Here is a 112,746-nt window from a genome sequence, read left to right as displayed (position 1 = left end):
TAGTATGTGTGAGCCAACTCCAGAGCCATTCACACATTGCATGTTTAATTAGTTCCTTCGTTTTTATAATTAATATAATAATAACATATATTAATTAATATATCTTAATTAATTACATGAGTCCTAAATTCTTTTTTCAATTTTGCTGAAGATAATTCAAAAGCAGTTGTAGCCGTGTATCAACGAGGAGCCAACAGAAATTCAAGAAGAGGATGTGGAATAAGGGATATCATTGCTGACGTCAGACCGATCTTGACTGAAAGTAGAGAATGCCAGAAAGATATTTGATTGTGTTTTAGTGAGCACACACAGGCATTCAGCTGTATTGATCATTACAACTACGGATGGCATTGTGAAGAACAGGAATTCCAGAGCACTTCATTGTGGTCAGGGAGAACGTATACATAGACCCATAGACCGAGAGACAGCCATTCAAATAAAACAAAGCCATACCGGATGGCTTTAAATCAGGAAAGGTGTGTGTAGGTGTTGTGTCATTTCACAATAATTGCATTCAATCTGTAGGCCAAACAAATAATTAGAGCAGCTGAGCTATAAGAAGAATTGGAGGGAGACCCATTAACAACCCATTAACATCTGACATGCAGATGACACAACCTTGCTCGCTAAAGAGCCAAGGGGACTTGAAACGCCGATGAGGAAAAAAGAATACAGCCTTCCAGATGTGTGTTAGTCTGGGTACATTAGAGAAACAAATCCACAGAAACGCACGTGTAAGAGAGAGTTTTATATAAAAGCCAAGTGCGCATCAAGAAAACATCCCAACCCAGTGCTCCCCAAGTCCAACACTAGCCCATTAACCCCTATGTGCAACACCAATCCACGAAGTCCTCCTCCATCTCACAAAACATACACAATGATGTTGACTGCAGGAGGAAAGCTTAGTCAGTGGATGTGTAAGCATCTCAGCGCTGGCAGGGGTCTCCACATGACTGCTCCAGCTCCCAGGGTTGCATCGGGGCAGGTCCATGTGGCTTCTCCTCAGGGATGTCTTGCAGGAAGTGAGCCTTGCCAGCTAAAGCATGGAACTGGCTAAGGCAGCTGCACCTTGGTCCGACCATCAGAAAGCAAGAGACCTGAGAACTAGAAAGACAAGGCTCACTGAGCCATTTATCCCTCTGCCTTTCAATTAACCCCACATGTGTTTATCGGCCAGGTTGGCACAATAAAGTAACCACCTCAGTATGGCTTACATCTCAATGTAAAGAAAACAAAATCTACACAAACAGATCAATAGATAACAGCAAGAAAAATGAATTTGTCAAAGATTTCGTTTTCTTTGGATCTGTAATCAGCATTCTTGGAAGCTGCAGGTAAGGAGCCAGTTGATGTATTGCAATGGGAAAGTCTGTTACTCAGGACCTCTTGAACATATCACAAACACAGATATTATTTCGAGGATTAAGGTGCCCCTGATCCAAGCCATGTTATTTTCAATCACCTCATACATCTGTGAAAGCTGAAAAATGAATTTTTTAAAAAAGGAGAATTGTAGTCATGAACATTGAATATGTCCTGCATGAGCTGCCACAGGAACGAATGAATCTGTCTCGTAAGAACAACCAGAAAGTTCCTTAGAAGCGAAGATGGTGAGATGTTGTCTCATGTACTTTGGGCTTCTTTCCCAAAGGGACTACTCCCCGGAGAAGCTCATCATGCGTGTAAAGTGCAGACCAGTGAAAATGAAGAAGACTCTTAATAAGATGGATCGACAGGGAGTCTACAGCAGTGGGCTCCCACGTGCAACAACTGTGAGCATGGTTCGGAATCAAGGAGTGCTTTGTTGTGTTGTCCATGGGGGGTTACTATGAGTCAGTGCCTGACAACAACTCACCAGTGCCTGACAACAACAGATGCATCTTCTTATGTCATAGTGATCTAATTTTTTTTAAAGCGAATGCTGTTTAATGGAAGATCTCAGGCTTTTTTTTTTCCTCATTCCCCCCATCCATCCTTTCTCTCTCATCCCACCCGTCTTGTCTGTTGATGTATAACCCACATTTCTTCTTCTTTGTTCTTCCATATAACAATGGAAATATTAAACACTTATCTTTGTGAGACTGAGTTTGGTAAGTATAATGTTCTCTAGTTTTTTGCACATCTTGCTGTGTTTAAGAGAGTTATTATTTTTTATTGATGCATATAATTCCATAGCGTGAAGATAAACTAAAGCTTGTTTATCTATTTCTCTAGAGTTGGGATTTTGATTGTTTCCGTGGTTTCACTATCTTGGAAATGGCTGCACTAAACATAGGTGGACACATGTCTGTTCGTGTTGTATTCTTTTTTGCGTGTTGTTTGGGTACATACCCAGTAGAGAGATTTCTGGATCATAAGGTACTTGTATTTGCATTAATTAAGGAAGTGCTATACTGATTTCCATAGTGGCTATACAATTCTAGAGTCCAACAGCAATGTAGAAGCGTTCCCATCTCTCCCCATCCTCTCCAGCATTTGTTATTTTCTGTTTTATTAAATTTTGCCAAAAATGTTGCCTTGAGGTGATAACTCATTGTTATTTTAATTTGTATTTATCTTATTGCCAATGACCGTGAACATCTCTTCATATTGTTGTTGGCTGCTTGGATGTCATCTTTGGTAAGTTGTCTTCATGTCTTGTGCCCATTTTTTATTGGATTATATTTTTCTTGTTAAGATATACTTTTCTAGATTTTGGAGATTAGCCTTTTATCTGATAAATTATTACTGCATATTTTCCCCAGGTGAGGGTATTTTTTTTTTAACTAAATCATTTTATTGGGGCTCATACAACTCTTATCACAATCCATACATACATCAATGGAGTAAAGCACCCTTATATAGTCGTTGCCCTCGTCATTCTCAAAATTCACCTTCCACTTGGGTTCCTGGAATCAGCTCATTTTCCTTTTTTCCCTCCCCAGTGAAGATATTTTAAAAATAATACTTTTATTGACATATCTTACTCATTTCAATATATCCCTTCTCTTCCTATACAGTTCTATTGTATAGTCCCATCCGATGGGGTTATCCAATCATCAATGTTATCACCTCCCTCTTCCCTCTCCCTCCCCCTCCAACTTCCTGTATCCTCAGGGAACACTTACTCCTGTCTGTGCCTCTGAGGGGCCATCTGTCTTGACTACCACGTGCCAAGTGATCATACACTTACGAATGAACATACACAAGGTTAACATGACCAATGAAGTATATCACATATGCATCATAAGGGTACGGGGAGGAAATCTTAAAAGAACTAGAGGATAGTTATGTGGTTCATCAGTGCCACACCACACCCTGGATTTACCCTCTGTTCCTTGAGGCCCTTCTGGGAGGGACTGTCCACTTGTCTTGCTGGTGGATTTTGGGTCTCCACTATATTCAATCCCCTTCATATCAATTTGGTGTTTTTTGCACTTGTGACACTTCTTCCTGTTGACACCTCATGATCACACAGCCCGGTGTGCTCCTTCCATGTGGGCATTGTTGCTTCCCTGCTAAATGGCCACTTGTTTAACTCCAAGCCTCTAAGACCCCAGAAGCTATAGCTTTTGATAGCCAGGCACCATCAACTTTCTTCATCACACTTGTTTATGCATTCTTCAGTGATCTTATCAGGGAGGTGGGTGTCATACAGAGCCACGGTATTAGAACAAACCATTCTTGTACTGAGGTAAGATTGAAGTAGAGGCCCAAAGTTCATCCTCTTCCTTGTTGCATTTACATATGTATACACATACAGAAACTGAAGTCTTTTGGTGTACATAAATGTTTTTAGGAGGTTTCAGTTCTTTATTTTGTCGTCCATAGTGTGGATATTTTTCATTAACTCCAGTGTATATGCCTCGTATTAGGGTTCTTAAGTTTATGGCTATTTTTCCATTGATGGTCTTAGTGGTGTGGTTTATATTCAGGTCCTTCATTTATCTTGAGTTTTTATTTTCTTTTTGTACATGGTGTGGGATATGGGTTCTGTTTCACTCACTTACAGGTGAAGATCCCGTTTTCCCAGCACCATCTTTTGAAAAGTCTTATCTTTTCCATTTAATGTGTTTTAGTTCTTAATAAATGTGTTTTAGTTCTTAATAAAAAAGTAGATGTTTATAGGTACTAGTTGTATTTCTAGGTTCTCGATTCTAATTCACTGGGCTCCATATTTATTGTTGTACTAGTACCAGGGTATTTTGATTACTGCGGCTATATAGTAGGTTTTAAAACCTGGCAACGAACGGTTTCCTATTTTGTTTCATTTTTTAATTATTTATCCTAGGTTTCTTTTCTTTCCATATAGAGTTGGTAATTAGTTTTTCCATTTCCTTGAAAAACTGTGGTGGGATTTGGATTGAGATGGCATATAATTTTTTTAAGTAATTTTGGTAACATTGACATTTTCACAATAGTCTGCTTATCCAGGAACATGGTAACTTAGTGCATAATTTTTTGTATAAGCCTTTTGTTTTTCTGGGAAGATTTATTCCTAAAATTTTTGTTGGGTGAAGTGTTCTATATATATCTATGAGATCAAGTTGATTGATTGTATTATTTAATATTTTTGTCTTTGTTGATTATCTTTCTAGTTGTTCGATGTTTAGTTGAAAGTGATAATATTAAAGTCTCTTAGTATTATATTATGATCTATTTGTTTCTTCATTTCTTTTTTAAATTTATTTTTAAATTTTAAATGTTTTATTAGGGGCTCATACAACTCGTATTACAATCAATACATACATCAATCATGTAAAGCACATCTTACATTCTTTGCCCTCATCATTTTCAAAACATTTGCTCTCCACTTAAGCCCTTTGCATCAGGTCCTCTTTTTTTTTCCCTCCCTCCCTGCTCCCCCCTTCCTCATGAGCCCTTGATGATTTATAAATTATTATTTTGTCATGCCTTACACTGTCTGATATCGCCCTTCACCAACTTTTTTGTTGTCCGTCCCCCAGAGAGAAGGTTATATGTAGATCCTTATAATTGGTTCCCCCTTTCCACCCCTACTTCCCTCCACCCTCTGCTATCACCACTCTCACCGCTGGCCCTGAAGGGATCATCTGTCCTGGATTCCCTGTTTTTCCGGTTCTTATCTGTACCAGTGTACATCCTCTGGTCTAGCCAGATTTGTAAGGTAGAATTGGGATAAATCATGATAGTGGGGGGAAGGATGCATTTAAGAATTAGAGGAAAGTTTTATGTTTCATTGTTGTTACACTGCACGCTGACTGGCTCGTCTCCTCCTCCTGACCCTTCTGTACGGGGGTGTACCATTACCTACAGATGAGCTTTGGGTCTCTGCTCTGCACCCCCCATCATTTACAGTGATATGATTTTTTGTTCTTTGATGCCTGATACCTGATCTCTTCGACACCTCGTGGTCACACAGGTTGGTGTGCTTCTTCCATGTGGGCTTTGTTGCTTCTGAGCTAGATGGCCGCTTGTTTATCTTCAAGCCTTCAAGACCCCAGAGGCTATATCTTTTGATAGCTGGGCACCATCAGCTTCCTTCGCCACATTTGCTTATGCACACATTTGTCTCCAGCGATCATATCGGGAAGGTGTCATGATTGGTTTTTTTTGTGCTATGTTCCTGTTGGGGTTTTTTGTTATCTTTTTGTTATTCTCTTTGCTGTTATACTTTGTTTTTAATCTCATTGCTTGACTTGCTTATATGGTTTTAATCTTGTTTTATTGAAGTTTTCATTTTTCTTTTATGTTGTTTTTCCAATTTCAAAGTAGTTTGTTGTATTTTGTGAATGGTTCATTATCTTTTCTATTCGAGTATGTATTGTCTGTTTGGTTCCCTCTGCTCTTGTTTATATTTCTTTTATTTTTTATATATTTATTTTCATAGCATAAATTTACAATTTCTTGTTTTATTTCCATTTCACATTGATTTAGTAGAATGTTTTCGCCATAATAATTTCTTTTATATTTTAAGGATGCTATCTTTTGTTATAGATTTTCTGCCCATAGAATTCTTTTAAATATTTTTGTAAAGGTGATTGTGATTTTGTAGGGACCTATTTTTATTTTATTTTATTATATATATTTTTTCTGTTCAGTAACATTTATTCCTTTAGCCAAACATCTCTTCAAATAGTCTTATAGGATTTTTTCCATTTTCTAATCTGACTCACTTTTCTTCTTTATTATATAACATTTTCCTTGACATTTCTCTTCCCCTAGACCCCTCTGCAAGGGGATCTCCAGTGGCTGACAAATGGGCTTTTTGTCTCCACTCTGCACTTCTCCCTTCATTCACTATGGTAAGATTTTTTTGTTCTGATGATGCCTTATACCTGATCCCTTCAATACCTTGTGATCACACAGGCTGGTGTGCTTCTTCCATGTGTGCTTTGTTGCTTCTGAGCTAGATGGCCGCTTGTTTACCTTCAAGCCTTTAAGACCCCAGATGCTATCTCCTTTGATAGCCAGGCACCATCAGCTTTCTTTGCCACATTTGCTTATGCACCCATTTGTCCTCAGTGATCATATCATGGAGGTGTGCACCCAATGATATGATTTTTTGTTCTTTGTTGCCTGATAACTGATCCCTTCAGAACCACGTGATCACACAGGCTGGTGTGTTCTTCCATGTGGGCTTTGTTTCTTCTGAGCTAGATGGCCGCTTGTTTATTTTCAAACCTTTAAGACCCCAGACGCTTTTGATAGATGGGCACCATCAGCTTTCTTCACCACATTTGCTTGTTCACCTGCTTTGGCTTCAGCGGCTGTGTTGGGAGGGTGAGCATCATAGAATGCCAATTTAATAGAAGAAAGTATTCATGCATTGAGGGAGTGCTTGAGTAGAGGCCCAAGGTTAGGGACCTATTTTTAATGTTAGTTTTTCTAGCACATATGCCTAGAAATTTGTTAAACTTCACTGTCTTACCAACATTCTTCTTATAGACATTCTATATGAATATAAAGAATTTTACTTCTACGAATTTTGGATAAACCCCATTGGTATCCAGCACATTCTGACTCATGGAAAATGCAATGTGTTGTGTTACCCTTTTATTTATTTCTTCAAAGGGACCTGGATGGTGATTTAAGTCTTTGGCTGCCAATCAGAATGCTGGTGATTCAAACTTCTCAGTCCTCCACAGGAGGAAGATGCAGCTGTTTGCTTTTGTAAAGACTATAGGAAACCTTATCAGGCAGTTTTACACGGTCTTTAGGAGCTCTGTGAGTTGAAACTGTCTTAGCATGGGATTTCTAATAAAGGCTTCGTAAACTGTGGGTGGTGACCCCCATATAGGGTTGTGTAACTGAATGTGGAATCACAAAAATGTTGACAACAGTAAAATGTTTCTGAATGTACAATGACCAAAAATAAATTCAAAAGAAACACTCTCAGGTATTTCTGGCAGGGCTTGCCCACGCTGCAAGTTTCTCGGACTAAGAGGTGTCTGAGTAGAAACAGCACAAGAAGCCCTGATAGGTTGTTGTTCTTATAGGCCACTGAGTTGGCTCTGACCCATAGTGGCCCTATGTACAACAGAATGAAACACTATCTGGTCCTGGGCCATCCACACATTGTTGCAGCCACTGTGTCAATCCATCTCGTTGAGGGCCTTCCTCTTCTTCACTGCTCCTCTACCTTACCAATCCTGATGTCCCTCTCCAAGAACTGGTCTCTCGTGATAACATATCCAAAGTATGTACGATGAAGTCTTGCCATCCTTGCTTCTAAGGAGTACTCTGGCCCACTTCTTCCAATACACATAGGTCTGTCATTTTAACATCTATGGTACTTTCCATATTCTTCCCAGCACCACAATTCAAATGCACTGATTCTTCTATGGTCTTCCTTATTCAGTGTTCAACTTTCACATGCATATGATACAATGGAGAATACCGTGGTTTAGGTCAGGTGAACCTTAGTCCTCAAAATAACATCCTTGCTCAGTACTCTAAAGAGGTCTTGTGCCGGAGCTAACCTTATGCAACATGTCTTCTGATCCCTTGACTGCTGCTTCCATGAGCATTGATTGTGGACTCGACTAACAAAATCCTCGACAACTTCAAACTTTTCTCCATTTATCATGATGTTATTTATTGGTACAGTTTTGAGCATTTGGGTCTTTCTTACATTGATTTGTAATCCATACTGAAGGCTACAGTCCTTAATCTTCATCAGCAAGGACTTCAATTCCTCCTCACTTTCAGCAGGCAAGGTTGTGTCAGCTGCCTGGGGCAGGTTGTTAATAAGCCTCTCTCCAATCCTGATGCCACGTTCTTCTTCATATAATCCAGCTTCTCTGATGATTTGCTCAGCATACAAATGGAACAAGTACGGCGAGAGGATACAACCCTGACACAAAGCTTTCCTGGTTTTAAACCATGCAGCATTTCCTGGTTCTCTTTGCAACCCTGCCTCTGGATCCATGTACAAGTTCCCCATGAGAACAATGAAGTGTTCTGGTATTTCCATTCTTCTCAAGGTTGTCCACAGTTTATTATGGTCCTCACAATCTAATGCCTTTGCACAGTCAATGAAACACACAGAAAAAAACCATATTTCTGGTACTCTTTGCTTTGAGCCAAGATCCATCTGACATCAGCAATGATATCCCTTGTTCCACATCCTCTTCTGAATCTGGCCTGAACTTCTGGTAGTTCCCTGCCAATGAACTGCAGCAACCGTTGTCAGATGATCTTAAGCAATATTGCATTGTGTGTGATATCAATGATCATTGTATACTTTGAGTATTCTATTGGATCACCTTTCATTGGAATGAGTACAAATATGGGTCTCTTCCAGTCAGTTGGCCAAGTAACTAGCCTTCAAATTTCCCGGTATAGGTGAGTGATACTTCCAGAGCTTCTTCAGCTTGACCAAACATTTCAGTGAGTATTCCATCAATTCCTGGAACTTTGTTTTTGGCTAATGCTTTCAGTATAGTTTGAACATCTTCATTTAGCCCCATTGGTTCTTGCTCATATGCTACCTCCTGACCAATGACTCGTTGGTTTGGGGTTTTGTTTTGTTTTTGATACAGTGATTCTGTGTTTTCTTTCCATAGTCTCTGATGCTTCGTGCGTCATTAAATATTTGCCTACAGACTCTTCAAGGTTGCAACTCGAGGCTTGAAGTTTTTCTTGAGTCCTTTCCGTTTCAGATACGCTGAAGCCCTGCTATAAAGAAACAAAACCAGTGAAATATATATTCAAGAGAGGCCAGTCCTTGGAAAAGAACATCAGCCAAAAGGGGAAGACCCTCGATGAGATGGACTGACACAGTGGCTTCAGCAACGGGCTCAAATGACAATTGTGAGGACAGTGAAAAATCCAGTAGCGCTTTATTCTGTTGTACATGGGTCAGTATGAGTTGGAATTGACTGGATGGTACCTAAAAATGCCCAACGACAACAAATTGCATATATATATATATATATATATATATATATATGTGTGTGTGTGTGTGTGTGTGTGTGTGTGTGTGTGTGTAAAACAAGGAAATGGTTCACACAGTTGTAGAGGCTGGCAAGGCACAATTCTATAGATCAGGCATCAGGTCAGAGGCTTCAAGCTACAGTCCGACAAATCCCAAGAACCAGATTTCAGATGATGAGCTGGATGCAAGACTCAAAGCAAAGATAGAAAGCTTTGCCAAAATACACACACACTGCAAGTCATCATGACCTAGTTGCCAAACCACCGAGAAACATGGCCCAGTCAAATTGATACACAATCTTAACCCCAACAGCCCAACCCTTGTCAACTCAGTACAGGTACACATCTCCTTAAACCACACACAAACTCTAAATAAAGGCAATTACAAAATCATGATATGGTTGACATGCATAGAACTGAAACCACAATAGCCCTGTTTACATCTTATATTTTGTAAAATAGGTAAGAAAACAGAGTTGGTATGTATATATAGATACCTATCACATATCTAGCAATATCATATCACACACATATATGTATGTATATTCTGCCTAATGTCTGGGCCACATCTGACCACATGTAAGTACCTGGGCAGAAGAGGAGGGGCTTTGATGGAGGGGCACCAAGAGGAGGAGTCAAAGTTGAGTTTGTGGCACTGGCAGCCTGGGCTTGTCATACAGCCCCCCAGCTGCTACCATGGCTTCCACAGCTGCCACTTGCACGTGTCCTGCTTGGTCACTGTTAGATGCTGCCGGCATGGGGATGCTGGGCTGTAGCTGCTCTACTCTGGTTCTTGGAGCTTCTGATTCTGACGTAGGGGCTGCATGCATCTCATGCCAAGAGGAATCCATTACAGTTGCAAAGGCTGAGACTCCAAGCACTAATGGAGAGCCAGAGCAGCTAGTAAGAGGTTTCTTTGATGTATCTTTTTATTAAGTATGAGGGGGGGTTTCAAAAGTAAAAAAAATTTGAAGCCCTCTTATATAGTTTCCCCCAAAATAAGACACTCCCGAAAATAAGACCTACTTAGTTTTGCCTCTTGCTGAAATATAAGCATTCCCCCTGAAAATAAGACCTCCCCGATAATAAAGCCTCTCCTGAACATAAGGTCTCCCCGATAATAAAGCCCCCCCGAAGCTACCTTAACTGTGGATTCTGGACCGTAGTGGCGGGCGCCGCTGGGCAGCTCACTGTTGGCAGCTGCACAGCCAGAGCAGACAGGAAGTGTGAGGTCTCTTTTAATCAGAGAGCCCGTGCCGCAGCCAGGACAAACTGCCGCCTCCTGCTCGCTCTGCCCTGACGGAGTCTGGCTGACTCACAATTAGACAGGGAGTCGTGCCGGGCAGGAGTAGGGCACACTGCATGGACACACAGGGGTGACTGAGGTAGGGGGAAATGTCTGATAAAGGGGTGGGGGGGATGCCTGGCGAAGGTGTTCATTGGCACAGGGGTGGGGGGATCACTTAAAATGGCACTGGAGTGTCACTTAAAATGACACAGGAGGATCAGAAGGGGTTACAAAATGGTAATCCCCCCTCTGATCCTCCTGTGTCATTTTAAGTGATCCCCTCCCCCTACCCTGATACCCCAGTGTCATTTTTTTTTTACCCCTAGACACGAGCGCAAAAAGAAAAAGCTATTCCATGGAGGACAAGAAAGGAATCGTGGAAGACTCTTGGGGCCCAAATCTTACTGCTTTCTGCAAAGAGATGTTGAGTATCCGATTGGTCCGAAACCTGCGAGCAGAGTATGGTAACCTCAGTGAACGAGTGGACAAGGGAAATGCTAAAAAGCACCAAATGTGGATCAGGTCAGCTACCATGATTTTCCGAGCTGGAAGACCTGATCTCTAAATGGGTTGTTGACAGGAGAGCAAAGGCTTTGGTTGTGACTCGGGCTCAGGTTCAAGAATTTGCCCTTGCAATGGCACCACAGTTTGACATAGCCCCGGAGACTTCAAAGCATCACAACACTGGCTGCATAATTTCCTTCAGTGAAAGTGAACTGTCTTTAAGAAGATCCACAACTACTACTGTACCGTATTCAGGTAATAAATTTCCTCTTTTGTTGTTCAACAATAAATGTGTACTGTATTCTTCGTGGAAAAATAAGACATCCCCTGAAAATAAGACCTAGCGCATCTTTGGGCGAAAAAATTAATATAAGACAGTCTTATTTTTTGGGAAACAGAGTAGTATGTATGCAAACATATATGCTAATATATAATGTGGTGTTTTTACATAATAATAAAATCACATAATGTCCTAGTTCATAGAATGTCATTTGAGCCCGTTGCTGAAGCCACTGTGTCAGTCCATCTCATGTGTCATGGACATTAAGGGAGATACACACACACATACATGTATGATACATATAATAAAAGGAAGAAATACTCATAACAAATATAGACCTCATTTCTGCAACTGGTCATGCATGTGATCATCACGGGTATATAGAACTATCTTCCTCTACCATCTGTTCTGTTGTCCCTTTATCCTCAGCAACCAATTCAGCTAGTCGTTGTTTTTTATCTGATCGGGTGTCTCAAACCTCCATTCCTGAAGGGTTTGGAATACAAGAGTACTCATGTCAGAATTGAATTCGTACAGTTTCCCATTGATTTATTTACAGGACATGGTAGTACTAAGTGATGACTTAACAGAGCTCCTGTATTCCAGATATTCTATTTTAAAAATCTCTATTATGCTACATTCGTCCAGTTTCTTCTTGGTTGTCCAGGTCGATAACCACCAGACTACTTTACCTTTCTCTAGGAGGTGAAGAGATCTTGGGTCCAAAGATGAGTCCCACTCCCAGGTCTTTCCTCTCGTTTCCAACAGTTTTATTGGCATATAATTTACCTATTATATACTTCAATTGCTCAATGACATCAAGAGGAGTTGTACAATCATCACTATAGTTTTAGAACTTTTTTCCCATTCTTGTACTCATTGCTATTAGGCTCTCCATTTCCCCTCCACCTCCCCTACCATACCAAGGAACCATTAATCCAGTTACAGTCTCTATCAATTGACCTGTCCTGGATTTCATAGACAGAAAAACATACTAAAAAACAAATAAACATACAGAACAAAACTAGCAAGAATAGCAAAGTAAAACAGGGGAAAAAACCTGAATTGAAAAGAAAGCAGAAAATACTAAAAACTAGAATACATTTAAATGAGTCCTAAGAGATCATGAGAGGGTCTCTAATTTTAACCTAACTGCATCTACAACAATCCACTCTCCAATGCCTTCTGCCTGCTAGCAAAGCTATGCACACATCCCTGTCCATGGTCAGGGGGTATTCACCAGCCACTTATCCATGTGTATTTTCCCTTCATAAAACAAACAAAAAATCGGCAACACCTTTAAAATGGGTCAAAAAGTTTGAGTTCAAATGATGAAATACAACATTTTGACCTAGCTACATCTGCCATAATCCATTTTACAAAGTTCTCTATCTGAAAATAGGGCTATTCAAACCCCTCAATTATGATCCGAGGGGATTTGCTGGGGCTTCATCCACCATGTGTGGATTCTTAAAATGGATTCTAGGCTTCCACTGTCATACATAGCCTTCAGAAAATTAAGTACACATGATTTAAGCTCTGATACCATTCCCTCCTTTTGATTTGAATTAGATTTACAATCCTGATATCACACAGGCTGGTGTGCTTTTCCATGTAGACTTAGTTGGCACATCACTTAGATGGCCTTTTGTCTGAAAACAATTCGTTACGATGCCAGATGCTATTCTTTTTGATAGCCGGGGACCATCTAGTTTCTTCCCACACTTTCCCCTAGCACGCTTATCTTCAGTAATCTCTTCATGAGGGCGAGCATCAAGCAGGGCCATGTCATCAGAACGAATTCTTAGATTGGGGCTAGAATAAAATGCAAGCCCCAAATCCGTTCATGCATCTATGGTTATATGTCTCTGATTCACCTTAGAAACATCATTGTCATTTTGTTAGAGATCATTATCAATCATCCCCCGAGGGCATCAATTCCATTACCATCAAGTCAGTGTTGACTTGTGGTGACCCTATATATAGGGACAGGGTAAAATTGCCTCCGTGTGTCTCCAAGCCTGTAAATTTTCACAAGAGTAGAAAGCCTGCCTCATCCTTCCCCTGCGGAGCTGGGGAAGCAGCACAATGAGTAACCACCACGCATTGATAGTGGCATTAGTTTCACCGATGGTATAGAATTTCAAACACTTGAGAAAAGGAAATTATACAATAGGCCCACTTGGAACTGCAATACACGAATTATTGACTTGTACAGATAAAACTCTTAAGTGACTGATAATATTTACAAAAATGATGAAGGTTGGTGATAGGGAAAATCTCCCAATATTATTCATTCACAATAGCAGAACAACATATATATTAATGGTGCCATAATGAAGCAAGGAGGGCATTAAAAGTCAGTATATGGTCGTTCTGGGCCAGTATTCCCTAGGCACCCTCAAGGCAAGAGATCCAAACCGAAGTTCTGTGTCCACCAGTTCTATGGTCTTGGGCTAGCAGCCGTCTGCTTTTTCATACTAGGAAACTTCTTCTTTAAGTCCAATGGCTACAGGTGAGTTTGAGGTAAAGCCCAGTGTACTTCGGGGTTTTCAGTCCTCCTTGGTCTCTGAAGGATGCTGTGGGCTTTGAGAGAACAGTCTAAAGTGCCAGTCGTCGCTCCAGCTCGTCTTTCTTAGGGCTAGTCAGGTCCCTCTCTTCTGCTCAGAGGGAACATTCTGAACTTCTAGTTCAATGGAATCCACATTGTGTCTCCGGAAGCTGGCAGCTTTTCTCCTTTTGGAACCAAGACCTTTAGACCCACAGAGCAGAAGACTGAGGACCAGAAGCAAACAACTTGCAAGAGGGTCACTACGGCTCCTAGTGACTCTTATTTTCACCCTTTGATTACCGGAGCTGGGGACCTTGGCTATGAAACAGCTGACTTAGAGCATATGCAATCATCTGGAGAACATTGCCCAAACTTGCAAAGCTACTGCCTCCTAGCTGGGGCCATAATTGCATCTTTAATCGTTCTACCAGCCCAGCCGCTTTAGGGTGATGGAGAAGATAAGATCAGTGACTTCCACGAGTATGTGCCCATTGCCATACTTCATTCGCTGTGATGTGAGACTTTTGATCCAAAGTGATGCTAGGTGAGAAATCATGATGGCAGATAAAGCATTCTGTGAATCTACAGATGTTTCTGTGGAGGCATTACAGGCAGGTAAGACAAATTTGCATCCACAGCAAGTTTCTATCCCAGTAAAATTGAAATACGTTTCCTTGATGAGAGTGGTCCATCGTAATCAACGTGCCAGCCAGTGATGACTGATCAGCTTGAGAACGGTAGCATATAGGTGAAGCAACACCTTACTCAGGTCACAGCACTGATCAGATGTAAGAGTCTCCTGGCACGTGTCCTGCATCACCTTTTATAAGAGACAAAGAAAGAAGTGAGCACAGAGATGGCTGTCACCAAGAAAGGAGTTGGTTGCACAGAGCACTTGATTCATGAGCTTTCTAGACCAGGGGAAGATTGAGGCCAAGACACATGGAAATCTCCAAGGATCTACAGGCTCCCGGATGTTGCAAGATAGGGATCTTGTGAAGTTGGTCTGGATCCTCGGTAATGGGGCACGGCCTCCCCCGTAAGGTACAGCTCATAGCCTGATGGTCTCCTTGGGGCTGTGGGCCCTGATTGTGGACCGGATCGCTCTTCTTCCTATTGGTCTAGACACTAGACCATGTATCTGATTTCATGCAACCCGAGCCAACGGCCCATCATGTGGCCTGTGGAGCTATCCACAGCTTGCCATTTTGTCTACTCCCTGCTTTGTCCAGGCTTCATCCCCTCACCTCATGGTTCCTCAGTGCTGGCAGCTGCGATTCAGGTTAAAACCTAACCCCCAGACTTGAGTCAGACTGAGCCTGCTACTCTAGTTGTGTGGGCTTATACACAGATGGATGCCGCTGGCTTGGTTTCTCTAGAAAACCCAGTCTAACACAGACCTCAGCCCAGAGCCAACAGCAACTTTCCCTAGAGCTCGCATCCTCTATTTGGACTTCTCACCTCCTAAACTGGAGGACGAGTTTGTTAAAGCCACTCACTTGTGATATTCCTGTCATTGCAGGACTAGATAATGAAGCAGTGAACACTCACAAAACACAAATACCTCCAATTCGGAGGCCCATTTACCTCTTCACCACCAGTTTTCCAATTGTGTGTTTACCAAGTCTCTGACCATCCAGCCAGATCATTGGCCATGGCCTATGGTCCAAGGGAGCTTCAAAACTTCATGGTGAAAAATTTCCACTCAACAAACTTTTTGAAGTCTTTGTATAATCTCACATTTGGACATTTCTCCTAACAAAGTGAGCCAGCCACCAGCTGTACTGCTTATTCTGCCTATTGTGAAGATTTCCCCTCACTAATGTTCTTCATTGGTGGATTCAGTGGTTGCAATGGGCTCAAACAAAAACAGTTCTGACGGCACAGGATTGGGCAGTGTTTCCCTCTATTGTTCAAAGGGGGGGGGGTGGCTAGGAGTTGGAATGTACTCACTGGCACCTAATTGTATCTTCCTTGGACATTCCAGCTGCAGGGCTACTGCTGCCGTTTGATCGGTGACTATTGCCGGCACCATCTGTAAACAGGGGTGAGTTCATCTTCCCTTTAAAGAATTCCCCAAAGAATCATAGGTATAAAGGGAGGGGGAAGGTAAAGTAACAGGAGTGAAGACTGGGCATTTGGGCCACTTCCTCATGCTTGGGCCTTTGGGTCCTACTTGGGCCTGATAGCCCAGACACTGCTTCCATTGCATGGCAGAGTGCTGAAGTACATGTCAAACTGACTCTGGGGCAGGTAACACCCACATCACGGTGGGCAGTTTAGGCCACTTAGTGACTTGGTGGCTCAGCTGGCATTCAGTCTCTACTAAAGGGTCAGGAACAAGCCAAACGCTGTTTCTCAAAAGGAGTAACAATCTGCAGATGGCGGCAAGGGTTCTGCTCCCAAACCCAAGGGTTTCTATGATGATTTACCAACAAGGACTTACCAAACACTTCAAATAGCATCTGTCACTGACAATTCAAGTACCACTGGATTGGCAGGATCATCAGACCCGTGGTGGCAGAACACTTCAACTTCAATTGCCTGAAGGGCCTTCTCTTGTCCCGAGACTATCTAGGAAATGGATCTGCACGCAGACTCCGGGTTTTGCTCTCTGGATTCTGGGGAAGACCTTCAGCCCTGGGCTTCGATTCTGCTTGCCAGGTCCACTAGGATAATGCGTCTCTCAGCTTTCATTTCAATTCAAAATGTCCCAGCAGTTCTTGGAAATCTCCCCATATTGGCATGAACCTTCTCCAGGTATAGAATTACAGGGCAGGGACCTCTTACTACCAAGCAAGAGCTAAGTGCAAAATTTGTCCTTTGGGTCTCTGCAAGAAAGCGTTCTTGAGGTGGCACACCGAATTCAGACTTGCAGCCTCCTATAGATTTTAAACCAACAAACTATCCACCTGTGTGACGTAGCAGCACCGGATAACTAAGGCAGGCTAGATATAAATGGGTTTTCATGGTCTCCACTGTTAATTCAATGTTTCCTTTTGAAGTTCCGAAGATACTTGGTATCTTGTAACGTTCCCAGTATTTGTGTCTAACATATTTCCATCGCTCACAACTGCAATAACCAAAAATTCCACAGCAAGTTCAAATCACTGAACTAGCAAAGCAATGAGGGAAGTCTTTGCCCTGACCCTGTCGGAAAACAAGCCCTTCAGAGCAATGTAGTAACTGTCCCAACCATCAGGCTTCATGTGATTCAGGGGACCCCGTGCATAGACACCCTGCTCCATGGGGGTTTCAGATGGCAGATTGGTCTTTCCAGGTGCCTCTAGGTGATTCCAATGGTAGACCTTTGGATACAGTAATGGAGTATTGAATGTGTGTACTCAGGAGCCTTAGTTGTCAATAAAAAATAGCATTCTCTGTACAGTGTGGATGTCGGTCTCCATTTCCTGTTTTCCAAATCCTGTGTAGCCTCCTCCCACATTATCTGAGAAGTGGTGTGACCAACAACGCAGTAACAAGTCATATCTGAAACCAGATTAAAGAATGTGGCTTAATAGGGTTACTGAGTCCGTCCCGTTGGCCCAATATGGCAGCAGGCTTTGAATTCAACCACAACTATATCAATGTAACCCAGGCACTAGCTCTTCTGGCTGTTATGAGTTGAAATCAAGTTGCTGGCAGTGGGCATGTTTTTCAGGTTTTATATGTAATCAGAACCCACATTTCAATCCCATCCACAAGGATCACCTGAAAGCAAAGACTTGAAGCTCTTGCTGAATGAAGCTCAAGGATTGCGACCTACAAAATGGATTACAACTCAAGGTGAAGACGACCAGAACCTTCACAAAGGGATCCTCACAATAGTTAACGTCGTGGTAAGTGGAGAAGAGGCTGAAATTGCCATGGGTTTTGTCTCGCTCAGATCCACTACCAATGCTGATGGAAGCAGCTGTCAAGAGACTGTAACATGCGCTGGAGATACTAAAAACTAAACACTTAGGATACAAGTGCCATTTTCTGTATTTCAAAATTTTACATGTACTATCTCATGTAACTTTGAAAAAGCTGAGGTGTTATGATAGTCCCTATAACTGACTAAAGATCAAAGAGTCTAAAGTTTTGAGGTAATTATGTATATGTATCATTAATATTTGTGCCAGTTTATTGGGAAGCATTTGTGGAAAGATGCTCCTCAAAACCAAACACCTAGTATGCAATCATCACTTACTTCATTGAAAAATGTTATGGTTACATGTGTAAACAATTAGACATGACCCAAAAACCGAGGAGTGTTTCTATCAGATTTTAGGGAGTCTGAGGAAGAAGGCCTTGATTACACCTATTTTGTTTCTTATTTCAAATTAGTTGGTTTATTTGAATGATTTTTGAATTAGATATGAAGGAAATAAATGTAGATAAAGCATGACAAACATTAAATGACTGTGTGTGACAGTACTTGTTGACCCAGCATACGATATGGAAGACACCGAAATGCGGGGGTTTTAACTTTTACCAGACATCACAGATCATTACCAGAACATCACGCAAGTTTATTTCAGATATAACAGCAACGTTAAAATTGACAAGTTTAATTCTTGACTGCACCAAGTCAACTTAGCCATTTAAGTATTTTAAAAGTTATTCCCTCCAAAAACTGAGGGAGCTTTTCTTTTCCACCAGCACACACCATGGTTTCCCAGTAGTTCTGTTTTTCAGAGGACTTTCAGTGGATGAGTAAATTGCTCTGGGAAAATTTCAGAACTTCTTTCCCCTAATGAAAATGAACGGGAGCAAATTATGTTTTTGCATAGATTTCTCTGCAGATTCTTTTAGACCCAAACGTAATTCCATCAGTATCCCCCTACCCCTCCCAGTATGATTTTTACCTATTTGCCCAAGTAAAAGAGCTCTGTCCTGAAAAACATGACGGGCAGGTCTGTGAGTTTAAAGTTAACAGAATTCTCTTACCTCAAACAAGGTTTTTTTTTCATACATCCCAATAAACAACATGGGACATTATTTCAGTATTTACTGACTGACTCATGGTCATACGAACTAGGGCTGAGCTGCTGTTACCTCGGTTCTCCTCCTCTTTCTCCTCCATGAATGGGTAGAACAATTTAATACAAGCTAGATGTACGAGAATTCGCTCTCTACAAACCTTTGCAATTTAGTTTAAGCTACTAACTTGAGTGGGGAAAGAAATTCTACATCCTGGATTCAACATTTATGTCCTTCCCCTGTTGAAATAACATGTGGCAGATATTTTGTTTTCAATAACCACATGTAGGGATAAATTCATTGGACTGATTAGATACTCCAATTGAAATGGTTATAGAAACAGAGGCAGTGTGATCTCCAATTCATTTACATGTCAAAATCGCTGTTTTGCTCCTGGGACTTTAAGAAAAATGTTAAATTTTCCTTCAAACAAATGATGCTTTCTGAAACTCAAAGCACTCTTTTCTTGGCAACAGCCATCAGAATTTACCATTAAAGGTGCTTTATGCTAAATCTCTTTTAGCATTTGGACTGCTTCGGAACCAATACTCAAGAAACCATTGTGCTCTTCCTACGGTTTTCCTATCTCAAGATTAGACCCCTCCAGACACACTTGCCAATTCTCTCTCCTCTCTATTAGTCTTGGCACTCAGGAAGACCGATGAAGTCTATTGTTCGTTCACATTTTCTCCAGTAAGATTACAACAAGTAATTAAGATTACAACAAGTGCAAAAACATTATACCAAATCTTTTTGTCATTTAACATGTTTGCTGAGAGGAGACTTATTTTAAAGTCAAAGACAGAAAATCCAAGCCCTGCGCAGTGTTTCAGTCCAATGAAAACACCTTGCTGGGCTATCAGTATTGGCAATATAAAAAATTATAAATATTAGAGATTGGACGATGAGACTTTCAGCTGTCTCCCAATTGCAACAAGCTATCAACCCGTCAAATCCATTTCCTATACGCCAGAAAAGAATCTGGCATCAATCAGTCTGGTCAATAGAGCAGGTCACAGTGGCAATGTGCATGAACACCTCTAGACTTGTGTCTTCCCGAGAAGAGAAGCATTATATTCAAACAACCGCCCCCTTTCCAAATCCTGGCTCCATGGTGCAGGCACAGCGTGCAAACAAATCTGGATGTCCTCCAACAGACACGCCACAGCGCAATGATGCTCTTTCCCAAACACTGGCTAGATGTTCCTGCCTCTGTACTGTCAGACTCCTAATGGCCACAGGCTAGGCCACCTGTGCCAGCCACATTCAGTGTGCTTCTTGTGCCACAAAGGCCACAAGCGTTTCCTTCTAGGTACTTTTTACTGTGCTGGTGAGAACACCTGCTTCAGGTTTGTTGGAGGATAGCGACCTGTGGAGCATCGATCTCTAAGGTTGGACAAACTATTGTTGGGCTTACTGAAGTCAAAGGACCAGATCAAAATGGAAATCACAACAAACCTCTGGAAGCAGGTAAAGGCCTTATGTCTAGCTGGGACATTAAAAAAAAAATAATCTCCCCAGCCCACACACTAACAGTTAATGCCACTAGTAACGATCCGGAGCAGGGGAAATCAACCTGCTACCAAGCAGCCCACTCATCAGCAGAAAGCCCTTCACCTCAAATACTAAGACCAAAATATCTAACACAACCCACCCAAACTGCCCACCCACCCTTACCCACCAACAGGAGGAGAGGAAAGGACTGCTCCAAACCAAACAAACCCACAACAAACCAGCTGAGTATTTCTGACAAGGCGCACAGGGGTCCAGTTCTGGAGACAGGGCTCAGAAGGACTGAGGTGGGGCGAAGGCAATGTCTCAGGATGGCACCCCACAGAGAGTCTGAAAACCCAAAGGACCACTCACTCAACGTGACTGAATGAGAACAAGACGTTGCTGCTGCTGCTTCTCCTCTTTGAAATATCTGCTACTTTGTAGGCTCTGCCCTTCAATGTGAAAGCAGGGCATTTAAAAAAATCTGCAAAAAATCCTGAAAGTATTGAACACCCCAAATCTTGGGACCCCAACATCTGAACTGTGAAACGACAGCTCTACTCTACTGCGTCCTTCTTTCCATCGAACCATCTCACAAAAGTCAGAGAACAAAAACTATCCAAACATGATTTTTGAAGTCCTTGAAAGTCTGAAATCTTTTAGAGGAAAGGAAAGGAGAAGAGTCACAAGGAGGAGGAGGAGGAGGAGGGAAAGCCTTCAAAGAAAGAGGGGGGAAAATCAACGGGCCTCTCTTTTATTTGGCGACAAGCAAGTGCAAGAAAGTCCGTTTGTCACGCGTTCAGTTGTCTATCTTCTGCACATCTGCGCTCTGGCCAGAAGGGATTTTGAGGTTTTTCTGGAGCACATGCGCATCCGCGGGCTCTATCCTCTTATAGTAGTTCTTCTTTGTCTCAATAATCTCAAAGCCAAACTTCCTGTAGAAGTCGATTGCTGACTCATTGCTGATCTGGACGTGCCTGAAATACAAAGGGCATTAAAAAAAAATCGACTTTTAAGTTTTCTCTACAGATAAAAGGACTACCCCCATGACTTTCTGAGATAGTAAACTGTCCAGAAGCAGAAAGCTGATTTTTCTCAGTCTGTCCTATTGTTGGAATCAACTCAAAGGCAATACTTGTGGCGTTTGTATTTTATTAAAAATCCAAACTGTTGTAGTTAGCAGCCCAATGCATAGCTACTAAGCCACCATGCCTCTAAAAAGCCAAGCTCTCACATTAGCAAAGCACCTGGGTGAAATTCTGACACTTGATTATACTGTTTACCCACCACGCCTAGCTAACATTTACTATTAGGAGAGATGAGAGTCTGAAACTTAAAATGGGTTAAACAACCCTATAAGTGACATATTGAAACATGACGGGAAAAATAAATGAGGCCAAAATAAATCCCCTCTACCTAGGACTCAAATACTTGAATATCATCTTTTCTAGTCAATTAAAAAAAAGTCTGTTTTGGGTAAATGATCATTTGAATTTCCTCATTTCTTCCCCCAGATAACATTAATACCTTTGTAAGCTAAAAAGCACAATAACCTTACTATGAATATAGAAGACTTATCAGTGGTTATTACTGAAGTCTTCCTTGGTTCTTAATCCAAGGCTTCTGTTGAGGCAAGTCGCATCCTTCTTGCTAGGTGGTCCCATCTGATTTTCAACATCAAACTACTCTAAGAGCACTCACTGGTAGCCTTTAAGTAACAGAGAAAGCTCACTCTGAAGACCTGAATTTTAATCTTGGTCTCATCCCAGTGACTTCAGAGCTCCTACCCTCACATCATAAAGCAAAGCATGCATGAGTCTTATTTCAGTTTATCTACTTGTGAAAATAAAAAACCACCAACTGGCCAACCCAAAGCCCTGTAATAACTACTTCTATGGTGCTTCTAATTAAATTATAAAATATGTGCCATGATTTTTAAAATCCTTGTAAAATCTTTTGTCAATTTATTAGTATTTCAGATAAGAACATTGATTCCTATTAATTGCAGATAAAAATTATTTTACTTACAGATAGATGTTATCAAAAGTGCCGTCTTTTTCACAGATGTTTAAGACATGATTTAACATTTTAGTTCCTAGAAACAAAGAATATTAATTTTTAAATGACAAAGTCTTGTTATTTCAGCACACGGACTTGGCGATTATAAATATAATGTATAAAGTACCCACTATTGTTAGTTGTCAGAGTTGATTTCAACTCATGGCAAGAAATTCTTATTTCCCAAATTTGTCTTCACTAATATTTACACATGGTTAAAAAATGCTAGCAGAAAAACTTTTACACATAACCTCTTTCAGCTGAAGAGAAAGCAAAGCAAAATAGTAAAAGCAAAGAGATACAAATAACACATCTCTATAGGGCAGGCTTCCAAGTGAATAAACACAATTTTTTATGGGTAGTCCCTACAGGGTACAAATAGCTAAATTAATAGGCTTGGCTGGTACTCCAAAAGTTGCCAGTTTGAGTCTACACAGCAGCCTCTGTATCTGTCTGGCCATCCACTGGGGGGGGGGGGGGGGGGGGGAGAGGGGGGGGAGGGGAACCCAGCCCTTTGTAATCTAATGGAGCACACGTAGTTCTACTGTAACCTATCTGAGGTCACCCTAAGTTGGAATCAACTCACCTACAGCTGGTTTGGGTTGGTGCTTAAAATGTGTTCATCATAATTTGTAGAACTCAGGAAATATTTCCTAGCATTCGTAAAATAAATGGTGACTTAGTCAACCAGTCAGCATCAGTGACAGTGTCATTTGTATGCCTTCTTCAAGTACAACAGAACAAAACCCACAATCTTTACCTATTCCTAGCCTTCGGTAAGGTGCCAGACATCCTAGAGTCATGATGTAAAGTCTCTTCTGATTCTGTGACTGATCCACTCGGCAGCATACAGCACCAACTGCAATGTCATTGAAATACGCTGCCAGAGAAAATGCAAAAATATAAACCCCAAAGCAAACAAATACATGTAGCTTTCTCACTCCCCTTATCAGGACTGAACCTTTACCATTCTGAAAATCTAACCAACAACCCCACCCCCAAGCCTCCTACACTGTCTTGAGAAATTTAAATCTTCCTTTCAGACATTTAGATAAGAAGTGAAATTATACGAAGCCACACAGCAAATTTTATTTTAAAAATAAGCATCTCGTTTTTATCTCATTTTATATTTTCAAGATCCGCCCCCCCTTACCCAAGAATAGGCTTGCATTTTTCCTGTATAAAGGAGATTAGCTTAGTTGTCTAAATCTGCTCAAGTACTTAAAAACAATACAGATATCAAGCATATGTATTGGCAAATGAAGGGAGAGGGAGAAAAAAACATTGTATACCAAGTTTTGCTAGCTCGCCAACCTCCAGCACATCCTTGTAGAACTTGTCATTGTAGCTGACTGGAAAGATGACCTGATTTAATCTCTTCAACTGCTTGATATTGTGTGGAGTCACGTCTCCCAACTCGATCCGGCTACTGGAACAAACAAAATGTACTCAATAACTCAACAAATGAAGGCAGACATATTTTAAAGGCGAACATTTTTAAAGGCACCAAGCTTTTGTTCACATTAGCAATATAGTCAATCCTTTCACAGTGACTATATTCTTCGAAAGACTATCATTTTCTAAGCAAATTTTGTCAGCCATTCAGTCCAGATTGTAACCCACAGCTTTTTACATATGTATACATTTAAACACAAATGTAGTATACAAAAAGTAACAAGCTTAGAAAACCATTCCACCATAAATATTCAAACTTTCTTTTTAGACATCTATTGCTGATCAAAAGACTGATGATCTATAACCACACCCACTTCTCTCTAGTCAATTCAGACTCAGTGACACTATATAGGGTTTCCCAAACAGTACATCTGTATGGGAACGGAGAGACTCATCTTTCCTCGTTGAGTACCTGTTGGGTTCAACCACCGCCAATACAGTTGGAAGCTCAATGTCTAGCCCTATCATACCAGTGGGGAACCGTTATGATCGACAAGAAAGATGAGGCTCTCTGTTCCTGTAAAGATTCTCACCCTTGGAAACTGCACAGGGTTGATATGAATCAGAATGGACTTTATATTAGTGAGTTTAACAGTTTACAGTTTAACTGTAAACAGGTACCTCTGGAGGATAATCTAGCATTTTATAGTAAAAAAACCCAAAAAACTCCACTATCCCAATAATCCTACTTCTAGAAATTTATTATAAGAAAACAATCCAAATATGCACATAGAATAGTCACTGGTCCAGAAACAGCATTAAGAGGCAAATGAAAAATCCATATTGCTGGACTCCAGCCGGGAATGGAACAAGGGAATCCATATTATAAATCTACACCACTGTCTGAAAGTCAAGGTCAAAAAAGGTATCTGTACAACAATGGCTGGGGGCTGGAAGAATAGCCGTGAAAGGCTGCTTATGAACAAACAAATACTTCACAGGACTGGGTTCCTTCGGTGGGGGGTGATTTAGGTTCTTAACTTCCTGGGGCATCTCAGTCAACTGGTTAACTATCACGACTAGTGCTTCTGCTCTACCCCCTTGATCACTGTGTCACGCCTGGAGTTTCAAGAGCTTGTAAGCAGTCATGTAAGGCACAATAATGGGTTTATATTTGCCTGCAGCAACAGGGAGAGGAGCGTCAGAAACAGGAGGAGGCAATGGAATGCCCGGCTAATTGCCTGGAAGGACTGCTCCCTTCGTTATGACACCCAAAATGGCTATCAATACTAAGTATTTTGATCAGTTTGGAGACTACTCTCTTTGCTAAAGAAGTTAGAAGGAAAAATAAAGGGGAAGATATTCTGCTTTAAGCACTTCTGTTAGCAACAACAAAATAGTATAAAGTTCTCTGTCAAATCTGAAAGTTTGCAAATCTTGTCTCAGCATATCAAGAGTCCTAGCAGCCAGTGTTAAGATGTGGATATCTTAATGAGTAACACTGAGATTTTCTTGCTCAAGCCCTCTCCAATTTCTACTCATATGGATCTTTATTTCCAAACCAAGCGAACATTGTCATTTTCTAAGAACCTTACTATTACAATTTTCTCATATGGAATTCATGTCCTTTTCCCAATTGTTAAGATCATAGTAAAATACTATTTTGCCACAAACCCTTTCCTGATTAAAATCTAGTGGGTTTTAGAGTCCCCATGTGGCACAGAGTTAAGGGCTCGAGGACTAAGTTTACAGACGTACTTGGCAATCTGTACCTGAAAGGCCACAGCCAGGAAACCCCTATTTGGCAGCTGTACTTTGCGCACACAGAGCTTTCAAGAGCAACAATTTCCCCCTCATCAAAGTTCTTCTATTGAATCTTTGATTTTAAAATGTTTTATTAGTGGTATCATCTAGTCTCATGGCAACAGCACCAATTGTTCCCAAAGGCAATTGTCATACATCCCATTTTCCCTTCCTCTCTTCTCTCTTGCTCCAAGTGAATGGTGGATAGCTGTTGTCTCTTGGATGACCATTCATAGACCCAAGGCAAATAGAGGAGGAAGAGGAACGGCAGTACTAAATACCGGTGAACTAGGACGCCCCATTAAACTGTGATCCTAGACCGCCAAACCAAGGAACCAACTTCCACGAGGTTGCTGGTTACACCAGGAGCCTCAGAGGCTCTTTGTTTGTAAATAAAGAGGGCTTCAAAAGTTAATGGAAAAATTCCATTTTCCAAAGAACTTTTAGAAGTTCCCTGTGTTCAACTTTTTACCTACCTGTCCAACTTATTGACTGCAGTTACAGTAAACAGTGGTGTCACCCTATTCTTACTCATCGTGCTTTACCCCTCACACACATCTGTGTATATGGAAACACACTATTCATCACTAACCCACCCACCACCCCACTTCCATACCAGCAAACTTTGGTCTCCATACATTTGCCTGGTTTGTCTTTTTATATAGCTTAACTCATTGCCATCAAGCTGATTCTGACTCAGTGACCCCAAGGCAGAACTGCCCCTGTGGGTTTGAGCCCCTGACCTTGGGTTTAGGAGGCCAACGCGCAAGCTTTCCAGGGCTCTATTCTAGCCAACAGCAACTAAAACCAACCCGCCCTGTCTCTAGAAAAAGATCACAGAATTTTAGTCTCAGGTTGCTAATGAGTCAGAACCAACTCATTGGCAGCACTTGATGGTGTGTGAGTCTGTTTTTTTAGAATTGCTAATACTTAAATCAAGTGTACATTTGATGAGTCAATTTAAGTACAAACTATAGGGGACAGAAACAGATGGGACCCCTGAAGATGCATGTGGGGCTGAACTAGAAAAGGGCCTGAAGAGAGTTACTCAAAACTCTTTAGACCTGTACACCAAAAAGTGGAATAAAGAACTGTGGCTGATTGCACTTTTAGGGTTGGCAAGTAGGGTCTGACAGGCAGACAAAGGGACAGGACAGGAATAGCAAGAATATCCAGAGTTAACAGATTGAGAGACAAGTTCACCCCCTAAAGCTTTTGGAGAATATGGACTTGCACATACCCTGAATCCAGAACTGTGGCAGTAACTTTCTGTGTTTCAAATTTATCAATTTATGGCATTCTGCGATGGCAGACCTATGAAACTAATACAAAATCTGAAGAGAAAAAAAAAAAACCCAACAAAAACCCCAAAAAACAACAACAGGGTTTAACGGCAAGATCAGCAGTTTGAATGTATCAGCGGCTCGTGAGGAGAAAGATGAAGCTGTGCAACTCCACGATAATTTAAAGTCTTAGAAAGCCAAAGTGCTAGTTCTACGCGGTCCTAAAGAGTTGCTCTGAGTTGGAATCGACTCAATGGCAGTGAGTCTGGTTTTGCCAGCGGTTCTCACAAACCCTTTCACAGGGGTCTCCCGATTCATACCAGTATCAAAATTATAGTTATGAAGTAGCAATGAAAATGATTTTATGATTGGGGGGTTCACCACAGCATGAGGAACTCTATTAAAGGGTTGAAGCATTAGAAGGTTGAGAATCACTGGTTTAGGCGATTATGAAATAACCACACGGGAATTAATAGGACTTAATGGAGTTGAATGACAAAACATGATGGCTTACTATACTCTTACTTTTGTATTTGTCAGATATTTTTGATACTGATACAGTAAAAAGGACTAGTTTCTTTAATTCTTTACTGTTTTGAAAAACAAGTAAAACAAGGTAAGACCTTCAATCCTTACAAAAACCCACCACTACCACCCATGGTCCTGCGTGGGACAGCACCGGAGACACAGTGTGGGAACTGAGCCAGACCTGACCCCACCACACAGAAACAAAGCACTGGGGAAGTGCAGTGGAACAGCAAGGGAACAGAGCGGCAAGGTCCCCAGGGAATGCTGAAGGTAGACTTTGGGGCCAGGGTGGGGTGCCCCAACAGACTGGACTGGAAAATACTCCTGAAGGCCAACAAACAATCCTTTAACTAACTACAAGCTTTTCTTTCTTGTTGTGTTTTGTCTTGTTCTTTGTCAGTGGTTTGTTGTATATTGTTGCTTGGTTTTGCTCTGTCTTGTTTTTCTGCATGTTATTATGTCCGCAGGTCTGTCTAAATAAGATAGGCTGGATGCACAATCTGGAGGACAAACAACTGGACTGACAGTTCCGGGGAAAATGGGATAGGGAGAGGTGGGGGGAAAGGAAGTGGTGTTAACAAACCCAGGGACAAGGGAAGAACAAGTGATTCAAATTGGTAGTGAGGTGGGTGTGGGAGGTCTGGTTGGGCATTATCAAGGGTAATGTTACCAAGAGGAATTGTTGAAATGGGGACTGAGTATGATAGCGGGGCAGGAGGAAAGTCAAGGAAATAGAGGAAAGAGCTGGGAGGTAAAGGGTATTTATAGAAGTCTAGATAAAGACATGTACATATACATATATATTTATATATGAGGATGGGGAAATAGATCTATGTGCCTATATTTATAGGTTTAGTATTAAGGTAGCAGAAGGACAATGGGCCTCCACTGAAGTACTCCATCAATGCAAGAATACTTTCTTCTATTAAATTGGCATTCTATGATGCTCACCCTCCAGACACAACCGCTGATGACAAAGCGGGTGAATAAGCAAATGTGGTGAAGAAAGCTGATGGTACCTGGCTATCAAAGATATAGGGTCTGGGGTCTTAAAGGCTTGAAGATAAACTAACGGCCATCTAGCTCAGAAGCTAACAAAGCCCACATGGAAGAAGCACACAGGCCTGTGGGATCACCAGGTTCTGAAGGGATCAGTTATCAAGCATCAAAGAACAAAAAATTGTATCATTGGGTGCACACCTCCATGATATGATCGCTGAGGACAAACGGGTGCATAAGCAAATGTGGCAAAGAAAGCTGATGGTGTCCGGCTATTAAAAGAGATAGTGTCTGGGGTCTTAAAGGCTTGAAGGTAAACAAGCGGCCATCTAGCTCAGAAGCAACAAAGCCCACGTAGAAGAAGCACACCAGCCTGTGCGATCATGAGGTGTCGAAGGGATCAGGTATAAGCATCATCAGAACAAAAATATCTTACCATACTGAATGAAGGGGGCAGTGCAGAGTGGAGACCCAAAGCCCATTTGTCGGCCACTGGAGATGCCCTTGCAGAGGGGTCTAGGGGAAGAGATGAGCCAGTCAAGGTGCGATATCGCACTGATGAAGAATACAGTTTCCCTCTAGTTCCTAAATGCTTCCCCCTGCTCTATCATAATCCCAATTCTACCTTGCAAGTCTGGCTAGACCAGAGGATGTACACTGGTACAGATAGGAACTGGAAACACAGGGAATCCAGGGCAGATGATCCCTTCAGGACCAGGGGTAAGTGGCAATACTGGGAGGGTAGAGCGAGAGTGGGTTGGAAAGAGGGAACTGATTACAAGGATCTACATGTGACCTCCTCCCTGGGGGACAGACAACAGAAAAATGGGTGAAGGGAGATGTCAGACAGGGCAAGATATGACAAAATAATAATTTATAAATTATCAAAGGCTCATGAGGGAGGGGAAAAAAAAGAGGGCCTGATGCCAAGGGCTTAAGTGGAGAACAAATGTTTTGAAAATGATGAAGGCAATGAATGTACAGATGTGCTTTACACAATTGATGTATGTATGGATTGTGAAGAGTTGTATGAGCCACTAATAAAACTTTAAAAAAAACCACAAAAAGATGACATCAACAAATGTACAAATATACTTGACACAATGGATAAGAGATATGAGCCCCCAATAAAATGATCAAAAACAAACAAACAAACAAACAAACAAACAAACAAAAAACCCACCACCACCCACCCTGTAGCTTCTCCATTTCTAGTTGTCTGAAGCTTTCAGTTTGTAGAAGTTGAATGAGAGTTGGATAAGAATGATCCTTCTAATCTGTCTGGTCCTGCACCTCCTCAGTCCCAGGAGAGTTTTTGGTCTGTGGTTTAAGTATGATCCAAGGACTTTTATTCATCAAAACCAGTGTCAAACATGTTTGAATAAAGCCTAATGCAGTTTAAATGTTGCCTTAAGTAATTGGAGACAATATTAAGTAGATGAAAACAGATAGTAGAGGGTAGGAATAAATTTAATCTTTTAAAATTACTCTGTAAAGAAAGAATTCTCTTTTATAATAGCTTTGGAGAATTGTTTCCTTGAATAGAAATTAATGGCATAATGTACATGCTGTGACCACATAAGAGCAGACTACCAAAAATGTCTGCATTGAAAAGATTCAGGAACAGAACCATCATAAAGAATAGAATTTTAGGGGAACAGGATGTCCATAAGGATGTCTGAGAAAGATTACCCAAACAGGAGGGGGAAAACTTGGAGAAGCAGTATCACAAAACTCAAGACTGGTTTCCAAAGCTCACCAGTTAAAATCAGAAGGCCCACTCAAATGCTCCCTCAGTGCAAGAACACTTTGTTCTAATAACCTGGCATCCTGTGATACTCATCTTTCTGACATGATCGCTGAAGACATAATGGCTGTATAAGGTAATGTGGTGAAGAAAGCCCCAGCTATTACAAGATACAGCATCTGGGGTCTTAAAGGCTTGAAGTTAAACAAGCAGCCATCCAGCAGAAGCAACAAAGCTCACGTGGTAGAATCACACCAACCCATGTAATCACAAGGTGCCCACTGGATCAAGTATCACAACACCCAAAGCCCATCTGCAGACAACTGAACATCCCCTCACAGAACAGTCACAGGAAGGAAAGAGCCGGCCAGAGAGCAGTATAGCACAGACAAAACACATACCACTCCACTAGTTCATTAATGCTTCCTCCATCCCACTATCATAACCCCAGTCCTAGCTAACAAATCTGGCTAGACCGGACGGAGCATGTACAGATAAGAGCTCTTGACACACAGAATCCAGGACAGATAAACCCCTCAGGACCAATATTGTGAGTACTGATAACATGAGGGTAGGGGGAAGGTGGAGAATGTGGGGACCGATTGCAATGATAGATGTACACCCCCCTCTGAAGGGGACGAACAACAGAAACGTGGGTGAAAGGTGACAGTGGATGGTGCAAAATATGAAAATAAAAATAATTTTTAAATTATCAAGGGTTCACCAGGGTGGAACGGTGGGGGATGGAGGGGAAAAAACAGAGCTGATACCAAGGGCTCAAGTAGAAAGAAAATGTTTTGGAAATGATGATGGCAACATATGTACAAATGTGCTTGATACAATTGATGTAAGGATTGTTATAAATGCTGTTAAGAGCCCCAATGATTTTTTTAAAAGGCAGAGGGTCAGACATTTCTGAATTTGAGAAATCTAATAAGGAAGAACTGAAAATGGGTACAGAGAAGTAGAATAGGCCATCTGAAAAAACATCTTGTGAATAGAGTAGGTTTTACCTAAAAATAATAAATTTTCCCAATTAGGCTATGCTACACTATTAGAGACGCAAACTACTCACTGTCATTAAGTTCATTTAGACTCACAGTGACCCTATAGGACAGACTAGAACTGTGGGCTTCAGAGGCTACATGTTTACCAGAGTAGAGAGGCTCAGCTCTCTCTTGCGGGGCAGCGGTGGTTTTAAACTGCTGACTGCGGTTTAGCAGCCAGGGCTCCTGTGGTACACTACGGCTTCAATATGTGTGCTATAAGCACAAGAGCCACAATGCAAATTTAAGTTTGTATGACTCTGAAACCTGGATTGATATTTGCCTTACATTTATACTTTATACTATTTAAATAAACTTCACATTATTTAGATCTATTATTACTGGCCTGAAGTAAACCCAGCCAATTGGCCACATGTTTTGATTCAGTTTTGAATCTTAAATTAAGTTGTTTATTAGTATTTATATCTTTTGACTTTACACGATACTTAAATTTAGCTTCTCTTGCTTTATTCGTTAACTTATTTCCTTAGCCCCTGTTGGCATTAACGTTTAGACCCTAGCTACAGAAAACTGAAGACAGCATTGATTAAATCGTCATTCTCTAAAATAAGACAAATCAAGTTGATTCGGACTCTTCCGGACCTAAATAAGGACTGCAAGATTGTAAGCCTTAGTGGGAGCAAACAACCTTATCTTTCTCCTGCAGAGCAATGGTGTGTGTGAATAAGCGGCTTTGTGGATAGCAGTCCAATACTTAACCTTAAGCCACCGGCGCCTTAACATCATTAAGCAAGCACTCAATGGAAGTTAGTTAGTAAAGTAATGCCAATTCTGCTCATACTTGGAGGAACAAAATTTAGTGGTAATATTCTGAAAGACCACAAGATGGAGACATGGCCATAAAAACTGGATCTTCATAAATTGTGACATTCCAAGTTACAAAGCAAAAAGTAAAAGTCAAATATACCCACTGCCATCAAGTAAAGTCTAACTCATAGCAACTACTTCACAGGGTTCTGAGTCTATAAATCTTTACAGAAGCACCAGCTTCATCTTTATCCCAAGGAGTAGCCTGTGGGCTTGAACCACTAACCTTTCAGTCAACAGCACAATGTTTTTACCTACTGCACCACCATGACACGTTAGCTCAAGTACAGAAAAATTTAAAGAATAACCACATATACTTTGAATGGGTATTAAGTATATCTTGGCACAAAGTTTTAATTAGTTGGGTTACTTCTTATGTAGAGTATCTGATCTGACCTAGAAGAGATCTTTAAGAAGAAAAAACAACACCTCTAGAGGCATGTATACTTCTTTATTTTAGACATTATAGATGAACTTACCTACAATGTATAGTTAGTTGTCAATAAAGACAGACTCAAGCCTATATTTGAATTCCCACAAACAAGCTACATTAGCCACCTCATATTCTTTTATAAAGGAGTTACCTTTATTCCTCAATGTTCTTAGATGGCCTCCCTCCAAAATACTTAGATGCGTACCTTAAGGTACATTTGCATAAAATTTTAACAAGACCCAAAGTATGACCACAGTTCTTTGGTAAAAATATTTCAAGGGGCTTGGGGAGTTTGGTAATGTCCTGTAGTTTATCAGGGCAGATAAATCCCCAGGAGCTGCAATGGGAGTATCAATACCATGAGGGTAGGGTGGGGAACAAGGGGGGAACCGAAAGCAAGGACTGACATATAACAGCCCCCTCCTATCCCAACGAACAACAGTAAACCTGTGTGAAGTGAGACAGCAGACAGTGTATGATATGAAAACAATAATTTATATTTTATCAAGGGTTCATGAGGGTGGTAGGGTGGGGGAGGGAGGGAAAAGAAGAGGAGCTGATACCAAGGGTTCAAGGGGAAAGAAAATGTTTTGAAAATGACGGCAATATATGTACAAAGGTGCTTGATACAACTGATGTACAGATTGTTAGAAGAGCTCTAAGACCACCCGATAACACTATTTACAAAATAATAAAATAGAAACAAAAAAGATCGAGTGATGGTAGCACTGAGGGAGCCTATGGGATGGAGTAGTGGCCTCCACAGACCAGATAAGTAAAGCTCAGTGCCTTTGAGTAAAAGACTGGCTTGCTGAGTGGAATTCCCTTTGGGCATCTATCAGGTTTTTAAAGTAGTATTTGTTCAATGGGACCAAGGTAGAGGGACCAAGTGGCTCAACCCAGAAGGCCTTTCAGCATAAGAAGAGCCACTTAGGACAAAAAAAAAATGGTTATCTTATAAACCCCCTAACTTTGAGTATTGTAAATGAGTTCTGAGAAGCCTTTGCAACAGATCAACAAACACGGCAAAAAGTAGTTTCACATGACAACAGACCTTTTCTGCTTTGTGCTGGTATTGAGTCGGATTATTTCCCCCCATTGGGTAGCAGGAAGAAGCTAGATTTCCTAAACTTTAAGACATAGGACAGTACCTCAAATATTTGAAAAAATTGGTAAATTACTTAAATCTGAAAATGCCTATATCCTTAATACAAACGACAGGCTTTCTCTTCATTTTAACTAAATTCTAGAATAGGGTTTTTCAATCTCAGTATTACGGTCACTGGCTGGATAATTCTTTGTTCCGAGGGATGAATTAACGATTGTAAGATATTTAGCAGGATGCCTGGCCTCTACTCACGAAGATGCCAGTAAGTACCACTGTTCAGCTGACAACCAAAAATGTTCCCAGATGTTAACAAGTATTGGGGGATTTGCTCCTTCTAGTTGAAAGTTACTATTTTAGAGGGTTAGCAGGTACCTCACCAAGTTGTGGGACCACAATCAGGGGTGCAAAAATATCTCCAATTATTTGGAGACTAGAAGTGCTAAATACATACATGGACATTTCTACCCAAAACAACATTAAAAAACAAAATTAGTCGTTGAGAATATTTCCCATGGTGACTGACATCTTCAATTAGGAGAGGTCCTTCCCAGTTTTGGTCTCTCTCTTTTTTTTAAAAGATCATTTTATTGGGGGCTCGTACAACTCTTAAAACCATCCAACCATCCATCCATTGTGTCAAGCACATTTGTACATTTGTTGCCATCATCATTCTCAAAACATTTGCTTTCTACTTGAGCCCTTGGTATCAGCTCATTTTTTAATAAGTAGTCCCAGAATTCATACAATACAGAATTCTAAGATTTTTATATGTACACCTTTATGCTTCATTTTTATCCATCAATTCTGCTCCCTAGACATTTTACTTCTATTATGTCACAGGAGAACCAGTGCATCTGAACTATGTTGTTGGCAAAGGATATTTAAAGTACTATGCATTACCAGAACAAACCAATTTGACCTAACTTAAGTTCGGCCAGAACGCTCCTTTGAAGTGAGGTGGGTGAGACCTATTTCAGACATGTTATCGTGCCTGGAAAGGGACATCAGCTCGGTAAGAGAGTGTGCAATAAAGGCCCACAAAGAGATGGGCACAGTGACAGCAACAATGGACACGCAGATGGTATAGAACCAGGCAGCGCTTTGTTGAGTTGTGCACAAGGTCACACTATGAGCTGGAGCCCACTAATGACACCTACTAACAAATTCTTTCGGCACTTTAGACCATCACCTCAGCTTCAATTCCAACAGGCAACTGGATAAGGAGCCTTGGTAGAGCAGTGACATGGCTTTCTACTCCTGTGAAGAATTACAAGTCGAATCCAGGGCAGATATCCCTTCATGACCAGGGGTGTGAGGGGCAATACTGGGAGGGTAGAGGGTGAGTGGATTGGAAAGGGGGAACCGATTACAAGGATTTACATGTGACCTCTTCCCTGGGGGACAGACAACAGAAAAGGGGGTAAAGGGAGACGTCGGACAGGGCAAGATATGACAAAATAATTTATAAATTATCAAGGGATCATGAGGGAGGGGGGAGCAGGGAGGGAGAGGAAAAAAAAAAAGAGGACCTGATGCCAAGGGTTTAAGTGGAGAGCAAATGCTTTGAAAATGATGAGGGCAAAGAATGTACAGATGGTGCTTTACACAATTGATGTATGTGTGGATTGTGATAAGAGTTGTATGAGCCACAATAAAATGTTTTAAAAAAAGAATTACAAGTCTCAGAAACCATAAGCTAGAAGCCAGTATCAACTCCTTGGCAATGAAAAATGATGGTAATTAAGATAAGTCATGGAGACAAATCCACCACAGTGCAGTGATAACCATCTTTTAAAATGCCCTTTTCTGTTTAAAATCTTTGAACAGCCAGCTGTACATGATTCAATAAATAAAATTAACCTAACTTACAGGAGCCCTGGTAGCATAGCGGCTATGTGTTGCATTGTTAACCACAAGCTGTTTTGCTGGAGAAAGATGAGGTTTTTCTATTCCCTTAAAGAGTTAGTTACATTCTCAGAAACGCACAAGAGCGATCCTACCCTGGTCCTATAAGGCCACTATAAGTTGAAATTGACTTGATGGTATTTCTTTTTCTTTTTTGAGCACTACATATAAAGTTCTTCACTACTGAGCTACAAGTATTGGTCTAGCCCTCTCTCTCCTTCACGTTGTGAATTTCCCCACCCCACCTCAAGTTTTTCAGCCATACAAAATTACTTAAAAAAAAAAATCCCAGAAATATCAACCATCTCTGTGTCCCTGGCTCTCTTCGACACTGTTTTTGCAACAACAGACTATGGTGCCCCCCCCCCATCCCCTTACAGAGCTAGTGCGTCCATTAAGTAACAATATCGGCTGGTCCACTGTCAGTAAGGACACTCAGAAACAGTGGACAGGGACCTTTTAAAAAGAGGGTGAAGGTCTTAAAGACCAGTAGGAGTAAAGAAGCAACATAAGCAAACAGGTACAAATAAACACGTTTTTCGGGGTGTGGGATCAGTGAGAAGGACTTCCTAAAAACAGTGGGGACCACGTTACTTTTCGCTATGAAAGAATGAGTCATTTGAGGGAGAGGGTAAGGAGAGAACAGTTCAAATGTGACTCCAATGTTTCGTTTCTTTTTTGGTGCATAGAAAGTCCGAGCTGCTCGGCGAGAACTGACCAATGTGATGCATTCAGTGCTACAGCAGCCACGATGGCACATTATCAGAGCATGCCCTCCTGCCCCTTGAATTCTGAGAAGGCAGCGACATGCTGGCACAAGACTTACAATAGTTGGCTCTTCCTGTTCAGGTTCAAGGTGTTCCCTTAAAACAAGGAAATCAAAGTCCACAAGTCAAGAAAATTAGTAACCCCAATTAGCTGCACACTAAAAAACATGATTGTTAAAAAACAAACATGATTGCTTTGAATTTAATGCTATAAGCTTCCTTTATTCAAAAATTATTCAACATTTATCCAAATAAATTATTAAACAATAAGCTATTTAAACAACAAAACAAAACTCTCACTGCCATTTAGTTGATTCCAACTCATGGCAACCCTATTCATTGCCCCTGTGGGTTTCCAAGACCGCAGACTTCACGGGAGCAGAAAATCCGTTTCTGCTGAGAAGCAGCTGGGGGTTTCAAAGTGCTGGCCGTGGTCTGCAGACTAGATCTACTGCTAGAAAAGACAGTGTTTGCTAAAGAACAAGGTCTGGGAAACTCAATGAGATGGCAACAGACGCAACTACACCAACGATTATGAAGATAGGGGAGAACCCAGCAACACTTCACTGTTCAACATTGAGTCAGAGAACAACTAAAATGCGAACATTTTGTTTCTTTATTAGCAACCAACTATATACCCTACAACCAAACCCCAATTGCACCAAGTTGACTCTGACTCAGAAAAATACAAGTAGAGCATTCATTTAAATAAGTATACCTTAAACACAATTTCCTGGAAATGTTTAAATGCTCCTAACTACACGTTATTTCCCTTGGTTATCTTGTTTAAAAGTGTCACCTGTAGACGTTGGACAGGGAAAGATATGACAAAATAATACTTCATAAATTATCAAGGGCTCATGAGGGAGGGGGGAGCGGGAAAAAAAAGAGGACCTGATGCAAAGGGCTTAAGTGGCGAGCAAATGCTTTGAGAATGAAGAGGGCAATGAATGCACAAAAGTGCTTTACACAATTGATGTATGTATGGACTGTGATAAGAGTTGTATGAGCCCCTAATAAAACATTTAAAAAGTGTCACCTGTAAAACATTTTCTTTCAAATGATCTGGGTACTACACTAACCACTCTGACACTATACACTAATATGAAGTGTTTCAAGCTCACTTTCCAAAGAGCATTACATTTGTTCTGTAATTTGACATTAAGGCAATCAACACCCCAATTAAAAACTGGCCAAATTAAAGCACAAAATTATACAAATGGTCAGAAAAAGGGTTGGTGGAATAAAGAAATGCCATTTCCTTCTAATCAACAAGCAAAGTTAAAACTGCATTTAAGGATATGGACTAGGTATTGCAAATGGCTTGCCCTTGAGTGAAAGCCATTTGATGATCAGTAGATTGATTCATCCCATGGCAGGATGAGCCTGATATTCTGTACCATTAATGTTACAACCAAGAAAACCTCAAGGAGCAACACATTCCTGCAGTTACCAAGATTAGGAATCAACCTGACTGAAAACTAATCTGGTTAAGAAATGTATTTCTATCATGCTAAGCAGCTCTGGTGGTGTAGTGGGTGACTCAGGTTAGTGTGGGGCAAGCAGTTACCAGCAGTTCAAATCCACAGGTCATTCTGCAGGAGAAAGATGAGGCTTTCCTCTCCTTTAAGGTTGTTGCCATGAGTTGGAACAGATTCCACGGCAGAATTTTCATTCATTGCCTAATTTTTTTTGGCAAAATGTTTGGGCCTGTGGTAGCCAATACAACAGTGATTAGCTACAAGTGGCAATTTGAGTGTGGCTCATGCAACTGAGGGAATTGAATTTTAAATTTTAATCAACTTTAAATTTTAAAGTGATATTTCAAGTCAGTTTTTGGACAGTTTTTAAGTATGTTTAGAACTGCTTACGTATATGAATTTACTTTTTCAATTTCCTTAATATAAGCATTTCTGAGGAAGACCAGCATCTGAATGAGATTTGCTGTGAGTGCGACATGCTGGATGTTGAAAACTTACAAAGGGCTCAAACAAGGATGGAGCAAAATGAAATTTAATACGGCTGTCTGTGTTCTGGCAAAAAAAAAAAACCAAACCCATGGATGTTGGAAGATAGCGTTTTACAAAGGAGGTTCAGTTAATGCACATGGTAAAATTAATCTGACCATGGACTGCAGTAACAGGATTGTGCTATTAAAACAAAGATGGCAGCAGCCCTGTTTCCTTAGACTTCTGACCATACCTAGATTAACATTAACAGTAGAAACGAAGTTTGAAATCATGGTAAAGAGAATATGCCTTGAAGTGATAGGTGAATGCCTGAACAACGGGTTTAAAAATCTGCTGTTTAACTCTGAAAGATTCTTGATTATTTTGCTTTGCCCAGGATTTTACCAAAAGTTGTCCATAATTTCAGGAAGGGAGTTGTGGTCACATCACTAATGGCAACGTAGCCATTTATTATTAATATACCCAAGATTCCTAGTAGACATATATTCTCAACTATACAAGGATTCTATTTCTCCTTTAGATTAGGGCTTTACATTGTGTTACGGGTAGGTGATACATATGAATTTGTCTCAACAGACAAAAGGAGACATCACAAAGCTATTTGTTCAAATCCATGACCACAATCAGTATCCCTTAAGTCACTGGTTCTAAAAAAGCAAAGAATATGAACTGCAGGTTTACAAAGGCAGCAGAACCTTACTTTACCTTGGTATTTGTTGTTTACTTTGCTGACAAAAAGAGCAATAAAACATAATTAAAACAAACCTGGTTTACTGAAATACATGTACATAGTGAAGATACAAACTTGTGTACAGCTCAATTTTTGAAACCCGTGTAGTCAGCACTCCGATGAAGACTTCCAAGTGCCCCTTTCCAGCAAGCTGCCATCAGAGTTAGCGCAATTCTGCGTTCTTCAACATAGGCTAGCTAGCTTCTTACCGCAATTTCTTCTGTTTTATTTTCTAGTAGCATTTCATCAGGATAACTTTTCTCTTGCTACAGTTTTTGAATTAGAACAAATTTAGGCCTCATTCAGCTTTCTATTATCATTACAGTCCCTCTTCAGTCATGGCTGTTTGTACTCTTTAGAGAAGAGTAACAGATAAAACAAATCAGCTTATCTTCCACAAAGTCCCTTGTTCTTTAAACAAACTTATGCATAAAGGAAACAACAGTCTTGTAATACACCTCAAATTCTGGGACCTTTAAATACATGCAGTTAGTAACTACAAATGTTATCGACTATACTGGAAAGACAAATGCTTAAGTTACTACACTGGTATATCCTAATGCTTCAAATAATGACCAACAGGTACAGACTTGAAGAACACCTACACAAAACAGTAAGTTATAAGTTTCAAAAAGATAAACATAGAGAACAAAGTAAAAATGTTTAAATAGATTGATGTAGAGTTAGGAGTTCTGCATTGTATCGGATTTCTTGTGCTATTTTATGTACTGCTCTGTCAATGTGAATAAAAATGTAGCATGCAAAACTTCATACATGACCCACATCATCATGACTGTTTCATTTCACTGGCCCTTTCAAAGTCAAGAGTCAGGACTGTAACAATGACTGCACTGTGCTACAGTCTTTGAGTTCAAGGATCTTAAAATCTTTTTGACAATGTGTATTGCCAGGGGCTGTACTGGACAGACTTGGAAACACAAAATAAAAAGTCCTTTCCTGGAAGCTAGTTCATGTGGGACTACATCTACGAAATCATCTTACTATTTAAAATTAAGAACACAATTCTAGGCATCTGAGAAGCCCTTTCTATGATTCATTAAAAAAAAAGCAACCTTATGGTAAAGGAGGAAACCTCTTAATAGATCTTCAACTCTCGACTAAGAAGTGATATAAAGTATACTCCAGGGCTCTTCATTTCTGTTACAGTGTCTGGCATGAGGTACAGGGCTCAATAACAAAATTTTCTTAGCTTTCCTCTAAATTCAGTCAGTTACTCATTGATAGGGAGGAGGATGATCTGCTCAATCAACTAGTAGGCTCACACACATATTTAAGTTACAAGACAGTTGTTCCATGTGCAGACTAATTGAAGGCAGAATATGAATACGTTTGGTCCCATCTGCATTGCCAAGTCAGGTATCAAAAGCAACACTGCATCCTAGCAAGTCTGAGATGGAGCACAGCTTGGTTGTAAACATTCAGAATAATTTCTGTGTCTCCCTTTTATAATCGATGGCAGCGTCACACTGAGAACTCTTTGGCCTCATTCGGTTACTCGTTACTTAACAGCACAAGGCAAACATGCCTGACAACTAACACACAGGAGCAGCACCCACATTCAAAGTGCTTGGAAAACAACAACTCCCGACATTTGAAATCATATACGAAACAGCCAAACTTCCTACATCGTTATTCAGCTGCAGAAACTAGTTCCTATTCTCCTCACTTAAATTTCCTGACTGGAACTCTTTAGGACTTGATTATGAAATAATACAGGCAGGGAGTGAAAATTTCCTAACGCCTAAACTTTTAACGATTTTAAACATAAAATGTACAATTCAGCATTAGAAATAACGTTCAACATTTAAAGCAGTCAGAACAAGGAATTATGTTACAGACCGAGGTCAAATTAAACTTTCTAGCTTCCTCTGCGCGCGCACACACACACACAAATTTTGACCTTTGTTTTTAGGTAGTATGAGATTACCTTGGATGACTGACCTTTATAGGCATTCGAAAAAGGCTACTAGAATAGTTTGGAAAGCTCCATTAAGTAAAGGCAGTTCTTTGACGGACTTGTTAAAACAAAAAAACCCTCAAGTACCCTAGAAAGCCATTAACATTCATATAATTTTCATTTCTTTCCCTCAGGGTAGAAAAGGTCCCTCTCAAAAGAGAGCTTCTTTAGGCAATGTTGCTTTTAATGAAAACATCCACAGTATTATGTAATTAACGCTGCAGCGGTCCTAAAACTCAAAGCATGAAGCATTTTACCCAACTGAAAAAGAGTCGAGCCAAAATAATCCTAAATTTCCACCGAGCGGGAAACGATGCATACCTGACTGATCGAACTTTACAACTTTCGCCAACCACCTGGAAAGCAGCTTCGAAGGCACGGAGCACCCCCACCCGCAGCACCGCGGGGCAATAGTAAACGACTGAAGCAATAGCCCCACCTACTGATCAGCAACGCTTCCTGAAACATTTTGGCACTCCAAGCCTCCTGTGCTCGCGCTCTCCCCCTCCTCCACCCGCTCTGACCCAACCCAAATCCAGTTGAGTCACTAGGTCTTTATTAATACTCATCTTCATGCTCTTTATTGCAAACCGCCCCCCCCTCTCCAGAAGGTTCTACACGCCTCCCCGGTGTGAACGGAACTACACGGTGTCAAAGAGTGTGGTTTGCAGCGCGGAGCCCAAATGGGGAGCGCGATCGGGCCGCTCGCACCCCCTGGACTGGCGGGCCCGGGCCCAGAGCCCGCGGCTCGGCAGTCCGCTCCCGGGCGCGGGGGGCCCGGGCGCTTCACAATAGCTCTCCCCTCTTGCCCCACTCAATCCACAATTATCCGCAGGGCCGAGCGGCTGGCCCCCCCCGGGCTGGAGTCCGCTGCCCCTTCAGCCCGCCAACAGTCCGAATCTTGCCTCCACCCGCTCCGTGCGCGGGGTGCACGGGGAAGCCCTGAAATCGCTCCCCCCGCCCGGCTCCCGGCATCGCTCCCCTCCTCCGCAGCCTCACTCCCGGGCCCCTCGCCCGAGCGCCGGGCCCTCCCCGGCTGCCCTTCCTCACCCTTTCATCTTCCCCGCCTGCTGAGGCCGTCTTTACCACCGATCTCAGCGCCGCCGCCGTCCAGAGCTCTCCGCGCCCTGAGCTCGGCCACTCAAGCCCTACCAGCCGGCCTCCTCGCCTGGGGCTCCGACGGAGCTCGAGCCCGGGACCGAGGTGGCGAGAGTCGAGCGCGGGCCTGGGGCTCCGGAGGGGGCGGGGGGTTCTCCCGCCGCCGCGCTGGGGCCGCCGCTCTCCACACGTGCACACGGAGCGCTCGGCTCCCGCCCGCCGCTGCCAGCCAGACCCGCCGCCGTGCGGTGACCTTTCACCCCGCCCCTCGGCGCGCCGGCGCGGCCGCCGCCTCTCGCGCAGCCGCAGTGCTGTCCTCCTCGCACCCTTCCCCCGCCCTTCCCCTCCGTCCCGGGCCCTCCATCTTCTAACTGAGCGACGCCCTCTGGCGTCATTCTCCTCCCACTCTTTACGATACTACCCGTGGGCATGGCCTGCTTGCGCTAGCGGTAAGGTGCAGATTTCCCCCACGCCTTTCTGTCTTCTCCCTCTTGAACGAGCTCCATCTTTCCCAACCCTCTGCTTCAGTAGGTCGTGTCCAGAGTGACCTTCTAGTGCTCTGGTCTCCTAATGAGATTTTGGAAACACTGTTCTTCGTAAAGTCCGTGGGAGTCCCAGTTAAGTGAGTTTTTAAAAATAAGCACACGTCCTGAACAAGCGGACAGATAACTTGGCATCCACCCAACGCGCAAGTTTCGCGATCACATGATTGGGCCAAATCTTACGGCTGGGGATTTTACCGGCGGGCCCCAGGAGGACGGAACTCCATCGCCATTTCCGGTCCCGAGATCGAGGCGCCAACGTCACTTCCTTGGCGATGCGCGTTAACCCTTTCATCCACGCCTCCTACATTGTGCTTCAGAACGTCATCCTAGTGACCTTTTTATGTTGTTGTTGGCCTTGGAATTGAATCCTTAAAAAAAAAATTCCAACCATCTTCAAAAAAAAAAAACAACCCACCACAGGCTCCTGGATCGCTGAGCGCGCGAATGACGGCGGCAGGGCGGGGCCGCGGGTCACGTGAGCGACTGGACCCGCCCCCCCTCTGCAGCTGAAGCCTTCCCCTCCCGCAGTGACAGAGCCTCCGGGTCGGTGGTCGGTACTGGTCCTTGCACCTCGCGCCCGGGCGGGTGAGTGGCGACGGGTAACCGGCAACGGATCGGGATATAGCAGGAGGGCGGGAAGGAAAGAAAAGAGGGATTATGAGCGACGCTCTTCGTCGCCTGGGGCTTACCCCCCCTCCCCCGCTGTCACACTGCACGGGCCAGCAGTTTATGTGACCGGTTCTGCCGAACCTCTCTCCCCACCGAGGCAGACCTTGCTGCCGAGGGCTTGCGAGGTCCACCTTCTCTGGGCTTGAGGATGAGTCGCGGCCATTATGGTTTTCCATCAGGAGTCCTTGAGGTTTTGGGGAGTGGGGTTGCTTCGCCTTGGTCGCGAGGTTCCATTCGCTAAAGTCCATTTTCTGGCAGGGATTCTGAATCCCCTTACCCCTGGACCAGGCTGGGGAGAGAGGGGCTAGGAGATAGGGAAAGCCCTGGAGCTAAAGGCGTCGCCGGTGAGACAGGCTGGTGGGAGGGAATGTCACTGGAATGGCCCTCACTGCGGAGTCGCCGAAGAGCGTGCTTCCGAATGTGCCTTCTCGGTAATCCGTCGGGTTTGATCTGCCGTTCCTGCCGGAGAGAGGTGCTGTAGGTCTTCACGTGATTTGGGGTGGGACTGGAAGGATAAAAGCAAGCTTTCGTCTTTCACTTCTCAGATTTTTATGGTGCCTAGAGAATGGAGAGAGACACCAGCTCCAGAGCAGGAGCCTTGGTGGCGTAGTGGTTAAGTGCTAACCAGAAGGTCAGCGGTTCAAATTTACCAGCCTGTGCTCCGCAGGAGAAAGGTGTGATCAGCTTCCTTAAAGAAGCTGGAAAACCCCTTGGAGCAAATATACCCTGCCCTGGGGTTGCTAAAGGACGGCAGTGGACAGCCTCCAGATGGGACGAGGATAATGCGACAGCCTTGATTGCACGGGGAGGTGTGGGAAGATGGTTTTGCAGTGTCGTGATGCAGTGTAGGATGCCCAAACTGGCGGATTGACAAATGGCTTTCCCCAGAAATCCAGCTGGTGACCAAGGAATATAATTAAACCAAATCTGTCCAGACCAGTTTAATTGTGCTGGTCAAGGTTAATTTGAGAGATTGTTGACTACATATTTCCTTGCCGTTTGACAAAGACATTTGCTATGCCTCCCTAAACTATTTAATTTCTACTCCTAACAATTCCTTGACAAGTTTTGGGTTTAATTTTAGTCAAATACCACTTTTTCCTCTTCTTAGCTTTCCCTTTAAACAATTCAAGTGACCTCTCAGATTTTAATAACCGTGTTTTGTGCAAATACAGAAATTGTTTTGCCTAGTTTTTTAACCAACCACATACTCCTATTTCAGACGTAATGTAGTAGGCAATGTTTTGCCTCCAAACACTTTGCTTTAAGGAACAGTGCTTCTTAGTTTGAGGTTAAACACCTTTATTTGTACTACAAACTCAAGAAAGCTCTTTGGTTCTTTTACATTGAAAGCCCTTATAGAAATTACAACTATAACGTTTTAATTTAAGTTTATACCTTTATTTGAAAAAATTGTTTTCAGTTAAATCCAGTAGTTTTTGAAGCAATGTAATAGTAAGTGCTTCAGCACCCCTCCCCCAAAATTCCCCAAACCAAACTCACTCAAAGGACAGATGAAAAAATCAGTGAGCTAGAATCCTTTGAATGGTGAAAGTGACTGACTTAATTGGTTTTGCTTTTCTGTACCTTCCAAATTGTCTTCCAGAAAGAGATCTTATTTTGTTAGGAAGAGAATAGTTAATTAAAGATTTGAAATAATGCCAATAAAGCAAAAATGTTTTTATGATAAATTCACAATAGAAAAACTCCTTGCTAGAAAACATAACCTTGAAGACCATTCTCTCTAGCTTTCTCTTGAATTATGAAGATCTCTCATTTCTTGTAGTTAAATAATTTTAGCAATGTGTCTTTAAGACCCCTACTGGACAATATAGCGTTAATCTGGTAGGCTTACATAGCCATGCCCACTGTTTACACTCAAGTAACCCTTGTTTTAGTTAACATCAAGTCCATTCTGACTCTCTGGGAACAGAGTAGAACTAAGCACCTTAGGTTTTCAAGCTTGTGACCTGTCATAAGCAAATCACCAGACCTGTCTTCTGAGGTGCCTCTGGGTAGGTTTGAAATTCCATCCTTTCTACTTGTTGTCCAGCATCTAACCATTTGCTCTAGCTAGGGTCTTCTGGCCATGCTATGGGCATGTAGTTTTGCACATTTTTTTCTTACAGATTGATACTTCTCTGAACTGTAGAGGACTGAAAAGAATAATCAGTGTCACTTTATTGCTCAATTGACATTCCACTTTATTGCTTTGGAGAATTCCTTAAGCAACCTGGTTGGTTCAAACCAGTTTGGTCTGGGTGAACCTGAAATGGAAAAGAAAAAATCAATTAGAAGCACTGAGTACTAGAAGGAAAAAAAATACCAGAATGAGAGAGCTTGAATGAGTCTGCAGTTTTACTTCACAATTCCCTAAATTTTAAGGAACTTATGAAAGCATTAATACTGATGAAATCTAGAGACTCGGTAGTAGGAATTGGTGACTAGATTGCTGCTAAGGCTGAATGTGGAAAAAGAGTTTAATATATATCATTTATGCACATGTGTAAACATACTAGTCATTTAGGATTGGCTTTATAAGTTTGAGTGTTACTGGCAGAACTCTTAACATTCATTATGATGTGATTAACATTCGTTGGCGGTAAAACTGAAATTGTGCTACAGGCCAATATGAAATGGTCCGTAAGAGATTTTTTGTTTTAAGGTCCTTGACAACATTTCTGCTTTTCCCCTGAGTCTTTCTGGAGCCCTGCAGGCCTAGGGGGTATGTGTTGGGCTGCTAATTGCAAAGTGAGACCTTGGAAACTTCCAGGTGCCCCATGGGAGGAAGAAGAGGCTTTCCACTCCCATAAAGAGTTACTGCCACAAAGACTCTGGACCTGCTCTGTAGGGTCGCCATGAGTTGGAATTGACTCAATGGCAGCAAGTTTTCTGACTAGTCATTTCTGAGACCATTTCTTTCACTGCCTTAACAAATTGACCCCCTCTAGGAATGTTCTTCCCCCAGAACTAATCCCTAAACTCTGTAGACTGCTATGTGATAATTTTGCTTCCTCTGTGTTTACTAATATTACATTGTATTTAAGTATTGTTTGCTGGACTATTTTACACTAAATCTTCTAGGAGCTCCAGGATAGCGTCTTTACATTTGTGTTTCCAGCCAGGATAGTAAGGTACCTGCTTGAAAAAAGAAAGAGCCAAACTCGTTAGCCTAGAGTCAATCCCAACCCCAACCCCTGGCAGTTCCTTGTATGCTCCAAAGGATTTTCAAATCTTATGGAAGTAGCTTGTCCGGTCTGTCTTCTGCAACTGCTGGCACTGTCATTTATTTATTTGTACCATCCAGGGACCTATTAGCTACTCAGTAAATTGTTTATTGAGTGAGTGTTTGACAATTGGATAAAAGAAATTAATCCAGTCTAGCTTGTGCAGATCATAGCTCCTTCTAAGACTGTGTAGTGGGTAATTAAGGTCCATATAAGTTTAAAGTAATGATCACTAGAATAGGCATATGCCTCAAAGAGAATTTATTAATACCTACTTTTACAGCATACACATGAGGGGATAAGTAAAAAAATATTGCTGCTAGGCTTCTAGTTCATAACAAAATGTGTTCCTCACAAAACATATCTCTATGATAAGTGGATGGCTGCAGTGTTCACTCAGTAATACACTTGTCTTAACTTTGTTCTCAAATTCACTGCCGTCAAAATCAAGTCCAGTTCACAACGAGCCTATAGAACAGTGTAGAACTGCCAAACTGGCCCGGTAGATTTCCAAGACGAACTTTATGCGAATAGAAAGCCTCATCTTTCTCCTGCAGAGTGACTGATAGTGTCGAACGGCTGGCCATGTGGTTAGCAGCCCAACAAGAAATCCAACCCAAGCAGTAGCTTCTCAGGGGATCTGCTCGGATAGTGAAATTCAAGACAGAGGAGCTCATAAGGCTGTGCTGTGTTGGTGAGAAAAGGGCCAGGAAAGTTGCACTGCGGGATTGTTTCCATCACAGTAATGCACCTGAGCATTCCTAGAGAGCAACAAGGGCGGTTCTTCGAGGATTTTAATGGGGAACCTATCCCCATGCTCCCTACCCCTGATTATGCCCCTTCAGATTTCATTGTGTTCCCCAAACTCAAAGAACATTGAAGAAGAACACGATTTGAGTCCCTGGAGGATGCCAAGACTGCCGTATAGATGTAGTTTAGACAAAGGGTTTAGGGTTGTTTTCTCTTTTTTCAGGAAAGAGAGAGATGGAAACATTGCCTTCAGAAGTGTCTGACTCTCTTTAGTGACGTGTTGTTTTAAGTAAAATTGGAGGGGAGGCTCTACCTGTCAAGGGTGTTGTGAGTTCATGGTGAGGCCATTACAGTCTGTAAAGCTAAGTGTATGTAAATGTAAAGCAATGTGGTACAAGCTTTACCAGGAATAAGGTGCCCTGGTGGTGCTGTCAACTAAGTGTTGGGCTGCTAACCACAAGTCAGCAGTTCAAACCCACCGGTTGCTACGTTGGCAGTCGATTAGGCTGTCTGCTCCTGTGAAGATGGTAGCCCCAGAAAGCCTAGGTCAGATTGCTGGGAGTCGGAGTCAACTTGATAGCAGTGGGGTTGACTAGAATAGGTATCACAGTTGGGTTCAAGTTCAGGCCCTATCATTTGTTAGTAGTATGATCCTGGACGATTAAGTTTCTTTGTATGTAAAATCTCCCTCAAAAGTGCTAGGAAATGGGATCATGAATGGAGAATGCTTAGTGAACATACTTGGTTTAAAAAAAGGTTACTTTTTATACTCGATTTCCAAAGAAGATCTAAGGTATCCTACAACATTGAATAATACCTCCTTTTGAGTTCCAGGTTTAGGGAATAGAGATTCTAAAACAGATCTGTTCATCGTTGCTGGGAAAGATCAGCACGGCTACTATTTTGGCACCTGCTTTGTCTCAATAGTTTCTGTGTCCACATTTTTCCAGAGCTCACGGTCATTAATACTGTTGTTGGCTCTACCCCCAATGCATGGTGACCCCAAGCATGAGCTTTCGTGAGCCATAGTGTTTCCATTGGCTGGTTTGTCAGAAGCAGATGGTCCCACCTTTCTTCCTAGTCAATCTGAGTCTCAAAGTACCCCGGAAACCTGTTCGACATGGCAGCAACACGTGAGCCTTCACTAACAGATCAGAAGTGGTTGTGATGGACATATTTGAACCTAGTTTGCCCACCTAGAAAGCAAATTTTCTGCCACTAGATTACCACTGCCCCCATGATCATTAATATGTGCAATCAGTGCTTGCTTCGACAGCACATATACCAAAATTGGAAAGATATAGATTTGTCTGGCACCTGCGCATTAATCACATGCAGATTCATGAAGTATTCCATATTGTGTGTGTAATTGATTTAAAGAGGCAGTTCTGGTCTTAAATTTTCATTCGTACCGTTGGTTAAAAGCAATATATTTGTACAGACTGTAGACCAGGGACTTTTGAGCTAATACTTATAAATGTACAAATATTGCCTTTTCTTTGAATTTAAAATTCTTATATCTTGTTTTTACCCATATATGAAATAGGCATAGGATTATAGAAAAGATAATGGAAATATGAACTAAATTTTTTCCTTCTTAAACTGGTGACACATAAAGTTTAGTATTTTTGAATTGGAAAATATCAGTAGGTCAAACAGTAATTGAAGACTAGCCATCACGAGTTTATGTTTCACCTTAGTCCTGAAAAAAGAATATTACTCATTTATCCTAAGGAAATACTTTATTAAGGGATGACTGAATATTGTCTTTAATGTCGTCTTCCTATTATAATGAAACATTAATTTCAATGTGAATATTTTCCATATAATTTCTTATTGTGGAGACTTTAAATTCTGCTACTCTATCCCTTTGTGATATGAAAAAGACTTTGGTTTACATCGGTACTTCCTTTTATATATATAGTATATATATCTGAAGTATGAAGGTTTTAAAAAAAAATACACAGCCGAGCACTTTAACCAGTGCACTACCAGGGCTCCTATTTATTGTTAGCTGTACCCTTTCTTTTTGAAAAGGGTTGGGGTTCATGGAAATAAGAAGTAGTTTTGGAATACAGTAGTATTGAGAGATACCAAAGCACGAAGGTTAAGGGCAAAAGAAGGCTGAAGGTGGCCGGGACAAATCTGGATTCTCTCACTTCCCAGCTGTGTGATTTTAAGAGCGTTACCTTTATTTTCCTATGTTGCATTTTACTCAGGTGTAAACGTTCTTAGAATGACTGACAACATAATAAGAGCGACATACATTTTTGTCATGACTATCTTGCCCACAAAAATGCCACCTGTTATTCTGGAGTTTGCATTTTCCACTTGGAGATCATCACAATAGTTGAAGCTGCCCCATCCTTTCGATGACGTCTAATTGCCACTTGTGAAGATGGACCATCGTCAGTTCTAAGTGCTTGTTTCTGATGCAGGCACTTAACATTCTCCATGTGTTAACGTAGGATAGCGGAACAATAAGCTTATAAGTGCAGTTTTTACCATCACCCAACCAACGCGCGATATTCGGCATGTTGTCTACTTGCTCTCTCTAGATCTTTACACTTCTGAAGGCAATGTTTCCGCCTTCCAGGAATTCTGTGCTATATATTTACATCACATTAAAATGGAAGGTTTGATGCCCTCCAGAAACTAAAATATATTTCTCTTAAATGTTCTTTGGCAACCAAAAGGAGTCTTGAAGGGGCAGTGTGGTGCTGGGTGTAAGATTCCCTGTGAGATTATCCTAGGCCAGCCCTCTGCTACCCTCTAACAACGAGCAAGTGCGTGTTGTGAGGCAAAGAAATTCCTCAGCACAGTGTTGTGGCCTTTTTCTCACAGTGCCGGTCCACTTTCATGAAACTTCTTCATAATAAGCCCTTGTGATTTTCCTGTGACATTTAAGAAAATCTGCCAAGATTACTCCTTTGGAGTCCCCCAAAATAGTCCCTATCACCTTTTGGGGAGTGGGGTGGGGTTTCTTTTTCTTTTTAAACTTTATTGTTAATTAAGTAAAGGTTTACAGAGCAGCTCAGTCTTGCATTCAATAATTCATACACATTTTGATTCAACTCATCCACTGCAACCCACCCACCCCCCATGTGCCGTCACTTATCCCACTTCCCCACTTTGTTTCCTGTTTCCACGTCTCTTCTCTCTTAACTCTCTGAACTTTGTTCTTGGGTAAATGCCCACCCTCCTTTTTCATCTTGCCACTTCCCACAAGGCTGCCTTTTACTCTGAGTTGGTTATTGCTCTAACATGAAGCTGAGAGTTCAAGCCCCTATCTGAAGGGTAAGCATCATAATTTTGTGGAATCCCACCAGCTTCTGTCTGACCAGTAAACCTGGTCTCTCATGTTTGAGTTCTGTGCCACATTTCCCCCACTCTGTCCAGGACCTTCTCATGCGATACTGTTCTGAGCAGTTAGTGGCCGTAGCCTGAGTTACCCTCTCTACTTAGCAGATACCATAAGATCCCTGGTGGTGTTGTGGTTATGGGTTGGACTCTAACAACAAGGTCCTCGGTTCAAAGCCACCAGCTGCTTTACAGAAGAAAGTTGCAGCTTTCTACTCCTGTAAAGTGTTATAGTCTCAGAAACCAACCGGGACAGTTCTACCCCGTGTCTTACAAGGTTGCTATGAGTCAGAATTGACCTGATGGCAGTGAGTTTGGTATTTTGGGAGTGAGGTTCTTTTGGTTTGGTTTGGAACATTCCTTCAGAAGCCAGTGTTTTGATTCTCCTCCCCCCCTTTTTTTCTTTTGATTGGCACTCTATTTTCCCACCGAAAGAACTTTATCAGCCACCTACTGGTTGCAGGCAGAGACATGTTTAAACACATTTGGTTTGGACTAAACCTGTGATTTATAAACGAGAACCTAGTAGCAATACTTTTGATTTACCCTTGTGGCACTATGTGCACCGCCTTTCTATCACCGCAATGCATTTAAGTAGTCATTAAATTAGTGGGCACTCCTGTCTCTTGCTTTAAGAATCACTGCTGATATAAGCAAGTTTCTTAATAGTGCAGTTTGCACACAGAGAGGCACTTCTCAGGAATGGAATTTTTCGCTGCCACGGAGGAGTGTGTGCTGGCTCTTAGTGAGCCCCTGTGGGTTTCCGACATGGTAATTGTTTATGGGAGCCAAAAGCCCAGTCTTTCTCCCAAAGAGCTGCTGGTGGTTTTGAGCTACTGACCATGCAAATCGCAGCAGCCCAGCACTTTGCCACTGCACCACCAGGGCTCCATTAGCAATGGACAGCGTGGTTAAGGATGTGTGCATTTTGAGTGAGGATAGGTATTGCCAAATTAATTTCGTGAAGCATTGAGCAGCAGCTTTGTCATTAGCATTAGCTTGAGCCACTGGAAGGGTGACTACAGTCTGGATACAGTCTACCTTTCTAGCATCCTGACGGGCTCACCGCCCATGCGAGATCATAGGTTATCTTTGGAGAAATCCAGAATAACAGTATCTGTATAGGAATAGCTTGTAACATTGAAACTTCTTGCCACTTTCTAGTAATTATAAGCATTCTAAATATAACTTAAAATGCTTTTCCTGTGCTTCATACACTGACATTTTATCAAAGTCTGAAGGCATGTTATTGAAAGAGTAAAATGCTACCGATTTTTAAAGGTTTGATCTTAAAAGCGAAGCAATCATCTGTGAGTTTTGGGATAGTTAAGTAGGGATTCAAACTGTCAATTAATATAAACATGAGTGTGCAAGTTAAGTGTTGATATATTTTTATGTATGTTTGTTCGTATGTATATGAAATGAGATTTAAGTAATCTTTAAGTCCTAGTCTTAGGAAAGTAGATTTAAGCCGTGAGTGGATTTATTGTACTTAGAAAATCCACAAATCATATAGATACATATGCTCAGTATTTTCTCTATTGCTTGTTCAAGAAGCAACTGAGTGAAAGCCGTGTGCTCAAAAGAGATAAAGTACAGAGTCTTAAAGCACAAAATCGGCTCATAAATATGCCTATTTCAAAGCCACGAAGCTCTTCTGCAATCTTCGAGGAGATTTTTAGTTTTAGGATTACTTTTAGTCTATGACACTTGTGTAATTTTTATAGAGTATTAGGTGCGGCTTCATGTACCTTTTTAAAAAAAGATATCCTATTGATAAGCTACCGTTTATTTAAATGACTATTCTTGGCCCTGGTACTTTTGTCAAAAATCAAGTGACAGTAGCTGTGCGTATTTTTGTGCCCTTTCCAAGCTAATGAATGTATGTGAGAATTTAATTGTCAATTCAAGGTGTAGAATCAAGGAAATTAGGTTTTATCTATGCTTTGTAAAATTATCTATGTAATTATTTATTTTATCAATGTAAAATAATTTGGTGCTTTAGGATTCATAACAAACATAATAACCACTAAATTATTAGTAATAAACGAATAGCATTTTAAATTCTTAAATTAAAAATATGTCTATTTCTCTGTGTGTGTTTGTGTGTGTATGCATACACATACATATTTACCTCAGAAGACAGCAGTGTTTGACTTCAGCTTTGGCCTCAAGTGCATACTGATTTTAAATACTGGCTTTAAATGCCGTTGGGTTTTATAGGCCAAGATGTGCGCCCAGTGTATCAGTTTGCACTCAGTGAATGAGCATGCCTCACATCCTTGCCAGTATTGCCCCATAAGCAAGATTATGTGATTACTTCAGATTACCAATGCACTGTGGAAGTGGAATACCCAATAAATAGACAAGCACCACATTTCACCGTTTTTACAGTCTGGTGGTACTGGAGATCGACATGAGTAAACTGTTGACACATTATTAATTATAGTACTGAAAAAAATTATACTACTGAAGGGCTACAACAAGGACAGGACTGGTTCGTCAGCAGAATCTTGACCTCCACAGGAGAGATCCCAGTTCGACTCCCTTCTAATGCATCTAGTGCATAGCCATCTTTCGCCTGACCGTGGGAGCTCCCATATTGCTATGACGACGCCGAATAGGAGAAGGGCCTGACAGTCTGTTGCTAAATATCAGCCAGTGAAAACCCTGAGGATCCTAGTGGCCCAGTCTGCAGCGGATGGTGGAGACAGTGCAGGACTGGACACCATGCCATTGTGCACTTGGGGTCCGTGGGAGTGGGCTAGGGAGCGGGAAGGGTGACAGCAGCCAACAACAGCAGCAGAAGTAGCAGGAGGGCAGACTGAGAGAGAGCACCCATGGGACACTGAAGTGCATTCCTTAGCCACCCATCCTCCTCAACGCCAGCATGGTCGACAAGTCCTTCTCCCCGCTCTCAGCCAGCCGCATGGAGTAAACCTCAGTTGCTAATACTCAGAGACACGAGGTACGCGGAAGTGCAGTCGTTCCTTCCTCTGAATGAAAACGGCTCTGGACTTTTTGCTCGTTTTGAAATCTTGTAAAACTGTTTCTCTCTCTCACTATTTTTAGAGGACACCCATTTCCTCTTTTGTCCTGTTGCTATGCATTAGGTTTCATTGCAGGGATTCCGTGCATGCCTGGGTGGAGGTGGGCCTTTCTTGTGATGCTTCCTTCTACGCACTGAGGTAAGAATGCCTCTACAGTTTGCAAGCTTCGTTCAGTTGATAAAAAGGCATCATTTTATAGTACTGATGCCACTTTATTGCAACTCTGGTAACCCTGACTCTTGTAACATACCTTGCACGTCAGTCGTCTCAAGGAGACCCATTGCTCATAATTGTCTCACTAAGTATTCCTAAGAGTAATCTAGTAGTTATAAGCAGTTCTCAAGAACAGTTTTTAGTTATTTTGAGAAGCAACCCTCTCCCTTTTTAAAGTAGTTGCACAGCCTCTTGCTCATGATTGGGGGTCATGCTCATGAGTGATTTTTTTTTAAATGGTAAGATCGTGATTGATCTTAGGGGATAATGCTCATGATTTATATGATTCCCCCCCCCCCCCCTTTTAAACTGGAAAGCTCACTTCCTAAGCAGTTTGTCTTAGAAGTCAGATAAATGCCTACTTTTAAAAACCAAGCAGCCGTCATAGTGGTTGGCAGTCACGAAGATCCTACCAGGAGAGCGTTTGTTGAGAAAAGTCCTTGGCACTATGTAACAAGACTTTTTATCATCGTTATTGGGAAAAAGAAAGCACCTTTTCAAATTAGCCAGTATATCAGTTGTCATTATTGAATTTTAAAGGTACTTTCAGGTGAGTTTTTGTTGTTTGTTGTTGCAATTATGTTACAATAAACCCCAAGTGAAACCCTTGAGGATAGAGTAGTACTGCTCTGTGGGCTTCTGAGACTGTAGATCTCTGGGAAGCAGGAGGCCTCCCCGCATCTCCTGCAAAGCGCCTGGTAGATGCATGCCACTGGCCTTTCAGTTAGCCTAATGCTGTCCAGTTCATCACCAGGACTCCTCAGATAAACATGAGAGGCTTCACAAAGCTCATGAAAATGGAAAGGGTAAGAACCCCCAAGGAAATGATTTTTAAAAATGGAATGAAAAGATCATGGAATTTTTGAAGCCATTGTGTGTGTGTGTGTGTGTGTGTACACATATACTAGGAGCTTCAAAAAGTTATGGAAAAGTTTCATCCTTTAATTCCATTTATTTTCCCATGAACTTTTTGAAGCCCTTTGTGTGTGTATGCAGCAGCCACATATCAGATATAGTACCAAAATTACAATATGGGTTGAATGGTTTGAACATTGTTAAAGTCCTTCTTGTATGTTGCCAAATCGCTTTCCATATTTTGAAAAGAATAATAGACCCTAATTTGACCTTTCCTTGATGCTTGGGGACCATTCTTATGACCATCAATCGGGTCACAACCATCTCTCCTCATTTAGTGTTCGCCATTCTCAAAATGCAACTTGCTAATGATTTGTTGACTTATTTCTGCAGTGGTCTAATATATTGAGTTTTCATTAAATCGGTATAATTTGAAAGTCTCCAACAATGTGCACTGAACCATTCCAGCAGTTCAGAGAGTAACTCTATTGGCTAAAATAAAATCTTTTGTATAATGAAAGAAATAAAGTCATTGGTATTGTTAATAACTTGGTAGGCCTTGACATTATTGTTATGATAATAGTATTCTTTTGCTATTATAAAGATATTAAACTTTTGAGTTTTAAAATTTGTGTGTTATTGAGTCAATTTTCACCTCCCAGCAACTGCATGGAACAGTGAACTGCTCCATAAGGAGTAGTCTTGACAGGAGCTGACTCCCGGGGACTGAGCCGGTTCTCGCCACCAGCTTCAGGAGCAGCTGAGCTCTTAATCATTAAGCCAGCAGGGCTCTCGTTACTCTGCAGCTCTCTCGTTTCTAGTGGGCTGCTTCCATCTAAAATTTGTTTTCTAACTAAGCAGTACCAGCATCACAGGACTGTTGTTAAGAGTTAAATGAATGATGCATGCGTGACAAATGGTAGTGGATGTCATCTTTATTTTTTGTCTGACTGAGTTCCTGCTGCACAAGACACTGCTGTCCTGAGAGAAAGGGATAGAAGAAGATATGTATGTTCTTCAAAAGCACAGACACTTGAATCTATTCATATAACAGTTTCATCATTGAGGCAGGCATTAACTTGTATAGAAATTATATATTACATGTAGTATTTGCTACTTTGTTATTCTGGATAACACTTTGTACAATTTTATTTGCACAAATGTGAAGTGAAAGGACTCTGGCTCTATTTCAGAAATGCTATAAAATCAAAGCCTATAGAATTGATAAACCTTAAACGTATTAGCTGGTACGATTTAAATTCTAAGCACTCCACACTTAATTATCCACCTTAGCCTATCAGTTTCTTCAGGAATGACTTACTTTCTGTGAAATTGAAACAGAAGAATACATTTCTACAGTCTATTAGTTTAGTTTGCCATATATGATTTTTCTGTATGTTTCTGTTCTTTGACTTTTTCTTCAGTCCACACATTTCTTTGTTTCCACTTTATTATTTATTATTTTTCAAGAGAAATTTTAATACCCCTTTTCAGATAATGTCTATTTTCTCTGATATACAAAAAATTTCAGGGTTTAATTAAGAACAATTAAAATATGCAATCTAACACCTTAGCAGTGAACTTTTAATACAGCAAACTCATCTATCATTTTTATTTTTTAATCATTTTATTGGGAGGTCCTACAGATATAACAATCCATAATTCAATTAGATCAAGCATAATTGTACAATTGCTGTCACCATCAGTTTCATAACATTTTCTTTCTTTTTGAATGCCCTGATATGAGCTCCCCTTTGTCCCCTCCCTCCCCTCCCTAGCCCCTCCCCCAGGACCCCTTATTATTATGTATTTCATTTTTTAAAATTTTGCCAATTGTAGGTGCCATATCACCTACAATTCTGGCATTCCTTCCCCACAAGTGGGGTTATACAGTCATCATTGCTGTCGCTTCCTCCATCCTCCCCTTTTTCCCCCCTCTTCCTGTACCTCCAGGGAATCATTACTTCCTTTACTACTAGGGGTTATCTCAAAAAACCAAGAATTGTACTAGGAGGAGCAGAGCATTCATCGTACGCATCTTCCCCCACCTCCACCCCACACCCCCACACCCCGATAAGTGAGCATCCAGCAACTCGCCTTGGGTTAGTATACCCAGTGGCACAGCCTGGGAAGGTTTCCTCATCACAGTGAGTGTTTTCATAAAAGCAGTTTCACTCAAACCTTGTTTCTGTGATGGCCAATTTAAGAGAATAGCATGTGGCTGTGAAATTTTGTTTCCAACTTGGGAAAAATGCCGCAGAAACTGTTGTGATGTTGAACACAACTTACAAAGACAGCACTGTGGGAGAAACTGAAGTGTATGAGTGGTTTTCTTGTTTCAAAATGTCGATTAATGACAAACCTTGTTCTGGACGTCAACTTTTCTAGCAGACGAAAATGTTGACTTGTGCATTGGAGTTCGTTCCACCAGGTCAGACTGTGAATCAAGCTTTGTATTAAGAGGTTCTGAAAAGATAGCATAACAGCGAGATAAACAAGGCCTGGCTTGTGGCAGTTGGGGGACTGGTTTTGCCATCATGACAATGCATCTGCTCACGGAGCCATGTAAATGCACCAGTTTTGGCAAAAAAACAGCATGCTCTCTTGCTTCATGCACCTGACTCAGTTGACCTCACTCAGTGCAACTTCTTTTTGCTTCTGTGAATAAAGAGGGACATGAAAGGACACTGATTTGATGACTTAGAGGAGGTGAGGAAAAAAAACAAGGGAGGTGGTTAGCTATCCAAACAGATGAGTTTGAAAAAAAATGTTTCTAAGAATGGAATCATAGATTTGACAAATGCATTAAGTATAATGGAGAGTACTTTGAAGGTGAGTTTGTTTTATAAAAAAAAATTTATACAAAGCTTGGGGGTGGGGTGGGGATTCCAGGTGTTTTGGGGGGGTATCACCTCATATTTCTGAAGGATTTATCTCTTTGAATTTCATGCATCGAACAATCTTTTATTATACAAATGACCATACACAGGTCTAATAAGATTAACGAGGTAAAACTAAGACCTTAATAATAAGGGAGGAAATATTAAAGAACTAGAGGATAGTTATGTTTCATCAGTGCAATATAGCACCCTGGATATGTCATCCCTTCTCTGAGGGACTGTCCAATTACCTTACAGGTGGGTTTGGGGCCTCCACTTTGTCTATGCTCTTTCACATCAATCTGAGTGTTTTTCTCATGGCCTCTGTTTTAAAAATGTTTTATTGTGACTTAGGTGAAGGTTTATAGAGAAGATAATCAGTTTCACATTGAAGAGTTCATATACATTTTGTTTCAACTCATCCATTGCAAGCCCCTCAGTGGACTATCACCTGTTCTGCTCCCTCCTGTTTACTGTTTCCATTCCTCCTGTCCTAACCCTCTGAACCTTGTCCTCTGGAAATGCTACCTTTTTTTTTTTTCCACCCTCACTGGTTAATAAAACACTTGGGTGGGTTCAGTTCCATGCCTGTGGTTTGGGGAGCCCCACGAATCTCTTTCTGACCAGTAAGCCCCGGTCTCTTTTAGGATCTTGAGTTCTGTTGGCCTGTCTAATCGAAAAGAACACAGATCATTCTAGAAGCTCCCTAACAGATTTCCCTGGTCTCTGGTTGGCTAGAATATCATTGCATGCACCTTTGTAGGCCACCTATTGGGAAGGGAACTGGAATGAATATGTTGAACTTAGCAAAATCTGAAGAGTTGCGCTTTTGTAGGCAAGGAGGAAACAGTAAGAACTAGTTATGCTTAGTAGCCTGAGCGGCACTGTGACGCAGCAGCTGCACGGGAGAAAGATGCAACGACGCGCCCCTGGCGAGTACGTGCTCAAAACCTGTACAGGGTTGGTAGGAGTTGGAATTGACCAGTTGGCAATGAGGTTGGTTTTGCGTGGGGAGGGTTAATCTTCCACAGAAATGTTTCTCACAAGGTCGTGTAGGCCACTCCGAAGGAGAACGATGAGGCCATCAGCTCCCACAGACTCACAGCCTTGGAACCCAAAGGGGCGGATCTCCACGTTACATGGGGTTGCTGTGATCAGAATCTAGCCTGTGGCAGCAGTTGTCATTGTTGGATGGATTAAAGAAGATGAATAGGAACATGTTTCACAGACTGGCTAGTACTGGAAAAGCATCCAGTAGCATCATTAGATTGGATTCTGTAAGTTCTTTTTTTCTGTTAGTACTTGACCTGGACGTACTAAGCAATTGAAGATGCCTTTCTGTAAGAAAGGAGTCTTAGTGGCCTGGTGGGTTACGCACTTGGCTTCCAACAGCGAGGTCAGCATTTCAAAACCACCAGATGCTCCACAGGAGAAAGATGAGGCTTTCCACTTCCGTAAAATTTCACAGTCTGGGAAACTCACAGGGCCAGTTCTACCCTGCCTTTACAAGGTTGCTATGAGTCAGCACTGATTCGATGGCAGTGCATCTGCTAGCAAGTTAATGATGTGTGAAAGTAAGTGGTTGCAATCTGCTCAATTCTCTGTGTTTAAGAATTTTTTTAAAAATCTGTGCTTTCCAAAGATAGCTTTTAGTTCGTTTTGAAGAGTGTACATTTTCAGGTGTCGAATTAAAATGGTACTTTAATATTAATGAAGTACCTTGGGATTTTGTGAGTAAACACTGCTTTAAAACCGTAGTATTTAGCGTTTCTAGATCACCCCCATGCCCGTCCCCACTAGCAGTATCATCCAAGAAGAGTGCCAAGAATTGTAGTGACACTTGATTTTGGAATAATGAATTGACCAGGTAGAGTGGAACAGCGATAGCAGAGCATTTCCACATCTGCGGTGGATGTTATGAAATGGAGGAGAAAGAGAACAGGGGAAAATGAAAACATTGGCCACCGCCGTGCTCATCCGTCTGTTGGGGAGAGGCCGGTGAGTCATCGTGTCAGATGGTCGCCTCGGCTGACAGTCTGGATTTTTACCTTCCACAGCAGATTTTCCTTCTTGTAATCTTTTACAGCTCTGCTGAAAAGCCTGTAATTTCAGACTAAAGTCGTCTTAGTTGAAAATTGTATTTATTTTCCATCCTTACGGTATGAACCAAACAGCTGAAGACTTGATTTCTCTATCAGTGCAGCTGTCTATACCACAGTCATGAAAACAACTATTTTCAAAGAAGGTGTTTGCGTGGATTTTTTTTTTTTGGTAAACGACAGAACCATAGGAATAACTATATTATTTCAGGCTTGCATAATTAAATAGCATATATACTGGTAGTAAGACCTGACAAAGCTGGGCCCTGTGTCAAGTGGAAACCTGTCATAGAAGGACAACTCATTGGATGTCTATGAGGTCACCTCCCCGCAACTCGCTGCCATCCAGTTGAACAGGAAAGGGTCGGACTGCCTCTGTGGGTTTCTGCGACTAATGCTTTATGGGAATAGAGGGCCTCATCTTTCTCTCAGTTTTTGAGGAAGAATCATTAACAGAGAGCAATGGAAAAGGAGTAAGCAGCCTGTCAGAGGTAGAAAACTTTCCAGACCTGGAAAAACAGGGCAACTTTGTTCCAGCTCTCACAGGTTTCACTGTGTAACTCTTTGTGGTGGTGTTAGGGGCCATCGATTCAGTTCCGACTGATGGTGACCTTATGCACAACAAGGAAACACTGCCCAGTCCTCAGAACTGTTCATATGCTTAAGCCGATTGGTGTCGCCACGGTGTCAGTCCATCTCCTTGAGGGCCTTGTGTTTTACTGCCATTCTACCAAACATGGATGTCCTTCTCCAGGGACTGGTCTCTTGACATGTCCAAAGTATGTCAGATGAAGTCTTGTCATCCTTGCCTCTAAGGAGTACTCTTGCTGTACTTCTTGCAAGACAGATTATTTGTTCTTCTAGCAGTCCATTGGTATTTTCAGTGCTCTTCTCCAGCACCACAATTAATTAATTCTTCCGTCTTCTTCATTCGGTATCTAACTTTCACATGCAAATATGAGGTGATTGAAAATACCATGGCTTGGGGCAGGTGTACCTTAGTCCTTAAAGTAACATTCTTGCTTTTCAATACTAAAGAGGTATTTTGCAACGGATTTATTTAATACAACATGTATTTTGATCTCTTCTTTTTAAAAAATACTTTTATTGAGGGCTCTTACATCTCTTATCACAATCCTTACATTCACCCAGTGTGTCCAGCACATTTGCACATATGCTGCCATCATCATTTTCAAAGCATTCTCTTCCCACTTGAGTCCCTGATATCATCTTCTCATTTCTTCCCCTCCCTCCCCTGCCCACCCTCCCCTACGAACCCTTGATAAGTTATAGATTATATTTTCATTCTTTTGATTTCTTGACTGCTGCTTCTATGAGCGTTGATAGTGGATCCAAGCAAGATGAAATCCTTGACAACTTCAACCTTTTCTCCTTTTATCTTGATGTTGCCTAGTAGTGCACTTGTGAAGATTTTGGTTTTCTTCACATTGAGTTGTCATCCACACTGAAGGCTGCAGTCCTTGATCTTCATCAGCAAGTGCTTCAAGTCCTCCTCACTTTCAACAAGCAAGGTGGTGCCATCTGCATATCTCAGGTTGTTAATAATCCTTTCTCCAGTCTGTATCAGTGGGGTGTTGCCAGGCTGTGAAATCCTGGCCACCATGCCAAGAATCTTCTGATCCTTGTGCCTCATTCTTCCTCATATATTCAGCTTCAGTGATGATGATTTGCTCAATATACAGATTGAATAAGTATGGTGAGAAGAAACAACCCTGTCACACACCTTTCCTGACTTTAAACCATGTAATGCTCCTTATTTTATGTACCATTAAACCATGTCAGGGAGAGTTTGGACTTTATATAGGGTAGGGGCCGGTGAAGCTTCAAAATGTTCATGGTATATTTCATTATCTTAACATTCCATTTTCCAAGAGTTTTTTGAAGTTCCCTTGTATAACAAGATTTGGGATAAGATTAATTTTCAATATAAACTAACTTACAATATAATTTGCTTATTTCAAGTCAAAATATTTTGGGAGGTCTTCGTGACATCTTTAACAGTGTATGCTTTTTTTACACTGAGACATCCATATTTAGTAGTGAAGGAGAAGATTCCAGTGGTGCATTTTTATATTTGGATGATATGATGATATGAATATTAAAAAGATGAATATACATTTGTGGATCTAGGTAAATGTATGGACCACTTGGGTTCTTGGTTATCTTGTTGGTGTATGTCAGTGCCCAGTGCTCACTCCCTTTGGCATAAATTAAGTGGCATATGCCTAGAAATAAAGAGTTTAAAATGTTCTGGTCAGAATTCTCGTGGTTGCCAGGATGACCCGGCTGAGTGGTACGCCATAGGTGGCTGAATCATGAACAGACTCATTGGATTTCCACTACTCAGTGCTCATATTCATTGTATACGTGGGGCCGCTTGCTGTTCAGATTTAAAAAGGAAGTATAAGTACTTATTTTGAAAAAGAATAGACATCCTTAGTGTCCCCCTCTGCCCCAAACTCTCTAGAACACCTTCATAAACCCTAAATTATCTCAGGTGCCCTTCTGTGCATTCTAATGCCTCTTTCAATTTTTGAGATCCATTTAAGTCACTCATTTCCTGTACCAAGTCTCAGTTACGTGTCTCTCTGCATGCTCAGCCATATCAGCACATGGCACTTGTGTGAGCACAAATGCCATCCTGTTTTGACTGCCTGTTCGTCTTTTCATCCTACCTGGCTAGATGCTCCTTGGAGGAAAGTGTGTCTTTATGCATTGTATTTTGAATCTGTAATCCATAAGTTTGTGCCTGGCACATCATGGATGTTTTATAAAATGTCTTTAGTTTTAGTAAATAATGTTATGGTGACATGTTTATAGTAGCTATGAATTAAACTAACTTAAATCATTGGATTTGGCTAAAATAACAAGAAATACATTGGATACGTATTATAAATTAGCCAATCGTACTCTATAAAAATGATAAAATTCACTGTTCTGGTAGACAGAATGCTAGGTCCTCACATGAGATTTTAGAGATGATTCCGAGGCACTCAGGTGAAGGAATGTGATGTGGCGAAAGACAGAATCCATAAATTCCCACTGCTCTGCATGCTGTGACTTGGTTGGTCTCTGTCATCTAGACCAGGTGCTGTCCCTCCCTTCAGTATGTTGTTTCGTTTTGTTTGCTCTGTTTCACAAGAGACATGGATGGAGAAGAAGGGTAGTTACAGGAGTGAAAGGTCTGGAAAGGCTTATTCGTGGAGGGACCACTGCAGGCTCTAAGGGTCATTTGCTTAGAAACGGCACATGCTTCCTCTGGCTACACTGTTGGAAGAAGTAAGGTCACACAGCACAGGGATGTAGATTTGGCTTGGTCTTAGAGTTTCCCAGTTTTCTCAAAATAGCATGGCGTTTTCAAAATGGAGGCCTTGTTCAAATAGTTTTACTCATAAGACTGTGCGTATTTTATATTTCACATTTTCAGAAGGAACATTTTAATACATTTGCAGTTTAACAACAGTAACTTTGCGTAGTGGGTAGTAGTCTTGTTACTGTTTTCCAAATGATAGTAAGACCTTTTGCTTTATTTGTGATCCTCCTTAGCATGTCTTTGGTAGAACCAGGAGGTAATACTAAGTCTTCTGACTCAAGATCTTACGCTGTTACCATTTTAACAGGCAGATGACTATGTCTCATGAATGTCACTCAGGAAATACCGATGCATGGGAGGAAGTTAGACTGTTTGCTTGGCAAATTGTCCTCTGAAAATCTCTGCGTTTTCAAAGATTGAAAATCGCTTTGCCCAACTAATTTCTCAACTCCTGTCTATCTGTAAACTTGGCTTCTGTTTCGTGTTATCTGAGTGGTTCATTGAAAACCCAAAACAACAGCAACAAAGCCATATTGTTGAGAATAAGGAGGTCGGAGCAGACCCCAAACCCATCTGTAGACAATGGGACAGACGTCCCCTCATAGGGTGGGAAGGAAGGGAAGAGTCAACGAGGGCGCAGTATTGTACCGATGAAACACAATGTTCTTCTGGTTCCTTGAGGCTTCCTCCTCCCCACTGTCATGACCTCGGGCCTGCCTTTCATTGCCGTCTCGACCAGAGCATGTGCATAGATACAGATAAGAGATAAGAGCTCATAACACACGGAATCTAGGAACAGGAATTGGGAGTATAGAGACCAGGAGGGTCGCGGGAAGATGGGAGCAGAGGGGAGGAAGGGGGAACAGATCACAATGATTGACACATAACCATACACAACCCCCCTCCAGAGGGATGAATAACAGAAATCGCAGGGAAAGGGAGACAGTGGTTGGTGTAAGATATGAAAATAATAATTTATAATTCATCAAGGGGTCATGAGGGGGCGGGAAAATGGGAAAGAGGAACTGATACCAAGGCTCAATAGAAAGTAAATGTTTAGAAAATAATGATGGCAACATATATACAAATATGCTTGATATAATTGATGTGTGAAATGTTATAAGAGCTGTAAATATTCCCAATAAAATGATCATTTAATAATAAAAAAGAACAAAAATATCATATTTAAGAGCACGGGAATGGAAAATTAAAAAGCAAACCAAAAACCCTTCTGCTCCCTTATGTTTTCCTGTTGGGGCAGTCCCAAACTTGCTTCTTACTCAATGATGCCTTCTTCTGCTTCCTCAGGGCGCCAGAAGTCATCTCAAGCCATTTCCCTGGACTGCTAGACTTTTCTTGACTTCCTCTCTGAACTGCCCATCTTCCAGTTTAATGTACCTCCCGAGGACACTAAAACCCGACTTGCTCTTATTGTGACACTGATGACTATATTGTTATTTCTTCTTCTTTAATTCCCTTGTTGCCATTTGCCAAATGATACCCTGACGGTGCAGCTCCCTGCCTTCATGAGCAGCAGCTCATTAGCAATCTAATTGACTACACTCACTGGATCTCTGCTGCTGCCATTCCACACTTCTGATCAATTCTCCTCACACATCACGGCTTCTCAGGTCTAAAATCAACACCAAGCTTGTTGTTGAACCAGTTCCAACTCTTAGTGATGCTATAGGACAGGCTAGAACTGTTTTTGTGGGCTTCTGAGACTGTAACTCTATGGGAATAGAGAGTCTCATCTTCCTCCCAAAGGACAGCTTGTGATTTCCAAAGTGCTGACCTTGTAGGTAGCGGCCCAGTGAGTGACCCACCGGGCCACCGGGGCTTCCCTCTCCCGTGTTCCTGGCTTGAATCTGTCACTTGTGTGTGGACACGGAAGTCTGCTTCCCAGTTTCTTTAATCCGCCAGTTCTTTCCTGTTAGCTCAATCTACCATACTCCTGCTAGTAGAGCTAACTGCAACAAAGCAGGACTATTAAAAAAATTTTATTAAAAGATCATTTTACTGGGGGCTCTTATAACTGATCCATACGTCAATTGTATCAAGCATATTTGCAGATATGTTGCCATCTATTTTCTAAACATTTGGTATCAACTCTTTTTTTCCCTCCCCGCCCCTCGCGTGACCCCTTGATAAATTATAAATGACTATTTTCATACCTTTACACCGACTGCTGTGTCCCTTCCCCCATGGTTAGAACTCCATTCTTAACTGCGATGTTCCCCCCTTTCTCCAACTCCCTGGTATATATTTTTTAACAATTTATTGTGGCTCATACAACTCTTATCACAGTCCATACATATACATACATCAATTGTATAAAGCGCATCTGTACAGTCTTTGCCCTAATCATTTTTTTTCTCCTCTTTTCTTTTTTTACATTTTATTAGGGACTCATACAACTCTTATCCCAATCCATACTCCCTGGTATTTTAGCTCGTGATTCACAAATTGTGTTCCTCGGAGTAGTTTAGTTCTGTAGAGCCCCTTTGATCGCCCCAGAAAGACTGAAGCCACTCGTCATCCTGCCGGAATGAATCACTAAGGATCAGTGTTTGTCTTTCCTCCCTCTCTGTGTTCTTTCAGTTAAACTCAGCTGTTAGCCCATCACTCTCTACGATCCACCTTAGAATTTGCTTTCTAGCTGCCTGATCCCATGCTGCTTCCACACTGACCTGTGTACACTTGTCCTTTGCACCGTCAGAATCACTTTCCTCTGTTCGCAGTGTGCTGCTCGCAGCTGACGGCAACCCTTTCTCTGCCGTGACTGCTAGTCATCTTTAAAGTCAGCAGAAGCCCCCTGAGGACCGTCGTGACATGCTTTATTTCTAACCTTTATTCCCTAACCTCGCTACAGTGCTTTCCCTTGTAAACCATGAAAACAACTAGAAAACACTTGCCAGTAAGTTAATTCCCACACACGAAGACCCCATGTGTGTGAGAACAGTGCTCCCTGGGACTTTCAGTGGTTGAATAATTGGAAGTAGATCTCCAGGCCTTTCTACCGAGGCACCTATGGATGGATGCCAACCTTTTATTGAACAGCCAGGTACTTGGTAGGAGCTCAGGAAATGGCTAACAAATCTCATTTTATTTACACTCAAGTCGTAATGACTAGAACTTTCCACTTACCTTGCTGTATTCATTCCCTCTACTCCTGCCTCGATCTAAGAGAGCAGTTGTCTTACAATGCCATTCTTCTCTTAGAAGGTCTCCCTCAGTCTTTAATAATTCCCCGTTGTTTAGCGTAAAGTCTATTTCCTTAGCTTGGCAATTAGTCAAGATCCACACATCTATCTTCCTTTGCATCCTGTTTCTCACTATTACCTGAATTTAAAAATGTTGTTCTAGTCAGACCGGTCTATTAACCGTTCCTGAAATTTAAATCTCCATTCTTTGGCTCTTGATTTTTTTCCTGCTCTGGAATGCCAGTGATACTCTTCCTTTAATAGTTTGTATAAGGGAAACCGAGCTGATTCCAGGAACCCAAGTGGAAGGTGAATTATGAGAGTGACGAGTGCAACGAATGTATAAGGGTGCTTTGCTCATTTGATGTATGCACAGATTGTGATAAGAGCCTTATGAGCCCCAATAAAAAGATTAAAAAAAAAAAGAAAGAAAATGATTAGGGCAAAGAATGTACGGATGTGCTTTATACAATTGATGTATGTATATGTATATGTATGGATTGTGATAAGAGTTGTATGAGTCCCTAATAAAATGTAAAAAAAATAGTTTGTATAAATTAATATCTGCCCTTCAAGATGTATTCTGAATATGATCTTTGAACTTCCAGTAAATAAATGTATGCGCTTTGGTACTTTGTTGCTTCCTCATCTCTGCCCCAAACTGTATGCTTGTTTTAAGACATTACTTTTTTTTGTTTAATTTATTTTGTTGTTGTTGAAAATATACACAGTAAAGTGTACACCAAGTTAATAGTTTCTACATGTGTAATTCAGTGGCTTTGATTACATTCCTTGAGTTAACATTGTCACCTTCCTTTGTGGTGTTCTTCCCTATGACCATAAATTCACTACCTATTACAATTCCTATCCAATCTACCAAGTTAATGTTTGGGGATTTTAAGAGTCATTTTATTGGGGGCTCTTATAACTCTTATCACAATCGATACATACATCCATTGTATCAAGCACATTTGTACATTTGTTGCCTTCATCATTCCAAAAACATTTGCTTTCCACTTGAATCCCTGGTATCAGCTCCTCATTTTCCCCCTCCCTCTTCCTTCATGAACCCTTGATAATTTAGAAATTATTATTATTTTGTCATATCTTACACTGTCCGATGTCTCCCTTCACCCACTTGTCTGTTGTCCGCCCTCCAGGGAGGAGGTTATATGTAGATCCTTGTCATCAGTTCCCCCTTTCTCCATTTCGGCTCCGCCCTCCCGATATCGCCACTCTCACCACTGGTCCTGAGGGGTTCATCTGTCCTGGATTCCCTGTGTTCCCAGTTCCTATCTGTACCAGTGTACATCCTCTGGTCTAGCGGGATTTGTTAGGTAGAATTGGGATCATGATAGTAGGGGGGAGGGAGCATTTAGGAACTAGAGAAAAGTTGTATGTTTCACCATTTCTACACTGCACCCTGACTGGCTTGTCTCCTCCCCGAGACCTTTCTGTAAGGGGGTGTCCAGTTGCCTACACATGGGCTTTGTGTCCCCAATCTGCACTCCCCCTCATTCACAGTGAAATGATTTTTTGTTCTTTGATGCCTGATACCTGATCCCTAAGACATTTTGTGATCATACAGGCTGGTGTGCTTCTTCCATTTGGGCTTTGTTGCTTCTGAGCTAGATGACCATTTGATTACCTTCAAGCCTTTAAGACCCCAGCTTTCTTTACCACCGTTTGCTTATGCATTCAGTGGTCTTGTCGGGAAGGTGAACATCATGAAATGCCAGGTTAATAGAACAGAGTATTCTTGCATTGAGGGAGTACTTGAGTGGAGGCCCAATGTCCATCTGCTACCTTAATACTAAACCTATAAATATATGCACATAGATCTATTTCCCCAGCATCATATATAAATATATTTACATATGTACATGCTTGTATTTAGACCTCTATAAATGCCCTTTGCCTCTTAGTTCTTTACCTTTTACTTTACTCTTGTCCCACTATCATGCTCATCCTTTATTTGAATTTCAGTAATTTCTCTCGGTTACATTGCCCTTGATCAATCCCTACCAGGCCTCTTACACCCTCTTTGCCACTGATTTTGGATCACTTTTTGTTCCCTTTACCCTGGGTTGGTTAATACACTTCCTTTCCCCCATCTCCCCTTTTTCCAGGTCCCCCTGGAGGCATCAGTCCTGTTGTTTTCTCCTCCAGATTGTTTTTCCAGCCTATCTTATCTAGATAGACCTGTAAAGATAATAATAAGCACACACAATAAAAACAAGACAGCAAAACATCAGCAAAAGAAAACAAAACTATGACAACAACAAAAAAAAGATGACAAAAAAAGAAAAGCCTGTAAATAGTTCAAGGTCTGTTTGTTGACCTTTAGGAGTATTCTCCAGTCGAGTCTGATAGGGTGCCACACTCTGACCCCCAAATCTATTTTTGGTACACCCTCAGGACTTCCTTGCTCTGCTCCCCTTGTCAAGTTCTTTTTTTTAGAACAATATTTAATTTTTTTAATTAATCAATTTGGGTGGAGCTCTTACAGATACTATAACAATCCATAATTCAGTTAGATCAAGCATAATTGTACAATTGCTGTATCACCATCAGTTGAAAATTATTTTTTATCTTCTTGAACTCTGGTATCAGCTCCCCTTTATCCCCTCATTTCCCCACCCTACCCCACAGGAACCCTTATTATGTATCATTTGTCGTATTTTACACTTTCTAATGTATCTGTTCACATGCAATTCTGTTATTCATTACCCTCAAATGGGATTATACAGTCATCATTGCTGTCAGCTCCCTCTTCCCATTCCCCCTTCCCACTCTTCCCATACCCTCAGGGAATCATTACTCCCATTACTGTTGTGAAGGGTTATCTATCTTGACTTTGATACATCAAATGCTCTGAATGATACAAATGAACATACACAGGTCTAACAAGATAATGAGGTAAAACAAAGACCATAACAGTAAGGGGAGGAACTATTGAAGAATTAGAGGCTAGTCCTGTGTTTCATCAGTGCTATACTGCTTCCTACATATATCATCCCTTCCACGTGACCTTGTGAGGGACTGTCCAATTTTCTTGCAGGTAGCTTTTGAGCTTCAACTTTGCCTGTGCACCTTCTTGTCAATCTGATTGCATGTTTTTGAACTTCTGATGTGTATCTTCATCAACACCTCATGATCACACAGGCAGGTGTGCTTCTTCCTTATTGGCTTTGTTGCTTCCCTGCTAGATGACCTCTTGTTTAACTTCATAGCTGGCCACCATTAGCTTTCTTCACCACATTTGCTTATGCAACAATTTTGCCTTCAGCAATCGTGTCAGGAAGGTAGCATCCAGTGCCACATTATTAGAACAAAGGGTTCTTGTACTGAGTTCAGATTTAAGTAGAGGCCCAAAGTCCATCTTCATCCTGGTTGTACATATACAAATATGCCTATCTTTACATATTTACAGATATACATATCTATATTTATACCTATGTATTTCATATTCCTAAAGAAATCAGCTGTAATTTTAAAATTAGGGCAGCAGTCAAACATGGTTTACTTTGCCACCAATTCTCTACTTACATCTGAAGAGGGTTTTCCCCCCTTCATATTACACACCAGTGAGGGAGGGGGTGGGCTTTAAAAAGATCATAGAAAAATGGGATTGAATGATAATAGAATTTTCCCATGAACTTTGGAGAGTTCTCATATAAAGAGTTTGAGCTAAGACATAATTTTTAAAACTACATCCTAAGATAATTAAAGATGTTTCATTGAAAAAGTAAGTGTTCTTCCAGGTAAATTTTAAAGTCAAATAGTTAAAAGCAAACTAAACAGCTTACTTGAAGTTACAAGTTTTCAGAGCTTTTGCTATGTGTTTATACGTAGCACACCCTTAATAGAAAATGTAGGTTGGAACAATCCCCCAATTTATTACTACTCTTTCCCAAGCGTGCTTCTTCACTTTAACATCTTTTGCAGACACATGGGTTACATTTTGGTAAATTAATTATATCTTCTCAAGCTATAAGAGTTGATGCTCGGGGAGGGAGGGGGAGAGGGGGAAAAAAAGGGAAACCGAGCTGATTCCAGGAACCCAAGTGGAAGGTGAATTATGAGAATGACGAGGGCAACGAATGTATAAGGGCGCTTTGCTCAATTGATGTATGTACGGATTGTGATAAGAGCTGTATGAACCCCAATAAAAAGACTTATTAATTAAAAAAAAGTTTAAAAAAAAGAGTTGACGCTTTCAATTTTTTTCAGAGAAGAGATAATTCCGTTTTGAAAAATGGTAATATGTACGTGTCAGCTCTTAAAAGTAGATGGGGAAACACAACGCAGTCGAGGAGACATGTATGTTGCTACCTTGAAGAGCGGGCAAAGAAGCCTGGGGAGAAAGTGACGTGTCCGGGCTGAGGAAACAGTGTGGAGAGGCACTGAGGCAGCGTGTGCCTGGTTTTGTTTTGTTTTTTTGAGAATTGACAGGAAGTTCACTGTGCCTACAGGAAGGGATGCCAAATCTTTTTTGACTGATTAAGTTGTTTGAAAGATCTTATACATTGTTACTCTCCTTGGTATTCCCTGTGAAAGACCTTGAACTTGGAATTTGCAATTTGGAATTGTAATTATGAAGTAATCCAGGAGAGAGATACTTAACCTAATGAGGGGCTTCAAACCGTTTGTGAGAAAATTCCACATCTTTTCATTCCCTTTTTATCATAAACACTTTGAAGCCCCTTTTATACCGAGTATGAGAGTTGATAACCTATTTTGATTCTTTTGCTCTGGGGTTTGTAATTGTAACTTATTATTTTTAAAATACAGGTAACTGAGCAGGATGGATTTCTCCAAGCTACCCAAAATACTCGACGAAGATAAAGAAAGCACATTTGGCTATGTCCATGGGGTCTCAGGACCTGGTAAGTGATAACCCATTAACCGCCACAGTAAGGACTCCAGCTCCAACTAGTGGTCTTCATGTCTTTTCAGGATGCGTTAGGCAGAAATACCCAGTCCCGGTTCAGCATTTTATCATTATCATTCTTTAAAAAGAGCCCTTAGCTTCCCTAAAACTGAGGCTCTGTGGCCATCACAAGGTAGCATCTAGCACTGGTGTCTACATTCAGTAATTATTCAACTACTAGTTGGTGATATCCTGCCTTACGTAGGTGCCTAAATGCATACCTAATACTTTCTCGTGCTTATCAATTCTTTTTGTGTTAAATTTGAGGTGAAATGCTATAAATTTTATAAATTCTATAGCTTTTGGTACCCAATACTTTGCATTGGTAGACATACAGTAAATCTCTCTTAATTTCGTTTAAACTTAGACATTGTCTCTAGAGTACTTCTCAGCACTATTTAAATCCTTCTGAGTGGTCATTTCAAGTATCACCTGGGGAAAGATTTCTAATTACTTGAGACTGAAAATGAAAATAGTTTTCAGCTTAATGTCTATCCTGCCGCAACCTGATGCATGATTGCTTTTTAAGTAATAAATCTTGTTCTAGTGCTCATTTTGTACTCCCCCTCCCCTACCAAAAGAAGTGTTTTCCCAGCTATAATCCTTGATTATTGCTTTATAATCCTTGTTGTTAGGTGCCATGTCATGAGATTCACTTTTTCCTAATGCCTTTTTGATAAGCTTCACGCAATAAACTTTTCTTTATTGTAGGTTCATTGGAGGTGGTGACTGTCTTTTGTGTTTGTGGAAATGTCAGTGGCTGTGCCTCCCGTTTTCCTAAATAATGACAGTCTCTTTTAATTTTTCCTCAGTGCTCACTTTCCGTTTCTTTGGTCCTGAGCAGGTGTTGGCAAACTTTTTCTATGAAAGACCAGATGCTAAGTAATTTAGACATGCATACCATATGGTCTCAGTCATGATTAGGCAACTCTGCCTTTAGAGTGTGAAATGTCTATTGCAGCCGTAGACCATATGTAAGTGAGAGAGTGGGGTTGTATTCCTGTAAAACTTTATTTACCAAAAAAAAAACCCAACCAAACCCCAAAGTAGCTGGATTTGGCCTCTGGGTGGTAGTTTGTCATTTGCTGGTTCTGAAACACTTGTGCTACTCTTGTCTCAGATTGCTGTGGCTTTACTCACGAGCATCCTCCAGACACACACACACACACAAACACACACACACACACACGACATGCAGTTAGAGCACAGGCTTTCCCTTGATTTCACGAGGAGCGGCAGCAGTGCTGCAGTGTCTGAGAAAGACGGCTTCAATGGACTGGTCAAAGAAAAAAATTGAGATTCTGATCTAAGCGCCCACTGATTTTGCATTTAATTTCATTATTGTGGTTAACTCAGACTTAGAAAATGACCATGGATCTGTAAAGGACAATAAAAGCAGTTTGGACCAATAACTATAGAGTGTTACAGTCATCATGACAAATGGCGGGAACATTCTAGATTTTATTTCTAGTCTGTTCGTTATACATATGTAAATGAAACATTGATAAATGTAGCCATTGACTTTTTAAAGTTTCAAGTCTAAAAGCAGACAAAAACAAAAAGTAAGTTTCTAAAGGAAGATTTTACTATGCATGTTGATTCTAAAGTGAAGCCAGATAAGTAATCTTTATAATCTATAATTAATATTTGATTTAATTGAAAACTACCAAAGTACTTAAAAAAACCACTTTTATTGAGACATAGTCAAAATATCATACAAGCCAAAGTACTTTTAAAATTAAAGTTTTTTCTGCCATTTTACTTACATTGGTAAGTTCATTTTTTAAATCAATAGACTAAAGCAGTGGTTCTGAACCTTCCTAATGCCATGACCCTTTAATACAGTTCCTCAAAAAGAAAAAAATTAGTTCCTCATTTTGTGGTGACCCCAACCATAAAAATTATTTTTGTTGCTAAATTAAAGCATGGTGATTACTTACAAAAACAATATATAATTTTATATTGTGAAATATTTATTTCTAATTACAAATGAGTGAAATTTTGTTTTGAAGCATGGTATAGCATGGGTAACAGTCTTTTTGCCGGATACTTGTGTGTTGGTGTGTCTGCATGTGGGTGGACCCTCCTGGAGACAGATGAAGGATTGGTGTCTGGTTCATCAGACCATGGGAAGTAAGGTGTTTTCCGATGATTTTAGGTAACCCCTATTACAGGGTCATTCGACCCCAAAGGATTCACGGCCCACAGGTTGAGAACCGTTCCTTTAAAGTCAATAAACAGCATAATATCTGTATTTAAATTATATGCTGCGTTAGTGTAATCCAAATTAGTTTTACTGTGGAATTTAGAATAGCAAACTAAAGTTTTATATGTACGTGTCCTTAAGAGACCAAGAAATTAGTGCAATATTACTTGTCTACTGGTACACATTAAAGCAACCTAAGAATTAAGTATATTTTGGGGAAACACCAAGGAGTAAAATGAGAGTGTTTCTAGGAAACATTCTATCTTTTAATTCCATTTTCCATTCACTTTTTGAAGCCTCCTCATTTAGAATTTTCCCTTAATATTTTCTCAGTTACTCAAGCATGGGTACCTCTTTGTACAATAAAGCAATCAAAATGATTTGTTCAGGGCTTATGTTTTTGCCCTCTAAAGCACAGCGCAGGTAATAAGAGATCGAGAGTAAGAAATAGTATTTTGAGGGAAGTAATTATCCAGCTCAACTCAAAAGTGTCTACACTTTATAAATAAACATGTTAAGTCCTAGTAGATAACAATGAGAAATCAACATAAAATAGTTTCCTTTCATAAAATGGAGGAAGTGTTACTATATATACTCAAGCCGACCTGAATATCAGCCGAGGCACCTAATTTTACCGCAAAAACTGCATTAACAATGTGCTGAAAAACTCAGCCTAAACTTGAGTATATATGCTAAGTTACTCTCCTTAAGGGAACTACTGCTTTTCAGGGGATTTCTAAGAAGCTTCTACCCACTTGTAACATAACTCCCTTGAACTCAGTGACAAAGAATAAGAATGTTCCACTTTTTGCTGTTTTTGATCTCTTTTTCTATGCCTTTATAACTATGAATCTCAACAAACAGTGTCGGAGAAGATAAAGAATCATGAGGAAACACTTTTCCTTTGTACGACTCAGAAAGATCTTTAGGACAGACACTCTCTACACAAGAACTTTTAGGGGGACCCAGAAGAACCCCCTCAGTAGACTTTAGGGAAGAGGATCCTTCTGGAATGTCTGGTAACCACTCCTGGGGCCGGTGGATAATTCCTGACTGTTTAAGAGATTTAAGGAATGGCATCTTTTTTTGTTGTTTAGGAAAGAGGATTTCAAAATTTTGTTACTTCTTGTGTTCATGTTTCATAATTGTTCCTCTGTGGTGAGTACAAAACAATATTAATGGAATCAGTAAGTCTTTGTGGTTCTAAAATGTAAGTTAGGATAGTTCTTGTTTGAACATTAGCTATTACATAACAATGAGAGAGCACACTAACTGGTTGCTTAGACCACCTAAAATATAGTTCTAACTCAGACCTAGAAAGTTGTATAAGGAGCCCTACTTGCTCTGTGGGCTAACCAGTAGGCTGCTAGCCACAAGGTAAGCAGTTCAAACCCACCAGTTGTTTTATGGGAGAAAAATGAAGCTGTGTGTTTCCATGAAGATTTATAGTCTTAGAAACTATATAGGGTTGCTCTGAGTTGAAATTGAATCAATAGCAGTGGATTTTGGATTTAATCAACTGTGTCACAAAGTTCAATATTAAAAACAGATTTATGCCTAGATATAATAAAAAATATGACAAACTTTGCTTCCTTTCAGAAAAGTAATTTTGTATTTGAAGTAATTTTATACTTCAGGAGAGCTGGTGACAGCACAGCAAACTGAAAGTTGTGTGGCACTCTATCACTATTTTTTAAAAACATTTTATAAGGGGCGCATACAACTCTTATCACAATCCATACATATACATACATCAATTGTATAAAGCACATCCTTTGCCCTCATCATTTTCAAAGCATTTGCTCTCCTCTTAAGCCCTTTGCATCAGGTCCTTTTTTTCCCCTCCTTCCCCGCCACCCCCTCCTTCATGAGCCCTTGATAATTTGTAAATTATTATTCTGTCATATCTTGTCCTGTCCAATGTCTCCTCTCACCCCCTTATTCTGCTGTCCATCCCCAGAGAGGAGGTCACACGTAGATCCTTGTAATCTGTTCCCTTCTGTCACACTATTTGCTAACCCTCTTGCTCTTAGTGTTACGTTGTGGTTGTTTCCCATTGTTCCAAAACCATCATTCCATGTATTGCAGCAACCAGGGATGATCATACAAAGCAAAGCTCACTGTCCTGGCGTTGATGCTGACTCGCAACACCCTGCAGGACAGGGTAGAGCTGCCCTGTGAGTCTGCACTGGAACTCCTCATGGGAGTGCAAAACCCCGACTTAGCCCTCAGAGTGCCCCACGGTTTCAAATTGCTGGTCTTGCAGTGAGCAGCCTGACTCAAGGGGCCACTCTGCCACCAGGGTGCCTGGGATGGTCATAAGGACCCCAGATTCAGTTTACACATGAACTCCAGATGTTTTAAATGAGTTCTCTTACCTATTATTAGAAGATATCATATCTTGCTTAAGAATTTTATTTTTGTGTTACTGTGTTTCATTGAGTTGATTCTGACATACACTAGCCCTATGATCTTTTTTTTTAAAGATTATTTTATTCGGGGCTCTTACAGCTCTTATAACAATCTATACATCAATTTATCAAGCATTTTTATACATATGTTGCCATCATTATTTTATAAACATTTGCTTTCTGTTTGAGCCCTTGGTATCAGTTCCCCTTTTTTCCCCCTCCCTCCCCCCTCCCGCCCTCATGACCCCTTGATAAATGATAAATTGTTATTCCCCCACAGTTTCTGTTGTCCATCCCCCTGGGGAGGGTGGTGGTGATGGTGATGTGTCCATCACTGCCGTTGGTTCTCCCTTCCTCCCGAACCTATCATCTCTGTGGGACCAGGCTGCCAGGCCCTTTTTCTTAATGAGCCACTGCAGCTGATCTGCTAGTTAGCAACCGAGTGCTTCACCACTGTGCCACCTGTCTGTGAAACGAGTCAGGTGTTCGGCTGGGGAGGTCGTCTTTTCTAGTGACTCTCTGAGAGGCGAATTGCTGGGTTGATGACATACTTTAATGATCTGTTACTGCCTCTCGTGGGGGAGCCTTCGATCATCAACGTCCTCTTGTGTTTGTTTTTCAGTGGTAACAGCCTGTGACATGGCAGGTGCCGCCATGTATGAGCTGGTGAGAGTGGGCCACAGCGAGTTGGTTGGCGAGATTATTCGATTGGAAGGGGATATGGCTACCATTCAGGTCTATGAAGAAACTTGTATCCTTCTGATTCCGTTTCCTACCTCTTTCTTTGTCAAATTTTAAGGATTTAACTCAAAGGTAGAAGCAGAATCAACTGATGTTATTATAAGTATGCAATACTGGTATTGAAAAAAATGTGATTTTGCACAATGGTATGGGAGGGAAATGATACAAGAAAGTAATGCTTTCGTTTTTTAAAAATTAGTATTCTTAATTTCAATAGTTCCTAATATTTCAGTAGTTCCCAAGCTTCAGGCAACCTAATTTGAATTTTTCTTCAGAGAAATCCTTACCGTAGAAAAAAACACAAATAGAATATCAACATGGATTGGTCTGGTTACATTGTTTCAATTATGATTCTATTTAAAATAGCAAGTCTGCATAGATCATCAGTGCTCGATGCCTTTACGTTACAACTTTGCTGTTACAACTGTAGTGCTGGGGAATTCTTACTGTGGATTGGACTATCATATTTGGGCATTCAAACTTAGCTTATATTTTTAAATTGCTGTGACCAAAAGATAAAGGCTTAAACCTTATGAAGGGGAATCACTTTAAAAAAATTCTCTTTCACACGTTTATAATTTTTTCTTAGATTGACTCTCAAGGTCAGAATTAATTCTTTAGTTATTTGGCACAGTTTCCCCCCTCCCCCCATATTAAAAACACATAGTGTCAGATAATCGACAGTGACTTTTTGGGTGTGAATTCAAAATAAATTATTTGAAAATTTAAAATAAAACGAGAAGTCTTTGCATTCAGGATTAATCAAACTGGTCCACTCTCCCCTTCCCTCCCCTATTTTATGTGTTACTTATGCTTGTATATGATTTAGAAATTAAAAATAGGAAGTCTGTATGTAATGTACGTAGTAACCACCTTCCCTCTCACCTTTGTCATCTTTCTGCTTGGTGTTATTAAACCCATGCAACTTGTATACAGCCACTTTTATCGATAGGATACCTTGTCTGTCCTTCTAGCTTTTAAAATCACATCTATGAGTAAACACAAATGTTTTACTTTTATTTTTCCTCCCGTTCCATCCCCAAAGAGTTTATTTTATGTACTGTGCTACATCTTACTTTTTCCCTTTAAAAATTTAAATATAGGTGGTGTGTGTGTGTGTGTGTGTGTGTGTGTGTGTGGTCTTTTTATAGTTCATTCAACTTTGCTGTAGGTTTGAAAAAATTAATAATCAAATACTGGAAGTGAAATTCCTTAGAGATCTTTCACAGAAGCTTTTTTTTTCTTTCTTAGATAGTTATATGGGATTCTACCATATATATTTGTCATAGTTTATATAGCAACCCCTTAATGGTATAAACTTAATTGTTTATAGGCTTTTGCAGTTATAAGCAATGTGGTAGCATAACTATCGTATTGATTCACAGAAGTTGAATTCCTGTGTCAGAGATTTGTGTATTTTCAATTTTGATAGATATGGTTAAATTACTCTCAATAGCAGCTATGCTAATTTTACTCCCATCAACAAATGTGAGAGGAAGAGAATTTACAGTGTTGTTGTTGGCGAGTTTTTGTCCTTCCTTTTCTAAAACCTAATGCTTCATGCCTAAGATTTCAAGTGTTTGCCCAGGGGTTGTTGTCCTTTTTTAGGCAACAGATAATCCTCAGTAAGGGAATGGAAACAATAGATCCACCTAAAGAGAAGCTCTGGCTTCCTTTTCATTTCAGCTTTGCCATTTCCAATCAGTGTGACACGGTACCCTGGGGCAGCCACAGTGAACCCATGTAGTGCCCCATGATCTCTATAACTGGTTGATGGAGGAAGAGATACTCCATGACTCGTAACTTGGTGATAAACAGTTTCATGATGGGCGTTAAGCAGATTGCGCTACATTCTCACCAATGATGCCACCTTATCTTTGTGAAGCTGAGTGATAGGGGTTGCTTATCTAAAAGGCAGATCCCATGTGGAAGTCTGTGTGGAACCCGTAGCCCATCCGATTCCAAGGTCTGAACACCGTGTAATGCTCAATGGGCATGCACATCCTATGCATAAGAACTCTAGTGATTTAAGAATGGAATGGAAATCTGTTTTACTTTCAGTTTGTTTATCAGTCTTTTAAATTGCTTATATAGTTGTTCGATATTATCCAGACCTGCTGTTACTAAATGGGCGGTTAGATGCATCTTTTGGCCAAGGGCATTTGAAGACAAACTAGTAAAACCCTAAAGCTACTCAGCCCCTTACGGTAGTTATTTCTTCAAGAAATGGTGGGGCTCCCCTTGTGGTCTGTCTAAACAGTGAGTTTTCCTCAGCCTGTTTTCTCTAGCTGGTGTGTCCGTCGGAGACCCTGTGCTCCGCACCGGTAAGCCGCTCTCAGTAGAGCTTGGTCCTGGCATTATGGGAGCCATTTTTGATGGTATTCAGAGACCTCTGTCGGACATCAGCAATCGGACTCAGAGCATCTACATCCCCAGAGGAGTAAATGTGTCTGCACTTAGCAGAGATATCAAATGGGATTTTACACCTTGCAAAAACTTACGGGTAGGTCTTACGGAGCCAAGACTGTTTAGAGCTTGTAGAAGAATGTGAAATGAACTTTGCAGAAGCACATAAGGGTCATGCAAACAGTATTACTACTTGGGATCTAGTTCATGTTCATTATTTTAATATGTATTTAAGCATATTCAGCGTCTTTGCTATCAGAGGATGGCCACATACAAGTTTTCTTCCTAATTCATTTTGCCTTAATCTCTGTAGACTGCTTTCAAAAAAATACTCAATCCAAAAGTGGCTTCTGAGGGAATCAGGTAGAAAGGTTAGGTCAGAAGGTTATAGTAAATGTTTTATGGGGACTCCAAAGGGTTGTCTTGGTTGATTTTCCTGACACAGGAGCTTATTAAGAAGAAGTGTTAAGAGGAATGAAAACTGCGCTGGTAAGAAAAAAGGAGAGGAAAGTTGCACAGAGGAAATATTTTTTTCTATCACAACAAAGCTCCTGCTCATTGTTTAAAGTTAGCAAAGGTGTCCAACAAGGACTTCCTTGGGAAACCTTACTCCATCCACCCGCCACGCCTGATCTTGCCTCTTCAGACTTTGTTGTTCCCTAAGTTAAAAGAAAAAAATTTTTTTAAATTAAAAGAAATTTAAAAGGAACACAATTTGAGTCGCGGGAGGATGCCCAAACTGTCATTTTGTAGTGGTGTGAATGGAAAAGTGCAGACTTCTTTGGGGGAAGGGTTAGAGAGATGGAAGCAGCAATGTTGGAAGTGCTGATACAGGTTCTGTGATTTTTTTTCGCCATACTTTTGACTTACCTTTAATAGTTTAAGTTTTTATTGAATCAACTAATTGCACTATAACACAAGTGCTTTATTAATAAGTAGGTAAATCAATGAACTTGTTGCAGCAGTAGTGTGTCTAGTTGGTAGATATTTTGCTGACATTAACTTGAACATGAACCAGCACATGCATTTCTTCCCTAGGTTGGGAGTCATATCACTGGTGGAGATATTTATGGAATTGTCAATGAGAACTCTCTCATCAGACACAAAATTATGTTACCCCCACGAAACAGAGGAACAGTAACTTACATTGCGCCTCCTGGAAACTACGATACCTCTGTAAGTACTAATGGAGCTTTTCTGGAATTCAGTGGTCCTATTCTATTGGATATTTGCCCAGTTTTACTGGTATAAGTAGTTATAGAATTGATGGTTAATGTACAGATTTTAACTAACTTCCATGATTATTTTTTCCTTCAAAGTTTTGTTTCAACTTGCACTTGGAAATTAAAAAATGAAATGTATCCTTTCCTTTTTAGGGGAGATATTTAATAGAATATTTTCCTGCCTTCCTAACTTACGAACGCTACATTTATGAGGACTTGACTCTTTAGACATAGGATAGACTTTGGTTTTAATTATTTATAGTCTTGTAATTAGATGTACAATGGAGTGTGCGAATTCTTAGTGTGAGTGAGCCGTGTAAAGCTTACTCTCTTAATTTTATTTATACATTATCTCAAACGCTGTAGACCCATAATAGCCATTGATGTTACAGATACTTTATTGAGAAGGCCTTTATAGCATATAATGTTCCTTCAGCAAATTATGATAAAAGGTAATTATTACAGTATTTCACATGAATAAGTTTGTGCTCTATGACATAAAGATTAAAAAAAAGAGTTATGATTGAAATTCTATCCAGTCAGCTAGATTCACTCCCTCGCTTGGAGAATGACTTCTATTGGAAGGAGCCACCCTGAAATAGACAATACAGATTCCCTTCTCTGCAAAATGAGAGGTGGAACACAATTCTGCTCTGACACCTGGGGTCACCATGGGTCACCATACACAGGATGGCAACCATTCCGAATCCCTGGGGAGTGTGCCTGCCTAATACGCTCAGCACCTAATTGTAAGGTTGGAGGTTCAAATTGACCCAGGGCAACGTGGAAGGGCAGCCTGGCAATCGACATTTAAAAATCAACCATTGAAGCCCCGAGCACAGTTTTACCCTGACACGTAGGAAGTCACCATAAATTGGGATCAGCTCAACAGCAGCTCAGTTTTTGATGGTATGGAGGTTTTTAAAAAGATATTATTAGAATAATAATAAATGTACCTGTTTAAAAAAAACAAAAACGGACTCTTTGTGAAGGTTCACAATAAGTAAAACTCTCCTCTCCACATCCAAAGGAATCTTTACCACTCTGGAGTTACCTTGAAGTTAGAATCTGAAACGCTAACCAATTTGTGTGTACTGATGGTCTCACTGCCTGTTCATAGGATGTTGTCTTGGAGCTAGAATTTGAAGGTGTCAAGGAGAAGTTCAGCATGGTCCAAGTTTGGCCTGTTCGGCAAGTTCGACCTGTCACTGAGAAGCTGCCAGCCAATCATCCTCTGTTGACTGGCCAGAGGGTCCTGGATGCCCTTTTCCCGTAAGTTCGGCCTGTGTCCCAGGATTTTCCCTCCGAATTAAGTATGTGCTTATCTTTTCTTCCTTTTTAAAAAAATATAAAAGAAAGCTTTCGAGTATTTAGCCCTATAATTAAATGCATCCCTAGAAACCAAAGTAAATACATTTATTTGTCTACTTGTTTATCTTGGAGTTAAACCATTGGAGAAAATGCCTTGGTCATAGTAGCAAAAGGAAAGCATTATTTATAAAGCTTCCCAACAAACAAAAATCTGTGCCCCACCCCCAAAAAAAAAACAATCCTTCTTTCTTATGTTCTCTTAGAATTAGTGGATTGGTGTCACTATAAATTGATGGCTTCCAGTATCGCTTGACCCCCTGCGCTGCCACTCAACCCCACTGCCATCGAGTCCATTCTTATTCATAGGCACCTTAAATAGGGTTTCTGAGGCAGTAAATCTTTTGAGAGGAGACAGCCTCCTCTCTCTCCTGAGGAGCAGATGGTGGGTGTGAACCTCTACCCTCAAAGTTAGCAGCCCAAGAACTGACCCACAGCACCACCGCAGCTCTGCCTGTGCTGCCCCCCAGCTCTCTTAATTCCTAATCTACTCTCTTCTCTGTCAGCCGCATCAGAGCTTTCTCCTTAGACCCCAGGCTGCACCGTTCCTGCTTCACTTTGTACATAGTCCTTTACTCTTTAATTCCCAGAAAAGACTGAAGCCACGAGACAGCGACTCCTTCAATCTGATCACCAACCCCATACTAGCCCCACTTTGCATATCACTTATTTTCCTTCAAATTTGCTCCCTGAGTTTTTCTAGCTATTCTTCTCTTCAGACCCCTGATCTTAGGCTTCTCGGTTAGCGCCGTGTGCTTGCACATCCTTCCCCACCCAGCATAGACTGCCGTCCATCACTATCAGTACTTGCCAATACATGGGTATTAAATCTTCTTGTTCTTTTGTCACACCCGTGTGGCAACTGTCGTCCAAGCTGTACTCACACTGATGCCTGTAATAACCACACTGCCTCAGACTTTCTTTCTCAGTCTTGCCCTCTTTCTGCATGCTTGTCCACGCCGCAGCATGATAGATCTGAAACTCATGTGAGAGCTGAAACCCTGAAGTGCCCTTCCTTGATTCAGAAGCAAGCTCGCACTCCTCACAGAGCTAACCGCGATCTGGACTTTGCTTAGGCCCTCGTATTGTACCACTGCTTGTCCACCCGTTACCTCCTTACGTTCCATCTTCCAGGCCTCCCACAGCTTTTAGGTCCACAGTCTTGTCACCGTGCGCAGTGACAAGTGCACAGCCTTGTCCCCAGCCCAGGGGCATGCGCTTTTCTCTACCTGAAAGATTATTTCCCTGCTTCTTCCCTTTCTGTGGCTGATGCCTCTTTCCTTTCAGGTCTTAGATTTCCTGCCCCTCGCCCGCCATTGTCAGACTTTGCAGCCCTGCCCTCTCTGTGTGCCCGCAGCACCACGGGCACGCCGCTCTGTGACAGCCCTGTCCCATTGGGGTTGAGCTCCCAAACCGAGCCGTGCCTGACCCCACCTAAAAGTATCTAAAAGTGATTTGATAAGCATGCAGAACTGTAGGATCGATGTGGCATGTCTTGTCTAGCAAAATCAGATTTGAAGGAGAAAAGCGTTTAATGTGTATGAGTTTTATATAGAAGGTAGAAGTTATGTTATGATTAGGAATATATTGCCTATGTGGATTTTTATGAGGAGATATAATCTTACACTGAAATTTCTTAGCGTTGTAACCTTTTTCAGCCACCCCACCTTCACACACACCACACTGCTCATCCTTCTGCCTCAGACTCACAGATTCCATGTCACGCTCACACGTACATGCGCACAAGTACACACAAGCATCCGTACTCACTTGCCCTGCCCTTCAGTGTATCTCCCGGATACAGGAAAGCCTGAAAGTGACTGCTGGGCTGTGCTGTCACCTGGTCTCCTCGGCAACTTACTCCACTGGGAGTGAGCTGCTGAGTCCAGGAAGCCTGGGGTCTGAGGAGGGCGTGAGCTCCTGCGTCTCTGAGCACAGGGGCTAGTTAGTGTCTAGGAAGTGCTCAGTCAGTCTGATGGAGTGGATAAAATGGGATCGCTAACACCTGGATGAAAGGCCTCGATGAGTAAACTTTATAGCAAAATCTGAATTTGTTCGGTCTTACACTTATTTTATTTCAGTTGTTTCTATTTTAGCTTTCTTTTCTGCATTGTTCTTTCTTGCTAGTTTATATAAGCGTTCAGAATATCATTCATTCTATTTTATGTATAAGTTGGTCTTTCATATACCTCTTCCTTAGGCTCCTGGTCGAGTATGTTTCTATTTTTCAGTTATCCAAGTTGATAGAGATGATTGGCTATAACAAAAGCAAGCACTTACATGTGCAAGTTAGGGGAGCAATTATATCTATGTGAATGTGTATACATATAGACCCATTTATCTTTGAATATATCATATGTCATATGTACATATGAGAAATAAATTGTATACAATTTAAAATGCTTCCTTATTTGCTTTGCTTTCTGGGTCAGCTGCTCGCTTTGTTTGTGAGCAGATTGTGATTTCTTTGTGTAGGTGTGTGCAGGGAGGGACTACCGCTATCCCTGGGGCGTTTGGCTGTGGAAAGACAGTGATATCGCAGTCGCTTTCCAAGTATTCCAACAGTGACGTGATCATCTATGTTGGATGTGGTGAAAGAGGCAATGAGATGTCTGAAGTGCTTCGGGATTTCCCAGAGGTCAGTAACGATCCCCTGGAGAAAATAACACTGAACAGCTTCTCTTGGCAATGCGTAACGCTGTGGGTTGAGTGTGGAGCAAGGCTCCCACATGTCAAGGATCTTTGAAAGAATTTTCCGGGTACATTTGTGATTTGAGGGAAGGAATTGAATTTTTCAAAATCAAGCACTTGAAAGTTTCATTTTGTGGTGAAGTGGTCTTCAGTATTGGAAGGAAGCTAAAATAGGCAAAAAGTGTATAGATGTAAACTTTTTATGGTCTATGAAGTAACACTATTTTAAATGAACAAATGGATTCTCTTGACGAGATGGAAGGAGTCCTTGGGAGCACCGCACCAAGGGGCAGGGGAGAGACTGGAGTCGTGAGGACTGTTGTTAGGACCTAACCAGACGAGGTTAGACACGGGCACGTGGCAGAAATGGACTGCAGTGCTACATCTAGAAATGAGAAGGTCGTTAACCCGATTGTTTGTCTCCAGCTCACCATGGAAGTCGATGGCAAGATAGAGTCAATTATGAAGAGGACAGCTTTGGTTGCCAATACCTCCAACATGCCTGTGGCTGCTAGAGAAGCCTCTATCTACACAGGTGAGTGTGTCATTCGGAATAAAGCCGTGAACACGTGTTCTGGTGTGTAGTGCCCTCGCTGTTTCCAAAGAACGCGCCTGTCACTCTAAAACCTCTCTGTATATGTCATCATATTCCTAGCTTTGCATCTTACCCTTTCATGTTAAAATGAAAATAGTAAGAGGGAATTCATGCCATGAAACATATATCAGAAGACTCTAAAAGAGGTTTCTAGAGAAAAGTCTTCCTCCCACGTCTGCTACTTGTCCAGTTCACTACTGGGACTTGTTCTATAAGAATCCTTCCAGAGGTGGTCTGTGTATAGACCCCCTGCCATCACGTGATTCCAACTCCGAGTGGCCATGCAGTGACCTCCAGTAGACCCTCCCTGTTAGGCTTCTGAGACGTTACCTTTGTATAGGCGCAGCTGGTGGGTGCAAAGTGTATACCGGTAGACCTGCACATGCTTCTAGAACATACACAAAGCATATTGCACATGTCTTCACTTTAAAATGATCTTGTATTTTGAGTAAGTCATTAAAAACCTTTATAACATTTAGAAAGCTGGCAAGATATGACAAAATAATAATTCATAAATTATCAAGGGTTCATGAGGGAGGGGAAATGGAAAGGGAAGGGAAAAAATGCCAGGGGGTTAAATGATGAGTGCAATGAATGTACAACTGTGCTTGCCACAATGGATGGATGGATGGATTGTGATAAGAGTTGTATGAGCCCCCAGTAAAATGATTAATTAAAAAAACATTTAGAAAGCTGCCCATTTTTGTTAATTGTGGAAATATGCATAACAAAACATGCTGTTTCGATTTCTCCAGCTTCAGTAACGTTAGTTCTATTCTTCAAGTGGTTCAGTTGTCCTTACTATCCTCTTCCATGTCGTTCCACTACTCTTTCACGTAAGCTCAAAGCCCCCAAGCAATAACTGCCCCTTTCCTCTCCTTTCCCTCCCAAGTATTTGCTTATTTCATATCAATAAAATCAGGTATTTGTCCTTTTTGACAGACTTATTTTGCTTAAGTTTCATCCATGTTATGGCATTCATTAAGACTTAATTTCTCTATAGCTCAGTAAGTAGTATTTTATTGTGTCTATGTACAACATTTTGTTTACCCATTTTATATTGATATTGGTTATTTCTGCCTTTTGGCTATTGTGAAAAGTATCGGCAATGAACGTCGATGTACAAGTTTCTGTTTGGCTTCCTACTCTCCCTTCTGCTGGGATATGACCGGAACTGGAATTGCTGGGGGCGGGAAGTTCTGTGTTCAACTTCGTGAGGAATCACCAAACCGTTTTCTACACTAATTTACATCCCCCTCAGCAGTGGAGGTGGAGTCAGCTTCTCACCAGATCCACCAGCGTCTGTTGTTGCCCTTTGACCACTGTCACGTTAACAGGAATGAAGCGGGATCTCACTGTAGTTTTAATTGAGAGCTTCCTAATGGCTCACGACGGAGCAGGAGCCAGCAGTGTTTGTTCTGTTGTACATGGGGTTACTGTGAGTCGAACTGACTTGGCAGCTAGCAACAGTGGCTAATGGCAGCAGCTCTGGAGGTGTAGTGGATTACGGGTTAGGCTGTTAGCTACAAGGTCAGCAATGTGAACCCACCAGCTGCTTGTGGCAGGCCTGGTGGGGATGAGGGGTGGGTAAGGCTTTCTGCTCCTGTAAAGATGTATAGCCTCGGAAACCCGGGGTGTGTGTGTGTGTGTGTGTGTGTGTGTGTGTGTGTGTGTGTGTGTGTGTAGGATTCTACTTTGTAGGGTTTCTATGAGTCAGAATCAACCCAGTGACTGGCTGAGAATGGCTAATGAAGGAGCCCCTTGTGATGCGCTATGGGATAAGCCAGGTCGGTGGTTCAAACCAAATGCAGCCGTCTGCGCCTGTAGAGCTGTAGAGGGTCACTGTGAGTTGGAATCTGCTCCGTTGAAGTGGGGTGTCAGGTGGGTGGGTTTAGTGGCATGAAGAAGGAACCTTGGTGGTAAACACTTGACTGCTAACCAAAAGGCCAGTGGTTCAGATTTACCAACTTCCCCACAGGAGAACAATGTGGCATTCTGCTTCCGTAAAATTTTGTTGCAGAATTGGATACGTCTCTTAGCTTTTGATGGCCCCTGAGTGTGTAGATCAGGAATCCTCAAACTTTTTAAACAGGGGGCCAGCTCACTGTCCCTCAGACGGTTGGAGGGCCGGACTAGAGTTTAAAAAAAAAACTATGAACAAATTCCTATGGACACTGCACATCTCTTATTTTGAAGTAAAAAAACACCTGGCGGGCCAGATAAATGTCCTTGGTGGGCCGCATGTGGCCCGCGGGCCGTAGTTTGAGGACGCCTGGTGGAGATGGCTAAGCTGGTGACCGCTAACGGAAATGGTGGTGGTTGGAACTCACCCAGAAGCTCTTCGGAAGACAGGCCGGGTGATGTGCTTCGTAAAAGTCACAGCCTGAAACCCTAAGGAACATTCCTTTTATTTTTTTTTCAAGTTTAAATTATTTTGTATTTAAGCACAGATTTTACAAAACATGGTATCATGGTCAATTAAATTTACAGCTTCATTCATCTGGGTAAATTGCCTTCAAAATATGCTGTAGCTAATATATGTGCCCGATGTACATGCACGTGGAAGAAGTCACACAGAAGCAGCTGCTTTTTCAATGAACTGGGCCAGTTTCACATCCTTTTTGGTCAGTCCTCCGCAGTCGTGCGAGGTGAGCGTTATCTGAACCTTGTTGTACACGTTGAACCATTCCGGGTGATGATTCATCTTCTCTGCTTGGAGGGCAACCCGGGACATAAAGCCAAAGGCCTGATTAAAATTTTTGAATGAGAACTCTTTGTAGATGGCGTTTCTCTCACTTAATTCCGACCATCCTGCTGCTCTAAGGTCCAGGATAACTCGGCTCCTCTGCTGTCAACCCAGAAGCATCTGCTGACATGGCCGCCAGCCCCGGCCTCGGGCCCCGCAGCGCCGCCGGCCGCGAGCGCTGCCGCCATGGCTGCCGCCGGAGGGGCCGGGCCGGACGCAGGGGTGGAACATTCCTTTTAAAAAGAATGCCGTTATCTTTTAGTGGAGGGTAAATACAACACATACACACAAATTTGTATTTACCCAAAGTACACATCGGGATCTGCTTATCAGCTGTATGTGTTATTCTGGTTAGTCGCTGTGGGCTCTGGATGAGGAAGGTTTCTGTGTGAGGCTGTTGTGAGTTGGAATTGACTTGAGGGAAACCAACAACAGTCTCTGATGACACAGCTTGTGCTTCTGTTTCACGGTCTCCGTATTTGTAGTGGGTGAAGCCCAGGAGGAAGTGGTGTATTCTTTCACCACGTTCACACAGGACGTCCACCTGCCTTTCAGTGGCCACATCGTATCACTCTGTCAAGAAATGGCATAATCTAAATAGTCAGCAGCCTATTCGTGGACATTTGGATTATTGATAGTTTTTTGCTATGGCAACCCATGCAACAGTAAATATCCTTACGTTTCTTTACACTATTTCCTTTTGTTCTTATGTACTTGTTTCTCTGCACATTTCTATAAAGTAAGTTCTTAGAAGTAAAATTGCGGAGACTGCAACTCAGATTCAGATTTTAAATGCCGTTGGAAAGGATCTCCGTGGGCAGGAGTTTGTTCCGCCACGTACTAGGGTTTTCACGTTCTCATGAGAGAACTGCCTCCCATAGTCAAACACTGAGGGACAATGAGCGCCTAAGCGCACAGATTGGACAGTCGACACCTACCTGGGCATGCTGTTTGCATTTGTGGTACCATAGCAGAAGACGCCTTCGGCTGTTGACCCTAAGGTTGGTAGTTAGAACCCCTCAGCTGCTCCGCGTGAGAAAGGGGAGGAAACCTACCCCTGTAGAGGTGTGCAGTCTAAGAGACCACAGTGGGCAGGCTGTAGGGTTGCCGTGAGTCGGAACTGACTTGATAGCAATGGATTGGAGTTATGCTTGCTTAATAGACACCTATCAGTTTGTATTTCTTTCTCTCTTTTTTAACCATTTGAGTGAAAACGCTTTATTTTACGAAGGGATAAAAAATACTAACAAAAGGTACATTTTCAATTCTTGGCCTAAGTCTTAGTTCTTTCCAGTGGAGCCAAACCCCCCTGAGCCCCTTTCAGGGTCATCCAAAGCTTGAACTTCCTCTATTTCTGGATAAAATGTCAGCTCACAAATGAGCTGTGCCATTCGATCACCCTTTTTGACTTCAAATTTTTCTTTGCCAAAATTAAACTGAACAACACCAACATTTCCTCTATCATCTTCATCTATGACACCAGCTCCTACATCTATGAAGTGTTTTGCAGCCAAGCCAGAACGTGGAGCTACCCTTGCATGACACACAGCAGGCACAGCGATCTGAATGTCCGTCTTCACCAGGCTTTCTCCATGGGTGGGACTGTATAGTCATAGGCACTGCACAAGTTGGAGCCCGCTGCCCGCGCGGACCCCCGGGTCGGGGCTATGGTGTGTCCCGAGAGCTTGGCAAAGCAGGCCCGCTTGCTGGGAGAGCCGACTTCAGAGCAGGCATGGCAGCGCGGCGAGGGGGGAGAGCAGGAGCGCACCGGGAGCAGAGTGGCTGAGAGCGTGCAGACACCGTCAGGGGCGGGCGGCGCAATTTGTATTTCTTAACAGTGAGCGGGCATCTTTCCTGTACCTATTGCTCAGTTGAAAACTGCTTTCTATTTGTTTTTCTTTTAGATAATAGTTGATTTTTTTGTACAGCTTGTATCTTTCAAAGGTTGTAAAATCAAAGTATCCAGTCTTTTGATTTTGAGTTTTGTTTGTTCTGTTTTGGAGGCACGGACATATTTAGGTTTATGAGGTTTACTTGTGTGCACTTGCCACAAGTCTTTCTGGGTTATATGCCTGTTCAGGGGTTAATGGCATGGTGCAGGGACTTAAAGCACAGCTCTGCATACATAGAAGGAACTGATTTTGATCAGATTTGAAATGTGTGATATGTACCCTGTTTCTTAAGTCTTACTAATAGCTAATATTTCTTAGGTTACTCATAGGTTGTTCATGGAAGCCACAGATTTTCTTTTTTATTTTGAACTATGTCAAAGACTGAATTTTTAGCAACTGTTTTTCTTTACTTAGTCGTGCCCGTTTCTTTATTGGCTGCGTAAAGGTGTGAGGGCACTCGGCTCTAGGGCTTATTAGAGTTGTCTAGCACTATATGATCTCACATTTCCATATAAAAGAGCAGGAGTTTATCATTGCATTTTAATGGATTAGGAAACCGCAGTGGGAAATCAATAAAGTTACTTAGCTGACGCTCCATAGCTAGTTAACAAGAGAAGGTTCTTGAGCCCAGGGTTTCTTTCGACGTCTGCACTTCCTTTAGATGACTGACGGTATGTGCCTTGGCAGGGCCAGACCGGATTTGCAGCGCAGAACAGTCAGTAACTGAGATAGTACTCATGTTCCTAACATCTGCTACTTTGGACAGAATAGCACATTAATCAGTTAACATTTTTAAAAGTCCATTTCTTTGGTGTGTGTTTGTAGAGAATATAAAGGAGTCTGTTTCGACCCAAGGGCAGAGGAGAATTGCTAACTATTGGACAGAGTGGATCTACCACCTTGGGTTCACAGGGCTGTGAATCATTATAGGAGGAGAAAGCCTCACCTTTCTCCCTCGAAGCGACTGGTTGTTTCAAACTGCTGACCCCGCAGTTAGCAGCTCACCTCCTTACCCACTCTGTCACCAGCGCTCCTCCCCACACAGAGAATGGGCGGGGGGGGGGGGGTAGGTAGTTTTCCTGTGCTTTGAAAATATCTGTCAGATTAGGGTAGTCTAATTAATGGCAACAAATAAAGCTAAGCATCGCTTTTGCTAAGCATGGGTTTGCTCTACATAACAGATAGTTCTTTCTATCTCATTTGACCATTAGTGGTCAGGGAGCTCTTCTTGATCCCGTCATTCAGGGATGGGGCTTCAGCTGACAAGAGTTAAGGCCAGGAACGACAAAGAGCATGGAGGGGCCTGGGGCACTGCCTGGGGATGAGCACACTGTGACCCACTGTCCATTGGCTAGAGGTGAATTCCACGGACATGCCGAAATGCAAAGGAGGTAGGGAATGCAATTCATTTGTGTGCTCAGAAGATCGGAATTTGATAAACAGCTATTAGTTTCCCTGGTGGACTTTATTGCTTTAAGTTTTCTTAAGCTTACGGGTGAAAAGTTAGCATGGGATTATAGATTCTAGAATCATTACTTGTGGTCTTGCTCCCATTTAGGAATTACACTGTCGGAATATTTCCGTGACATGGGCTATCACGTCAGTATGATGGCTGATTCTACCTCTAGATGGGCTGAGGCCCTTAGAGAAATCTCTGGTCGCTTAGCTGAAATGCCTGCAGGTAAGTCACTGGATCACTTATTATATGACCCAAACAGGTATGATCTGGGGCTTGGTTTTGAGCCCCTCTTTTCAAAATTCTTTTCATTTTTCAGATAGTGGATACCCTGCATACCTTGGCGCCCGCTTGGCCTCTTTCTATGAGCGAGCAGGCAGGGTGAAATGTCTTGGGAATCCTGAGAGAGAAGGCAGTGTCAGCATTGTAGGAGCGTAAGCATCCACACTCTATACTTTGCTAAAGAAAAAGTCTTGTTGTTGTTGTTATTGTTTCATTCTCTTGCTGGTATTATCTCTGCATGTCTATCTAGATAAGATAGGTGGGATAAATCATCTCCAGGAGAAAACAATGGGACCAATGGTTCTGGGAGAACATGGGAGAGGGGGTGGTGGGGGAAAGGAAGTGGGTGTTAACAAACCCAGGGACAAGGGAACAACAAGTGATCCAAAATTGATGGCAAGGAAGGTGTAGGGGACCTGGTAGGGCTTGATCAAGGGCAATGTAACCAAGAGTAATTACTGAAACCCAAATGAAGGTAAAACATGATAGTGGGGAAAGAAGAAAGCAAAAGGAAATAAAAGAAAGAACTAGGAGGCAAAGGGCATTTACGGAGGTCTAAATACAGGCATGTACATATGTAAATATATATGAGGATAGGGAAATAGATCTATGTGCATATATTTATAGGTTTCATATTAAGATAGCAGATGGACATCGGACCTCTACTCAAGTACTCCCTCAACGCAAGAACAATTTGTTTTATTAAGCTGGCATTCCACGATGCTCACTTTTCCAACATGATTGTTGATGACAAAATGGGTGCATAAGCAAATGTGAAGAAAGCTGATGGTGCTTGGCTATCAAAAGATTTAGTGCCTGGGGTCTTAAAGGTTTGAAGATAAACAAGTGACCATCTAGTTGAGAAGCAACAAAGCCCACATGGAAAAGCACACCAGCCTGTGTGATCATGAGGTGCCCATAGGATCAGGTATCAGGCACCAAGGACCCAGAATAAAAAATCATACTGAGAATGAGGGAGACTGCAGAGTGGAGACCCAAAACCCATCTGTAGGCAACTGGACATCCCCTTATAGAAGGGTCACAAGGAAGCGCGATCTAGTCAGGGTGCAGTATAGCAACGATGATACATACAACTTTCCTCCAGTTCTTTAATGCTTCCTCCTGTGCCACTATCATGACCCCAGTTCTACCTTACAAATCCGGCTAGACCAGAGCATGTACATGGGTACAGGTAAGAGCTGGAAACACAGGGAATCCAGGACAGATAAACCCCTCAGGACTAATGGCGAGAGTAGTGATCCCAGGAGGGTAAGAGGAAGGTGGGTGGAAATAGAGGGAGCCAATAACAATGATCTACCTACAACCCCCTCCCTGGGGAATAGAGAACAGAAAAGTGGGTGAAGGGAGACATCGGTCAGTGTAAGAGATAAAAAAATAATTTATAAATTATCAAGGGTTCATGAGAGAGGGAGGGGAAAATGAGAAGCTGATACCAAGGGCTCAAGTAGAAAGAATGTTTTGAAAATGATGATGGCAATGTGTTAGTCTGGGTAGACTAGAGAAACAAATCCATAAACACGCATATGTGTATAAGGGAGAGGTTTATATCCAAGAGGAATTGGACATTGAGAATACATCCCAACCCAGTCCAGTCCAAGGCCATAAGTCTGATATTAGCCCATTGTTCGATACCAATCTATAAAGTCCTCTTCAGACTATGAAACACATGCAATGAATCCAAATACAGGACGATCACAAGTCAGTGGGTAGAAAGTCTCTGGGTCCAGTGATGTTGTAAGCATCTCAAGTGCTGGCAGGGTCTCTTTGTGGCTTCTCCAGCTTCTGAGGTCTGGTTGCATCCATGTGGCTTGTCTTCTGCAATGTCTCCCAGGGAGTAGCAGAGAGAGGTCTCTTCCGCTTCCAAGGAGGAAGTTCTAGATTTCCCAGAATTCTCAGGCCAGACCCACACAGAGGCCTCCAGATTGACAGCCTAGACGCCACCCCTACACTCTTGATCCTTAAATTGATACCAGATTAGGTGACTACCACAGGCAACAAATGTACAAATGTGCTTGACACGATGGATGGATGGATTGTGGTAAGAGTTGTATGAGCCCCCATAAAAATGATTTTTTTCAGTCATTATTTTAAAGAGTGTGCATTTAGGTGCCTCTGAGTCGGGGGTCCGTCACCCAGGTTGCAGTCCAGTCATCCACGGGCATTGTGTTGGAGATGCACAGCTGTAGGTCATGCCTCAGTGTTCCTGTCACATGTGCTTGACTGCATTCAAGCCACCATGCCCTAAGAAGAAGCTTGCAAGTCACAGATGTCACGGAGCATGATCGTGCCATCGTAAACACAAGGAGAAATTAATCATCAGTAAATAAGCAAGACCAGGCTTTGTTCTTGGACCATGTCTTTTCTTCTGCTTACTTTCCTGCTTCTATTTGATGAGGATAGTGAAACTAATATAATAACATCTCTCTGTCTTGGTTGTAATTTTATACTAGGTTTTATTTAAGATTGTTCCATGAAATTTTCTTTCCAAAGGCTATCTCTAAAGTGATTTAACTTGTTTCTCATTAAAAATTGGCTTTCTAAGAAAATTTTCAAGAATGTTTTATATCTAAGTTAATATATCCTTTTTTGTAAAATGTCTTTTTGTCTAACGACTACTTTTGTTTTTCTTTTTTTCTGAATTTAGGGTTTCTCCACCTGGTGGTGATTTTTCTGATCCTGTTACATCTGCTACTCTTGGTATTGTTCAGGTGTGTTTTTCCCTGGTCTAGTCCCTTTCTGAGCCTCCCTCTGTGTGGTGAGCACCCCGGCCCCACTGTGTTTCAGCGCTAACATTGTCCGCATCATCACAAGCACTTAACCTGATCATTGGAAAGAGAGATGGAAGGCATCGCTAAAGTTTGTTGTAGTTAACCCTTTTAGTTAATGCCAAGTGCCCTGGTTTGGTCTTCCTTTCACCTTTGCCAGGCTCAATAATGTGCATTGTATCTGCAAATCAGAGAGAGGCAAAGTAGAGCGGTAGCCAAGATCTTGTAGTGTTGTACCACTCATTAGGTTAAGGGAGGGTGGGTACACCACAGGTATACCACTCTTTAGGGGGGTTCAGATGGGGGTGGTATGTCAGGAAAATATATAGTGGCAAAATCAAGTGGTCTGTTCCTCGTTATTGTACAGTCTAAGGTAGATGGGCCTATCAGAGAGTGGGCCTCTTCTCCTGGGTAGCCACATTTGAGACCAGGCTTGCCACCTAGTTTATCATCACTGCCTTGGGCTGGGAGAAGGGAAAAGAAACTGTAGCGAAGGCCCACCCATTTTCTGAACCAGTGCCAGTCATTCCACGCCTTCATTTGGCCACAGGTGAAAGCAAGCCAGGGAAATGTAGTTCTGTCTAGGCAGCTGCTTCCCAGCACTGAGGTATGCATTTTAATGGCTAGTTACCCAGTGTAGCAATCGAAAGACGTGCAAATAAAAGATCATACAAATAAAAACTATACTCTTTTCTCCATCCCACCCTCCACAGAGGAGGATGTAATAATAAGACATGTGTTCGATGTAATAAGAATATGTGTTGGCATTTATGTGGGGAAACAGGATATGTAGTATGGGTCTAAATTTGCAACTCTCAGGGTAGAAAACAAATTGCTGTATTGCTAGCATTTCTTATGTATCTTGATTATAAGAAAAAGATGAGCAAAACACTATCTTTTATGTATGCCAACATTTTGAATTTTACATTATGGGAGAAGGTGGTGAGTAAGGTTCTGGATGCATAAAATATATGTAAATAGCCTCAGAAAAAATGACTGTCAGATCCTACTGCACTGCCTTTTAATCATGGGAAACTGGATTTTCTTAGAACTTTTAGAGGCCATTAACCAAAGTAAAATGACTATTTCAGGTCAGTAGGTATTTTCTGTCTCATGTTTCTGTTCCACCTTAATCTGAAAGAGTCTCTTTTTCTTTTTGCTATATGAGTTGACATACCATCAAGGAAATTGAGATAAATTTTGAATTTGATATATAGGTGCATCCCTCCCTGAAAGGAAGACGTGTTACTTGACATTTCCTACAAGTTTCACTCTATTTTAATTATCCTGAGTTTATTTTTAAAAGATGCATACCGTATATACTTGAATATAAGCCGACCCGAATATAAGCTGAGGTACCTAATTTTTACCTGGGAAACCTGAAAAACTGATTGACTCGAGTATAAGCCTAGGGTGGAAAATGCAGAAGCTATTGGTGAGTTTCAATAATCAAAACAAATGAAAATAAAATTACTAAAAATGGAGACATCAGTGGGGTAATGTAGTTAAATATTTATTTTAAATAAAAAACATAAAAGGACAACAAGTCATTTAACATTAGTAAGCCAGCACAGTAAGTGGAAAATAGGTTCAACAAAAACAATAAGGTATCAACAACGATACCTTAAGAGTACTATTCCCTGAGCTCAATCAGCAACCAAGGTAAAATGTAAAGAGTTAAAATCCTTCCAAACTAGATTGCTCATCATCTTCCATATCCCAAATGCAGAGCTTCAGCTGGTGTGAGGTCATCATAGACGCTGTCCTCACTGAGATCGCCGTCATCACCATCACTGCTGTCATTTTCATACAAAGCGCAGTCTTCACTGCCACCCACAGCATTACTAATACTACATTTCTGGAAGGCATGTCGGACCATGTCTTCTGGCATGTCTTCCCATGCATCTCGAACCCAGTTTGCTATTAACTCTATGTCAGGCTTCATGAGATTTCCTCATTTAGTTAGTCAGGCGTGACCAGATGACATTCATTCATGCCCCTGACCCATGTATAAGCTGAACACAAGTTTTTCAGCACATTTTTTTTTGTGCTGAAAAACTCTGCTTATACATGAGTATATATGGGAGTTTAAGCAGGAAAGTGTAAAATACTTTTGGACATTTAAAACAAATATACCTCACTGTGTTGTATTTTTTTTTTTAAGAAAAATCTGTTATTTATTTTTCAATCAGGTGTTTTGGGGCTTAGATAAGAAATTAGCTCAACGTAAGCACTTCCCGTCTGTCAACTGGCTCATCAGCTACAGCAAGTACATGCGCGCCTTGGATGAGTACTACGACAAACACTTCACGGAGTTTGTGCCTCTGCGGACCAAAGCCAAGGAAATTCTGCAGGAAGAAGAAGACCTGGCTGAGATTGTACAGCTTGTGGGGAAGGTGAGTTGTTAGATTTGACGGAGACGCCAACTGTGGGTTCCCATCAGAGTGGTGGGAGAACAGGAAGAGTTTTGGGTTTATAAATCCTTGCCCAGAAAAGTGAGTTAGTATTCCTAATTGAGGTTTTGGTTTTGTCTACATTCAGCAGCCATTTGAAGGACCCACTTATATTGTGAAAGATAAGAAGGATGATTACTGATATGATTGCTTATCAACAAACCATACCAACACTTAGGGACTTAGAGCGGCGTTTTATTGTTCCTGGACTGTGGCTCTGTTGCTTGGGTCTTGCTGGGGCTCTTGACCCTGGTAGTCATGTGCTGGCTGAGGCACTAGTCTGCTGGCAGTTTCTTTACTCGGCTCTGCAGCCTGGGCTGGGGTGGCTGGAAAATCAGCACGAACAAGGTAATAGATTTTGGGATAAAAGTTTGCGACATTTACAACTGACAGTAGGAGGAATTCTTATGTTTTAACAAGAATGTTGGAACCCTAGCAGAAATATGGACAAAAGAAAGCAGATAGATTATAGAAGAAAAACCCCCCCAAAAAAGCACAGGGAGAAAACTCAGTAATGTGAAAGAAGAATGCAGGTGAGAAACATTAGGGCATCGCGGTACAGTGCTGCTATTGTGGACAGCAGTCTCCCAACTTGCAACATATTCAACTTACAACGAACTGTTTTGAACTGTTAGTCTAGTGGGAACCATTGGGTTTTCCTGGGAGGCAGTTCCAGGAAGCTGCATGCAGGGGATGTGGAAAACGCTGAGTGACGTGAACATGCTCTAAGCCCTTGATCAGGAAGGGATGATGGCAGAGCATCCAGATGGCAAGAACACAGACGTTAGGGCTTGGTGTTGCTGCTGTGGAGCAGATCCCAGATCATAGAGAGGGGAGTTGGCCGATCAGAACTGGATGCATTTTGAAGAGGGAAAAAGTACTGAAGAAGAGGAAAGAGAAGTTGTCAAAAAAATGTTATACTGAAAATATCAGCCAAGTTGTTTTAAAACTAAATCAGGGGGATAAAAACCAATTAAGTCAGGGACTTCAATTGCTTGAAAGCATTGACCCAAACACTGATTGCTCTGCTAAAATTGAGAGACAGATTTTGGGAACAACAAGATGCTGCCACAAAATATACGAAGGGAAAAATAAAATATACAGAATTCTAATGTTCTGAGTGGAAATCCTAGTCCCATTCCAAGGATAATTCAGAACCTCCCACACGTGGAGCTAGTGCTTCAACTGACAAAATACTGACTTTGTCCAACTCTTCTTCATTATTGGAGTCAAACTTGATGATTTTTTAATTTTACTAATGTGTGTGTTAAATTGTATCTAAAGTTAAAGGTGCTGTTACCAACTCTTAAATACAGATCAGATTTATAAAGTTGATAAAGCTGAAAAACAAACACACATTGAGTAATGTCCGAACTTACGGCGGGATCATCACAACGGAGCCCCGCTGTAATTGAGGGACTGTACATATTTACTGTTCATTGTGTATACACGGTTCTAAAGGCCGCTGAACCCACCAGCTCACGCTGCAGGACGAAGATAGGGCCGTCTGCTTCCGTAAAGACTGGCCACCTGGAAACCCTCTGGGGCAGTCCCACTGTGTCCTGTAGTCCCGAGACGTCGAGTCGGCTGGGTGGCACACAACAGCAGCGACAGCGCAGTCATCTCACGAGAGGCTCCCTCTTTTTGCTTTGGCTAACCCTTTTCATGACCAGGCATGATGTCCTTCTCAGGGACTGGTCCCTCCCAGTGACATTTCCAAAGTACAAGAGACAGCCTTTCTAACCTCACATTGTAAGGGGCACGCTAGAGTTATTAATAAGAAATGACTGTACATTGATTAGCTAATCTCTGCTTCCTAAAAGATTACTCCCATCAGTACTCGATTTCAGAATAAGTTTCTAAGAGTCTGTGTTTTTCTTCTAGGCTTCTTTAGCAGAAACAGATAAAATTACTCTGGAGGTGGCAAAACTTATTAAAGATGACTTCCTACAACAAAATGGATATACTCCTTATGACAGGTAAGCTTTACTGATTTTTTTTTTTTTATTTTAAAGATTTTACATCACGGGTTGGAAGGAGGAGCTGCCTACACACTTAACTCTGTTCCTCTTGGAGACACACTCTAGCTCGATATACTGGTTTAGTTACCATATTAATAGCTGACGACTAACGAAGAGCTTGTATTTCCCCTGGTCTTGATTCTGAGGCAGCCTGCTGGCACCGTGGTGAAGTGCTCGCCTCCTGACTGAAAGGTCAGAGCCACCGGCCTCTGTGCAGCTGGAAGATTACCGCCTTGGAAGTCTGGTGGGCACTTCTCTGCCCTGGAGAGTCAACCATGAGTTAGAATCAACTCAACACTGGTTTTTTCATACCTCGATTTTGCTCTTTTGTCCAGTTATGGCACATAGTCTTTTCACTCACTTTAAAACTATCTGTTACCCGATTAAACTGGGGTTTAGATGGTGCCGGAACCTGCAGGTGACTGCCTCTTTCTTGGCAGCTCAATAATTAATTGCTCTACTTTCAAGCCTTTTCCCTGAGTGTTATTGCAGTTTCTTTCTACTAAATAAGCACGTGCTGTTGGAAGATGCCCCAGCTAGCCCTTGCTGCGCCGGCCCAGGGCAGACTCTCCTTATTGTCTCTGAGTCTACTGTTATCCTTCCTTTGAAGCTGTGAGGATTTCAGCCTTTCCTCTGGGCTTGCTTGCTTCTATCAAATTGCATCTGACCTTATTTAAGATAGAAGAAGAGACTGAAACATAGACGAGTTGTGAAAATCTAGAGGAAGCAGACAGAATGACAATATATGGACAAGGCTCAAAAATCGATACCAGGAAGTAAGCCTTTAGGAAACGCCCCTCAGACGGATCTCAACAACGGGAGGGCTCTTTGGAAGAGGCGTAATGTAGATGGAATTGTGTTCTGCTACCGCACTTAATGTACCACGCACTTGGACTAGAATGCACATGATGGACTTGAATATATGCTTGGGTATTTTTGTTACTAAATGCTATGGATAAGTGAGGATTGGCGCTACTGTTAACTTTCGGGAATAACTTTTTTTTTTTCCATGAAATTGTAACTTGCAAGCATAAGTCTTTACCACTTAGTTATTCTACTATTTGGGTTACTTCTTTAACTGTGAATTCCCAGAACAAACTCTCAGAGAGCCTTAAAGCTTAGCAGAATTATTTTATTGTTCACTCCATTTAATTTAACAGAAAAAGACAATAGTTGTTAAAATTCATAAAAATATTTTTCCCTGTGTATCCATGGTATATATATTCTGAGATTTCTCTACTTAAAAACTTAGACAAATTTAGTCATTTCCTACATTTTTTAAAATTCCTCTGTATCAGCTAATAAATAGAAGTACAGGCAGACCTGTGAGCCATCACAGGTTCGGTGCCAAATCCCTGTGATAGAGTCACACAAAGTTTTTATTTCCAGCGCATGTAAAAATAATGTGTATGCTATCTTGTAGTCTAGTATGCGTGCAATAGCAATACCAAAAAGTTTGAAATGTCGAAAGAATCACCAACATGTGACACAGACACGAAGTGAGTACATGTGGTAGGAAAAGCATGGTACCAATAGACTTAGTCCACGCAAGGTTGCTACAAACACTCAATCTAAAAAAAATATATTATTTGTGAACCGCAATAAAATGAGGTATACTTGTCGGCTGCATGTGGACTAAAGAAACACATTCTTTAATATTTTATAAAGTTCATAGAAAGTATGAACCTGCCTAAGATTTTGTTTTTGTTAATTATTCTGACCTTCATTTACCCTAGGTTCTGTCCATTCTACAAGACGGTGGGGATGCTGTCCAACATGATTGCATTTTATGATATGGCCCGTAGAGCTGTTGAGACCACTGCCCAGAGTGACAGTAAAATCACATGGTCCATTATCCGTGAGCACATGGGGGAGATCCTCTATAAGCTTTCCTCCATGAAGTTCAAGGTGGGTTTTCTGTCTACTGTGCCCTTTTTGCTAGTAGGACATAGCTGTTGTTTGTTTGTTTCTATTAAGTCCCAAACGTGTGTGGGACTTGCACTTATAGTGTGCACTGTGAAAAACCAAAACAGGCCTGGAGATCATGTCCAAGTAGGAACTCTAAGGATAAAAATTATAGTACGTCATGTCTAAAGGCCATGTTGACGTGCTTTCCTTTTGTTTTGTCACAGTTACCAGGAAATTTAGAACTAAACTCGCCGCAGAGCAGTAATTACCTCACCTACACTGCTCATTAAGTCCTATCCCCATGCTCTTCTGAAGTGACATCGCTGCTGTTTACTTCCTTTAATTATCCTGTGAAACCCCATATGTAACTTTGAAATTGCCTCTCATTCTAATAGAAATGGGCAAGACCTAAGTAGACATTTAAGTGAAATTATCATTAGAAACATCTAAGATACTTTTTAAAATACTTGATCAGTTGAATTGCATTTATTTCAAGGTGACATCTGGGCATACTTACTAATTACCTCTTGGGTGTTCACAGTGTAATAAACAGTGTGTGAGCCCCTGGTGGCATAGTAAGTTACGACTTGGCTGCTCACTGCAAGGTCAGCAGTTCTAAACCACGAGCTGCTCTGCGGGAGAAAGAGGAGGCTTTCTACTCGTGGAAAGATTTGCAAGTCTCTGAAGCCCTCAGGGGGAGTTCTTCTCTGTGTCCTACAGGTCGCTGAGAGTCAGAATTGGCTCCGTGGCAGTGAATTGGGTTTAGATTTTGGAGCCGTAAAGGAGAAAAGGAAAGGGCAGTTTTCACTACTATCTCTGGCTTACCTAGACCTTGCTTAACCCGATGACCAAACTATAGAGCGCGGCTTCAAAAAGATGTGGAAAAATCCCATTACCTTTTAGTTTCATTTTCCCCCACAAACTTCCAAGCCTCTCATATTAACTGTGTTAGTTCGTGCATGCTCTGAAACTTGCTTTCCAAAGGTCATTGGACCCCGTGGTTGCCTCTTTTTCAGGACCCAGTGAAAGATGGTGAGGCAAAGATCAAGGCCGACTACGCACAGCTCCTTGAAGACATGCAGAATGCGTTCCGGAGCCTTGAGGATTAGGACTGTGACTTTCGTCCTCCACACGCTCCTAGGTGTTTATTTTCCTAAATTCTCATCTCAGCCCCTGCTTATCCTTGTGCAGCTTTGAGACTGGTGCCTCTGTGTGTTACCATTTGTTTCTGTGTTGATTTGCTAGGTTTTCTGTCAAACAAGCATTCCTTGGTTTCGGTGTGTGAAAGGCTTCCCTGAGTCTTTCTCTGAAGTGGTGAATGTAGTAAATATATATCTAGACAATGGCTACACTACTGTAAACCTGTCATGTAGGGTGACACTCGTGACCTTTCCCTAGGTTTGCCCTTTCTCGTGCCCATTAAACTGTCAGCAGGCCTACTGCATGCACTGTGTTTGCAATGCATTTAGAATGCAAGACCCGGTCCTCTGAGGGGTGACTCAATAGCTCAGTCGTAAGGGGATTTGCGGCTTAGCATTTGCTAAGAAACAGCGTTGCAGGAAATACTTCCTTTTTAAAGATATGAATGATTAATGGTCCAATTCTGGATTGCTTTCCCAGGATAAATCAGGAATATTTGTGGGGAAGTGCTGGGAACTTTACTATGTTTCAAACAGGTGATTGTGGGGCTCAGCACAATACAGGGGTCTTGAAAGTTTGTGGGAAACAGGAATTAAAAGATCTTAGAATGTTTCCATGTACTTTCTGAAGCACCCTCCCCCCAAAAGTACCGGAGGAGCTAGGCAGTGAAGCAGTTTAGCGTCCTCTTGATAAAGTATATTTTATTTCACTAGGAAAATTCTGTATCAAGGCTTGTTATACTACATTACTCATTAAATTAAAATGATATTTAAAACAATCACTGAACACTTGATTCACATCACACCCTTTCGTTTCTTCAAACATCTCCGCAGCCCGAGCCCCTGAGAACCATGTGGCACTGTGTCAGGCACTGAGCTACTTCAGCGGTCAGGGCCAGTGGGGCTGTAGCGATTCTTGGGGCCACCGCGACAGTTTGTTTTCCGAAAAGAATGACATGTCACTTGTGTGCTTGTTGACTTTTTAACCAACCAGCTTTACCAAGTACAGAAATACTTCTTGCATGTCGTTTTTAATTCACTGGGTCCAAAGGTTTCTCAGACCATCTGAAATGGAAGCAGCGGAACAGTTTCCCTTGTGTGTGACAGTGATGAGAGTAACTCCCGCGTCTGTTGATAACAGAGTGTGTGTCATATGAAGAAGATGGTTTCATCCTGTCCTTCAAGTATTTATTTTGAAATACTGTTATCGATGTTGGCATGGCAAGGCCCACCATAGAACAGCTCTGAGAGCCACCGTTTCCCAGGAGCAGCGGGAACAGTGTCTGACCAGTAGTGCTGGCTCCCCGCTTCCTCTGCGCAGAGGCGAGGGTGTGCAGACACATCTAACTGTCCTAGCTACCCAGACGTCACCGCGTAGTTACAGTACTGCACAGCAACGCCTTTCTGGTGGTCTTTTAAGGCAAGATGCAACCTTCAGGGGATTGTTGTCTTTGAACTCTGGATTGCATGCTCTTAAATTGGCCCGCTATTCAGGAAAGGTATTCTCCATGAAATTATTTTTAACCTCTCAGGATACTGGCAGATAAATTTTATGTAATGATGGGTTGAGATATAGACATAATGATGCTGCTTAATCAGTTTGCTTCCAACGTGGCCTCCCTACCAAAGGCCCTATGACCAGTGGAAATTCGAAGGATTTTAAAAACCTCGTGTTCCTACCTTGAAGCTACCACATACTAAGATTCTGAGGGTAATTAATGGAATGATGACGATACATTGACCAAGTTTGTTTTTGTCATTCTGAATTTGCGGTGTACATTCTCACTCCTTGTAAGAATGTTGATGTGTGAGTGTGAAGATGCTAGAGAAGCTGTTCAGATAGCCATTGTAAGTGAGTGTCCCTTCACTTTTGTGTTGTAGAATTTCTGATTAGGGCACTGATCGTATTTCTTTAACAAGAATGTGTTACAATTACAAAAATCTTTTAAAAAGATGATGCAATTCTATATTTATTGTGCTGTGCCTGGTCCCAAGTGGAACCAGTTAAATAAGTTTCCTATGTATTTTTCCAGTGTTAAATCTCACACATTGTATCCTTTGAGAATTTCAGTCCATCCCGAAGAAACAACAGAACAGGTCATATACATTGCCTCCTGACCCTTGAGATTTCACAATCTTTCTGTCCAAAGTTGTGTATAATTATTAAAATCTATGAAAGAATAAAAAGTGCATTTCAATGAACATTACCTTTCTCTCTCTGTATGTAGCATGCTTTGCTAGAAAACATAGCGAGCGTATTGTTTCCAGACTTCTTTTTTCTCAACATGAACTTTAAAATCCTTATTTCTGTATAGTTACTTAACATCAAGAAATTGAATCGGGGTACTTGCTAAAGCCTACAAAAAGTTCTGGAATCATATCTCCTTATTTGGAAAATGTAGCACATAGAATCTCCCCAAGTTTGAGTATCTTATATGCTACTCTGAATATGACTATAAAATGGAGAGAATGGTTTCTAAAACTAAGTGTACAAATTACAGAGCATCAGTGATCCTCAGCTAAGTGTTAGACAAGTAACCTGAACCCTTGTAACTAATGCTATCCCGCAAGCCAACTCATTTAAGATGAAATGGAAGACTGTTTTTACTCCCCGCTCACTGCCATTGAGTCGATGCTGACTCACAGAGACCCTACAGGACAGGGTGGAACTGTCCCTCTGAGCTTCCAAGCCTGTCACTGTTAAAGGGAGTAGAATGCCCCCATCTTTCAGCCAACACCATCTTACAGGGGTCATATTTCATTAAATGTGTTCTACGTATTTTCCAAGGAAATGGAGAAGCGGTAGAAAATGAACAGCTTTAGTTTACACGATATCCCTCTAATTATTGTCAGCATTCTGTAGAGAAATATTTTTATACGAACAGGAAATATGTTTGGGTGATGTCATTGCAGTAGATAGCAAGCTGCTGCCTTCAGAAGGTTAGGGTCAGGGCATTTCCATGCTCAGAGGGGCATGAGGGGGGTCAGCTCCTTCAGGTGGGGTGAGAAAAGTCCCCCGAATTGTACTCGGGCCTTGCTCCCAGTGCAGGTTTCTCTGGAAGGTGACGTTGAGACAAGTAGCTGAATGCAGGCAGTTTATTTCGGAGGTAGTCCCAAGAAGCCCTAGAGGAGTAGCGAATTGAGACCGAAAGGAGGGAAACGAGAGATGGCATATTGAGCGGGTGAACTTTTGGAGAGCACAATTCTGCTGGGGAGTTCTGGCAGCAAGAGACCCAGGGCAGTGCGACCAGTCATTGATTAAACAAACTCCTTTCAATCATTAATTGCAGGCTAGACCTACACTGGGCAGAGAGCATTACACATCCAGCAGCGGCATGGGTGTGTCAGCGCGATGGCCACAGGAAACCTGCAGAGGGATGGCGGGGTTGACCGTTTGAGAGAGGCACGGAAGTACTAGTGTTGCTGAAGGAGATGTGGGTGGGGGCACCGACATCTTCCTTCCCTCCTTCACCCGCTCTTAGCTGCTGGTGGCCGCCATGCACAGAGAAAGCGGCAACAGGGATGGGGAGGGGTGCAGGATGGAGCTGAGGAAGGACAGAGGAAAGAGGGAAGTCGAGGTATCATTACAACTCAAAGGATTATTTGGATCAAAGCCAAAAAAAAATTGATCCAAAGCCCCAAAAGCTAAATTTCAAGAGGAGATGCTGAAGACAAATTTGATCAATTTTTAAAATGGATTCTCTACGTCTCATGGAAAAGATCTGCCTAATGACAATGAATATTCAACAAGAGCGCTATCCTTGATAGTTCCACCCATAAATCAAGTGATAATAAACTACAGGAAACTAATAACACACAATTAGAAAGGAGACCTCTCTCCTTGCCCTGTTTCTGAAGAAGCTAGTGGACCTCTGAAAGGCGGAAGGGTAGCATTTGTAGACTTTGGTCTTGTGTCCAAAGGGAACGACTTCATTGAGCAACCAGCAGGAGCAAAAGGCATTTTCTTTTGGCATCCTCTTCGTTGAAAGTCCAGGAAAATGCAGAGATTCTGCCCCCACTTCTTTTTAAATTGATCATTTTATTGAGGGCTCTTACAAATCTTAGGACAATCCAGCATTCCATCGTCTTAAGCGCACTTGTACATATGTTGCCATCAGCATTTCCTAAAGAGATTTTTTTAAAGCCGCTCCTGAGGACCACCTTTGGCTTCCGCAAGGGAACTGGCAAACCAGGCAGCCGGCGATTTTACAGATGTCATCAGGAAACTCCGTTTGGCATATTTTTCGGTGGAACAGCATATCAAAGCCAAATTTTAAATAGCATGGACATCTTGCTTGGGCCCCCTGGTGGTACCCTAGATATCAGCAGAGTGGCCAGTTGGCTCTGTACACTGACTGATGTTGGGCTAGTAGATGAACTATTAGGAGTACTCGAAGATTGATGTGGTGGTGACTGTACAATTTCCCTGGATATGACTGAGCGATTGAAATATTAGATTGTATGAAAAGTATGTGCCAATAAAACTCTTGGGGGCAAATATGAATATGTTGCTTAAAAAATGATTTAGGAAATGCCATCGACAAAGGTGAGGGTTATGTGCCAACTTGGTTGTGCCTGGATTTATGGTGATTTAGCAGCTAAGGCCTGTAAATCCCCCATGATAGGCACTAACATAATCCATCAACTGCAGGATGAGATCTGCTGTGAGCAGCCAATTATAAGAAGATTTTAGGGTACAATGCCGCTCAGGTCAGAGCCTGGCTGTAATGGAAAGGAAGTTCCTCAGGGGGGTGGCCTTCCTCTGAAGTATATGGACACTGGAAATGCTTTTTCCCCGGCGTCTAGATCAGCAGTTCTCAACCTGGGGATCGCCGATTGATCACAGTAGCAAAATGACAGTGATGGAGTAGCAACAAAAATAATGTTATGGTTGGGGGGTCACCACATGAGGAACTGTATGAAAGGGTCGCAGCACGAGGAAGGTTGAGAACCACTGCTCTAGACCCTGCAGCTGCCTCATCGACCTTTGTGGTTCTTTGGTCTTGAGCCAATGACCTTGCAGGAGCCAATAACGCCTTGCCATTTGAGCAGCCCACCTTGGATTCATTCACAAGTCTGATCTGCCATGCCTTAACCTATTGCCCGAGATCATCTTTAAACTGTAAATTAAAAACATCCTCCGCGGTTGTTTGTTCTCTTTTTTAAAAATTTGGTGCTAGATACCTCTCATTCTCCTTGTGTTATATCTAGTCATTGACTGTATTTGCCATTTGTTATTAATAGTTTATTTTTTAAATGGTATATTTTTAAGTCATTTTATTGGGGGCTCGTACAACTCATCACAATCCACACATACATCCATTGTGTCAAGCATATTTTTACATGTGTTGCCATCATTTTCAAAATATTTTCTTTCTACTTGAGCCTTGGTATCAGCTCCTTATTTTCCCCTCCCCACCCTCCCTCCCTCCCTCCAGAACCCTTGATAATTTATAAATTATTATTTTTTCATGTCTTACACTGACAGATGTCTCACTTCATCCACTTTTCTGTTGTCCATCTCCCAGGGAGGGGGTTATATGTAGATCATTGTGATCGGTATCCCCTCTCCTCCCACCTTCCCTTTCCCCTCCTGATATGGCTACTCTCATTATTGGTCCTAGGGTTTATCTGTCCTGGATTCCCTGTGTTCTAGCTCTTATCTGTACCAGTGTACATGCTCTGGTCTAGCCAGATTTGTAAGGTAGAATTAGGGTTATGATAGTGGGGTGGGAGGAGCATTGAATAACTAGAGGAAAGTTGTATGTTTCATTGTTGCTATACTGCACCCTGACTGGCTCATCTCCACCCCGTGACCCTTCTGTAAGGGGATGTCCAATTGTCTATAGATGGGCTTTGCGTCTCCACTCGGTGCTTCCCCTCATTCACATTGAAATGATTTTTTGTTCTGGGTCTTTGATTCCTGATACCTGATCCCATCAACACCTCATGATCACACAGGCTGGTGTGCTTCTTCCATGTGGACTGTGTTGCTTCTCAGCTACATGATCGCTTGTTTATCTTCAAGCCTTTAAGACCCCAGACGCTTTATCTAAAATTGTATTTTTTTGTTTTTTATTGTGGACTATAATACATATAGGGGAAATTATGTAAATCACAGTTGTATAGGTTGTAAATACTCAGATCACCACCCCCCATGCCAAGAAACAACAGTGACGGCATCCAGAAAGTACCCCTGCTTAGCCCCCTCCCCTCCCCCAGCCCTCCCAGCAACCTTCAATGTCTGCTTATTTAGATGTGAATTGTCTTCCTTCATGACAGTGGACTCATGCAGTGTTTGTCTTTATGAGATTGACTAGCTTTGCTGCGTATAATGGCCTGGACACTTGTCCGTGCCATGAGGTGCTTGACCGCTCCATCACTGTGTTTGATAGAGATAGGTGTGATGTCATTCTGTGTATGTACCAGCGTTTATTCATTGCTTCATAGATGTCCATTTTGGTGGTTCCTATCTTTTTACATTTTATAGGGTAGCGCTGTGATGAACATGGGTGTGCGTGGTCCGTGCGTGTTTTGTTGTTTAGGTGAAGCGATTGCAAGGCCCTATGATATGTCTACTTGCATGTTTGAGGAAGAGTCACAGCGCTTTCGAGCCTGGCTGACAATTAATTCTGCCGTGGCACCAGCAGTGGCTGAGGGTTCCCATCTTGGCACATGCTCTCCAGCACTTGTTATTTGTTTATTTTGCTATCAGTGTCAGTGTGAGGTTTTAATTCGCATTTCTCTGCTAGCTAATTGGTAACTGCCTGGATGTCATCTTCGGTGAATTGTCAGTTCATGTCTTCTGTTCATTTTGTAATGGGCTGATTTGTGTTTTTATCACGATAGTGTAGTTCTCTATAGATTTTTGAGTTTGTATCTTACATCTTTTGAAAAAATGTTTTCCCCAGATCTGTGGGTCTCTTTTTCCTGCTCTTTTGATGAAGTATTCTGATGTACATAAATGTCTGATTTTTAGGAGGCCCTAATTTTCTAGTTTGTCTTCTGCTGTGTGGGTGTTTTTCATTATGTTTGGCAGTGTGGGTATACCTTCTTTCAGAACCCTTAAGCTTGCTACTTCCATTGGTGATTTTTATAGTTCTCGGGTTTATATTTGTGTTTAGTCCATCTTCAGTTTGTTTTTGTGAGGTATGGGTCTTAGCTCATTGTTTTTCAGGTGGTGATCCAATTTCTCCTGCACCATTTGTTGAAAGCACATTTAATGTGCTTTAGGCCTTTATCAATCATCAGGTGTCGATAGTGCTTGGTTTTATTTCTGGGTTCTCTGTTCTGGAATCTATAGCTGTACCGATACCAAGCCGTTTTGATTATTGTGGCTTTGTAATAGATTTTGACATCAGGGCGTGTGAGGCCTCCTATTTTTTTTAAAGTAGTGTTTTACTTATCTTGGGTTTCTTTCCTTTCCGTATACAGTTGGTGATTAGTTTTTCCAATTCTTCGAAGAATTGTGCTCAGATTTGGATCAGAATTGCATTGTATTTATAGCTTGCTTTTTTGATAATATTGACATTTTCACTTTATTATCTTCCTAAACAAACATAGAATGTTATCATTGAAGTCTTTAAAAGCAAGCCCCAAACTCAATGCCATCAAATCTGTCAATTCTAATAGTTACCCCAGTGGACATAATGTAACTGCTCCCAAACCTCTTTGGATTTGAGATTGTAAATATTGGCGCAGAGAGCTTCACCTTTCTTTAGCAGAGCAGCAGCTGCTGTATTTGAACTGCTGACCTTGCGGTTAGCAGCTGCAGCGTGGTATAGGGCCCTGTCTGACCTCCTCTGACTACACAAAGGGGAAAGAGCATCCAAGGGCACACAGCCCAAGCACACCACCATGATCAAACTCCCCTAACCCTATGCCGACACCAGCTGTCTCCCTTTCCCCTCCACTTCTCTGGTAGGTTTGGTAATCCATTAAAAAGGCCACACAGAAGTCAACGTCCAAACTCATGATTGTGAGAGTTTTTTTAAAAAATTGTTTTATTGGGGGCTCATGCAACTCTTAATCACAATCCATCCATCCAACCAACCATCCATCCATCCATCCATCCATCCATCCATCCATCCATCCATTGTGTAAAGCACATTTATACATTTGTGACCCTCATCATTCTCAAAACATTTGCTCTCCACTTAAGTCCCTGGCATCCACTCCTCATTTCCCCCTTCTTCCCCACTCCCCCCTCCCTCATGAACCCTTGATAATTTATAAAGTTTTATTTTGTCATATCTTACCTGTCTGATGTCTCCTTTCACCCACTTTCTGTTGTCCGTCCCCCAGGGAGGAGGTTATATGTAGATCCCTGTAATCGGTTTCCCCTTTCTACCCACCCTCTCTCCACCCTCCCGGTATCGCCACATTATGAGAATTTTTCAGGGATGTTTACAGGTTACCACAAGCCAGCAGCACCTCTTTTAAGCCATGCCTGCAGGTATATTTATCTCTGGTTTGGGGCTTCTCAGCCACCCAGTCAAGTGTTAAATGCTTTTATAACCCCAAAGGACATCCCTCTACAAGCCAAACTCTTGCTCAAAGACAATCTGCGTAAATTGTTCAGTGGACCCAAAGCCTGCCGCGCTCTGTCTAATGGTTTCAGCACAGCTCCGCTTCTCTGTTTTCCGGTCTTGGTGCTGGGGCATCCGATGCTGCATCTGTCTCCTTCACTCCAGGCAGGGATCTCACGTACATCCCACTAGTAGCTCTTCTTTGTCCATGGCTGTGCTTCTATTCAGGCTTCTTTGACGACTCCCTTTTATAAGCAGGGGAATGGCAAAACCAACCAATCCCTGAGTTAGAATCCTCTCTGCCTTATTTACATTGTGTGGGAGTTACAAAGACTAGGGAGAGACAAGTGTATTAGTCTGGGTGCTTTCGAGAAAAAAATCCACAGAAACTCATGTATAAGAGAGAGTTTTGTGGATAGGGCAAGATATGACAAAATAACCATCTATAAATTATCAAGGGCTCATGAGGGATGGGGTGCGGGGAGGGAGGGGAAAAAAAGAGGACCTGATGGAAAGGGCTTAAGTGGAGAGCAAATGCTTTGCAAATGATTAGGGCAAAGAATGTACGGATGTGCTTTATACAATTGATGTATGTATATGTATGGATTGTGATAAGAGTTGTATGAGTCCCTAATAAAATGTAAAAAAAGAGTTTTGTATAAAGGTTAAGTGCACATCAAGAAAACATCCCAACCCAGTACTGCCCAAGCCCACAAGTCCAACATTAACCCATTAACACATATGTCCGACACTAATCCACAAAGTCCTCCTCGATCTCACAAAACAGACGCAATGATGCTGACTGCAGGAGGAAAGCCAAGTCAGTGAATGTGCAAGCATCTCAGTGCTGGCAGGAGTCTCCACATGGGTGCTCCAGCAACCAGGCTGCATCGGGGTAGGTCCATGTGGCTTCTCCTCAGGGATGTCTTGCAGGAAGTGAGCCTTGCCAGCGGAAGCGGGGAACTGGCTAAGGCAGCTGCACCCTGGTTGGACCATCAGAAAGCAAGAAACCCGAGACCTAAAAAGGCGAGGCTCACTGAGCCATTTATCCCTCCTCCCTTCAATTAACCCCACATATATTTATCAGCCAGATTGGCACAATAAGCTAACTCCACAAGCCATACCAAGTCATTCTACTTCACCACAGCAGTCCAACACAACCCACTGTGCCACTGGGTTGCCTTAAAAACAAACAATCACTTAGCTAAACTAGTGAAAAAGTTGGCCTTGACATAGTGACCAAAGTCTATCAAGAAGGGATCAAATAGACAATGCCAACTCGGATGATTAGCGAGGCTGACACCTACAGGTGCAGTGAGCTTCTGCTAGGGAGGAACACGTCAGCAGAGGAGGGGAGTGGTTGTACCAGAAGGGTTTACTACATTTACATTTACCAAATTGCGACGGTGGGAACTTGAATTGGGTGTATGCTTCCTGTGTGTATTCTCAAGGACACATGATACAAAATGACATTGTTTGAGCCCCGGGCTGCAGTCCAGTTTCAATCCATTCCATGGACGGTCTTCTTTTTCACAGATCGTTGACTTGTCCAAGCATGATGCTCTTCGCCGTCCAAATAACATGACCTCCGTATGTGAAACTAAAGGACGTTTCACCATCCTTGCTTCTAAGAAACAGTCGGGTTGTGTTTCCTCCAAGACAGATTTGTGTGTTCTTCTGGCAGTTTACGGTATATTCAATATTCTTTGTCACATAATCATTCTTCGCCCTCACAGTGCAGCGTTTGCATGCCTGGGAGGTGATGAACAATATCCGTGTTTGTGTCTGGCACACCTTATTTCTCAATATGACTTATTTGCTTTTAAATCCTTTACAGAGTAACCGTTTTATCCCCCCAATGAAACACTATTTGATATTTTTCAGTGCCGACTACATGGGCATTGATGAGAACCAAGTAAAATGAAATGCTGGAAAAATGTGTATTTTCTCTGTTTATCATGTTGTCGCCCATTGGTTGTTTGTGAGGATATCTGTTTTCTTTCTTTGGAGACCCTTACTTGGGTCTCACCATCCTTGCTCGCATCCAAGAAAGAAGTATAGCAGGCATGTTCCAGTGTAAGACGTTGCTCAGTTTCTTGACTGCTGCCTCGGCCATGGATTGGTGGATCCAAGTGAAATGAACTTGACGACATCTCCACTTGTCACAATGCTGTTTATTGCTTCCGTTGTATTTGTGTTTTCTTTCTGTTGAGTTGTAATCCACACTGAGGGGTGCAAATCCTTAATCCTCATCAGCGAATGCTTTAGGGCCTCTTCACCTTAAGCAAGCCAGCTTGTGTCATGGGTCGATCACAGATTGTTAATGAGCCTACCTCCAATCCTGATGCTGAGTTCTCCATCAGATAGCCCAGTTTATTGGATTATTTGCTCAGCACCCTGATGCGACCCATATTATACGCCGACCAGCAATGTAAGAGAATCCCCTCATAACTCTTCTACAATTCCCTCACAACCTTGGCCAACATTTGGTGTTTTCTGCTGCTTGTTGTTATATTATCATTGCCTTTTGTTGGGAAGACATAAAGGGGTATCTTATTATAGCTTGATTCTAATTTCTCTAGTGCAGCGGTTCTCAACCTGTGGGTCATGATCCGTTGGGAGT

The 112,746-nt window shown here is 41.7% G+C and overlaps 3 protein-coding genes and 1 pseudogene across 6 annotated transcripts; 1 reads left to right on the top strand and 3 right to left on the bottom strand.

Moving 5' to 3' along the window:
- Window positions 1–18,475: 18,475 nt before the first annotated feature.
- On the bottom strand, window positions 18,476–42,944 carry NAA50 (N-alpha-acetyltransferase 50, NatE catalytic subunit). Of its 3 annotated transcripts, none has more exons than XM_075542515.1 (5): window positions 42,895–42,944; window positions 23,829–23,965; window positions 23,297–23,416; window positions 22,507–22,573; window positions 18,476–21,455 (listed from the first exon to the last, which is right to left on the bottom strand). In XM_075542515.1, the coding sequence occupies exons 1-5, from the start codon at window positions 42,927–42,929 to the stop codon at window positions 21,278–21,280; spliced, it is 537 nt and encodes a 178-aa protein (XP_075398630.1). In that variant the 5' UTR covers window positions 42,930–42,944; the 3' UTR covers window positions 18,476–21,277. The 3 variants fall into 3 exon arrangements, with proteins under 3 accessions (XP_075398630.1, XP_075398631.1, XP_075398632.1); XM_075542516.1 differs by lacking the exon at window positions 42,895–42,944 and adding an exon at window positions 42,107–42,423; XM_075542517.1 differs by lacking the exon at window positions 42,895–42,944 and adding an exon at window positions 42,107–42,423 and having other exon boundaries at window positions 23,829–23,962.
- Window positions 42,508–103,802, top strand: ATP6V1A (ATPase H+ transporting V1 subunit A). Of its 2 annotated transcripts, none has more exons than XM_075542514.1 (15): window positions 42,508–42,603; window positions 71,133–71,227; window positions 76,511–76,639; window positions 78,918–79,132; window positions 80,074–80,211; window positions 81,379–81,530; window positions 84,102–84,264; window positions 84,744–84,852; window positions 91,109–91,231; window positions 91,326–91,440; window positions 93,954–94,017; window positions 96,267–96,470; window positions 98,412–98,506; window positions 100,285–100,456; window positions 101,473–103,802. In XM_075542514.1, exons 2-15 carry the CDS (start codon window positions 71,146–71,148, stop codon window positions 101,563–101,565), a joined length of 1,854 nt encoding a protein of 617 aa, XP_075398629.1. In that variant the 5' UTR covers window positions 42,508–42,603; window positions 71,133–71,145; the 3' UTR covers window positions 101,566–103,802. The 2 variants fall into 2 exon arrangements, with proteins under 2 accessions (XP_075398629.1, XP_075398627.1); XM_075542512.1 differs by lacking the exon at window positions 42,508–42,603 and adding an exon at window positions 42,645–43,284.
- On the bottom strand, window positions 87,318–87,819 carry LOC142439863 (pterin-4-alpha-carbinolamine dehydratase 2). The gene has a single exon (XM_075542518.1). The coding sequence runs from the start codon at window positions 87,644–87,646 to the stop codon at window positions 87,482–87,484; it is 165 nt and encodes a 54-aa protein (XP_075398633.1). The 5' UTR covers window positions 87,647–87,819; the 3' UTR covers window positions 87,318–87,481.
- Window positions 88,939–90,148, bottom strand: LOC142439036 (deoxyuridine 5'-triphosphate nucleotidohydrolase pseudogene; annotated as a pseudogene).
- Window positions 103,803–112,746: the final 8,944 nt, after the last annotated feature.

The sequence above is a fragment of the Tenrec ecaudatus genome, chromosome 2, assembly GCF_050624435.1.
Source record: "Tenrec ecaudatus isolate mTenEca1 chromosome 2, mTenEca1.hap1, whole genome shotgun sequence".
Taxonomy (NCBI): Eukaryota; Metazoa; Chordata; class Mammalia; order Afrosoricida; family Tenrecidae; genus Tenrec; species Tenrec ecaudatus.
The sequence above is the reverse complement of the archived record's forward strand: the minus strand, read 5'-3'. Positions and strand labels throughout refer to the sequence as shown.

Excerpts from the sequence above, each read along its gene's own strand:
- NAA50 (XM_075542515.1), bottom strand. The coding sequence starts at position 42,929 with ATGGCGATGGAGTTCCGTCCTCCTGGGGCCCGCCG. Across the intron at positions 23,966-42,894 it reads CGTCCTCCTGGGGCCCGCCG|TAGCCGGATCGAGTTGGGAG; the intron begins GTAAAATCCCCA and ends TGTTTGTTCCAG. Across the intron at positions 23,417-23,828 it reads TGGCGAGCTAGCAAAACTTG|CGTATTTCAATGACATTGCA; the intron begins GTATACAATGTT and ends TTTCTCTGGCAG.
- ATP6V1A (XM_075542514.1), top strand. The coding sequence starts at position 71,146 with ATGGATTTCTCCAAGCTACCCAAAATACTCGACGAAGATAAAGAAAGC. Across the intron at positions 71,228-76,510 it reads CCATGGGGTCTCAGGACCTG|TGGTAACAGCCTGTGACATG; the intron begins GTAAGTGATAAC and ends TTTGTTTTTCAG. Across the intron at positions 91,441-93,953 it reads AGTGTCAGCATTGTAGGAGC|GGTTTCTCCACCTGGTGGTG; the intron begins GTAAGCATCCAC and ends TTCTGAATTTAG.
- LOC142439863 (XM_075542518.1), bottom strand. The coding sequence starts at position 87,646 with ATGTCCCGGGTTGCCCTCCAAGCAGAGAAGATGAATCATCACCCGGAA.